We start from the raw sequence: 140,507 nt of genomic DNA, 5'->3' as shown, positions 1-140,507 counted from the left end.
CAGCACATAGAGATACTATGTGGGTTACAAGACAACAACGAGGGGTTCTGTGGTCTCTGCTCTGGTGCCTGCAGTTGTGCCTTAAGGGATCTGGAAAAAAATCACTCTGACATTTCAAGGGTATGTTAGCTTAGATGCAAATAGACAAAGACAGCTAGCTTAGAGTAAAGATTGACCTTTGTCAAAGAAGCTACAGGCCTAGACTGTGACTACCTGCCATGACTCGCTGTTAGTTAGGAATTTCTATGTTCAGAGCACCCTATGTGGTTAATTTCATTCTCCGAGACTGCAGGGCCCACCATGCGGGGCTCCCCAGAGCTTGTCAGGTTTAGTATGTGGCCCATTTTTTGTCCACAATGGGAAACAGATTTATTGAGAAAATAAAGGGAAAACCTAAAAATCATCATAATTCACTTTTCTTTTTTAAATATGTTTTTATTGATTTCAGAGAAAGGAAGGGAGAGGGAGAGAGAGATACAAACATCAGTGATGATAGAGTCATTGATCGGCTGCCTCCTGCCCGCCCCCTACTGAGGATCGAGCCTACAACCCAGGCACGTGCCCTGACCTGGAATCAAACTGTGACCTCCTGGTTCATAGGTCAACACTCAACCATTGAGCCATGCTGGCCGGGCATAATTCACTTTTCGCAACATTAGTTGGTCTTTTTCCAATCTTTTAAAAATGTACATACATATCTAATAACCATGTATCTGTTACTTATTGCTGTGTAACAAAACTATCCCCAAACTAAGCAACTGAAAACAACAAGCATTTGTGGATAAAAAGTGGCCACATGCTAGACCTGAAAAGCTCTGGGCAGGCCTGCATGGTGGCCTTGCAAACTCAGAGACCTAAAATAACCACAAAGGATGGTCTGAAATGAAAACTTTTAACTAAAGGCAGTCTATGGTGGGTAGTCACACTCTAAGGCAGCATTTTCCCTTCACAAAGGTTAATTTTCACACTACCTGTTGGCTGTCTTTTGCATCTGAGATAACATACTTGATTAACACATGCCTTTGCAAAACAAAGTAATTTCCTTTTTGGGGGCGCCCTCAATTCACCAGGGCGGAGACAAGGAATCTTCTCATTGTTATTGATATCTTGTTAACTGTTGACTGTTAACTATCCTGCACCCACCTACTTAAAAGAAGCATGTGTCTATCATTTTACTTTTTATCCAATCCCAGAGGTTTCCCCGCTTTGCTTTCTCTCACCTCCCTACTCTATCACCAGTGGATTTCATGTACCCCACTTTCGTCTCCCCCTTTGATTCTAATCTGTAAAGCAAGGTGCAAAACTGCCATTCTCCGGAGCAGTATCTCAATCCGTTGAGGTTTTGGCTTCCCGGCAATTGTCAACAGTTTGGCTCAAATAAACTCACAAAGAATTCTTCACAGGTTTAAATGTTTCTTATGTTAACACATTAATTATTCATCACAGTTAATGGCTCAACTGGGAAATTCTGCTGATCTGGGCCGCGCGTGGCTGCTCTTGGCTGCTCATGTTTGCAATCAGCTGGCAGGTCAACTAGAAGCTGGGTTTTCTAGGATAATTTCAGCTGGGACAACTCAGCTTTTCCTCCATGTGTCATTCATACCCTTCCAGCAGGTTAATCAGGGCATGTTTGAGGTATGTTCTTGTTAAACAAAAAAACACAGGCCAATATGACATTACTCATGTTAACAGCCCATGATACCAAATCTAGATTTAATAACTGATTTAATTGCAATTTCCACCTCTTCCAGAAACATAATCTTAATTAGCCAGTCTGGAATTTTCTGGTCAAGAACCAATGAAGTAGTCTGTCACCTAGGCCCTCTCCATCCCCATAGAAAGATGAGACAATCTACATGATAAAAGCTTGCCCCTTTCTCTTTTCCCAAAGAAAAGATGTCCTGGCCCCAAGCTAATCCTTTCTTTTCTTTTGTCAATGGCTTCCAAGCCATGCCCCACCCTTCTTCTTAGAAAAACCTTCCTTTTTGTACAGCCCCCTGGAGCACCGTTCTAGTTGCTAGATGGGATGCTGCTTATTCATGAAATAATTAAAGTCAATCTGACCTTCAAATTTACTCAGTTGAATTTTGTTTTTTAACATTCTAATGGTGATCACAGAGAAGAGAAACAGAAACAAGCACTTTTTCAAATCTCCGCTTGTTTCACCCTGGCCAGTGTTTCTCGGTGGTAGTGTCAGCCTGCAGGCCGAAGGACAGCGGGTGTGATTCCTGGCCAAGGGCACGTACCTGGGTTGCAGGTTCAGCCTCCAGCCCCGGTCAGGGCAAGTGCAGGAGGCAACCAACTGGTGTGTCTCTCACATGGATGTTTCTCCCTCTTCCTCCCTTTCACTCTCCCGAAGATCTCTGGAAAAATATCCTCGGGAGAGGATTAACAAAATAAAACAAAACAAAATCTCTGCTTGTTTCAAGCCTGCAAGCATAATAATAGCCAAAGCAAGTCACATGGCCAAACTCAGATTCTTCAAGAGGGTGGGGATATGGACTCTGCTTCTCTTAATGAAAGGAATTGCAAGTTCACGGGACAAAGGGTGTGGATACGGAGAAGGGTGAAGAATTGGAGCCACAATGCAGGCACGCTGCCACAGCCTGACAACAAATTATTTACGTCTTCCCTCCATGCAAAATATGCTCACCCCCACTTCAGGAGCCCCCTAAAGTCTCATCCAATCAGGACATTAAGCTCAGAGTCCAGGAACTTGTAATTTACATCAGGCCTGGATGTGGCTTTTGAATGGAATACCTATGATCTAAAAAGATGTTACCGCCCAGCCGGGTGTGGCTCAGCAGTTGAGCATCGACCTGGGATCCAGGCGATCGGGGTTCGATTCCCGGTCAGGGCACATGCCCGGGTTGCGGGCTAGACAGCTGACCAGTGACTCTCTCATCATTGATGTTTCTATCTCTCTCTCTCCCTCTCCTTCCCTCCCTCTGAAATCAATAAAGATATATAAAAAAATAAATAAAATAAAAAATTAAAAAATGTTACTTACCTCCCTTCCTCCCCCCACTCACGAACACCAAAATACAGTCCTGGACAGAGGAGGGATCAGTAAGGAGAGGGGTGCCTCTATAGAGGAAGCTTTTTTCTTTCACAAAACTGCCTCTCCTCCCCTTACATTTGGAATAAGAGAGACCCTGGTATTTCTTATTTCTCAACATTAATATGAGTTTTGGTAAAAGGTTGTGGCACAAGGAAAGGAGAAATAAGGGGATGAACAAGTGTTATGTTTTTGACTGACATCTCGTTTTGACTGTACAGCTCTCTAAGATGGGAATTATTATGCCCATTTTATAGACATAGCAAAAGGAAAGTAGAGGTAAAAGCAAAAATAAACAGTATATCTAGTGTAGGTAGCTAGATATTAATAAAGGAAGGGAGCAAAGGGAATTGGGCATTATGAACCCTAATAAACTGGGGAGCTGAATCCAGTATGTGACTTGGATTCACTAGGAAGTTACGGCTTCACCCCCACCCCCAGGGCATCTTCCACCCTCAAGACCTAATCCCCTGAAGTAGACAAGAAGGATTGTTACCAAGGGCAGAATAAACAATAAAAAGGAAATTCTTCTGCTGGGCATATGCCCAGTGCTTCTGCTATGAGGCATGTGCAGTAGGAGCCAAATGGCAACCACAGAGGCCGGTCAGTCCAGCCTGGGATAAGGGTCGGATTGGACACGAGATTCAGAATTTCTAAGAAATAGTTTGGTTAGGGAGAGGCTCCAACCCAGAAAGATGGGAAGCTGGTTGGTCGGCTTAAAGAGCACCTGGTCCTTCCCAAGCCCAAGATAGGGAAGCCCAAGCTTAACCGAGAGGCCCTCTCCCGCGGGGTGACGCTGGCTTGCCCTGCCCCTGCGCGGTCCCTCTGCAGCAGCCGGCCGCGGCGGCCTGCAGGGCCCGGGCACAGCGCCCGTGGAGCGCAGCTGGGAAGGCGTAAACTGAGCAAATGTCTGGGCACTGGCCCTATTTCTGGGCCCGATGGAGACAAGGCTGAACTTTTTTCACAGCTGGCGATGGAGATGAGACACTGGGAACCCAGGAGCAGACCTTTGATTTTGCTTCTACAATAAAACCCTACCTGCCACAACCTCCCATACATGGGTCCCTGGAATGCCTTCCTTTCCACTCTGGGAAAGGACCCCGTTTCCACAATAGTATAAGGTAATGGTTAGTTGCATCATCCACTCTATCATCAGCGTTAATTTTGTTCCTTTGCCTAGATACATAGTATTGATATTGTTAAAAAGCAAAATCCAACTGAGTAAATTTGAAGATCTAATTGGCTTTATTAAACATGGCTTTATTAAACTGCATCTGGTAAGTAGAGAGCTACTCGGAGGAGTTATAAAAAATGGAACACTTTTAAAAAATATATGCTTTTTTATTGATTTTAGAGAGAGGAAGGGAGAGGGAGGGAGAAAGAAAGAAACGTCAATCGTACACACCCTGAATGGGGACTGAACCTGCAACCCGGGCACGTGCCCTGACTGGGAATCAAGTTGTCGACCTTTCAGTGCACTGGATGGTGCTCGACCAACTGAGCCACACTGGCCAGTGCAAAAAATGGAACACTTTTATAGAAAGGAGGGTGGGTAAAAAAGTCAAAAGAAAAATGAAAGTTTATTGGAAGAAAGTAAAAGTTCCGGGTATGACAGCTTCTCATTGGCTGAGTTGAGGCATTTTTCATTAGCTAGGCTTGTGGCTGCGCAAGAAAAAAATCTTGCTTCTTGCCCTGGCCAGTTGGCTGAGCATCGTCCCATGTACTAGAAGGTCTCTGGTTTGATTCCCGTTCAGGTCACATACCCGGTTTTCTGGCTCCATTCCCAGAAGGGAGCATGCAGGAGGCAGCCAATCGATGTTTCTATCTCATGGATGTTTCTAAAAGTAGCTTATTTTTAAAAAATCTTCCTGCCTGGCTGGGTGTGGCTCAATGGTTGAGCATCAACCTAGGATCCAGGAGATCGGGGTTAGATTCCCAGTCAGGGCACATGCCTGGGTTTGATCCCCAGTAGGGGGCGTGCAGGAGGCAGCCGATCAATGACTCTCATCATTGATGTTTCTCTCTCTCTCTCTTCCTCTCTCTGAAATCAATAAAGACACATTAAAAAAAAAATCTTCCTTCCTTCTGCTGGTGGTAGTAAAGTAGAAACATCGTCCTGTTAGAGATGCAAGGTGCTATGCTTTCCTATTTGGGGTAATTGATGATACGGGGTAAGGAGTGAGAGCTCCCTTTATAACGCCTTCCCAACTCCAATTTTAGTTGAGATTTCTTTTATTAATTTTCACATTATATTAGTTTTGTTTAAATCTAAGGTTACATTTAGAAGGGTAAATATTAGACTTTTTTAAGTTGTAGAGGCATATCAGTAAGATGATTGTAGAATCATGGCAAGAAAAATATGAACATAAAGTATTTTACTTGATCATCTTTGGAAGGAAGATAGAAATGACTGAAAACAAATTGATAATGTTATTTCACTAGTGTAAAGGTTAGGGAAAATATTTTGGAAGGTTGAGATATTCTGTGTGGTGGTGTTTTTTATTGCTTTTGAGGGAGAGAGACAGTTTTGTTGTTCCACGTACTTATGCATCATTGGTTTTTTTCTTATATGTGCCCTAACCGGAGATCAAACCCACAACCTTGGCATATTGGGGCGATGCCCTAACGAACTGATTTACCCGGACAGGGCTGTGTGTTTGTTTTTAACATGTTTTTCTTGATTTTAGAGAGAAGGAGGGAGAGGGAAACTGAAACATCAATGATGAGAGTCATTGATGGGCTGCCTCCTGCACGCCCCCTACTGGGGACAGAGCCCACAAGCTGGGCATGTGCCCTGACCGGAAATCGAACCCAGACTCCTGGTTCATGGGTTGAAGCTCAACCACTGAGCCATGCTGGCCGGCCTGTGTGTTTGTTTTTGAATGTGTCTATAATATTTAAGAGAATTTGGAATATTGGAGAATCTGACAGATTAATTTTGTGATTTCAAGTCGAATTGTATAATTTATTTTGGGCTTGTGATTTGAAGTTGAAGGTTATAAGGTAACTTGATTACATTTGTAAACAGTATTGAAATCTTTAATATAACTTGATTTGCCACATTTAGAAGCTTGAACTATTAGCTTTATGAGAGTTATTTACATGCTAAAGAAGATTTTTTTCTTGTTTGACTTGTAAGTCTGCCCAAAGAGGAATCTGAAGTGCTTGAAAAGAAATCAAGTATATTAAATTTACACATGTATTTAAATATTTAAGAGAATTTAATTAACTAACTTTGTAATTGGCATGAGTAATGTTCAAGCAAATCCAATATGTCAAGCCCATGGGCTAACTGAATATTAATAAAGGAACAAGTTGTTGCTCTTATTTTTATACAAAAAGTACAAGATTTCTAAATAGAACATCAAAGTTATGTAAGTTAAACTTAAAAAATTTTAAAAATCTGTTTACAACTTAAATTAATTGAAAATTAATTTAAACATGAGCAACTGCAAATAGTCCTTTCTGCTCTCAGTGTGTTCCTAGGATATTAACCAACTTGGCAGCTGATTATGGTCATTCCACAGTATTCTTCCCCTGAGCCCCTGCAGCCCCCATTCCTGGGAACTCTTTCACTGGGCCCTGTCTTTTCTGGTTATTTAACTTTTATAAGAATGCACTTTTGTCTGAGCATTTTGAGAGCAGGACCCATGTGAAGGGCTTAGCAAGTACCTGGCACGGAGTAAACCCTCCATAAATGTTAGCTATTCCTGCCTCCCCCCATTTCTAGATCCAACAGCATCCACAAACCTCAATAAATACTCACTGAATATCCTTTCTCTTGATCCAGTATTTTCTAAAAGTTTGACTTACAGAAAAGCATTTTATGATCAAAATGTTCATCTGTGACAAAATTTCAAAAGAACTAAAAATTAAGACTATTCCAGCAGTAGAGAAATGGTTGAGCCATTTTATTTATTCCTTTATATGCCACCTTGTTTCAAAAATGACTTAAGGTGGTTTACGGAGGGCTAAACCAAACAGCTGGATGAAATATTTAAAACAAACAAGAAACATAGGGCGAAGGGAACACAAAGATGGCAAAATGGGAGGGCAAAAGTGGGCTTAGCGATATAAAAAATACACATCCTAACGCCATGTGTCTGGCCTGGTGAGATTTGCTTTCTAGCGGCCCATTCAACTCAAGTTCAAAACTCGCAGGGTGCGTGGGCCAGAAGGAACCAGCTGCCCGGGAAAGGCAAGGCCTCGCGCGCAGGCGCCTCGGGCAGCCCCGCAGCCCCGGAGGCTCGGCGGCGCCGCGCTCGTCCCCGCGCGGCGGGCGGCCCAGCCCCGGCTCAGCGCGGGAGCTCCGCCGCGGGGTGAATTCATAACTGACGGCAGCCCGGGGAATGGACTGTTACAGGGCGCGCCGGAGTGCCGGGGGCTCGGGCGCTTACGGGACAACTGTCAGAGGGAAACTGGAGAAGACAAACACAGACATACCAGACTATGTGTAGGGCACTGTCGGAGGAAAACTCGCGAAAACGTTAACAGTAGTAGTATTTCCGTATATTGGGAGCATCATTGGGTTTTTTTCTTTCTATTTTCTTTAGGTGTCAAAGGGAAATGCAATGCGGAAAAGTATTTTTAAAGATGATTCACATAAAATCGAAACCGCGATGACGCCACGCCTCGCATCGGCGCCTCCGCGCCTCCTAACCGGGGAAAGCCTGGCCGGGGGGCCGGGGGACCGGGGGACCGGAGTGAGACCCACCGAGACGCAGGTCCTCCGCGCAGCCTAGAGCGGCCCCGGAGCCGGCCGGGGCGGGGCCGAGCTTCCGCACGCCGGGGGCGGGGTTCCGCTGCCGCCCGCGACTGGCCCGAAGGCGCGCGGTGGGGAGCGGCCGAGTGGCCTCTACTCCTGTGGCCTCCCCCTCCCTGGTCGAGCCCCGCCAGCGCGGGTGCGGCTTCCCGGCGGGTCCACCCCAGGTGCGCACGTTCCGTGCCCCACCCGCCGCCTCCCCGGTGCCACCCCTGCGATCCTTGGAGCTGAGGCGGTGGGTGGTGGACCGCCTGTTCCTGGGACGGTGACCTCGGAGGACCTGGACGTAGGCTTCAGATACCAAGAGGGGCAGCGCCGGGACCACCCTCGAAGGAGCTACACGAACGTGACGCCACAGAGTTGTGGGAGCGTCATGGCGCCGAGCGAGGCCTTGCCGGCCCCCAAAGGCCTGCCTGCAGTGGCTTCCCCGCCCGGCCTTCCTCCGCGTGTTCCCGAACGTCAGACTGGAGAGCAGAATGTGTTGGGTTTTTTAAAATATGTTTTTAATGATTTTAGAGAGAGAGGAAGAACGGAGAGGGAGAGAGAGGAAAGACCCATGAGAGAGGAACGTAAACATCGGCCGCCTCCTGCACGCCCCTGACTGCGATCAAGCCTGAAACCCCCGCGTGTGCCCCGCGCGGGAATCGAACCAGCGACCTCCTGGTGCATGGGTTGATGCACGACCGCTGAGCCACCCCTGCCGGGCTGAGCTCAAGTTTCTTGTTTGCTTTTGTTTTAGTATTTCCTTACTTTTTTATATTACTTATTTTGATGTCAGACAAAAAGGCTTGGAATTTGCCCGTGTCCCTTTTTGGGATTGCCAGCCCTCTTGGTGCAAGTGCTGCTGGATCCAGCTGAGCTGCATGGGTCCTGATCCCCTGTATTGACAGGGAGAGCCTTGGGGTGCTGCTACTGTGCCCTGAGGCGATATTCTGCTCTTAGACCCATGTCTCCTTAGTCTTACTTGTTAAAAGGGGCCGTTTTCTAAGCGTTCCCAGTTACTGCCTTTCTCGGACTGGAGTTCTCTGATGGGGTTCCCCACAGCAAGATGGAGACTTGGGACTGACTGGTAGGTTTCTAGAGTAGCTGCTCATTGCCAGTCTTTCAGGTCCTCCCAGACACATCAAGAGGACTTGCCCACCAGGACCACATTGGTTTCCAGGCCTCCGAGTATAATCTGGCCCCAGAGAAAGTGTATTTCTCCAGCTTCCCTAAACTTAGTACTGGGTGTCCCGAAAAATGTATACACACTTTAATAGCTGATAGCTCAACTTTGAAAATGAAATGTGTTTTAATAAACACTGCCCTTATAATTATTCAAAATGTGTGTATACATTTTTTTTGGACACCCTATGTATGAAACTACTCTTCAGCTACTTTTGCCGTTAAAATCCTGTGTTGGGATGGCTTAATTAGGTTAAATTTGGGGAAACATTAAGGTGGAAGACTTCTGCTGGAGTTTGCTAGTCCCTGTTCCTTGGTAGTTAGAAAAGGAGAGAGTATGTAAGAATGGGATGGAATTGAACTCCACCCTTGATAAGAGTGTTGAACAAAAGAGATTCCCAGGGTCTCATATACAAAGGAAAACTGGAAATATAGACCAAGCTTTAACTCCCCATTGTTTGTATTTCTGTAGTGATTAGAAAAACCTTTATTTGTGAAACTTTTAGGTCAGTGGACAGAAAGTGGAGCACTGTGAAGTCTACAGCTTGTCATGGGGAGAAAGGGAAGAAGGAAGCAAATGGGGTATCTAGAGCCAGGGAGAAGGAGCCAAGGGCCAGAACAAAGAGCACAGTTAGCTTGCCTGGGGCAATAAGGTTAGAGGGCTCACCAGCATACAATTGCCCTGGTACCCTGATTCCTTAAGATGCTCACCCTTTATCCACAAGTAGGATTTTCAGTTTCTAAATCTTTGGTGATAAGCCATTTGGAAAGAAGGGAGGTTGTATATCTGGGCTGGATAAAGAACCATAGCCAGGTGCATGAGTGCAGGAAGGCCTTTAGGGCCCCTGTCCTGGTCTGCCTTCAACCTGTACTGGTTATAATAAGTCATTCTAAAGGCTTATTGAGTTCTAGTGATAAGAATATAGGCTCATTCTAATTCGTTTTCTCCTGGTTGATCTTACTATTACCAGTGATTATCTGGCCTTTTTCTCTCAGGTCTTGCTCTGGTTCAGAATCACTGTGAAGGGCCCTCGCTGGTTTGGCTCAGTGGTTAGAGCATTGGCCCGCAGACAGAAGGGTCCCAGGTTTGATTCCAGCCAAGGGTGCGTATTTCAGGTGCAGGCACAATCCCCGGCCCTGGTCGGGGGCGCGCCGGGGAGGCAACCAATTGATGTGTCTCTCTCACATCGATATTACTCTCACTCTCTGAAAAGCAATGGGAAAAATACCCTTGGGTGAGGATTGAAAAACAAACAAAAACAGTTAATGTGAAGAAAGGCTTACATTGAGTTTCTTTCCACCTTCCCCAGTTCCCAGTGGATTTAGGATTTCTAAGTGAGCAGATGTAACATTTATAGTTATGTGCTCTATTTAGCAACTGCATCTTTATTTTCATTTGGAAATGGAAGCAGAGTAGAGAATGGGACTTTGGATCTGGAACTCTCAAATTCTCAGAACCCTCATGTTCAAATAAGCTCTACTCTGGATCAAGTGGCTCTTGTTCTGACATTGCACTGAGAAAAGGTGTCTGGATGATGATGATGGGACTTCCAGACTCCTTTCTTGCCTCTGCCCTCTAGTGAAATCATGGAGACTTCTCATCTAGGAAAATGGGAAGAGGACTGGGAACTTATCGACAGGAAAGGCTACTTTGCCCCTTAAAGGTAAAGACTCCCCTGGCTGCTTGGAGGTCCAGGAGCTTGCCTGGGGCCATGAGTCAGCGTTCTCCTGGTTGCATGGATTGGGCCCTGGCCCTGGTGCAGGATCCATGTACTCCCCCACGATCTAGATAGCTTGGGGTCAGTCCTCTCCATGAGTTTACTAAAGGCAAGAGAATAACTTTAAGCACCAGACATTTATTTACTTATTTATTTATGTATTATTTATTTACTTTTAATCCTCACCTGAGGATATTTTTTCCATGCTTTTCAGAGAGAGGGAAACATCCATGTTAGAGAGACACATCGATTGGTTGCCTCCCACATGCGCCCGGGTAACTGAGGTGCGTGGCCTTGACTGGAATCAAACCCCAGACCCTTCAGTCCATGGGCCAACACTCTAACCACTGAGCCAAACTGGCTAGGGCATAAGCACCAGACATTTAAACAGTTGGAGCTTGCCCGGCAGGCGTGGCTCAGCGGTTGAGCATCAGCCTAGGATCAAGGAGATCACCATTCGACTCCCGGTCAGGGCACATGCCAGGTTGTGGGCTCGATCCCCAGTGGGGGGCGTGCAGGGGGCAGCCGACCAATGACTCTCATCATTGATGTTTCTATCTCTCTCCCCCTCTTCCTGCCTCTCTGAAATCGATAAAGATACATTTAAAAAAAATAGTTGGAGCTTTATTGCCGATAAGTTTAACTTAAACCTTACACTGTCCAATTCTCCTTAAAAACTAAATCCAATAAAGTCATTGGTTTTATTCACTTTTCCTCCATGCTCTTAGGAGTATAGGAGGTCCCTAATGGTCCTCTGCTGGCTTAAGAATGAAAACACAGCTTCCAGAAAACCTAGCAGATCTAATTTAAATAGTGCTGTGAGGACTACAAATTATTAAGTAACCAATTTGGATTATAGACTTTACTACATCCCTGTTTTTGGAGGACGTAGTAACAGTCTTTGCAGTCCGGGAGCCTTGAAAGACTTCTTAAAAAAAGCATTCGCGAGAGCAGTTTTGTGACACTGAGTAGTATTTGCTTTTCAGCAGCCATAGGAGAACAGAGTTTTTTCCCCACTCATCTTGCTGAGACCACCAGCAGTTGGGAAAGCCTGTGGTTTCAAAGCCAGACTTGGAATTCTGTTAGTACAGGAGGAAGGAAACGAGGCAAATCTGAGAAGCTCAAAATTCACAGCATAGAAGGGAAAGGGGCCAAATAGGGCAATTACCAAATAGAAATGGGGATACAGTAGAGTCCTGTTTCCCATCTCTATAGACTGGAGGATACTTGTTAGGTAGAAGAAGAATGGAAAGTGGATACCTCTCTTAATCCTTCAGGAGTTTAGAATAAATTCATCCAGATTTTATGTGTGAATATAGATTTTTTTAAGTCAATCTTTTTTTTTTTAATGTTTTTATTGATTTCAGAGAGGAAGGAAGGAGAGAGAAACATCAATGATAAGAGAATCATCTATCGGCAGCCTCCTCCACGCCCCCTACTGGGCATGTGCCCTGACCAGAAGTCAAACTGTGACCTCCAGGTTCATGGATCGACACTCAACCACTAAGCCACACAGGCCGTGTTGAATATAGATTTTTTTAAAGGATCAAGCTGAGCCCTAGCTGGTTTTGCTCAGTGGTTAGAGCATTGGCCCGTGGACTGAAGGGTCCTCGGCTTGATTCCAACCAATGGCATGTACCTTGGTTGTGGGCTCCATCCCGGGCCCCTGTTGGGGGGGGTTGTGGGGGACAACCAACATCAATGTTTCTCTCCCACACTCTGAAAAGCAATGGAAAAAATACCCTCAGGTGAGAATTAAAAAAAATAAATAGCCTGACCGGGCGTGGCTCAGTGGTTGAGCATCGACCTAGGATCCAGGCGATTGGGGTTCTATTCCCGGTCAGGGCACATCCCTGGATTGCAGGCTCAATCCCCAGTCGAGGGCGTGCAGGAGGCAGCCGATCAGTGACTCATCATTGATGTTTCTATCTCTCCCTCTCCTTTCCTCTCTCAAATCAATAAAGATATATATATTTAAAATAAATAAAAGGATTAAACTGAGACTTGGTTTTCTAGTACAGCAGCTTACTGCATCGCAATTGCATCTCCAGATCTTCGCTTATAGATCTACTTGATTCTCTTTGTGGCTCATGGGTTTCATGTGCAGACATGCCAGATTCATCTGACCAGTGGGGATTTAGCATTTGTGATACTCTTAGTTGATTACTTATTTAGCAGCCCAAGTTCAGATAGTTAGGGTTTATGTGGGTAGATTTTAAATTCTTTTTTCTTTACATGAAAGGTGCTGGGTACATTATTATGACCTTTAGCATCTGGTTTCTCAAGTGGATTTGGGTGCAAGTTGAGAACTGCAGGGCTGTGTGCACTCCCCCTCTGGTAAATATTTCTGCCTGTGGGGGGGGGGTCCCTCCCTGGTCGTTGGGGGTCCCTCAGGGTGTTACCAAACCCAAGTTCGTGTGCCTTATGCTTCAAAACGCCAAAACTAAAAACATCAGAGCTTGGGGTAAGGGAAGGTTTATTGATCGTGAAGGCACCAACAGAGAAGATGGGAGACCTAATGTGCCTCATATCAATCTTTCTACTGGACTCGGTTAAGGGGTTTGGGGGAACACGTATGCAGGAGTGCTGGCGGGGCAACTTTTAATTGGAGGACCTTGGAACTTGGCCATATATGGTAAAGGGCGTTAGCGCTGCATCTTCCTGCATAACGGACCCTTTGCTTTTGAAAGGGTTCCGGTGTTCAAGTTCCAGCATGCCTGGTCCTTTGGGTCCGTGTATGGGGGTGGGGGCTGGGGCGAGACTTTGGTTCTAGGTGCAGCTGGAGGTTAAACTTCTCTGCTCTGTGCATGCTTCCAGGCTGCATGACCTGCGGTTTTGGTCTCTGAAAAGCAACTCAGTATCTTGTTAAACAGTGTAGGGCCATTTTCAGTTGGTTCTGCGGTTACGAATGTACAAGGCAGGGGGACTGCCTTTTTTTCCTGTCTTAACTCACACTTCCCCAGCCTAGCCAGTCATGGCCCCGTAATACCCACCCTCTGCAGAGGAAGCACGAGGCCAGGTCCCAGCAGCTGCAGCCCCAGCACTTGGGTCTGGGAAGCCTTGCCCCCCTCTGCTGTCCTTCACAAGACCTTGCCTTGCCTCCCAAATAAGGTTTGCATTTTTTTCTGTGGTATAAATATATTTGGGCTTTGTACCCGATTCTTGGCACAGAGCTCCTAAAACTTTTGGAATTTCCCGAGTGATAGGATTTTCTTACTACTCATAATGAACCCCTTTTGAGTGTTCCTGAGTTTATGCTAATGAGGTGACTTAGAGTGGGGACCCTAGGTAGCCTCAGGTTGGGGTTGGTCACCAGAAAGACCTACTGAATAAAGGGCTGCAACTTTCTGCGCCAGCTGTTGACCTCTGGGAAGGGGAGGGGGCTCGATATTAAGCTCTATAAAAATATTTCATGGTGAACAAGAATGCTCGCACTTGCACCCACCAGCCCATGGTTTTCCCGAGAGCTACTCTAGCAAATTAATGGAACCCGAGGAGGACTCGTAGGAAACTGACTTCTAACCAGTCTGTCAGAAGCGCAGGTGACCACCTGGACTTAGGATTGGCGTCTGAAGTGAGGGAGTTCTGTGGGACTGGGCCCCTAACCAATGGGATCTGGTGCTATCTCCAGGTAGATAGTTCCAGAATTGAGTTAAATCGTGGGATGACCAGCTGGTCTCTGAGAATTGCTTGGTTTAGAACCCCCCGCCCACACCTATTTGGCGACCAGAAGTATTGAGGGTAGAGGGGGAACATGGAACCCTCCCCTTGCACCTTCCTTGCTGTGACGTGTGCTGACCATGCAGCCCTTCCCGTCTTCCCTGCAGGAAGAGCCCTCCTGCGCTTGGCCCTGGGCCGACGGCGCATGCTTGTCTTGCTCATCAGACACAAGCACAGACTCAAAGCCCCTCTTTACCCTGCTGAACCTGGTTGCCCCTCAGGGATTAGTCCTCTGGTGGCAGTAGGAATCACATGTTTCAGGATTGTGTGACCTCAGAGGATGCCTGAGGTGTGGCCATACACGGGGTCTGGCATTTCTGCCCCCTTGGGAGGCAACTCCATTGGGATGCGATGATGGAGAATTTTGGCACATGATCTGACTCAGTCCACCCATCGCTAACCAAGTCATTGCAGCCACTCATTTGCTCGTAGCCAGGGTCTCAATCCTTGCAAGCTGCAGAGTCCCTCCTGATGAAAAGTGGGCTATCCTTGCTTTCTGTTAATGCTGGATTCTGGTATTTCCCTTGCTGGAGACGGGCAGCCTTCCCGTGCTCTAAGTCTGCCCTCTCCCCCGAGCCCAGCTGATCCGCCTTTGTACTGAAGACCCTGCCCATGGGAGTTATACTTCTGTCCTGAGATGCTCGTCCCCTTAGAGACCAGCCTACCTGTCTGCTTCCCCAGCATCTCTCTGCTTGTTTCCTAGCCGTACCCGTTTCGTGTTGACACAAGGCTGAGGCTTGTTTCGGTCCATCATCGCCACTTTCCTGTTTTCAGTGCTATGAACAGAATTTCATTTTTCCAATCTAATCTGATCATCCCCCTGGGGCAAGGAGAAGCTCATGGGTACCCGATCTGCAGGCCACTGAGGACAGGAGCTCACTTGCACAGGTGAGGAAGGGGGGGCCCATTAGCCCCTCCTCGTTGCAGCTCCTTACGCGGGCCTGGCATTGTCTGCCCCCTCAGGAGGCATCTCCATTGGCGTTGAAAGTGTCGTAGAGCACAGGGCAGAACACTGATTTAGATGATTCCTGGTTTTCTGTCTCTAAGCCTCCAGGTGGAAACCTGATGGCCACCGCCGTGTAGATACCTCACCACGCGTTCTGCTCCGCCGGTTGCCACCTGCATAGGGAACCTTTGGCCCTCAGCCTCTCCCTTTACCCACTGCCTTGTTTGCTCCTCCCTTCCTTCTGGGGTTGACTTCCTCTGTTTGCCAGGTGTTTTGTCCTGGCCTTTGTTCCCTCCCTCGTGCTCTCCGTGTGTTACCTGTGTGCTCGGCCTTCTTTGTCCGCCGGCTCTTGGAGGTGTCCATTCGGCCCACTCCCTGCCTTTACTGTTACGGCTGCGACAATGGGGGCGGCACTTCTCTCTGTTGGACGCGATTATTCCGTTCCTCTCAAGTTGATTTTTGCTCAGAATGGGGATCGGGCCACATGTTTTTATTTGTCACATGGTGAGAGCAGAACCAGGACCATGGGGTCACCCCTAAAGCATGGCATTTCTGAGGGCACTAAGGTGGAGGGAAGGTGTTGGGAGAACTCCCAAAGGCTGGGCTCCAGAGACACAATTTTGAAGGGTCTCGCAAATCCCAAGAAACCACAGAGGGCTTAGAAGAAAGGATGCTCTGGGTGTGCTGTGTGCAGTAAGGGATCCACGAGCAAGTCACAACCTACTGCTTGTCAGAAAACCTACTGGAGGGAGGTTTGTGCTCACAGGTCCTGCAGCCCAGAGGACTTCTGGGGGAAGAGTCTTAAAAGGTAGGGAGTGAGAGAGAGTGGAGAAGCAGACACGTGTTCTCACCTTCACACCACAGAGGAGCCCCACACCTCGGGCATCCTCTGAGGTCACACAATCACAAACATGATTCCTACTGCCACCAGAGGAATAACCCCTGAGGGGCAACCAGGTTCAGCAGGGTAAAGAGGAGGCTGAGTCTGTGGGAAACTGTCTCGGCTGTGATAGTCCACAGCAGAGAAAAGGCCACTGAGTGTGAGCAATGTGGCAAAACCTTCAGCCCTACTTCCCAGCTCAGGACACCGGGAAGCAGTCTCCTGAGTGCTGAGTCACTCCCGCCACTTCATATGGGAAAGGCTCCATGAGTGGAAAGTGTGGGAGAGGCTTCCAGGATGGCCCTTTCTTCCTGTCAGCCAGCACACACAGGATGGGAAGGAGGGTGCCCAGAAATCTGCAAGGAGTGCTGAGAGGCCTCTTCTCAGTTTATTACTGATCAAACAGTTGTTGACATAAGAAACATTCAAACGTAGCAAGTTTTTGTGAGTTTGAGCCAAACTGACAACAATTGCCAGGAGGCAAAATCTCTTTGGACTGAGAAAATGCTCGGGAGAATGGCAGTTTTGCCGCTTATTTTCTACATTAGACTAAATGAGGGGCAGGGTTACCTGAAATCCACTGGTGCTAAATTAAGGGGGTGGGAGAAAGCAAAGTAGGGAGAAAAATCTGAGATTGGATAAAAAGTAAAACGGAGAGACACTTCTTTTACATTGGTGGGTACAGGAGAGTTAACAGTTAACATTTACAGCACGTAGAGATGGTATGCGGGGTACAGGGTAACAGTGAGGGGTTCTGTGGTCTCCTGCTCTGGGCCCGGGGTTGTGCCTTTGAGGGGCCTGGAAAAGTAGATCACTCAGACATTTCGAAGATATGTTATCTTAGATGCAAAAAGACGACAGACAGGGTCACTTAGGGTAAAGACTGACCTTTGCCTGGAAGCTACAGGCCTAGGACATGACTACTCACCATAATTTGCGCTTAGTTAGGAATTTTTATGTTCAGACATCCTATGCGGTTACTTTCGGTCTCTGAGTTTGTAGGGCCTGCCCTGCTGGCTTCCCCTGAGCTTGTCAGGTTTAGTATGTGGCCCCTTTTTCATCCACAAAGTCGACACTAGAGAAAAGCTGAATAGAACATAAAGAATGCAAGAGATTTCAGAGGCAGGTCACCCCTCATCGCACACCACCCAGCTCACAGCCCAGGAGGCCTCGCACATTGCTCGCAGGTGTGGGAGTGCGGGAGCGCCCCGGTGTGTTCCACTGCAGTGCAGGAGGAACGTTTTCTCTACCTTCAAGGTTCTTTCAGCTGGTCTAATAATCAATAGACACCAGACAGATTAGCAAGGGAAAACAACCAAATTTAATTACGTAGACATGCATGGGAACCCCGCATACATGAGAAGTTAGTTCAAAGACAGAAAGGGAACATGGGTACATATGACATTCTGTGCTAGGGGTGAGGTAAGGTGTCTTGGGGGTTTCAAAGGGTCATTGCAGGGAGAACACATGTTAGTAATTAGTAGTTTGCCCTGCCCTAGGCAGGTCAAAAGAAATTATTTCTGATAATCCCTCATGGGTAAGGCCCTTAATTCAAGTTCTTTTAGGTAGTTAAGGAAGGGTCAGAAATTTCTCCTGAGCCAGCAGGGGTGGCCTTTAGCTCGAAACAATCTGCATTCCACTGAGGCACATCTTGGTGGCTCGTTCTCAACCCCTCCCACTAACTACACTGTGGAGTTCACAGGGGAAGGAAGCCTATGAGTGTCAGAGCTCCCAGCCCTCTGGGGGCTCACCGTGGAGAAAAGCCCTTCCCCCATGGAGAGGCAGGGGGGCTTCAGGGACCAGCCATGTCAGCATCGCCCATCACAGCATTCATACCGGGAGGAAGCCTGAAGGATCTGGAGGTGTGGGAACCCTTTCAGCCAAAACTGGACCCTCAGGACCCATCAGAAGTCACACAGGAGAGAAACCTGGTGTGTCACAGATGTGGCAAGATCCTTAGTAAGCATAGGAACCTTCTTAGTCAAAGCCTCCCGTCGGGACCGGAGGGTGGGGAAAGGAAGGTTGTTAATGATCGTGGAGACCTTCATGAATGTAGCAGAATTTGTTCAATTTCAAAGCCCTTGAGTGTGATAAGTGGGAAAGCAGAAAAAGATCACACCTTACTCTGTCCCAGAACTGATGTAGAACAGGTTGTGCAAACAAACCGAGGAGGGGAAAGCCTTCACTGTAGCCCATTTGAATGTTCCAGAGCCCAGTCGACAAGCTGTTTGTGTAAAGGGCTGTTTCTGTGGACCCACCCGTCTGTCCGTCGCAGCTACTCCGCTCTGCTGGGAGCACAGATGAGCGAGGCTGTGTGCCAGGGAAACTTTCTTTAGCTCACTTTGCCAACCGTTGTTCTAGAGAGAAAGCCTCTCTAGAAGCCTTTCTAATCAAAGGGCTGAGCCACACTGACCTGCAGAGAAATCCTAGGAGAGCTTGACCAGTGGAGTGGAGCCAGCAGGGGGTCTCCCTCCTTGTCAGGGAGATCAGGAGACATGGAAGATCCAGGGACCAGCTTCTGCCACAAAGGAGCTGAAGGACTAGCACCCAGTCACTCGAAAGCCACGGGGCTCTGTGAGAAGAGCAGGGTAGTGTATCTAAAAGTGTTTTCGAAGGGAATATGGTAAATCTTTAAAATGTGGATTCCGCCCTAGCCGGTGTTGCTCAGTGGTTAGAGCATCCACCCGCACAAAGAAGGGTCACAGGTTCAATTCCTGGTCAAGGGCACATACCTGGGCTGCAGGTCTGATCCCCAGCACTGGTCAGGGCAAGTGCGGGAGCCAACCAATGGATGTCTCTCTCACATTGATGGTGAGGATTAACAAAATAAATAAAAAATAAATAGAATGGGGGTTCCTGTGTAAAGATTCATTCTGTGCCAGGTTCCTGCGGAGGTAAATTCCAGAGTGTCCCCCATGTGGGTGGTGTTTACAGCCGTGAGACTGGACAAATTTCACCAAGGAAATTCATGAGGGTTGAGCTGGGGGCCTCCAGCATTTGGAAGTCAGGGAGAAGTGAGGGGTCCAGGAGGGGAGACTGAAAGCGTCCTGTGAGGCAGGAACACAGCGTGTGGGGTCAGGAAAGCAGCACGAAGGAGGCGTCTGAAGGATGGGATGGTCACCGCCAGCTGCTGCCATTGGGTGGGGTGGAGCAGAACCGGGGATGGACCACTGGGTTTGTCAAGGGTAGTGTGTTAGTACCCTTGGGGCCACCATCACAAATCACCACCAAAGGCTTAAAACAATACCTTTATTCTCTCACAATTCTGGAGGCCAGATGTCCAAAACCAGGCTGCCTGCAGGGCTGTGCCTTAAAGAGCGGCAGGAGATAGTCCTTTGCCTCTTCCAGCTCTTGGTGGCTCCAGATGTTTTTTGGTTTGTGGCTGTGGGACTCCATTCCCTGCCGCGGTCTTCACAAGACCCTCTTCTGTTTTCGTGTCTCCTTGTGTGTCTCTTGTGCTAATTCAGGATGATCTCATCTCAAGACTCTTAATTACATCTGCAAACACCCTTTTTCCAAATCGGTTCACATTCCTAGGTTCCAGGGTTAGGGCGTGGGCGCATCCTTTACAGGGGCACCATTCAACCCGCTGCGGTTTTGTTGGTTAGGAGAGCGCGGGGGCAGGGGGAGTGCGTGGGGAACGCGTCTAAGCTGGAGGGCGGGACTGAGTCACACTTGCCGCTGAGAGCAAGGATCCTGTTACGCTCGGCTCTGACTCTCCCTCGATGCCACATTCCACACACATTCTCGGGGGGGGAGGAGGTGGGGAGCAGTTGTGTCAGCGTATCCTGTTACACAGCCCTGCCTTTCTGGAACCAGCTGTTGCAGTGGGCGCACGGCGTCCAGGGTCTAGATGCCCAGAGGCCGCACAAGCTTGCCTGGGGGTGGACAGATGGCACTGCCAAGGCCGGTGGGCGGGAGGTAGGAGAGAACAAACTCGCAGTGGCTTGAGCCGCCGTGGGTACCTCTGGCCACCCTCAGCCTGCACCGGTGGCTTGCAGAAACCAGGCTCCCTCGGGTACCGAGGCAGCATCCATAAAGCAAACGCGTGGCCTCCCTGCAGACGCGAGAAACTTGTCCTCACGTAGTGAATCACTTCCCAAGCCTGCAAGGGAAAGAGGCAGCCTCGTGCACACAGGGCCCCTGGTTGGGCTTGAAGGAAAGGGAACTAAACCAGGCGTCAGGAAGGGCCTTGGCCAAAACAGGCCAGTTTTCAATGTGTGGACAGAGACAGTGATGCCAGCGTGAAATTACTCCCTGGAAAGGGACAGCACCTGGAGGAAGATGGTTTGGGGGAGGACCCATTTCAAGTCTAGTTGAAATACCTTTTCCAAAGGTTTTCCGAGGCATCCCCTTGAGTAAGTGGGGTCCCCTATTCTTTACACTCACTTGTTCTGGGGGGACTGAGTTGGAGGAGAAGGGAGGGAGAAACAATCAGCTGCCCCCTGCATCTCCGGGAAGCGCTTTGGTCCCTGAGCTCTGCACTGGCACTGCACCTGGTGGGGGCCCCTCCGGGAGTCACAGAGGACGGGTGTGCAGCCCTTTCGGGGTTTCCCTCACTGGCCCCCTCTGTGGTCGGTGCAGCAGTGGCTTGCTACCTCAGCTCTTCTCCTCCTGTCCTACTCCCAGACTGAGGAATGTCAGCTTGATGTGTTTCCGTGGAGCAGTCTTCTGTCCCCTGCAGCCAAGCGCAGCTGAAGAAATGCAGCCGGGGTGGCGGTGGGTCGCCCCAGCGCAGCTTTGGTGCCTCCATCCCTTCCATCCTCAGTCCTGGCCTCTGTCATCTGTCCTCCCACAGGTCAGTGTGCCTCTAACCCTGTGATGGCAGCAAACATTTCTGCTAGATTTGCATGTGCTTTTGGGAGTGCATTTACACGCAGGCACCCACTGCGGGTAAGATGGGCCAGGTGCGCCGCTGTTTCTGAGGTTTATCATTGGGCGTGGGATTACTGGAGAGGCCCATTTTCTATGCCATGCGCTGCTCAGAATGAGAAATTAAAGCTCCCCCGGCCCCCAGCCGCAGTCTCCTCACCTCCCGGGACCCCACCAGCCCCAGGAGCTGCTCTCCCACCTCTGCAAGATCCCAGCACCCAGGCAGGCCGTGCCCGGGGTGCAGGGAAGGTGGCCATGCCTGGGGTGGAGGGAAGGTGGCCATGCCTGAGGTGCAGGGAAGGTGGCCTGGGGTGGAGGGAAGGTGGCCTGGGGTGGAGGGAAGGTGGCCATGCCTGAGGTGCAGGGAAGGTGGCCTGGGGTGGAGGGAAGGTGGTCGGTAGGACATGGACTTGCTCACTGGTGGAAGTGTCTCATCGAAGGCCGAGCGCAAAGGTGCGGGAAACACAGTCGTCCCTGGAGTGGATCCTGTCCTGATCCACCTTCTGCGGAGAGCAGCTTCCCAAAAGGAGCTACAGGAAGTGGCGTCAGCCAGAAGGAACCTGGAGACCAGAGACCAGAACCGAGCCCCGCAGCAGGGCAAATCCAGCCCGCCCTTGCTAATTTCAAACCCCATCAGTTCTTCAATAAAGATAAATTTATATATATATATATATATATATATTTATATATATATATATGTATATGTATATATAATACACACACACACACACACACGCAAACAACAAACGCCCACAAGTTCTGTGTTGGGAGGACACAAGCCCACAGGGTGTGATTGCCCCGCGGAACCACCCTGAGGATGGTGCGACCCTACTGATTCTCTTCAAGGATGGTTTAGAAATGGGAAAATGTTGCCCGGCCGGGCGTGGCTCAGCGATTGAGCGTCGACCTAGGATCCAGGTAATCGGGGTTCGATTCCCGGTCGGGGCTCGATTCCTGGTCAGGGCATGTGCCCGGGTTGCGGGCTCAATTAATGACTCTCTCATCATTGATGTTTCTCTCTCTCTCTCCTTTCCTCTCTCTGAAATCATTAAAGATACATATTTATTTTTTTTTTATTATTTTTTAAAAATATATCTTTATTGATTTCAGAGAGAGGAAGGAAGAGGGAGAGATAGAAACATCAATGATGAGAGAGTCATTGATTGGCTGCAGCCCACAACCCGGGCATGTGCCCCGACCAGGAATCGAACCCTGATCGCCTGGATCCTAGGTTGACGCTCAACCGCTGAGCCACGCCCGGCCGGGCAAAGATACATTTTCAAAAAGTTAAAAAATAAATAAATAAATAAATAAATAAATAAATAAATAAATAAATAAATAAATAAATAAATGGGAAAATGTTAACAAATTGGGCAATTTGGATGTATCTCCTGTCAGAACCTACTTTTATTTTTTATTTATTTTTTTTAATATATTTTTATTGATTTCAAAGAGAGGAAAGGAGAGGGAGAGAGAGAGCTAGAAACATCAGTGATGAGAGAGTCACTAATCAGCTGCCTCCTGCATGCCCCCGACTGGGGATTGAGCCCACAACCCAGGCATGTGCCCTGACCAGGAATCGAACCCCGATCGCCTGGATCCTAGGTGGATGCTCAACCGCTGAGCCACGCCCGGCCGGGCCAGAACCTACTTTTAAAAGCAAAAACTCTCCCTCACCCCCACCTCAAAACCAGAGGGGCTGGGGTGGGGGCTCAGCTCCTAGCACAGACCACCCCCAAACGGCAGGTGACACCCCATCAGCAGCAGGAGAAGCAGTTCATGAGCCTGGAAACCCCCTGAGATGTGGGAGACTAGCCATAAACCCCAGGATTGCTAGAAAGCCACAGACTCGCTTCTCCAAACTGCTGAACTAGACAGGGGAGTGTGAGTCTAGGGCTGGGAGCGAGAACCCACAACCTCGCGAGGGCCCTGGAAGCCTGAAAACAACCACGTCTTCCCAACACACTCCATCCCAGGTGCTGAACTAGACAATTTGCACTTATTTCATTTAATCCTCATAACAACTGAGGAGACGGGTATCACCATCTTGTTTTATGGAGGAACTTCTAGGTTACTCCCCCAAAGTCACAGCTGGGCCTGGTTGTGCCTGGACCAATGTAAAAACTATGCCAGCAGCTTTCAAATTTAAGATTGACTAAGACCCACATTAAGAGATGCACAGGTGTCCCCAAAAATGTATACACACTTTAACATCTGATAGCTCAATTCTGAAAATGAAATGCATTTTCATAAACACTGCCTTTATAATTATTCAGAGTGTGTGTATACACTTTGGGGGGAAACTCTGTTAGGTCTTAGCCCAGCACACATATATATGATATATAATGACAGGAAAATTTCATAAAACAATATGCACGTATCCTTACTACTTACAGTGCCCACTAATACCTCGTATTCTATTTTATTTAAAAGGCTGCTGGTCACGACCTGCTGAATGCGCTCCATTAATCCGTTAGTGGGCCAGCACCCCTCCCTTTGGAGAAACGCTGAGGTGCCACCTCTGGCAGTGAACCCCAAGGACGGCCTTCCCAGCTCCCCTGAATTGCTGGGTGCAGGGTCAATACCCTCCTGGATAGACCATGAGAACGCCCCTCACGTTCTTGAGTCTTCTGGCCCTGACGGGTTCCATCCCGGGGGGAGCACCTGCCTCCGGGGCCTCTGAGGAAGAACGCCCGCCGACCAGTCGAGAAGCAGTTATGAGGGGAGCCGCACGCACCCCGAGGGCACCCACGCCGGACGGATCTCCGCGCTGTGGGAAATGCTTCCGAGTACTGTAGACACGGTGTGCGCGAGTTTCAGCCAAGTGTTTGACTTAATAATGCCAAGGATAACTTGGGAAACGCAAGACGGCTTGTGGAGAAGTACATTTATTCCTGGGCGACTGCCTACCCCAAAGAGCGCTCAAAAGAGACAGCCCAGGAGGGAATTCTTTGTAAATCCAAAAGCACTGAGCAAGCGCAAGTGATCGTTTCTATCACACATTTAACTGCAGGTCGCCTCCGCTCGAAGGCGAACCCTCTGAGCGGGAGAACCCATTTCATCTGCACTGAGCCGGGCTGGGCACTGCCATGCTCAGGAACTCTTGGTGGACACTTACCACTGGCCAGTGTCTGCCTGAAGCAGGGCGCCAGCCCCGGGCACGGTCCAGGGCTCTGGCCTCAGTCCTCTGACATCCCGCATCTTACTGGTCACTTGGACAGGGGAATGGATGACATGCTACTTATCAAAGTTTCGGGTGGCAAAAACTGGGACAGCCAAAGCGCTGGATGACGGCATCAGTGTCCAAAAATGACTCGGCAGCCGCCTGGCAGGCTGAGCACATGAAGAGCAGTGGATCTGCTCCTGCTGCGGGCCCGGGCGCTGACTGAGCACAGGAGGGCTGCGCGCCCGCAGCGGCACGTGTGAGGGGCTGCGGTTCTTACGGGGAGCGGGTGCGTGAGGCGCCTGTGGAAACACAGCCCCCTCTGCTCTGTGCGGGTCGGGCGGTGCTGGAAGAACTGGCTTTGCCTGAACCCTTAAGGACGAGACTGGCACATGTCACACCTCCCGGAGGAGAACACGACGTTGAATCTGCTGGCACCAAAATCGAGGATTTCCGTTCGGCAGGAGCACCACCCAGGTACTGCTTGCACGGATGACAGACCGGGAGCGGTATTATATAACAGGGACACAGACTTAGCAGCTAGCGTGCTTAAGGAGCACCTGCGGATCCGGAGGAAGGCAGGAAGCCAGGGAGAGGGCGCGGGCGCGCAGGCGCCTCGCCGAAGGGAACTGGACTGCTGCCCAGTGGAGAGACGCTGGGGTCACCGCTAACTAAGAAATGCAAATGAAAACGACAGGGCTTCTCTTCCTGACGATCGCAGGAACACTCTCCAGCAGCCCTCCTGCTGAAAACCTCCAGCTGGGTAAACTGTGGTCACATCCTCTGTAAAGAACTGACAGGAAGGGACAGCATCACTGCAGCACAGGGACCAAGGGGGGGTCAGCGCCCGTCCACGGTCTCTTCAGACCCTAGGTCTCCATCACAGCCCAGGGCCTGCCCTGGGGGCGGGCAAGTCTACCAGGAGACGCCCTCCCCCCAGCAACCCGGGGTGAGGGTAAACCAGGAGTGGACCAACCTGCCAGCATCGCAGCCCGCTTGTTTGCCTGGGTGCCCAGGGATTTCCAAGCGCTGACAATGCCCCCAGGCTCCTGGGAGAAGCAAACACAAAACTTCTGTGGAGGAAATTACATTCATCCTGGCCCTCAAATTATTCTTATAAATAACTTTTTAAAATCCTTACCTGAGGACATGCTTAGAGAGGGAGGGGGAGAGAGAGAGAAAAAGAGAAACATCAATCTGTTGTCTCTTGTACATGCCCGACTGGGAATCCAACCTGCAAGCCAGGAATGTGCCCTGACCCAGACCTGAACCAGCAACCTGTCGGTGCACACTCAGCCAACTGCGCCACTCTGGCCAGAATAATTTTTCAAATGTAATGACCAGCGTATAGTCAAAGATAACTCAGGACAAGGAAATTAGGCTCCAGCCCTCTGTCTAAGAAGCCCAATTTCAGTGGCTCCCAGGCTCCAAATCTGACACTTGGGAGCAGGGGTGGCACAGAGTGTGGCTGTGAGCTGCTGTGTGCCCCAGCATCCAGGGATCGTGTGAGTGACACTGTGGGTACATGTGGGTGCCACCAGAGTGCTGGAAGGTTCTCCCTGGCAAAGCTGATCAGGTTTTGTGATAATATTCTACCTTTTCAAAAAATGTGTTTGAGAAGGGCCACTTTTTGTAATTTGCATAAAGGTGTCCCATGGCTTAGGAGCAATCCCACCTAAAGACTTTAGATATTGGAGCTATCTGATATAGATTATAAAATAAATAAGTTTATTATTTTAAAGAAGTAGGTTGAATATATCTGCAGGAAATAGGAAACTATAAAAAGTGGTATGACATATTTTTAAAAGAACCAAATTGACCTCCTAGAAATGATAAATGTAATAAGTGAAACAAAAAACTCATGTCAGTGAGATAATCACTTTATACCAATTAGAGAGACAAAATGTGGGAAATATTCAGCATTGACCGGGGCTGGGGGAGCTGGGATCCTTGGGCAATGCCTGTGGATATGTACCAGGTGCTACCCTCTGGAGAGGCACCTGTAGTGCTTTGTGCAATTGGCACGTGTGCCCACTGTCACCTAACAGCGCTGACCCTGCGTCCCGACGCTTGTACAGGCCATGCAGAGAGTAGTGTGAGGGCCTTTATCCCAGCCTTATGCCGGGTGAGCACCTTGGTGTAGCGGGCAGTGGCTTTATTAAGACACATATGGGCCCTGTCCTGTGTGGTTCAGTAGTTAGAGTGTCGGCCCGCACACCTAAGGGTCACAGGTTCAATTCCTGGCCCCGGGTCAAGGTGCGTGCAGGAGGCAACCAATCAATGTGCCTCTTTCCCATTGATGTTTTTCTCTCTCTCTCTCTCTCCCCCTCCTTTCCTCTCTTCCACTTTCTCTAAAAATCAGTGGAAAAAAATATCCTCAGGTGAGGATTAACAAAAAATAAAAATAAAAAAAGACACATATGGAAAGAATGACTTCATTTGGAATAATTCACTCTGTAGCCTGTGGCAACTGAAAGAGAAAGTTTCTCTTTCAGGAGCTCTAACTAAATAGGAAGCCAATGTGATTTTTTCATGTTGAGATGATTACGAAATTCAACTTTAACAGTATTTTATTTGTACTGCTGTCATGGTATTCAAATCACTTAGTTGGTTTTGTTAAATCAATATACATTTGTTATAGAAGAAATAATACAGTGGCTTATATGATGTGGCTGTTTTAGAAAAATAAAATACGTTTATAATGTCAGTATATTTTCATAATGGTGGTTGGTCTCCTTACAGAGTCTGGCAAAAATAAACTCACAGCCAAAATACAAAACTGACCAATTAGTTGGAGACAGCTAACCTCCCAGGGACTCCAATTATTTGTATCATCTATTTTTGCTAAATACATGAACAAAATCATTTTTTCATATTTCTGGTTAATGATTAAATCTAATTATTTAGTTAATTATTTAATGCAATTAAAATTTTTTAGATCCATATAATAAAATTTAACCAGAGCTAAATCTGAGATGTGAATTTTATGTATTAAATTTAAATCAAATGACAAACACTAACTTTTGGCAGAAAGTTGATTAAATCAAGAGACCCAGGCCAGTACTTTAAATAAACTTATACCATATATTTTTGGGTTTTTTTTTGGTAAATATGTAGATATATTTTGTCAAAAGTAAATGACAGCTTTATTTAGAATATTCAAGTACAAAACATGAAAAATTGTATACCTATGACTGTTAAGAAAAAGTTAATTGTTCTGAGAATTCTAAGGCACTAAATTCAATGATCCCTTAAGTTATTAAATATCTGCCCTGGCCGGGTAGCTCAGCTGGTTAGAGCGTCGACCCAATATACCAAGGTTGCGGTTCTGTCCCCAGTCAGGGCACGTACAAGAATCAACTAATGATGCAGAAATAAGTGGAACAACAAATCGATGTCACTCTCTCTAAAGTCAATTAAAAAAATTTTTTAAAGATACAAAATATCTAAATTTTTATATCTTTAATATTTAGATGTTCATAGCTATTTTCTTAAGAAATGTTTTTAATAATATGATTTAATCTTACTATTCCCCCTCTGGAAGATGGAATTTTAAGAATCAAGAATATTTAGCTACTACCCTCCAAACTAATGCTTCATTTGTCTCCCATTTTTGACTTGACATCAGCGAGAACTAAAATGCTTTTTCCATTCACCGGACCATTTGTCGTAATTCTTGCTGTTCTAACTTTTGCCCCAATAATACTAAAATTTATAACAGCTTGTCTCCACCAGGTTACAAGCCCTGCTGGCACTCAGGGAAAACCCCTGCTAGATGCCATTGCCACCTCCTTCTGTGCCCAGGCCTCATGGGCCCTCTGACAGAGAGCAAGGGTCTCTTGACTCTGATGGAAAACGTCACCCCCTTTCAGCAGGAAGCAGCTACAGAAGAGACCCTGCTCCCCTTTTCTCTGAAAGAATTCAGAGTGAAGATCCTCGAGGGGGGATGTGATAGGCAGTTAGACAGACATGAGCAGAGCAAGGAAGATGGGCTTGATGCAGAAAGTCACCAGGGTGGAAAGCCCCAGGTGCCTAGCAAAGGATTGTAGGGTGGGACCTCACCCCCAGGGTGGCCTTGCCTCCCCTAGCATATGCTGGTCATGTGACCCCTTGACCTTCCCTCCCTAGAGATAACATCTAGGCCTCAGCTGTATTTCAGCTCCCGTCCAGAAAAGCAACAAAACTGCCACAGCTGACCTCAGGACCAGCTGCACTGGATAATCACTCCCACCCTGGCGCCCACCAATCAATCAATCAGTGAGGACCACAACCCGAAAGGGACACAGCTGGAAAACTGAATATTCTATCAAGATCTTCCCCCGGGGCCTCCCCTGAAATCTCCTCCCTTAAAACCCTTAGGACAGAGGACCCAGTGCACTCTCCCTCTTGGGAGCAGCTCCCCCACCTCCAGAGTTAGCATTAGCATTACCTTCCTCACTCCCAAGCTCCAAGGGCCCTTCCTTTGCCTCTATAATTTGCTTCCTAAGCCCATTTCTTCTAGGAGTTACTTTTTCTACCTCTGTGATTAATGAAATAAATGTTCTCTTATTTAAAAAAGTATCAAGTATATAATTCACTCTGATAAAAATACTGTGATAACACCCAGGTTGAAAAGTCCCCATCACTAGACAAGGGTTTATATACTTGGATGTTTTTACTTTTAGACACACTGTGTTTCCTTAACCACAACAGGGCTCACTGAAGCATGCGTGGCCATCATGTTATATAAAATTTGATACAAAAGCTTCCGATCATGTTACCACTGGATAATTATATCAAAATTTAAAAAGTTTTATAAGGCTATTGAGAGGTTAGAGTTTCAGGTACATAACAAATTTTAAAACATACTCCCAAAATTTTACCTTTAGTGTGTATAAAAAACCGGTGGTTCACCTCGGACGATAAATGCAATCAGCCGTAACACGGATGAGCTGGTACTCTCAGTGCCGCGACACTGCGCTGTTGTATCATGCTCCGAACAGTGACAACACGTGGGCTGCAGGAGAAACCACCTAGGTTCACCTTAAGCCCTCCTTGCCCGGGCTGGTGTGGCTCGGCGGGTGAGCGGCGACCTGGGACCGGGGGGCCGGGGTTCGATTCCCGCCAGGGCCCGGGCCGGGCTCGGTCCCAGCAGGGGGCGCGCAGGAGCAGCGATGGATGACTCCCACCATGGTTGTTTCTCTCTCCCCCCTTCCTCTCTCTGAAATCATAAAGACATATTAAAAACACTAAAACCAACCAAACAAAAAACCGTCTAACAGCAGTGGATACATAGTCCTGTTACCCACTCTGGCTCATGTATTGACCTTACACTTCAAAGGATTCTTCCAGAAATGCCAGCAACTGGCCACCTGCGGGGCAGAGAGCGAGCGGCCAGCAAGCAAAAGAGCCAGAGACTCCTCGCACGGGAATAACTGCACCTGCGGTGACCTCCGGCGACCGCGCCCCGGTTCTGCCCGACGGAGCGCCCGTCCGCCCCGTCCTTCCTCGGGTTCGCACCGACGGCCTTCAAGGCCCGCCCTGGTGTGCCTCGGAGGTAGCTTTCCTTTTAGAGAAGGAGAGCACATCCTCTCCCCACGTCCTGCCTTCTCCTCAGGCTTCGCTCCCCCCCCCCCCCCCGCGGGCGGCTCTGCGGGCGCACGGGCGGCCCGGCCCCTCCCAGCGGCGCTCTCCTTCCCCGCGGCGCTCTCCTTCCCCGCGGCGCCGGCCCCGCTCCCCTCCTTCCTCCTCGGACATTCCCAGACGGCTGGGGTCCGGCTTCTCAGGCCTGGAGGACCCGGCGGCGCCTTCTCCGGCCCCCGGCGGCGAGGCCCGGCCCCCACCCCCATCCCCCATCCCCCGGCCCCCATCCCCCGGTCCCCACCCCGCATCCCCGCATCCCCCATCCCCCGGCCCCCACCCCGCATCCCCCATCCCCCGGCCCCCACCCCGCATCCCCCATACCCCATCCCCCGGCCCCCATCCCCCGGTCCCCACCCCGCATCCCCCATCCCCCATCCCCCGGCCCCCACCCCGTATCCCCCGGCCCCCATCCCCCGGTCCCCACCCCGCATCCCCCATCCCCCATCCCCCGGCCCCCACCCCGTATCCCCCGGCCCCCATCCCCCGGTCCCCACCCCGCATTCCCCATCCCCCATCCCCCATCCCCCGCGGTGCGCGTCTGTTCTCGCGGATCCCCGCGTTCGCACGAATGAGCGCCTCCCGGAGCTTTCCGAAGCCCCGGCGGGGTTCGCTTTCCGCCTGTGCGACACCCCAGGGTGCTGGCGAGCGTCGGCCGTCTTACTTCCAACGGTGCCTCCTGCGACGGCGACGGCGAGCGCGCACTCGCTGAAGCACCGATTTCAGCCATAGTTTCGTCGCATTGGGAACGGGCACGTTTGGACACCGGCGCTGACCAGTCCCTCACGGGCTTGACCTTACCGCCCGTCGCTAGCCTCAGAAGCCGCACCTGCTGCGGCCGCTCGCCTCGCTCCCCGGGCTGCCCCGAGGGCGCGGGTCGGAGGCGGGCGGGGCGGCGCGCGGGCGTGTCCTCCGCCCCCGGCGGAGCCGGCCCCCGGGCCCTCCGCCCCCCGCGCCCTCCGCCCCCCGGGCCCCCTGTCCCCCGCGGAGCCGCCCCCCCCCCCCGGGCCCCCTGTCCCCCGCGGAGCCGCTCCCCCCCCCCCCCGCCCTCCTTCCCCCGCGGAGCCGGCCCCGACGGAGCGTCTGCGCGGTCAGCTGTCCGTTGGTGGTTTATTTGGTCCCCAAACCCCAGCACTCACAGCGGCCAGTTTCAACCTAACATTACTTCCGTGGAGTTCACATGTCTGAGCTTTCAGTCTAACGTGGGTAAAAATGTGAGGATTCATTCAGTTAGCATCGAACAAATCAGCCAGCGCTGGCTTTCCACTTCCAGCCTCCCCGACAGAGATGAATCGAGAAGCTGCGGGACACATCTGTTGACCCGCGGACCCGGCGCGCTCTCGAAACCAGACTTAGCTACGGGAGGACTGTTTGCTCTTCTTGCCCATCCTCAGACACCTGTTAGCACACAAGAGTTTGTTGCCACGTGAGACTGAAGAGCCCAAACCGCACACCAGTGAGCTGCAGGCACGCGCCCGACCGGTGTCCCTGCTGCTGTCCCAAGTTGGACGCCAAGCATTCGCTGTGCGGGTGCCGCGCCACCCCCGGGCCGCGGGCGGGAGCCGAGGGAAGTGGGCCGGGCCACCCGAGTGGGCAGCGGCCTCGGCCGCCGGACAGGGCCTGCCCGTGGGCGCGCGCCGGGTGCACGCCTATGTTTGAGCAGTGAACGGGATCTGCCTTTATTAAAATCAGATCGGGCCCAGCCGGTGTGGTCCGCTGGTTGAGCGTGGGCCTGTGTACCGAGCGGGTGCGCTTGATTCTGGTTTGGGGCACGTACCTGGGTTGCAGGATTGGTCCCCCATTGCGGTGTGTAGGGAAGGCCACTGATGGATCTCTCTCTCTCTTTCTCTAGGCATGTCCAGGGCGAGGATTTAAAAAAGGAATCGGATCTCCTAACTCCAAATACGAGATGCAATTTATGCTGAAAATATTTAAAACAGTTGGCAATTTCTGAACACCCCTGGCTGGTCGGAAGGTCATCGTTGGAAGAGCATTCCCGTGGGCACACCCCAGCAGCCTGTCTGCCCCTGGGTAACAGGACTGACTGCTGAAATGTGTTGCCACCAGTGGGCCTTAATGTTTCCGGTTTGTTGAGTAAAATTGCTCGTGTTAAGGCTACATGCCCAGGCTTCTCATTAAGGGATGGCATTTACACTGGCTTGCTGTATTGTATTTGGAATGCTCAGCTCAGATTCATTTTTATTAGATTCTGGAAACTCTGGGGGTTTCTCATAAGTAAGCTTCTTGTAAATTGCCTTTTTTTTACACAAACAAAATCCTAAATTGGAAAAAGAAAAAGAAAATGAAAAACTAAAATGTCTCTACTTAAAATGCAATTCTTTTGTAGTTTTTTGCATTCGTTTTTCTTTATCGTTACTTATTTAACACATTTTTATGATCCATTGGGGTAACTGGCCTAAATTTAAACCTGAAACTAGGAAAAAATAGTCCAAATGATGGTGGTTCCTCTCCCTCCATAACAGTTCAGAGGGACAGTGGGTGGGTCTGAAAGAGCATGAACTTGATGATCATTCAGACCTGGGTTAACTGGGCTTCCTCAGTTAGCTGTGAATTAGCGGCCCCGTTGCAGTTTTGCTGTGTGAAACGACTGTTACCGCCCTTGCAGTTGTTTGAAGGTTGAAGATAATATGAGCAAAGTGCCTGGTCCATGGGAGAGAGTTTTTAATATTATTCTCTGTGCAATTCTTGCCAGAGTTTGATGGTTTAAGCATGTGACTCCTGCGGGGTTTGGTTTTGTTTGTTTGCCTTTACACATAGGGTGTGTAGACTGCTAGACTGTTCTTGCCCTCTAGATATTCTTTTCATTGTGATTTTCTTTTCACCTGGACTTGAGACGGACCTTCATGTGAGCTAATTTATCAGATCTTCACCATAGCCTACAAAGGTGTGTCTCAAGGGCACCGACATAGCTCACAATCCAAAACTAGAAAACCCATAGGAATTAATCCACCATGAATGAGAGTTTGTCTACAGAACAGCAGGATTAGACCCTCAAGCACTTCAGATAATGGAATCACAAGATCCAAGCTATAAGTATGTTAAATATTATTGAAGTTGTGCCCTGGCCAGTGTGCTCAGTGATTAGAGTGTCGGCCCGTGGACTGAAGGGTCCTGGGTTCGATTCCAGCCAAGGGCACGTACCTCGGTTGCAGGTCAGGGCACGTGCCGGAGGCAACCAGTCGAGGTGTCTCTCACATTGATGTTCCTCTCTCCCTCTCTCTCTCTTCCCCCCCTTCCACTCTCTCTGAAAAGCAATGGAAAGAATACCCTTGGGTGAGGAATTAAAAATAAAAATAAATAAGTAAAGTTCCATATTTTTATAAATTACACTCCTAGATAAATAAAAGTTCTGGTAAAAGATTCTACAGTGGAGACTACATCTTACATCTGGACAGAAGCTGCAGTCAGAGTCACCAGCAGATTAAGTTTACAATAGTCCACAGTCATTTTTCTAAGTAAATGAAAAGGTTAGGAATCACTAGCTCTGCTTCTTTCAAGTCTTTGGTGGGGGTACTAATGTCTGCATTTGCCCTGGGGATGCAGTATTGCTTCCTGTTTATTGTCTTGGCAAGGGTGGAAGTTCCGGAGGCTTCCACTTAGCCCTGCCTACCATAATGACCCCATAATGACCCCATAATGACCCCGCAGGTCAGAGCCAGCATGGGGATTCTGTCGATTGCCAAGTGTTTCTACCCCAATTATACTTTCAGGAGCCAGGGAACTAACCACAGGGGGAGTCCATGGGCCAGCTGGGCCCACAGTGAGTCAGAATTGAGCTGAGATTCTGTCTCTGGCCTGTCCACCATAGACCCCTACTCTGAGTGGTGGACCACAGTGGCATTTTGAATCCCAAGGAACTGGCATCGGTTCAGAGCCAGTGTCTTGTAATCCTGAAAGGTTTGGGTGTTTCCTTTTCCCCAGGGCACATGTAGTCTAGTCAGTGGCTGCAGGGGCCCTTGCGAAGCTCGGAGTCAGATACAGTGCTCACTTGTGAAGGGGGCGCACGGCCCTTCGAGGGAAGCCGACCCTCTCACAGGGCTCTGGGTGACAGGGCATCATTCTCCGCTATGGTGACTCAAGGCAGGCTTTTGGCGCCAGACCTAGAGTTTTTCCTGTTGTATAGATCAAGCAATAGTCTAGTAGGCTGATTCTCTAGTTCATTCCTAGGGACACCGCCATCAGTGAGCTGCCCGAGGGCTCTCTGATACTGAGACACCCCTGATGCCCTCTGCGGTTGGTGTGTCCACCTCGTCTCTGCCGGCTAAGTGCTTCCGCTGCCTGTGCCACAGTGAGGGAGCCCATCTTTAAGGTGGCTCCTACAGTAAAACTGGCCTGTAATGGGGAGCAACTTCCCCAGGACGCAGGAGATCCCCTCACTAATGTGTTTGTCAATGCCCTAGAAAAGGCAGTGTCTTCTCGGGCCCTCACAGAGAATACAGTTAGGGGATAGGTCACTCATGGCGCATCCACCCTAGCACCGCACTCTCCCCACGCCTTGGACTCCCTCCTCCACTGCACCCCGGGAAGCTCCGGCATCTGCACCGCATTAAACTCGACCTCGCTGACCTTGAAGACTGGGAGAAACAAGAGTGCGGCGTGAACAGGAGAAAGCAAAAGAAAACAAGGAAGTATGCGCCCATGAAGCGAATGCTTAGTCTCAGAGATCTGAGGCCTAAAGAAAGGATAGATTAAAGCCTAAAAAAGAAAAGAAAGATCCCAGGGCACTCAAAGAAAGAGAAGTCCCACGACACCCCTCCTGCTTATTTTTCCGATATACACACAGCTGGGCCACCTACCACATCCTGGTTGATACCAACTTTACCAACTTGTCCATTAAGGCCAAACTGGACTTAGGGCAGTCAGTGACGGACAGTCTCTGTGCCAAGTGTATCCCTCGTGTAACTGTGTCATGGCTGAAACTGAGAAATTGGGGCAGAAGTATCGAGTGCTCTAAGGATCGCCGAGGATCCAAGATTTGAACGGTTACCATGCACACACCAAGGGACCTATGCAGATGACTGCTTGGCACAGAGAGTAACTCGGCACAAGTGTTACATTGTGGCCACAGTTGACCTTAAATGAAGAATCAGGAAGATCCCTGGAGTTCCCATCATGTACATTTCTAACCACAGGCACACCACCGAGCGGATGCCAGATGACTATGGAGCCCCTCGGTTCTAACACTTAAAAGGCAAAGTTCCTCTGCTTCCCTTCAACCAGCTTCCTCTGCTGCCAGTTTAGTAAACATGACTTATTGCTCCCCTCGCCCACTCGCTCTGTTATGAGCTGACTATGGTTAAATACACTTACTTTTTGATGTTGTTTTGAAAATGATGTTTTGTATCATTTAAAAATTTGTTGCATCTTTTTATAAATCAGATGACTGCTCACAAAAAACAAACAAAAAAAACCCTTGAAGACCGAATTTAAGTTTCAGTCAACCAACCAAATAAGAAGTTAGAGCCACCTCTAGTTACACAAGCTAACACATTACACCTGGAATTCCAGAAAGCATGTTAATATGAAAAAGTGGCTGCGTTGGTGTTATATTTTCCCCCTCTTGATCTGCCAACCTCAGAATCCATCCCCACACATGTCCCCAGGTTACTGCCAATTTACATTAGCAAAGTCCTGCAGTTCTTTTGGTGCCTAAGCTACTTTCTCCTGGGTCATATTGTGTTCCTGTCTCCAGAGCATGCCAAGGTTTGACACGTGTGGACCTCATGGCGACAGTGGATGGCTGTGGAGGGTCCCGAGGAGAACGGGCATCCTCTTTCAAGGCATCTGCCTCAGGTAAGGATGTCAAGTTTTTCAAGTAGAGGAAAACTAGTATCCTCAGACACCAGAGGGAAAACTCCTTCCACTGGTGAGAGGCCTCAGAATGGCCTGAGGGTTCAAGATGATCAGTTTCACTTGTATGTCGCGATTCATTTGAGATGCCTCAATTTCAGGGTTCAGGATTCTAGTCTTTCCTAATCAATGCCCTAACTTTCATGTGAAAACCTTGACAAGATTGTTAATTCAACAGTCACTGTAATTCAGCAACCGACACAATTAAATTTGGTTTTCAGCACGATCCTGGAGCACCACCCGGAGAAATCCTTTCAGGGTTGTCGCGGAAGCTCTCTGGTTCCCATCCCAAGACTTGAGCTGAGAGCTAACAGGCCTGAGCTTGTCGTTGCTCCTTATAGGAACCTGTCTCATGCCACAGTCCGCATGGCCATTACCACTTCCACAACCGAGAAGGGCAGCGGCCGCTCGGCTCCCGGAGCCTGTGGCACTTCATCATGAGCAGCCACGGGTGGTCGTCTCATTGCTGTGATGCCACTGCTTGAGGTGGGCTACTGGCCCCCATTTATTTTTTATCTTCACTCGAGAATATGTTCACTGACTTTAGAGAGAAACATTGATCAATTGACTCCTGTATGCACCTGGACCGGGGATCGAACCCGCAACCTTTAGATGCTCCAACTAACCAAGCCACCCAGCCAGAGCTGCCCCCATTTTTCATTGACAGAGGTCAGCACTGTGCTCAAGCCCAACAGCACAACCAGACCAATGCCCAAATCCCACCTTTATGGGTCTATTTCCTGGGATAGTCCTAGCATCAATTCTTTTTTTTCTTTTCTTTTTTTTTACTTTGTTTTTTATTGATTTCAGAGTGAGGAAGGGAGAGGGAGAGAGAGATAGAAACATCAATGATGAGAGTCACCAATCAGCCGTTTCCTGTACAGCCCCCCTGGGGATTGAGCCCGAAACCTGGGCATGTGCCCTGACCGGGAATCGAACCTCAATCTCCTGAGTCCTAGGTCAACGACCAACCTCTGAGCCACACCAGGCCATGGTATCAATTCTTTATTAATCTGTGTCCAGTCAAGAGACAGGAACGACACAGTAATTGAAGCAGTGTAATTTAATATAAAGAATTGTTAAACAATGATAAGATAGGAACTATAGAGATGTGAAGAAGATTCTAAAAAGGTATTTTAATGCTGAGGGACAGTCCCCAAGGCTGTGGTTCAGGCCTTCTTGGAGAAGGTATGCCTGGCAGAAAGGTACGCATGGCAGAAAAGTCTGCTGGGTTGCCCAGGCGGGAGCTGGTCAGCAATCACCAGGGTGCAGGCGAGCTGAGGCTGGTGGGTGGGCATGCAGAGGGACTCAGGGCACCACCATGGCATGAGGCCGGCAGGGAGCTGTATCTGCACTGGGAGGGCAGCAGCGAAGGGATCACTGGCCCCACACTGGGGCTTCATGGTGGCTGAGGGGCTGCATCGCCTGGCATATGGCTGGAGCAGAGCACTCCTGGTTGGATCCCCTGTCTCCAAACTCACACACATATACACATGGCTGATAGGCCATGTAGCAGGAGCAAAAAAGCAAAGTACTAAAGGGCGAACCGGGAGCCGAGAGTTAATACATTGGCAGCTGGCATATGCTCTCAAGCACATTGCTGTAGTGCTTATATAGGCAGGTCCAGAAAAAAGAAAACAAGGTATTTTTTTTACAACTTATTTGTAAGGCTGCCCTACTATTCATCGATGCCCTACTATGTACCAGGCACTGTTTTAGGTCCTAGCATCACAGCAACCAACAAGACAGATCAATTGCCGCTCTCATGAAGCTCACATGTAGTGAGGGAAGACGGACAATAAACAAACAAACAAACATGTAAAAATGATGTCGCCCTGGCCGGTGTGGCTCAGTGGTTAGAGCATCGGCCCGCCCACCAAAGAGCCCCGGGTTTGATTGCTGGTCAAGGGCCTGTACTGGGTTGCAGGTTCGCTCCCACCTCCTGGTCCAGGCACGTGTGGGAGGCAACCAATTGATATGTCTCTCTCACATCAATCTCTCTCCCTCCCTCCCTTCCACTATCTCTGAAAAGCAATGGGAAAAATATCCTTTGGTGTGGATTAACAACAACAAAAAAGATGTCCACTGGCCATAAATAACATGCAAAATAAAGCCAGGGAAGGGGTGCAAAGTGAAGAGACGGCCTCTTTCAGCTGTGCTGGACTGGCTTATAGCAGACTAACCCGCCCACCAAGAATAAGGAGGGCTAGCTAAAAATAAAAACAAACAAAATTTTATTTGAAGTCATCAGAGAGCATTAAGGCAGCCAGAATTTGAGGGCCCAAGTTTCCACAGAGAATGAAAAATCATTTAGGTGAGTCCAAATTCTATTTCGCTTTTCACCTAGAAGGATTTGCCAGACTGTATGTGGCACAGGGTGAGAGGCTAAGAAGCTTATCAGAAGGTGGCCACTAAGAGCCCTGGCTGGTGTGCTCAGTGGTTAGAGCATCGGCCAGTGCACCAAAGGGTCTTGGGTTTGATTCCTGGTCAAGGACATGTTCCTGGGCTACGGGTTCGCTTTCTGCCCCTGGTTGGGGTGCGTTTGGGAGGCAGTCAATCGATATGTCTCTCTCACATCAATGTTTCTCTCTCCCCCCCCCCCCCACTCTCTCTGCAATGGAAAAAATATCCTCTTGGGTTGACGAAAACTCATAGATGGAGCTCTTGGCTATCTCATGGCGCTAGGCCCATGAGAGTAAAATGTGGAGTTCAGGCTGATTGAGGAGGAGGGCTGCCTATGAACTCCAAGCTCTTAATTAGGATCTTTTAAAGGTCTACATCCCAGGAGTAATGGAAAACCAGAAACCAGAAATTGATAAAGCCTTAGAGCAAACCAGCCACAAATTAGCTCAGTTCCTGACCGGATTAAATCAATCTGTTCTACCTCTAATTCCCTGCCCACAGAAGCTGAAGTAAACCTTTTCTAGAGAAAGATAACATCATCCAGAGTGTCTACAATTTTTCATACAAAATGTCCAGCATTGAATAAAAAGCTGCCAGCGATACCAAGAAATGGGACAAAGAAAAAAAGTGAACAGCAACAGACCATTAGGAGATGCAGATATTGGGATTTCAGATGCAGATTTTTAAATAGCTGATTAATATGTTCAAGAAAAACATGACACAATGGAGAACTTTACAGGAGAATTGGTTATAAAAATAATCAAAATTGAAATTATAGAACGTAAAAATTCAATAAATGAAATTAATAACTTAATAGATTTGACAGCAGAACTGACACAACTGAAGAGAGATCTGTGAATGGGAAAATAGGTTAGTAGAAAATATCCAGATTGAAGCAGGGAGATTAAAAGATGAAAAATACAAAAGAGCAGAAGAAAACATATAAGAAATGGTAAAAAGTGTAATATAGGTGTGGCTGCAGTTCTAGAAAAGATAGAGAACGTGGCAGAAGCAGCATTTGATAGAATAATGGCTGAGAATTTCCCCAATCATTGATAAACACCAAACTACAGATTCAAGAAACACACACACACACCCCTACATGCAAAATAATGAATTTGGAGCCTTACCCAACACAATACACAAAAACTAACTCAAAATTGATTAAAGACCTAAAATTAAGAGCTAAAACTATAAAAACCTTAGAAGCCAACTTCGAGGGAAACCTTCATGATCTTGGATTTGGCAATGGTTTCTGAAATATGACACAAGTGCAAGAAACAAACAAAAATAGACAAGTTGAACCTCATCAAAATGTAAAACTTTTGTGCATCAGAAGACACAATCAAGAGAATGAAAAGACCACCCATTGAATGGGAAAAAAACACTTGCAAATAACATATCATAGATAGGGAGAAAATATTTGCAAATATATATACATATGGGTCTAGTATACAGAATATGTAAAAAAGACTCTTACAACTCAACAACCAAAAGACAACCAACCCAATTTTAAAATGGGCAAAACGTTGGTGGGAATGTAAAATGGTGCAGCTGTTGTGGAACACAAAATGGCAGTTCCTCAAAAAAAATTAAAACGCAGAATTACTATATGACCCAGCAATTCCACTTCTGGGTATTTAGTCAGAAGGGTGGGAAACAAGGACTCAAGCAGGTAAGGGCACGTCAGCGTCCCTAGCAGCATTATTCACAGCAGTCAAAAGGTGGAAACAGCCCAAACGTTATACCATGGACAAGCCAAACATGGTATACTATTCAGACATAAAAACGTATTGTTTTTATATATTTTAGATATTATTCATACATAAAAATGTATTAAGTACTAATATACTCTACATGAACGTTGTAACTGGAGAGGGGACCCTGAGCAGGTCTGCCTAGGGCCGGCCAGCAGTGTGTGGGTCCTTGACTTAGTGCAGGAAAGATTTCACAGCATGCGTCCAGGTGATTTTGAGAGTATGTTTATGAAAGCTGGCGGCAGTGGAACAGGAAGGACTGAGGGTAGAAGGAGCAACAGGGGAGCCTAGGCGGGGCCGCTTATCTCACTGAGAAGTTAGAGAAAAGGGGACCTTGGAGACACATTCAGGGGGTTTGCCTGGGACAAGCTGCCGCTGCCCGTTGCCCCCCTGGTTGTAAGTCTCAGGTTCCTTAAAGTTTAGGAGATGTGTGCCTGTGGGGGAAGAGGAGGGGGAAGGGAAAGGTGTGGGTGTGAATGTATACTGAAAGTGATAAAGTGTTTTAAGAGGTGAAAGCATAAAAAGATATATACATAACATATCATAGATAGGGAGAAAATATTTGCAAATATATATACATATGGGTCTAGTATACAGAATATGTAAAAAAGACTCTTACAACTCAACAACCAAAAGACAACCAACCCAATTTTAAAATGGGCAAAACGTTTTTATTTACTATGAATGCCTTACTTCCTGCGTGTGAGAAAATAAAAACATTATTTAAATGAAGTTGATCATGGGAAGTTGACCAAGATCCTTCCGAGAAACATTCCACTGGAAGGAATAATGCTGGAAGGAACTAAGTTGGGAGAAGAGGAATGTCATGGACTGAACTGTGTCCCCACAGAATTCGTACATTGAAGCCCTAATGCTCAACCTGACTGCATTTGGAGACGGGGCCTTTAGAGAGGTAAGTAAGGCTAAATGACACCCTTAGGTGGGCCCTAATCCAGCAGGACTGATGTTCTCATAAGAATAGAGACACCACGAGTGTGTGTGCACAGACAAAGGCCACGTGAGGACCCGGTGTGAAGGCCGTGCTCTGCAGGCCTCAGGTTTGCCAGCATCTTGACCTTGAACTTCCAGTCTCCAAAACTGTGAGAAAATAAATATCTGTTGTTTAGGCCGTACAGCCTGTGGTATTTTGTAATGGCAGCCCTAGCAGACTAATACAAGGAGCCACTAATACTTGATAACAAACATTTAAAGGAAATTTTAGGTCATGTAGATAAAATTATTTCTGTGGCTTGCAAGAGGTCATAATCATGACAAGAGCAGAAAAATCACATTAAAAAATACAATTTCCAGCACAGTCTTGGGTCATCAGAACCTGCATAACAGGAGCAAGGCGAATGTAACACTTGCCCATTTTGAGTTTCTTGTCATGCTTTGTCGATATTTTCATAAGATGATTCACTCCTGACTCCATTGCCCAGGCAAGCGGACCATCCACCAGCTTTCTGGATCTGGCCGTAGACGAACCTGACAGTGACCGTCACACAACCTCCTGAAGCTCACTCGCCTTTACCCACCACTCAGCAGCATTGACCACAGCCTGCACATCTCCCCTCTTCCTTCCAAACCCCACTCAGGGAATGCTGCATCTTCAGTAACCATGTTCTAAAACTTGCCTTGTTTATTTATTATTGCTAAGTGTTAGTTGCCTTCATTATGTGTCTTTAACATTATTTCACCGTTTGTTTTCATTACAGTACACACTGGTTGCCGTTAAAAGGAAAACATGATTTGTATCCTGTAATGTTCTTGCACAATTAAACTCATTAATGAGCCAATTAAGTGTTGAACAATTAGGTAACTGGTTTTAAAGATGTTATATTAAGCAAAAGAACCTGGTTGATTGCTACATATATTTTTTAGAGTGTTTCAAGTACTGAGGGAAATTGGTTGGGGTTTTTAGATGTGCTGGGAATACAATATTATTTTTTCCATTTAAAATAATGACGTACAGGCACCAATTATCTAAAAATTCACTATCTAACGTGTTTAGAAATGGATTAAATCTTCTGAGGGATACAAGAACTGGGACGCGGCACCGGAAACAACAAAGGCACAGAATTATGATATTGCTTCATCCTTAATGTTGCATTCCCTTAGAAGACACGTGCTCAACCATTTGAAATGCCAGGATTGACCCCAGAGACTAGGGTGGTGACAGTGTGATCACTTGATTTACAGCTAACATCTCCCTCTTGGGACTAGAAAGTAACCTGTGCGGTGGTACTTTGGCTCTATATGAATGTTTACAACCATCAATCATCTACTGGTTTTAACACCACCTGGTAAGCCTTGCCTCAATCAATAATCTTATGGAAGCTCGTGAAATTTAATTTTTCTAATTCTTTTCTTTCCTTTTTTTTTTTTTTTTGATCCTCACCTGAGGATATTTTTTCCATTGATTTTTTTAGAGTGGAGGGGAGGGAGGAGGTAGGGCAGAGACAGAGAAAGCAACACCAATCGACTGGCTGCCTCCTGCATGCGCCCGACCAGGCCAGGGATCGAGCCTGCAACTGAGGTGCGTGTTCTTGACCAGGAATCGAACCCATGACCCTTCGGTGCGGGCTGACGCTCTCACCATTGAGCCAAACCAGCCAGGGCTCTTTTACTTCTCTTACATTGTTTAACTAGAATTCTGCGAAGGTTTTCTTCATTAACTAGGATTTTTGGTTATCCTAAGATACATTTTTATTGGGAGAGCAAAATAAATGCTTAATATTTTTTCTTTAATTGGTAATTTTCAAAATAAGTAACTGTTTTAATCGTTGCCTCAGATGGTAACAAATAAGACGCGACTTACTGTCTTTGGAGTCTCAGTATAAAATAACGAATGTCCATTGATTCAACGTGTTCAGTACAATCATCATTCTTCCCGTTGCTCAGATTGTCACAACTTGTTCAGTGGGGACACTTTGACATGGGCTCCTGGGTCCTTTTGACAGGACATTATCTTCAAAAGCTTTCTGGCTTCTTAACACAAAAAGGTGTCCCAGGTGCACCTTGGGGACCTGGAATCCGAGGTTTCTGGAAGAATCCATCCTTTGTTGTAACGAGGAACAGGAGGAGAGATCACAACATGGGCACTAGCACTGCTCACGGCTTCCAGTTCACTGCAGAGAAGTAGATGCGAACAAAACCACCTCCGGCTTTGTGTCCTTTCATGCTGTGGCCTTTGAGCGGGCTCACGGTCCTCAGTGGCCCACCAGGGCTTGCTGCTTGACGGTTGCCTGTGCTCCTTAACATGTGCCATGAGCATTATTGTTGGTAACACCCGGAATGGCAGCCACCCAGGTAAGTATCAACCTGGTAAGACTACGGATCATAAACAATCATCTATCACCAGACCGCCAGGAGGTGTGGCTCCTGCAGCTCCTGAATTGTCTGTCCCTCTGTCTTGCCGGTCATTAGTACCCGGGTTTACTATTTTAAAAGTACCAGAGCGAGGGTCTGTTAGAGGATAATTCGCACAATGCTGCTGGGCCCAAGCTTCCTGAAAGCCTATTACCCTGAATAAATTCCACTGCAGCCTATGAGCGTCCCGCTCCATCTTTCCGTCTGAAGACACCTTCTCATTCCGGTGGCCTTTACCCCTCTGCCCCACCGTTGGACATCCATTTCAATGGACAGGACCAGAAAATAGATATTGGAAGACTCATGAGTTCCTATTGATTTTTGATTTTTAATACTATTATGTTTTCACTTAATTTCTTTGGTTATATAATTGTGTGTCTTTTATACTAAAATATTGGTTACTTATTAATATAGTTACTGATGTCCGTTAGCCTATTTATAAGAAAATACTGTATTTTCAAATTTTCAGTACTGGTAATACTACAAACAATATAACTTTTGAGGGAAGTTTAAAATTTAAGCAATTTTATTTAATATTTAAGGGTTTAAAGTTTGAAATTCCAGTTGGAGACTTATTTTGTCCTTAGAGTACATCCCATTAAGCATGTCAAGTCTTTAGAATTAACTCTTTATGTGATTATGTTGCCAAGGTAATACAGTTCATCTGTTCTCAAATTAAAAGAATTAAAAATTCTTTACTTTTATTTTTGAATGGAATGCATCATTCAAGGTACACATAGAGGGGTCTTAGAGTACACTAGTCTTGTTTTGGCCTTTCCAACTTCTTTTGCCATTTTTATTGGTTTCTTGTTTATTCTAGCAGTGCTTCTTCTTGCAAATGTAAGCAAATATTTCCTCCCCACTCTCACTGTCTTTCATATAAAACAGAACACATTTTACATACTGTTCTGCACTTAGCTTCTTTCACTCAATATATGCTGGAGATCTTTCTACATCAATACATGGAGCAATTGATTATTTTAAGTCAAGCAGCAAGTTTTATTAACTTGGACCAGAACACAAATCAGAACATATTTGTAATATAAAATATCTGATTAGACATTCTTAAAGTGTATAGCTATTTCTGAATTTATCAATCTCTTAAAAAATGGACTATTTACACAAGTTATCATTTCATTTATACAGTTATTGAGAACTCATATACTTGGCATTTTCAATCCATAACTATGGATAAATTTATCTAATCATAAATGACCAACGCCATCAAAAGACATGGGCCCTGCCTGGCCAGCGTGGCTCAGTGGTTAAGCATCGACCTAGGATCCGGGAGATTGAGGTTCGATTTCCGATCAGGGCACATGCCCAGGTTGCAGGCTCGATCCCCAGTGCAGGAGGCAGCAGACCAATGACTCTCTCATCATTGATGTTTCTCTCTCTCTCTCTCTCTCTCCCTTCCTCTCTGAAATCAATAGACATATTTAAAAAAAAAAAAAGACAAGGGCCGTTTTTATTTTTTTAATTTTTTAAAAAAATTTAATTTTTATTTAAAAAAAATATATCTTTATTGATTTCAGAGAGAGGAAAGGAGGGGAAGAGAGAGAGATAGAAACATCAATGATGAGAGAGTCATTGATCGGCTGCCTATCCCGCAACCCGGGCATGTGCCCTGACCGGGAATCGAACCCTGATCTGGATCCTAGGTCGATGCTCAACTGCTGAGCCACAGTCAGCCGGGCAGGCCATTTTTAAACCTTAACCACAACACCATCACAACCAAAAATTTTAACAGAAACTCCTAATATCATCAAATGTCCATCAGTAGTTGAGTCCCCAGTTGTCTCATAAAAGCCATAAATGTTTAATTTTTTTTAAAAAAAACTATGATCCAAATAAGGTCCACACATTATAATTGGTTGACATGTCTTTTAAAACCTTTCAAACTATAGGTTTCTCTCTATCCCATTTCTCCCTTGCAATTTTTTTGATGAACAAAATGTGCTGTTTGTCCCTCAGTGTTTCTTAGTCTCAGCTGTGCAGACTGTGTCACAGTGGTGCAGTTTAGCATGTTTCCCTGCCCTCTGTGCTGTCTATGAATTGGTAGTTATGTCTCGAGACTTGATTACAGTCAAGTTCAATATTTTGGGCCAGACTAATTCATGGGTGGTGGTGGTGGTGGTGTTTTTCATAAGAAGCAAGTAATGTCTGGTTGTTCCTTCTTTGTGGTGTTAGCAGCCACTAATGCCTAATACCCAGGGCCATTAGATCATTAGTGGTTCACTTATTTATTTCCATTGTTGCAAAATAAATATAACATAAAATTTACCATTTAAACAATTTTTAAATTTTTATTTATTGATTTTAGAGAGAAGTGAGAGAGAGGGAGGGAGAGAGAGAGAGAGAGAGAGAGAAACATCGATTGGTTGTTCCACTTATTTATGCATCATTGGTTGCTTCTTGTATGTGCCCTGACCAAGGATCAAACCCACAACCTTAGTATATTGAGGGCAACACTCTAACCCACTGAGCTACCTGGTCAGGAGATATATATATTTTTTAATTCTCACCGGAGGATACTGCCCTTGGCCAGAAGTGAAGCCGACTCTCTAACCGCTGAGCCAACTCGGCTAGGGCCCGGTCCGGGTATTTTAAGGGTATAGCTCAGCGGCACTGAGGTCATTCACGTTATGCAACCATCACCACCATCCACCTGCAGAACCCTTTTCATCTTTCCAAACGGCCACTCTGTTCCCATTAAACAGTGAGTCCTGTTCTCTCCTGCCCCAGCCCCTGGCCCACCACGCTCCTGTCTCCTTGAACATGACTGCTCTACGTCCCTCGTATAAGCGGAATCATGAAGTATTTGTCCTTTGTGGCTGGCTTATTTCACTTAGCCTAATGTCAAGATTCATTCATGTTGTAGCACATATCAGAAATCTCCTTTTCAAAATTGATTTTAGAGAGAGGGAGAGATGTAGAGAGAGTTCGATTGGTTGCCTCCCACATACAGCCCGACCAGGAATCAGCCTGCAATCAGGTATGTGCCCTGACAGGGAATCAAACCTGCCACCTTTCTGTGCACAGGAAGACACTCCAACCAACTGAGCCACCCCAGCCAGGGCTAGAATATCCTTCCTTTTTAAGGCTCAATGACATTCCATTGCATGTAAATATGACACTTCGTTTATCTATTCATCTGTCAGTGGAAGCTTGCTGCAGATGTGGTAATGTTTCTTAATGAATTTAATCTAAAATTACAAGGCAAAACCGTGCTTATATGTGAAAAGTCATTAACGCTGTTTAAATTGCAGGTAGTGTCAAGCTATTATGCACACTTTCCACGCTGTCAAAAGTTAAAACAAAAAGCAAGGTCTCCATTCCCACACAAATTTGCAGCACATAGATTTTTCTGAGCTCAAACTACAGTCCCAGGGGTGTTTTCTGGACCTCACTGCAAGTGCAAAAAAATTCTGTATTTTGTTTAATTTTGCAATTGAGGAGCTTCCACCTAACCGTCAATTGGATGTGATTAATCTACAATGTATTGACATGATAAAAGGCAAGTATCAAGAGAAGAATGTAACAGAATCCTATAAATGCCTTTTGTGATGAATATGCTCAATTATAATCACATGCTCTCCGACTGATACCAGTATTCGGCAGTGCTATCTGTGTGGAGACATTTTCAGAGATGAAATACGTAAAATCTCATTACAGATCGGCATTAACAGGTCAACATTTGCAATTGGTTTTGATGACAGGGAACACTAACTTTGAACCCCAATTAAGCAGCAGACTTCTATTACACACACAGTTATATTTTGAATTCTGTCAACAAAAAATTCATGATTTGTTTTCTTTAATTTTTATATACTTATATAATAATCTTGATTTTGCTTCTTGGCATGCAAAACCTAATATTTACTATCTGGTCCCTTACAGACTAAGTTTGCCAACCCTGGACTAGAAAAACACTGGACGAGTACATCGGGCTGCCCATCGGATACTTCTAGTCATTCAAACAGAAACCTTGATCCACTCCCAAGTTCTTCTACTCCTGTCTTCCACTCATTAAATGGCCTCTAGTTCAAGTGCTCAAGCCAAAACTCTAGAGGTCTTCCTTGATTTTTTACTTTCCCACAATCTCTACATTAATCTGTTAGACTGTCCCATCAGTCCTATCTACTTGTCTCCCTGTCTGCTGCTTTTACTCACCTCTTTGTGCTACTGAAATAGCTTAATTGGTCTCCCTGCTTCCACTCTTGTCCCTTAATGATCCAATATTCACTCTGTAGCCAGAGGAATCTTTTTAAACATTACTTTAAACTCTTTATTGCCTTCCCATTGCATTTAGAATAAAATCCAAATTCCTCATCACAATCTGAAGGGCTTTAGATAACCCAACCCCAGCCAACCTCTTCAATCACATCTGCATTGGACTTTATGTTTGTACCCCCCTCCCCCAGTCCCCAATTCATATGTTGAATTCCTAACATTCCATGTGATAGTATTAAGAGGTGGTGCCTTTGGGAAGTGATTAGGTCATGCGGGCGGAGCCCTCATGAATGGGATTAGTGCCCTTATAAAAGATACCCCAGAGAGCTCCCTTTCTCTTTCTGCCACGTGAGGATACAGAAAAAAGATGGTCTATGAACCATGGAGCAGGTCCTCACAACATAGAATCTGCTGGCACTTGATCTTGGCTTTCCTAGCCTCCAGAGCTGAGATATAAATTTGTTATTTATAAGCCACACAGTCTATGTATTCTGTTATGGCAGCCCAAACATACTGACATCTCGCTCCTCTCCGGGCCCACTGGTCTCCTTGTCAAACATACCAACCCCTTTCTCTTTCTTGGCCTTTGCATCTGCTAAACACTTTACTGGAACACCTTCCTTGCTCTGCATTGCAACTCTGGGTCTTCCTTTTCCTCTGGGTACTGGATCAATGTGCATGGTATTGCCTTCCTTTTCTGTTACTCTCCACCTTATTACCTTATTGCCTTATTTCCTAGGGCAAGCAATGTCTGCCACGCCTAAAACAGCACCTACATATAATGGGTAATAGTGGATAGCTGGCAAATGCTTACCAAATAATGCCAACTCCAAGCAAGTCTCATGATGTGGGAAAGTAAGAGCTAGTAGAGCACATAGCAAAGGTCCTAACAATCAGGGAGATTTCTAGAGTGAGTGATGGTATCTAACAAGAGTAGGAATTATCCCACCGAGTGCTGTTTCTGTGTAGGTAACTATTCTAGAGAGATGAGCATGAGAAGCAGGGAAAGAGCAGAGGCCTAGAAGAGACAGCAATGAGTGGTGAGACCGTGAAAGCGCGAGAGGAAGCAAATGAAAGATTTAAGCTGGAAAGTTGGTGAAACAGTACTTATTTGCTTTAGAAAGATCGTTCTGGCCCTAGCTGGTATGGCTCAGTGGTTAGAGAGCCAGCCCTCAGACTGAAGGGTCCGGGGTTCGATTCCCTTGGTTACAGGTTCAATTCCCAGCCCCGGCCTGGGCATCCGCAGGAGGCAACCAATCGATGTGTCTCTCTCACATTGATGTTTCTCTCTCTCTCTCCCTCCCACTATCTCTGAAAAGCAATGGAAAAAATATCCTCAAGTAAGGATAAAAAAAAGATCGCTCTGGCCATAGTATGTACAGTGAAAGATAGAGGGAAGCAAGACAGAAGACAACCAGTTAGGTTCCAGTAGCAGTAGTGAGAATGAAGGAATGAATCAGCTGGAAATATCTGGGGAACAGCATTGGTAGGACAGGTATAGGAGGTGAGACAGGCGTTCAGCAACGCTCCTAGGTTGCAGTCTTGGGCATTTGGGTAGATGGTGGAACCATAACTAAACCTGGAAAGGGCAGAGAAACAGCTGGCTGAACATGGGGTAGAGTGTTTTAGACATGTTGAGCTTAAGATGTCTATGAAGTATCTACATAGCTGGTTTAAATATTTGTCTCTAAAAGTGATAATGCAAGGCCCAAGCCCTTCTGATCCCTTTTGCTCTTTTTATCAGTGCCTGGTACATAGCAGGAATTTATTGTTGAAGGAAGGAAAGAAGAAATCTAAGTGGGTCTGGGGGTCAGGAAAACTGGAGGTACAAAATTAAGGGTCATCAGTATTTAAAAGATTTAACTCAGAAGACTGAATAAAAATCACCCAGGAGTATATAAAGTTAGAAGAAAGTGAAAGAGCCTTGAAGAACTCTAGCACTTATGAAAACGGTAATAACAATAACATCTAATCCTTACTGAGTGTTGTATGCCTCCTTTCAACTAAAGTTGAAAATATTTCCCCTTTAGGGGATCCCTCCCTGAGAGAACTGGCCCCAGAAAAGGTGTGACTAACCAACGTTCTCTCATAATAGCTAACATTTATTGAATTTACTAAGTGCAAAGCACTGTCCTGAGCACTTTACATATATTCTCACAACCCTAAGAGCATGATTAATTCCAAATGGGAACTGCACAGAGTGAAGATACAGGGCAGAGGGGCTGAGTACAAGAGCAAAGGTTCTGGTTGGGGCGTGCTTCGGACAGGAGCAGCATCTCTTCCACTAAAGTTGGCAAGGACAGAGGTAGAAAAGCATGTTTGTTTACAACAAATTCTTTCATCATGGAAACTGTTTTCTGCACAATGCCTAGTAACTTTTTTTTTTAAAGATTTTTAAAATTGATTTTTAAAGAGAGAGGGAGAGGGAGAAACATCGATGTGAGCGAGCAACATCAATCGGCTGCCTCCTGTACCAGAGATCAAGCCTGCAACCTGGGCACATGCCCTGACCGGAATCGAACCAGCAACCCCCCAGTGCACAGGATGACGCCCAACTGAGCCACACCAGCCAGGGCACAATACCTAAAAACTTTTAAAATAAAACTCTAACATGGTGTTTGTTTTTGTTAATCTTCACCCAAGGGTATTTTTTCCTTGATTTTTAGAGACTGGAAGGGAGGGAGGGGGTGTGAGAAACACTGATGTGAGACACATTGATTGGCTGCCTCCCACACGTGCACGGACTAAGGCTGGAGATCGAACCTGCAACCCAGGGATGTGCCCTTGACCGGGAACTGGTACTCAGGTTGACATTTTAACCACTGATCCACACTGGCCAGGGCTAACAGGGTGTTCTCATTGGCTTTATAAAGTAATAACAAAGTGCTATGGGGATTAAGGAGAGGGAGGAAATAATTCTGCCTTAAGTTCAGAGGGCAGAGGTGGAAATTGGGCAGGTTCACATATCTTGAGTACCTATTAAGTGCCAGGTGTATCTGAGGCTTTAAGGATCCCAAGGTGGGCAACATGTGGATTATCTGAGGTGCATTTCTGTTCCTGTGGTCTGGCCAGCAACCACTTCCCACTCTTCTATCCTAGGAGTTCAATTGCCCCTGGAGGATTCCATTCCCACCCTGTTACTTTGATGGAACATATGAAGAGGGTGGATCTGAGGCTCAGAGCTCTCATCTGGGGAATTTTATCTTGAGTGACACAAGAAATAAGAATGACTGGGTCATCATTCCAAAACATAGGACCTGAAGAGTCCCAGGAGTTCCTGCTCCCTGGACTCCCAGATCTGACCCAGGTCTTATCCTTCCAAAAGCTAGTCCTTCATCCCTTCCCTCCATTTCAGGAGCCACCCACATCCTTTCATGGATTCCTGTTTTGATAAGAGCCAGCTTCCGTTGCTTGCAACCAAAGGACCCCAGCCAATGGATATAGCCACCTACAGAATGTGTGCCAAAAGAATGGCAGGTGGGTGGGATCACAGTAGATTGAAGACTGGAACCTGCTCCAACCCCTTTCCCAATGTGTTCAGTCCTTCACGGTACCCATGGCATGGCTCTTTTAGGGAGGCTGACATATACCAGCTACGGTTCACGTTCTCAGCCATAAAGTCACATTTTTTAGCCCCTTCTAGGTGCCATACCTAATAACTTTTGAGGAACATGCTTTATGGAAGTGAAGCTGTGGCTCGAACTCATGTTCATTCCCACAGCAGTTCAGCCCCCCACACCCACTGCCATACTCTGGCACATGCAGTTCTTTGTGAAACCTCTGCTGACCTGTACTAGGTCTTGGTGCAGCTTCCTTTGTGCCACTACAGTAGCTTGTACTGCCTACTATTGTGGACTTATCATACTACATTGTCATTATTTGTGTAGCTTCAGTAGTAGCTGTAAACTCCTTGAGGGCAGAGTATAAATCAGGGTCTGGCATAGCGCTTTGCACTAAATGTCTGTAGAGCAAATTCAACATTATACAAAATATATGAAGTTGGAGAATATGATAGGTAAAGATCATGTGAACCAAGCCCTTTAAAAAAAAAGGCAGCGAACCAGTTAGGAGATACATACCACTCCACCAAAAAAACCAAAACAGTTTAGACTCTGAAAGATCAGGTAGCTTACCAGAGGTTATTCAGTGGCAGGTCTGGGCCTAGAATCTAGCCCACAGAAAGTTCAGAACTGTTTTTTCTGCACCAATATGAAACTATCCCATTCTTTCCCCATCAACATAAACCAACTGCAAAACACATCTAAGTCTTGGCAACTGTTTTCACGTCTCTCCCACATAAATTACTCAGTCCAGTCCACTGTCAGCTCTCAACTCCAAGGCAAAGTTTATTTGAAGAAATTAAGTAATCTACGACAATCTTCCCATCCCAAAATCTGCCCTTCTACCTCTCAACCAAGGGGCTGTCATGTGCGAGTGGGATGGTAAGGGAGGGGGTGTGGTCCACTATACAGTTACTCTCTAGCCTTCAGTATGTGCTGTCTCGGCCCTGAATCCCCCTGACCAAAGCCACTTGTTCAGAGTAGTGGTGCTACCTTGAGAGCATTTTAGGTCAGTGGCCATCTCCTGAGTTCACTGGTCACATACGTTCCAGTCACTATGATCAATAAATGAATGATCGGTGGTGGTCAAAAGTAGACAAGAGGCACAGGCTGTTGAGGGAATACCCTCTATTAAAGAGGGTTCTAGGAATGACACATGGATTGCTCAATTTGTTAAAGTGCTCAACTACAACATAAAAAATAAAGGTGATGGGGAGTTATCTATTAGTGAGAAAGCAAGTTATGATCTGAGGGGCTTCTGGAAAGACATAACAAGGAAAGTACATAAAAAAAGAACTCTACTCACATTTCAGCAATGAGGGGAAGAAAAACTTAGAGCTCAGTCCCTGAATTACTAGAACCCTACATCAAACATATCCCTAGATGGAGACCAGCTCCTTTAACTCCTCATGGAGACAGAATGAAACATTTATCATTATATCTTTTTGTTCTAACTCTTCTCTCTTCAAATATATTTCTAATCTGAAATGTGGTTTCCTGTATGAAAAGGTCTATTGTGGGCAAGTGACCAATTTACACATGGCCTGTAAACCACTTTCCCGTAAGGTGATTAGTAAAAACCTGCAGAGATGAGAAACCTTGAGTTTCCAAATATGCCAGGTTGAGGTCCATAACATATTTATCCTCTTGGCATGATTACAAGATCCACGATAGGGGTGCCATGGTAGTGAGGGGTAAGTATCCATCAGCAGTAGTGGCTCTCTTATCCTAGAAGTTAGTGTATGGCCTCAGCAGTCACTTGTAAGTCCAGTGAGCGGTGGCCCAGCCCTGGCCCTTGCACAGGTCCCGGTGGCGAAGGAAACAGGCATGGACTCGGAACCGGCGACCGCAGTGAGGACAGGCATGCAGGGCTCCCGCGTGGGTCTTCATATGCTCTGTCAGATGGTGCTTCAGCTTGAAGCGCTTGTTGCAGATGCCACAGCCAAAGGGCCGAAGGCTGAATGTCAGCATAATGTGCCGGTCACGCTTTGGTTTCACTGCAAACCGCTTCCCACACAAGCAACCAAAACATTTTCCATCTGCGGGAGGTGTCCCCCCTAGCTTCACAGGCCCATGAACAGCCTGCCCCGCTCCCCCAGGGCCCCCTCCCCCAGACAGGATTTCATTGCCATGAAGGTCCACTGGCTTCCAGGATGGACCACCTCCTCCAGATGTTGCCCCTGCTCCGGAGGGCGGCAAGAACCCTAGCTCTTCACTCCCTTCAGTGTTCCCTCCAGGAAACACTGTGGTCTCCTCCTTTACTCCTCCAGACTGAGTTCCACCTCCTGATATGTCCTCCTTAGGCTCAAAGGGTTCCTGCTTAATGTAGAAGATTTTGGGGGGCGGTGCAGAAGGAGGGGCAGGAGGTTCAAGTGGTGCACTCTCGTCCTCTGGAAGCCTGCGGGGAGTAGCAGATGTGGGCAGCGGGTGGGGACCTGCCGATGTTCTCGCAGGCTGAGGAGTCTGAGAGAGTGCTGCTGACCCCTGGTCTTCATCATCATCTTCCTCCTCCTCCTCCTCCTCCACTTGAATCTGTAGCACCTCTCCCAGTTCACTCCTCTCCCCTCCCACGGGGTTCTGCGTAGAAGCGGAAGACTGCACGGGAGTCTGGAAAGAGGAAGAGCGAACGCACCAGCCTCCTGTTGACGATGTGGTGGAAAGAAGTGTGTGATAAGGGGTCGCTCCACGGCTTGAAATTCCACCTCCTGAGGTTTCTAATTCCCTAAGAATCTCTGAGCACTGATCTACCACTTGCCACATCTGGAGGCCACTGGCCACAAGGAGGTGGGCAGGGAGCGCATCCAGTGGCAGGCGGAGGCGCCCTGAATAAATGAGCTGGAGCAGCCCCTCGAAGGCATCCGCTTCAATGACGCTGGGCAGGGTGAGGCGCGGCGCATCCCCCAGAAGAAGTTTGTCGTGGAAGTAAGGAGAAGCAGCAGCCAACACCGCTTTGTGCGCCCTCAGTTCCCGGCCCTGCACCAGGAGGGACACATCACAGAACTTTCCCTCTAGCCTGTGCCGGTTCAGGGCTTCCAGAAGCAATGAGCTATGCTGAGGGAACTCGATCTGGATGGTCCGTGGGGCTGGGTTGCAGCTCGGGGACGGGGGGACGGGAGGCAAGGGTGTCGAGGTATCCATGGCCTCCACGGAAGGAGATCCCAGAGGATCGAGGACAGGAGATGAGGGGCAGCGGTAGACTCCACGCCGGAATAAGGCTGTGGAGGAAAGAGACAGGGGTCAAAGAAGCTCTGAATGAGATGAGCGTGTCGCCTCAACCACCACCTGCCTCACCTACTCCCCGACACGTGGAAACTTTACGGTCACATCAGTCCCGCGCACTCCCCCACCAACAAAACAGAAACAACCAACACCCACCGGGGTTTAACTTCCAGAGCCTGTGGAAGATGGAGGTCCTCCAGCCACGAGCCTGACTGGCCGCCGCTCCGCTGCCCCACGTTGCCTGCAGCGCCCAGCTCCCGGGAAGACGCCGGCGCGGGGAAGCCGCGAGCGCAGCCGGGCAGCCCGCAGCGCCTCCGCAGCCACCGCGCGGTCCGGGCCGGAAGCCACCGCCTCCCACCGACGCCGTTGCGGACGCCGGATGCGGCGGGCGGGGCTAGGAGCAGCCAATCGGAGCCAACAAGCCTCGTGTTGATAGGCTGCGCGGGCGAGAAGGCGGTGCTGGCCGCGGCGAGGGGCGGGGTGGCCTCCGGGGAGCACTGCGCAGTCGGGGGCGCGGCTAGAGAGTCGCCTCGTGCCGAGCCCTGCGTCCGCGCCCCGCTGGGTGCGAAGAGGGCGAAATTAAGTGGGCACCTGCTGTGTGGGCTGGGCGTTGTCCACAGCACCCTGTGTCCTCCCTCCGCCCTGCGAGGTACGTGTTGCCCTCCTGTGGGTCTGGGGCTGGAACCCGGTTAAGGAACCCATGCGCTTTCCTCCATTCCGCACGGAGACATTTTAACCAGAAATTAAACCTTATTCCTAGGTATTTTCTTTAAAGGCTGCTTGTAGATAGATACTTGGAATCTTTTGTCAGATAGTGCTGCTGTTCCTTGGCCTCTTTACTTGGGGTTAAGTGGGGCAGTGGTGAGGAGAGAGCTAGACTGGGTTTTTGGACAGTGCAAAACCCTGCGAAGGACAGACAGCAGGTCCAAAATGGAGTTACTTGTGCCAAGCCCATGTCTGCAAACTAAGATTTAATACTTAACCTTATTGCAGTTCCACTCTCCGCGGAATGTTACCTCGAACCAATCAGCCTGGAATTACCTGAAGTACTAGTGAGGTGATCTACCTGATAGACCCCTTCCATGTCCCTTAGGAGGGCGACCTTGCCTAAAACAATGCCTTCTTAGCTAATAATTTCCTTTCCCCACCTTTTTCCACCTTTAAACTCCTTTCCTTTTCAGCAGCTGCGTTGAGCTCCTTTCTATTTGCTTGGATGGGATGCTGTCCAATTCATGAATCAGTGAATAAAGCCAATTAGATCTTTACATTTACTCAGTAGAATGTTGTTTTTTAAACACCTCTGCTCAAAAACAAATCTCTCTGGGTGGGAGAGTGGTCTTCCAGGAGGAGACTATGTCTTCACACAGTTTCTCCTAGGCTGTCGCCTCCTCTCAAAAAGCAGATCTTACCACCCTGCTGGTCCTTCTGGAGGTCCCAGCTTAGGAAAGTCAGCATAGCAATAAAAGAACAATCTCCGTTTATTAAACATGATTTTTCTGTTTCACCACACACTCCAGAAAAAAAGGAAATGGGGCTGGGAGTGGAGAACAAGGGACAGTGGGGGGGAGGGTGGTAAAGAAGGCCGGGAATGGGGTTGGGGAGGGAGGGAGAACGAGAAAACAAAATAAAATGGGTAGGAGGAACATCTCCCTACCCTTAGGGTGGGGAGGGTAGCATGGGGGAGGGGGCCAGGAAGCTCTGTACACAGGGGTTGCCCCCAGCCCACACACACACACCCCAGATATGTACAGTACAAACCCCAGATAATTACAACAGCCAAATAAGAGAGTTTCAAGGAAAGGGGGTTCTGGGTAGGGTCTGAGGTTAGGAAAGCAAGGAAAGGGCACAGGGATAAAATTTCACATATTTACAACTTTTATATAAGTATAAATTTGGCCCCGGCTGGGTGTATGTGATTAGGGAGAGGGGACTGAAGGGGAACTGTCCATACAAAAGAAAGAAGGGTGGAGTCTGCGAAGTCTCAATACCAAACGCAAGAAGGGGCGAGGGGGCAAGGCTGGGTAGGGGACAGCAGTCAAGGAAGAGGGGTGTCAAGAGGGGATTCTCCCCTCCCATGACTACCCACCCCAAACCCCATCCATCCTACCTCCCCTATCCCGCCAGAGAGCTATGTACAGAGAAACACCGAAAAATTGTGGAGCTGGCGGGAGGGAGGGAGGTGGAGGGAGATTGGAGGGGGGGAGAAGAGAGGGTAGCCCAGCCCTGTCCTACCTCCCCCAGGGGACAGAGTCATGGAAAGGGGCCCCCAATACCCCTCTTCCACACAGGTCCCCCCACCCTGGGGGAGAGAGACATGGCTTTTCCTAGAGTAAGTTCCCCCCTCCCCCTGGGAGTAGAGACCAAGAAGAGAGGAGAGGGGCAGGGGGTACTGTGTGTCGTGGTAGGGCAGATCAGCAAGTCTGTCCTCCCCAACATACACACCCTCCTAAACCCTAACCCCTCACCCTAACCTCAGTTCCACCCCACCCAACACACTGGGGGAGGGGGGGGCATCAGCCCCCTCACCCCGCTCTGGGACCAGCCAAGAGCAGATCAGGTGTGGGAGGAAGGGGAGACAACTCCCATTCCCCCCTTGCTGCCCCCACCCTGCCCCGGTGGCCCCTCCACCCCATCTGGGTTCTGGGTGGGGAGGGAGTAAATTTAAGAGTGGTAGGAGGAGAAGGAGTTTGTGCGTGCTGAGCCCCCCCAGACGCTCCTGAGAAATCAAGGGGTAATAGGGCCCCCTCACCCGGGGTCCCCTCCCCATAACAAGGGGGACAGGGGAGGCCAAAATGGGGCAATGGAGGGGAGTTAGATTGTCAGCTCTGGTTACTGCTAAAAAATCACCCTGAAGTTGAAAGTTTGGAGGTGCCACACCCCCAGGGTGGGGGTGAGGGTCTGTCCCCCAGTGTTCAGGGGAACGATGAGGCAGAGGATGGGGATAGCACCCCGGAGTGAAGGGTTCAGTGTGGGGTAGGTGGTGTCCTGGGGCAAGGGTCCCTGGGGGTCACAGGGGGCAGCACCCCAACAGGAAGGAAAGAGGGGCAGCTAAGGATCCCCCCTCTCCCTCCTAGAAATGGTGCAGTGGGGGTGGGGGACTGGTGCCCCACCAAGGAGGCATTCAGGGAGGCAATCCGCTGTCCTTCGGAGACGTCCAGTCCTGGTGGTTGGTGCTGTTCTGGGGTGGGGTGCACAGACAGGGAGAAGGTCGGTGATGCTGGGTGGGCTAGTGGTCTGCGGTGTTTCGGAACTCGCCGTTCTCGGTGATCTGCAGCCGGGGTGGGGGGGGCGGGGCTGGGGGGGCCAGGCCGTTCCAAGGTGGGGCCAGCGTCACACGCGGGTTTGTTGGACCCAAGGGGGGAAGCTGCCTCTCCTGCAAGACACCAAAGAGGAGAGCGCGGACTTATTGAGACGCTTCGCAGGGGCCTGGGTGCCAGCCCCCTAGCAGTGGCCTCCCCCAGAGCCAGCCCACTCCATAAACCATGGCCCATCCTCTTCCCCCAGGACAACCCCCACACCCCCTCCTATTTTGTTTCTCACCTTCAGTAGAAGTTACATCTTCTGGGATCAGGGAGAAGAGAATCTTACCCCCGACTCCTAACAGGGGCCTTCAACCCAGGGAGTCACAGCAGGACAGCAGTTCAAAAGCAAGCTCCTACTGCCCCCACCCCAACCTTTGTATCTTCTCCTGCCCAGCCCACCCTCCTCCTCGCGGAGCCTTCCCCCAGCCCGCCCCCAGTCCGAGGCAGGATCTCTGTGTTGAGGGAACAAGGGGAAGCAGTACAGCAAAACCTCATTAATCCAAACCCCCATGGATTTGGAATTTTTTTCATAATTTGAATAAAAACTGGGCTTGAGTTTCCCTTTATCTGTGAAGAAAGAGTGTGCTAAACAAATTAATACTGGAAATGTGTCTGTAGGAGGAATATTTAACCTATACCAGAAGGCAGACTTTTCAGCCCTATCTGTTCATTAACGCATGCTCCCTGAGGGCCTCGAGTAGGAAAGCCTTATTCATTGAAGTTTACTTACTGTATATATTTTGAAGACATGCATTTCATTAAATAGACACTGTCATTCAGTTTTGTCACTTATTCAGAGTAGCCATCTTCTCAAATATAACATTCCAAATTAGAGAGGTTTAACTGTACTGGGGGGAAAGGAAGGGGATTCAGGGAAGTGATGTGGGAGGGCTGCCTCTCTCTCTCCTGCTAACCAGAACCACCTGGAGTTTCTGTAGAGACACAGCATGCCCCAACCTCTGCATCCACGGGAAGCAGAAGCACTTCATTCCTTTCCACCCCCAAGGTCCTTTCAACCCCTCTCCCTAGGCTCCTACGTAAAAGGTGAGGGTACCAGACCCTACTCCTATCCCTCGTCCAACTGTATCACCCCTGCCGCTCCTGGACCAGCTCCTGGCTCTGGCCCTTGGCCCTGGTTTCTGTTCCTCTGCTGGGAGAGGAGAAGGAAGCCATCTGTACTATACTTCTGGTTGCTCACTTGGCATAAAATACAGGCACAAATTAATTTTTAAATTAATGGCTGAGTTGTAGAGGGACCAATACCTAAAAGTGGTTTAGCAAAAGTTTCCAAATTATTTCCTGGGCCACAGGGTATTTAGGTCTGGCAACCTAGTTATGTCTGACCTTAAATCTAAAGGATACAGAATCCTTACATGTTGAAGGTCCCAAATAAGCTCTCCCTCCCGAGTCAAAGGCTCCCCTCTCAGGTCACCAAAACCCCAGCCATAAGCAAAGCTGCCTTTTTAGCTTGCTGAGCATCTCACATGCTTTCCACAGGTCAGCGAGGGGCAATGACGGATGGCAGGGGATCCTGAGCATGGCTGAGGGCAGAGGAAGGAAGAAACCTTAGATTCCCTTCCCTCTGCTTGTCTGCTGGCGACAGCACACAAGTATGTCCCTACACCCTCATGGACCCAAATTTAGAAAGTAGTTAAATTAGGGTGCCATTATGCATTTTACAAAAGAACTCACTGCAGGAGTCCTTTAAATGGTGAGGTCCCCTGTGCCTTTCAGCATCTGTTTACAGATCACTAACTACTTTGACAGAGAGGCTGGGCAGGCAGAATTAAAATTATAGTGTGAGGAGCCACTGCCCACTGCAGATCAATCTCACAGAAAATAAAGTGCTCAGAAATGTCAGTGGCCGACAGGTTCCCATTGCCTAGCTTTTGAGGTAGGATTGTGTCTGACAAGGCCACTGGGTGGCAGGAGAGGGGGAGTGAGTGGCATTAGCAACCCTGGGATATGAGCTCGGACAGGAAGAATAGAGGTTATTTAGCATGCTGTTCCTGCCACCTCTGCCTGGGGATCAACCTGGCTATGGAGCACATGACCTTATCTAGGAAGTCCTCTCAGCCCACTTCCAGCTGCCACAGCATAGGAGCCAGTCCACATCCGACACTGTCAGGGCTCCCTTACTGCTCCTCCTTGCTCGACTCAGCCTGCCTACCATCCTGACATCTTAACAGCATTCATTCCAGGCCCCACAATGCCTCCCTGAGTTAACTAGCTCCTCCTAATTCCCACCTAATAGGGCTGGATGGGAGCCCCAGAAGCCCTCTACCTCACAGATGTAAGGAGAAGGGAGGGAGAGAAGCGGGTGAGAGGTGGAAGGAGGGGTAGAGAACAAAGTAAGGAAGAGGAAACCCCAACCTACCTGCTGTAGTCAGAACAGCCCTTCTAGCCAGGGTCCCCCAACCCATTATCACCGCTACCCCTTAACAACCCCCCCCCAACATCCCAACCCCCAAGGACGCTGGTGAAATGCGGGGTGACAGACATACACTGGAGAGGAACAGGAAGAGGACTGAAAGTCAGGAGGAGGCTGGGGTGGGCTTCGTAGGAAAGGGAGTGTGATCTGGGGGTGCGCTGGGCCTCCAGGGTAGATGCCTGGCATTGGTAAGGTAACATCGAACTGACTGGAGGCAGCAGGAAGTATTCTCTCTGGGTAGTGCTTTGTGAGATGGGTCTATGCAGAAGGTATCAGGAGGGCAGGGTCTGTGGAGGTTCTCAGGTGTGGAGGGCAGCAGTGAGGGGGGAAAGGCTGTGGAGAGTTGGAGGGGAGTGGGCTTCACGACCAACCTGCAGTGGTGCGGAGTCACCTCCCCCTGTGTCCTCCGCCCGTGGTCAAAGCGGAACCAGGAGAATTACCTGATGAGGAGCTGCAGGGGGAGAGAGTGGGGTCATGGGATCAGGAGCCTTGGAGGGGGTGAGGAAGCCTGACCGTCAGAGCAGGAGGAGGAGCATGGGTGGGAACGTGAGCAGAATCTGGGGAGAGCAAGGGGCAAGAGTGCAGGAGGGAGGTCCTAGAAGCTGGCTGGTGAGAAGAGAGGGAGAGCAGCAGAGAGGTGTAGAGCTAGTCAGGTGTGAGGACCAGAGGGGGAGACAGGCCAAAGGAAGCTGGACTTCAACAATGAGGGAAGGGAGAGCTTCCAGGCTGGGAGGGTTCAAGATCTGAAGAGTCGGGAGGACTATGTGGAGGCTGCCCAGGAGTCAGGAAAATTGGGGAGCCTAGAGAACAGAGGATGGGGACCCCAAGTCCCCAGGGCCCCATCCAGAGCCTGGGGAAGCTAGAGCTCAGGCTGCCCTGCGCTCTGTTCCAGTGAAATGCAGCTCCTGGCCTCAGGAGAGCTCAGAGGAAGCTGAATTCCCTGACTGAACAGCAGCAGGCACAGGAGCGGCAAGGGTTCCAGGAACTGGCTATGGTCTGGGGTGGAGAGTGAGGTTCTAGTAGGTCCTGAGATGCAGACAGAACTGGGAAAGATAGGGAGGGAAGGCACAGGGGGTGGGGCTGACACTGCCAGGAGTGACAAAGGCACAGACGATGGGATGAAGATGGGGTCACTGAGGGGCTGCTGGGTGCAGCCAGCGGACAAACGGAGGACAATGGGAGAGACAGACAGCAATGGGGCTGGGGTGCTGGTGCAGTGAGTGCACTAAGGACCGTGGGATGGATGGGGATGGGACACGGAGAAGATAAATGACATTGTAATTTCCACCTGAGCGTCGAGCAGCCTCTTCTTGGGCTCTGGTAGTGGCTCAGCCATGGTGGGGTGGTCCCGGCGCAGCTCCTCCTCCACCAGCATCAGCCTGAAGGGACGGGCTTCAGTGGGGTTAGTGGCGGGCACTAACCTGCCCATGGAACTCCTGACCCCGGGCGCCCATGCAACTCCCAGCATCCTTCTCCCCTGCCCTCAAAATCCCCCCATTGTCCATTATTCATCTTCCCCTCAGAGACCCTCACATCTCCCTACTAAGGACGGCTTTCTAAGCCTTCACAGGCATCTACCATCCAGATGTGCCTGGCCTCCCACCCTCCCATTCAGGATATTGCCCTCCCAGACCTTCTGTGGCTGAAGACCTGGCTCCCACATCCCACCTCCCGTGCAGCCCTGATGACGCCCCTCACCCCAGAGGAGTCTACAATCATTATCCCAGCATCTCTCTGCCTTTGGTAGAGGTTCTCAAGGGGATTTCTCGTAATGGACAGCAATTAGAGCAGTGGTTTTCAAAAAAGTTTCAAATGAAGCCTTGTTCTTCTAATTAATGCTACTCAAATACAATTTAGAATGGGTCGAAATGGAGCGAGCTGTGACTAGAGTGAGGCCCAGGGTCCCGCCCAGTTCTCAAGATAACTAAGCCCTTACTGGGACACCTCCTTTGGAGCCCAGGGCTCCACAAAGCAGTTGAGAATGTGCACAGCCTTAAAAAGAAGGGGCATTCCTTTCAAACACCCTTCCAAGGCTGGAGGGGGGGTGGTGGCCCAGGAAGGGATGGTCAGAGGCTACTCTGGCCAGATTACCCTGACTAGGTTTGATGTGAATATCATGGGCTGGGTGGAAATTAACCAGTGGGGAGTCCCAGCCTAGGTACATAGGGATGCTGGACAGTAACAGGCACATTTTCCAAGAGTTTCAGAAATTACTCTATCAGGAGAGAAGTCAGGGTGTAGTGAAGGAATACTTATTACACTAAGCAAGATTTCTTCCCTTCTGGTGATGGGTGAGTGTAGGGAGTGTCTGGAGTCAGGGTCTGGGGGCTCTCTTCAACCTCAGGCTCTCCCTGGCGACCCCTCCCCGGGCCGCCCCTCACCTGCCAATGATGCTCTTGATCTGCGAATCCTTCTCCACCTGCTGCTGCCGTAGCCTCTTCTCACTCTGCTCCAGGCGGGCCTGATACTGCATCAGGATTTTGCTGGTCTGTTCTTCCTGGGACAGCAGTCTGCGCTCATACTCTTCCAGCTTCCGGTTGGACATGTGCAGCCGCTCCTTCAGTGAGTGGATCTCCTCCTCGTACTCCTTCACCTGCCCGCCGGGCACACAACCCCGCACTGTGAGGGGCATCCTGCCCTGACCCCCACTCAGCCTCCATCCCTGCCTGCTAGGTGGAGCTCCTGCAAGGTGAGGGACATCCCAACCGCCTCCTCCAGCCCTGTCCTTGCCTGTTGATCATACAGACACACCCACTTTTTTGAAAGCCCTTCTGTGGAGCTGAAGATCCCTTACAATGAAGCATGATCAGACTCCCACACCCTGAGAGATACATTCATGTCTTCACATGTGCACCTGGAAACCAGAGGACCCACCCAGGAACCCAGACAGACTCGGACACAACCTGAATAACTGTACCCAGAAATGAAAGTGACTCCTCAGCCCTAACCCAGGCCACAGAGCACATGGGGGAGACCAGGAAGGAGAGACATCGACTGGGGAGAGGAAAGGCTCCACTTGGAGACAGATGGTCTGGCTTCAGGTGAGTCCAGGCTGAGGAGCTATGAATGCCTCTGTTGATGATAACCCTGGGATTCCGAGGCTGGAAGGGCTCAGAAGAGTCATTTTATCTGTCCTATTGGCTCTAAAGTCTGAAGCTGTGCTATCCAATACAGGAGCTACTAACCACATGCGACTATTTAAAATTAAATAAAAATGAAAAATTAAGTTCCCCAATTGTACCAGCCACATGCGGCCAATGGCCACCATACTGAACAGTGGAGATCGTGGACCATTTCCATCACTGTAGGAAGTTCTACTAAAAGGTACTAGTCTAGAGCCTTCCTCAATGAAGATTCCTCATCTGAACCACGAAACAGAAAACTGCTGAGGGACTATCTTCTCATTCTCTGAAGAGCATACACACATAACCAGCCCCACCCCAGGGGTCAAGGAGAGGTGCTGATTCGCACCAGTAGGGTGTAATTCTCTCGGGAGCTTATGAACCAAGTCCATCTAAATCAGTCCCAACATTTTCCTGTGCTCAAATATCAATTCTCCCAAGAAACCTCTACTCCCCTAGTTGGAGCCATACAGTCTCTATATATAACCTAATCCTGCAGCCTGGCTCTTCTTCAGGGTTCTTGGAGCAATGGCTTCACCAAGGAACTTCCCGCTGTTATCTGTGTGCCCCAGAGCTCCTGCTGCCTTTTGCTCTGGGCCACCACCAGCTGAGAGCCTGGATGGTCTTTCCACACCACTTTACAACAACCCTCTGTCCCCTATGCCCACGGGGCGGTGACTGGGTAAAGTGAACATCGCTTATAGTACACACCACTTTATGACACCAACCCTCTGCCCCCGCCCAACTCATCAGCTCACACTGCTAGTAAAGGAACTTTCCTTTTCCCGCGCAGTCACAGCAGCCAGGGCTTATGTTTGCCCTAGGGAAGAACACGGAGGGAAGCCTACTATAGAACATGCTTCTGCCCAGACAGCCTATGATGTATATAACCCACAAAATAAAATTGGAAGTGAATTTTCAACAGACTGATTGTATCTGGTCTCCCCTAACAGACTGAAGGCTTCTCAAGACAGGGGCCCAGGTCTTTTTCTTTTCTTCCCACCATGACTACCTGAGCCTGGATGTTTCCCTTGGCACTGACAAGAGGCCTTCCCTGCAGGTAAAGGGAAGGACAAGGCCTTGGGGCTGGTAGGGCCGGCATACCCTGTCCAGCCGGCTTTCATCCATCGATTTAGAGTATTCCTTGAGCTTGTACTCTTCCCGCTCGATATGGGCACTCTCGATGTCAGCCGACAGGTGAGGCATATTGGAGACCCAGGCCACCGTCCGCTCAGAGGCTGGCATTGTGGGGTTCAGAGTGGATGGCGTCTGAGAATGCTGGGACAGGGCAAGGTGGGGGCAAATAGAGAGAGAAAAGGTGGGAGAAGGCAGGGTGCATTTAGAGTGAGCACCGCCAAAAAATGTTCCCAATCCCGTTCCCCTGCTCTAGCTCTGGCCGCCTGGTGAATGCCTAGCAAGTTATTTAACGTCTCTCCCCTCTAAATGTGAGCTCCACAAGGGCAGGGACTTCTGTCTGCTGTTCACTGCCAAATCTACAGTGCCTAGAAGAAGCACATGGCACATAGCAGGCACTCTACACACATTTGTTTAATGAGTAGAAGGTGAGAAATTATAACTTCAGACCACAAACTCTAATCTACCTCTACCTCCCCAACCCCTTCTTTCCTCCCTGCCTTCCTCCCAGCCTCACCTACCTGCTTGGTGATGGAGGGCTTGAGCCCCCCACCCCCTCCGCCACCGCTGCCCCCGCTGCCCCCAATGCTGCCCTCCTTGCTGAGGCTCTGTTGCCGTGGACGGGCAGGGCCGTAACTCGGCTCTGGCGACTGCAATAGATTCCCGCTGGATGGCCGGGGTTTCTGGGCAGCACTGACTGTCAACTGCTGAGACTTGCCCCTCTGCAATGGAGGTGGCTGGCCCCCGCCACCCCCGCCACTGCCCCCTCCGCCGCTCCCACCTCCAGGCCCTGAGGGGGCAGGCCTCTGGGGACCAATGGTGATCTGGGGAGGGGACAGCATGTGCTGCAGGTTGTCCTGTAGTGAGAGCTGCCGACGAGTGAAGTCAGTACCAGAGGGTCCAAACTCATCACTGTAGCTGTGACTGTGAAGGATGGAAGCGGCAGGGGGTTTGGGGACCCCTGAGGAGAGGTCCTCACTCTTGCTATAGCCATGGAATGGGGCAAAGGTGTCCCCTGGGGGCTCTCCACCTCGGTGGTGGTGATGGTGGTGATGGTGGTGATGGGAAGAGGGCGGACCGTGGCCACCACCACCCCCATGGCCCCCTGGGGGACCTGGTCCATCAGCAGCCATGTGGAAGAGAGGGTTCTGGAAGGAGAGGGGGATGCGCAGTTGCTGGGCAGGGACACCGTCCGTAGTGACACCCATCTGGCTGAGGCGCATGCCAGCCGCTGTGATGGATGAGCCACTCCCCTGGGAGAGGCGTCCAGCAGGTGCAGGCCGCAGTCCCAAGGCGGCAGTCAGGGAGGCCTGGCTTGAGTGCAGCAGGTCCCCGACAGCTGCCAGGTTGGATACACTGCTGCTGTTGAGGCGGCCACCTGGCCCATCGCCCTGCAGATCCAGCATGGAGACACTCTTGTTGACACTCAGCATCTTCTGCTCCGGCTCTGTGATGTCCGAGCTGCTTGTGCAGTATGCTGGCGAGGAGCGGGCCAGGGGTGGCCGGCTTACATAGAACAGGTCTTTCCCCCCGCCAGGGGGTGGTGGGGGTGGCTTTTCCTTGGTTGGGGAGGGGAGGCGAGCCATGTCCATAGAGCTGTTGGAAGGGAAGGGGCACACAAGCAGGAGGTAAGGCCAAGCTACTGGCAACTGAGCCTCTGTGGTCTGGCACAGGCCTTGAGGTGAAAAGTGGGACCCTCGGGGAAGGGCTGAGAGCTGGCAGTGACAGCTCTGGACAGGGCAGGCTGGGAGGATGGGAAAAGGAAAGGACAAGGTCCCTTCAGGAAGGAAGGGAGGCCTAGAGGAAGGCAGATGCGGGCAGCAAGTGGAGGGATGAGGGGCACGTCTGGGCAGATACGGAGGAGATGAGGGTGCATGGAGGAGGAGAGGAAGGTGGAGGCCACTGGAGTGGGAGAGGGGAGGAGACAGGAGAGGAGGGAGGGGGAGGGGAGAGCCCCTCACCTGTTGAGGCCTCGCGCCATGAAGGACTGAAGGTCGATGGAGCTGGAGAGAGATGGAAAGAGGGGCAGGCACCGACAGAGGAGAGAGGCAGGCAGAGGCAGGGACAAATGGAAGGAGAGGCAGGAATAATGGAATGGATGTGGTGTCATGGAGGGAGAGACAGGCACAGGAATAAGCAGGGCGGTCATCAAAACGAAGAGCAGCAGCCGAGGCGAGCGCCACCCTAGGACGGCTGCGGTGGCTCGGGGGGCCTGACAGGGTGCGTGTGTCACTTCTCTAGCTGGGTCATGGCGAGGTCTGAGGGGTTTTGGTGGGGCCTGGGGCCGTGCTTATTTCCAATGAGTACAGAGATATTTTGAATGTTTGGATACCATGTGGCTGATCCAACATGTTCTGGCTGAACCTCAGCTCAGGCACGGGCATGGGTGGGCAGGGGGACAAAGCAAGTCAGACTGGCAGTGGGACTCCCTGGGCTTAAAGCTCGAGCTGGAGCCCGAGGAGCCCCTGCACTTTCTGGGGCTCCACGTTTCTTGCTCCATCTCACTTTAAGGGGCTCTCACAGCCTAGCTACTGACTGTGCCTGTCTCCTCACCACTTTCTCTGACACCTGCTTTTTTCCTTTCAAGCCCTACAGGGTGGAGCCCAATGAACTGTACTGGAAGCAGAATGGTAGGGGACCCAGGGCGCAGGTATGGGGTCGCATAGGACTCACCTGTTGAGGTCCCGCATCATGTAGCCCTGCATCTCGGCCGATGGGCCCCGCAGCACCACGGGCTGAGGCCGGGGCCGCTCACTCTGGCGGCTTGGCTGCCTTTGGATATTGGGGTTCCTCAGAGCTGTGCTGATGTCATTGAGGAGCCGGGGCAGTGGGCCCAGCTTCAGGAGGGCTTCCTGGAAGGGTAAGGCTGTTACCTGGGGGCTAAGTGCCCAGCTCTACAAGGGCCTCAGAGGGGTGGAGGGTAGCTGAGCTGGGGGAGTGGTGGTGATGCATCTGGGAACAGGCAGGGGAGAAAATTCTGTGCAGGGGGTGGTCTCTCAGGTTACAGGAGCCTCTGGAGACAACTGGGGATGGGGCAGAGGGGCATTTGCTGACCTTGCTGAGCTGGGGCAGCACCTCCCAGAGCAGGGCATGCAGTGTGGAAAGCTCTCGGCCCAAGTCGATGTAACCCTCAAAGCTACTGCTGTTGGTCAGTGTGTCTAGGTTGGAGATCTCATACAGGAACTGCTGCATGGAGCCCCACTCCAGCTCCAGAAACTCATTCATGAATCCCAGAAAGTCCTCCTTTGAGGTAAACCTGGCCAAGGCATCCAGAAGGCAGAGGTCACACACAAAAGGCCTTACACAACCCATCTCAGGGTCTCTGGGGACTCAGGAGACCCTTGCTGCCCACCCCAGCCTGAACCTTCCCTCACTTGGAAAAGTTGGCCAGGTTCTGGATGACCTTGGCAATGAGGGTGAGAGTTCGTGAGGTCTGCTCATCTGGGTACTCCTGCATGAGCCCAAAGAGACTGGGAGACATGATGGCTGGGCAGAGGAAGCGCAGGAAGAGCGAGGCGCTGATCAACCTGTCTGCGATGTCCTCCCGACCCCGCTCTGCGCAGCGCAGGCGCCAGGATGCAAACACCTCCTTCAGCTCCCTCGGGAATACGCTGTGGGGAAGGGGTGGGGAGACAGAGAGAAAGAGAAAGAAAGAGAGAGACCAGGACTGAGCCCCAGAGACCCTCAGCTTCCAGGGAACATGCTGAGGGGGGTGGCAGGAGGTGAGGGTGTGGAAACAGGTGAGAGAGACAGGCAGGGAGGGATGGCAGGGGGAAGACGGGAGGCTGCTGGAAGAAGAGGGCTATGGCAGAGGGAACGGACAGATCAGGGGAGAGAAATGGAGGGGTAGAGAAGGCGAGGGGAGAGAGACACGCGGGAGAGATGGGTCGTGTGAGAGAGACAAGCAGAGAAGAAAAACAGACACCAGGGAGAGACAGAGATGGGAGAGAGATGGGGGGTCACTTGAGGTACAGGGAGCTCGGACCCCCCAACTCTTCTGAATTCCAGGGAAATGAGGCATGACCCCCAGTCCCTGGAATGGCTGAGAGCTCACTGCCCCCATCTCCCGTTCCACATTCCACTTTAATGTCCCACCAATACCTTGAACTTGGACTCTGGTAAACAGCCCACCATCACTCCCACACCTCCAACTGGCTACTCCTGACTTCCCTGGTTCTGTAAATGAGGCCACAGGTCTCCCAAACACCAGCCTGGGGTTTCTTGAGTCATCCTCACAGACATGCCCCCTCCTTCCCAATTAGCTAACAATTGCTGCTGCCCCTTTCCTCAGAGGGGCCTTCCCATAGCCCTTCTCAACTGTGCCTGCCACCACCCTGATCAGGATCTGATTTCCATGCCTGACTGGTCAACTACTAGCGCCCAACTACTCTGGACTCCATTCTCCCTGCTCCAGTCACCCCCACCCACACTTGACCCAAGGATTAATCTTCTCAATCATACTTCTTGGCACCAGCACCATTAATGACATCCCATGACCTACAGATGAATTCAAACTCCTTAACCTGGCAACCGAGGCCTTCCTGATTCTAATTCTAACCCGTGTCCAGACATCTGTCCCACCACCCTCCATTATGAGCCATGTGCTCCAATAAGCCTGTCCTAACTGCTGCCTCCTGCAAGCTCCTGTGCCTTCTCCTGAAATGTCCTCCTCCCCACCATATCCAAATATCAGAGCTTGACCCAATTTTCAAAGGCCAGCCCAGTGGGCACCTCCTCCACGAAGCTTTCCCTGCTTTATCTCAAAGCTATGCCTTCTCTGACCTTATGTTACATGGGGGGGGACCCTCACTTGGCACTTAACACATCCTACAACTGTTTCGCGGCTTCTATGTATCTAATTTGTTCCTACTCATCCCGGGGGAGTTCCTCTGAAGGTAGGGCCAAGCCTCATTCCTCTCTGCCTGCTTTTATAGCACCCAGCACAAAGCTCTGCCTGTAACTGGTCCTCAGTCCTCTTTGAGGATGGACAGATGGATGAACAGATGAACACATGGCTCCCCAACCCCGGCCCCCCAACCCAGCGTTCCCAGTCTCACCAGTGGGAGTTGACCACCTTGCACAGGGCCAACTCACAGCACATTCGAAGGTTGGCCTGGTGCTCTGCCAGGCTGGACGCCGTGCACTTGATGGGGTCCACCTCACAGTTCTCCTCAGACTCATACAGAGCACGGATAAATTCCCCTGGGGGAGCACAACGGGGGTGGTCACACTCCAAGGGCAGCAACAGAGGCTGCTGGGTAGGGGGAATCTCAGAACCAGGTGGTTGGATGCTAGCATTCAGAAACTCAGGACTTAGAGGCATTGAGCCTGAGGAAGGGTGAACTTGGGGTTTGGAGTAGCCAGGTTTAGGGCTGGGATGGACATCTGGTAGGTTTAGGAAGAGGAGACCTGAGGGTGGGCCATACCAATGGCATCCTTGAGGTATTTCTGACCAATCAGTCTCATGTACTCTTCTATGGCTTTAGTGGCGAGCGTGTTCTCGCGGAATATGAGGTGCTCCCGTTCCATGAACCGGTCTACCTCAGACATGGCCATGTCTGAAAGGAAGTCCTGGGGCCGGGGAAAATCCAAGGGTCAGCCTCTGTACGACCCAACCTCATGAAGACAGAAGTGCCCTATCCTCACTGCCCACACCCCCAAGCAAGTGCCCATTCCCAGGTCACCTTTCCCAAGGGTACAGCACTCACCTTGGCCTTGCCTGTACTCTGCAGGATGTGCACCAGTGCACTGGCTACCTCCTCCTTGCCCTTGACATTCAGGGCAGGCTCCAGTACTGCACACAGCATCCGATAATGGTTGGTGACATACTCTGCAAACTCCTTATACAGCTCCATGGGCAGGATGCTCATTGTCTGGTAACGTGCTTTCAGCCGCACAGCCGGGCAACCTCCTTTGCCCTTGCCCCCTGAACCGCCCCCCGAGCCCCCTCCCCCTCCCGAGCCCCCCATGCCCCCGGAGCCCCCACTGCCTGTCGGCAGAGTTACAGGGTACCACTGCTCTGTGAAGTGGCGCCCAGCCAGGGTGGCCACGGGCACAGTCACCAGGCCTACATAGCCTGCCTTGTCCTTCTTGCGCTTTTTGTCTGAGTCACGGTACAGATGCAGCCGAAGGGCACGGACAGCTGGCAGGTTGTTAAACTCGAAGTGCTCGCCCCAGAAGACAGTGTCCCCTGAGGCTGAGCGGGGCTTGGAGGTGGTGCGCGCATACAGCATGTCATCCAGGCAGAGCTCACAGTAGTACCGCTTCTTGGGCGGCAGCTCCCGGGCCTCTATGATCCACAGCTTCAACACATTGTCCACCCGGCGGCTGTTGTCCTGGCATGGTGGGGTGGGAATGGCCGATAAAGGGGAAGGGACAGAGAGACAGAGACATCAAAAGAGGAGATCCAGTGAGAAAGTGAGACAGAGTCTATGAGAGCAATCACAAAGCTGAAATTCATGTTTACGTGGAACCTGGCAATGGGACATTATTTGGAAAGAAGGTACTTGCAGATATAATCCTATTGAGAAGTGGTCATATAGGATTAGAGTAGGGCCTAGACCCCATGACTGGTGTCTATATGGAGAGGGAAGATGGCATGGGAATCAGATGGCAGCAGAGACTGGACAGATGCAGTTCCAATCAAGGAATGCAGAGACCATCGGTGACTACCGGAAGCTCTGAAGAGACAAGGAAGGGTTCTTTCTAGAGCTTCAGAGGGAGCAAGGCCCTGCCAACACCTTGATTTGGGATTTTTAGTCTCCTGAACTGTAAGAGAAAACAGTTCCATTGTTTCAACTGGCCCATTTGTGGTACTTTGTTACAGCAGACCTAAGAAATGGAATCAGTACTGGGGGAAAATTTAAAAGCTAAAATGATAAACCAAAAATATTAAGATAGAATTTGAAGGGAAGAACTGGGAAGTCCTTCAAAGACAATCAGAAGTTAACTTTTTAAAAATAAAAAAATTGCGCCCTGGCCGATTTGGCTCAGTGGTTAGAGTGTCAGCCCTTGGAATGCAGGGTTCTGGGTTCGATTCTGGCCAAGGGCACATACACCAGTTGCAGGGTCAATCCCCGGCCCCAGTCAGGGCGTGTATGCGAGGCAACCAATCAATGTCTCTCTCTCACATCCCCAATCCCCCCCCACTCCCTCCCTCCATCCACTCTCTCTGAAAAGCAATGGAAAAAATATTCTCATGTGAGAGTTAAAGAAATAAGTAAATAAATAATTACATAAATATAGGATGGGTGAAGCAACACAGTTAGTGTGAAAAGGGCCTGGTGGACACAGTTAACCTTCATATCATGGGGCGACTGAGGTGACGCTATACCATGAAAGGAGCATGGTGTTTGGACTGCATGAATTAGGGCATATCCAGCATCTTGGGTCTAGTTCTTTGAGGACACGGAGAAACAAGTGTTCCCCTAGAAGAAGACACCAGGCCTGTGAGCTCACTGAAAAATGGGAAACAGAAAACAGCTGATGGAACTGGGAAATATAAGTTTTGGGGAAAACAGACCTTAGAGACCAGGTAGTCCAACTCCACTCCCACCAGTTTACAGAGGGGAAACTAAGGTCTAGACTTAACTGACAGTGGTATGTGTCCCGCAGAAACCCTGCAAGCAGGGGCTGGGTGACCACCTGTCAGGGCACTGGTGAGGCATTTCTGCTTGCAAGAGAGATAGACTAGAGGACTTCTGGAGCCCCATCAACTCTGTAAGTCTATGATTTCTATAGTAGGGGAACAGATCATGAGATAGAAAGAAAGGGAAAAGAAATGAAGAACTCAGAGAAAAACAGTGGGGCACCTCATTTTCATCTGGGTCCCTCCACCTCAGTTCCCTCTTCCCCCAAGCCTCCCCTCCTTTAGCTCGCCTTTCCCCCTAGGCCCTTAGATTCCCCGTGGCCTGACCTTTGCCTTGCCCATGCTGACCTCTGCCCTGTCCCCTATACTCCTAATACCTTGTTGGGTTTCACTGCTCTCTGTAGATTCTCGATCCATTTGTCCCTTTCGGCCGCAGAACGACAGGCAAAACATTTTGTTCCTGATGATGTTGTTACCTAGAGAGGAGTGTGGAGTTGAGATGGGGCTGAGGAGGGGAGGTGACTCCTAAGGACTGCAGACTCCACCACCATCTCTTCCTCCCTGGCCTTTCTCCCAGCCCCCGAGGTTTCAGTTTCCCGACATCCCCACCTGTGCCACTTTCTTGAGGCCTCTCTATCCTCACCCTCCATCACCCCAGCACACTGGACGCAATACCTCAAAACAGAACTCCTGGCCCAGGATGGAGCTGTGCACCGGCTTGATAATGGAATCTTCATCCAGGTTGAGCTCCAAGGCCTCGGCCGCACTGCTAGGGCTCAACAAGGACTCATGAGAGTGTGACTCCTTGAAGCTCTGCATCAGCCGGGCCCTAGCAGGTGGGATCAGGAGAGAGGATCAGGGCCCCACTCTTCTTGCACACCATGGCCTGCACAATCAGTCTGGCTCCAGGATGGAGACTTGGGGAAAGGGCCTCCTGAACCCCCTTTCCCCACAGACACAGACAGACAGAAAGAACCAGCCTATCTCTGGGGAAGGACATGAGGCATGTGAGAGAAACCAGAATCCTTCAAGAAACCCCCTCACCCTCAATTCACAACTAAGGGGTTGTGAGCACTGGGACACCTAGTAATATCTCTACCCAGAAATGGACCATGGCAGAGAAAAAGACAACGAATGGGCCTGGGACATTCTCAGTGACTCCAAAGTCCAGAGCCTCAATGTAACGGAGAAAAATGGAGGTAAAGAGCTAGTGCCAAGATGTTCGTCTGGGCCTGGCACACAGCTAGTGCTTACAAACATTTAATAATTCAAAGAGTGAATGAATGAGGTAAGAGGGCAGCTTTAGCAGAATCAGGGTTTGTGGTAATCAGGCCAAGGAAACTAAGAGGGGGAAATCATAAGAAATAGGAGAAAGCTGGGCTGAAAAGTGAGGCTGAAAAGACTGAAACTGGGGCCTGGGGAAGAAAAGGAGCTAGAGAAGGAAGAAGAAAGGGGGAGGCGAAGGTATGTGCAGAAATACAGAGGACGGGAGACCGTGAGGAGGGATAACCAGAGAGATGGCCATGGGAATAGAAAGGGGCCGAGAGGGAAGGAAGTACAGGGGAGAGCAGAAGACAAAGGGGGCTGAGGAGACTTGGGGGTGGGGGCAAGCACACTGAGGAACAGGAGGGCGAGCAGTATGGAGACGGCTAGGGGGTGAAGAGTAGAGAGCAGTAGGAAAGCAGGAGGGGGAGCTCGGGTGTGGGAGCCTCCATGAAACTATTTATAGCAGCCCCGTCATTGGGCTCCATTGTCGTCAGCACCACGCTCCCCGGCCCCCCGCCCCCGCGGCCAGGAATACCATGCCCTCACCCCCTCCCCACGGCCCCAAATCCAGCTCTGGTGGCATGGGAGGGGGGCAGGGGACGGTGTGACTCACCTATCCCAACCTCCCTACCTGCCCAATCCTGGGGGTGGCCAGACACGGGGGAAAGGAAGGACAGGGTTCTTCCCGGGGAGTGACTGGGTAAGGGGGAAGCCCAAAGAGGGACCCCAAGAAGCAGACAATAGGAGCAGACTTCATCCTCACGCTTCAGTCCCTGGATTAACCCTATAGCCTCCCCTCCCTAGCCTGTACACCTGTGCCAGCCTCCCCCTGCTCTCATCCATTAGTATCTGCCAGCCCCAGCCCCACTCTAACCTTCAGCCCTTCCCTCACACCCTTCTACCTAGATCACACTGCCCTTCCCCTGCCAACCCCCACCCTTTCCCTGGATTCCCTAATGGCTCCACCACTCCCTCAGTCCCTCTGTAGAGCTCCTTCAATCCTGGGCTGGAGCCCAGTCTTCTGTGGGCTAGAAGAGTCCCTCCCCTGTTTCACCTTCATTTTCTTTCCTGTCTCTCTGCTCAACCTCTCCCTGTCCCTTACCCCATAACATGCCTCAGCCAATCTGAGGCCTTCAACCTGGGTACTCAGATAAAACCCATTCCTCGGATGTCACTGTAGAGCCCCCAGTAGCAATCAACTCATCCCTCCCGCTCCAGCCCTGTACCGGTCATGGTCAGCACTTCGAAAGCGAGGCAGGATCTGGCGAAAGCTGCTGGTCCGGTCAAGTTTGGGCTGTGACTTCGTGCGTTTGATGGAGCTTTTTAGCCTCCGGCTCAGGAAGCCTTGCTGAGGGAGCGAAATGGGGATGGGGTAGGTTGGGGCAGGGTCAGTTCTACCTGCTTGGCCCTCAGCTTAAGGTGGGATGGGGGTAAAGGGAAGTCTTTAGGGGTGAGGAAAGGGGGATAAGAATCCTGCTACCCGTTTGTCTTCCTTTGCTCCCACGGGTGCGAGCACATACACAAACACACACATATATACACACACCAGCTTGGAGAAGGTGGGAGGGCTGGTCTAAGAAGTAGGGGGGCAGAGCCAAAGAGGTGGGGAGTATCTCTCTCTCTCCCCTATCCCTCCCGTTCCTCTCCCTTTTCTCAAAATCCTGGGGCTCCAGCTGGGACTGGAGGGGGGGCCCCAGCTGAGCCACACTTGGCAGGCACCTTCACTCACCGAGGGCCGGAAGGGTGCAGCGGGGGCGGCCTCCATGCTGTACTGCTTTCCCCCTGGGACGCTCTTCCTCCTCGAGCGACCCAAGTGGTATTCTGGAGGAAAGGGCCAGAGGGAAGTTGGGGAGGGGGTCGCTGTCAGCCCCAGCACATTCACCCACCTCCCTCTGTCCCTCACTCCAGCCTCACCTACCCCCCGGAAAGCAGCAGGAAGAGCAGCGGCGGCTGAGAGGCTGGCGGCGGGAAGAAGGGGGCAAGGAACCCGAACCGGAGCCCCCCGAGGGGGAGGGGGTGGGAGGCCTTAGGCCCATGACTGGGGCTGGCAGTCAGCAGAGGGGCATGGCTGAGAGGGTCAGGAAAGCCCGAATAATAAAGGACACAGAGCCACAGAAGATAGGTCCTTGGTGCCCACCCCCCCAGGAAGAGGCTAGCTGGGGGGGGAAGTTGGGTTTAAGGTCATTGCCCATAGGCAAGCTTTCCTCTTCCCTCAGCTGGGCACATCTTCCACCTAACCCCCTCCTCCTGGAAACCCCATCTGTCTGGAGGGCCAGGGCTGCCTCCCATGACCCCCTCCCTGGACTGGAGGGGGAAGTCTTGGAAGAGACCTGTGAGGAGTGGCAAGGGAAGAAGCCTACGGACAGAAAATTCAAGGAAGGGCCAGGTAGGGGGGAGGGGAGAAGGGGCCGGTTCCACGTGCACTGCAGTGGCAGAGACTAGAAGGGAAGGAGGGGAAAGGAGAAGAGAAGAATGCAAGAGAGTGGGGAAAAAGGGCAGTGGGGGTTGGGGGACTCCCAAGTGAGAGTGGGATAAGAGGAGGGGAGGGGAATGCGGATGAAGCTTGGGACTGCCAAGAATCTAGAGGGGTGGCAGCTCGGAGGAGGAAAGCTGAGGCTCTGGTGGCAGGGAATTTAGGGGGTCGAGGGGCTAGAGGATAATGGAAGTGGGGGATGCCAAGCTCCGGTTCCAGCTCCAGAATGGCTGCCCAGGCCTGGGCTCCCCCCTCAGCCCCACAGTCACCACTGCAGCCAATGGGGGGGCAGGTGCTGCATCAGGGGCGGGGCTACCATCTCCACGGCAACGAGAAGCTACAGGCTGGAGGGGGTTGGACCGGAAGAACTGCCAGTTAACCCTCTAGATTCCAAAGCAAGGGAGGGCCACAGCTACATTTTACAGTTCGCTTCCAGAACTGCAAATTGTCCTAGAATCAGTCCCCAGGTTCCCTTTGCCTCTAAAACCCAAGTGTTAGGATGTCTGCACACAAAAATGTAGATCCCATTACACAGGAGCCCTTGTCAATCCCTCAGGAATACATGTGTAAAGCACAGAAACATACACTGAGTGATGGGGGTACATGTATATGAGAACCACAATGCAAAACTACATATGGATCTAGGTGTTTAGAAGATGTAGAAACAACTGTGAGCAGGGGGGTGCTGCCGATCCACAATCAGATGCTGATCCACAATCAGATCCACCCCCCCACACTGGTACATGCTCAGACATGTATGAGTACCATAACAGGGGAGGACATACTTGGACCCAAACACACGAGAGCTGCTGGTGTGGACGTGTGGCCCAAGTCCCACAGGCAATCATGTCGGCAGCACATTACATTTAGCCCTGAGACTCACACATGACCATGATACATTCTTGAGTACACCATGATCCCGACCACATCAAGGTATCACCGAGTCTCACAAGCACAAACATCCTTCATGCACATGAAAAGAACAACTACATCCACTCCGTCTCAGGACAACCCCTTCCCCTCCCCCAGCCCTTCCCTGACTCCAACACAGGCATCCCTGATTGCTACCAGGATAAAGAAAAAACAAGGAACAAATGTGGTAATTATCCTTCTGTTACACACTCAACAACACATCCAAGGGCTCAGAATATCTTTGTCCTAGTCTCTGCATTTCTCAGGTACGGCTGCCTCACTCTCATTCCAGGGAGCCTAGCTCAGCGATTATTTTCAGATGCAGGCTCCTATAATAAAGGCATAAAGTCTAACTTTAAATCCACTAAAATTTTGCTTTGGAGCTAAAGAATTAACAGAAGGAGAACTAATTTGCTAATTGGTTCACTTGATTCTTGGAAGTAATACAACCTTACACATATCACCAGGAACTAAGATCCATGAACTCACACATAAGTCACAGGTACAAAGGTGGCGACATACACACAGGCTTACAAAGAATCACTGCCACAAAGATAACAGCAGAAAAACATAGGAAAAGGGGGTAGAGTGACAAAAACCCAGGACATCCTGTTATTAGTGCTGCATGCAGTGACATGTATAGAAAGCATAGCACACACCCGTGTACACACACAGCAAACCTGATCCTCATACACTGTGATCCTGGGTCTCTGTCCCATCCCTGCACAACATATACACGCATGCACACACATAACAGCCACCTACACAGACCCGTAACACAGGCATTGTGCACACACCCACACATGTATACACCCTGTATACACACACAATTGCTCTCTCACACACACACACAGCAAGAGCTTGAACTCCCGCCTCTTCATCCTCTCTAATCTTGCCATCACCCACAGAATCTACCCCTGCCTTGCAATCCCCTAAATCCGGAACCTTCCCTTTGGCCTTTCTTCCTTGTCACATCCAGCTGGCAGCTCACATGGGGAGCCAGAGGAGGGAGGTTGGCAGAACAAAATGAGGAACAGAGTTGGACAGAGAGCAGAGAAATGGGGCACAAAACTCTTTGCCAGGGACAGGAACCTCTAATGACAGTCCCTGCAGTGACAGGACTCACTGTGAGCCAGCCTCTAAGTCCCAGTGGCCTCCCCTGATCCTCCTCTATCTTCTACTTTCTTCTCTCAGAAATCACTTTACAGAAAGGTCTGACTCTTCCTCCCCCATCTCCCAGCCCCCTTCTCCCAAGTCTCCACCCAGTTCCTCACCCTAAACTCTCTTATCCTCTCCTCCAAATCTACTTGTATCCCACATTCTAATCTCCAGCTTTCTCCCTGGCTCTCTGCTCCTCTCCAAGCCTCTCTCATTCCTCCTCTCCCTCTTTCTCCCCACTTTTCCTCTTTACCCCACTCTTTCCCTTTTTAGCTTCTCTGTCCTTACTCCCTGACCATGTAGGGGCTCACACCTGCCTAGCCCAAAATATTTCATTTACAGTAGGATTCCAAAGAACACACACACTTACCCCTCCCCCCCACTTGCACACCACCCACATCCAGACACACCCTGGACACCCATGCTGTGACTGACACAGATACCCAGATCAATGATGAAACACACATGCAGAGACACACACCTGCCACCAGGGACACAGAAAATCCTGCTCATGCAGCCACACATCCCCACAGACAGGAAACTGACCAGAGGTGAGCCCCAGTCAGGGACGTGCATGCTCAGGGTCAGAGGTGACATGTACCAGTATGGCCACAGACTGCCCCACAAGCCAGTGGCCAGCCTAGCAGCTCCCTAGACAGGTCTGGGGCAGAGGAAGGATAAGGCAGGACAGGTTTCCACTTGGCTGGATGCACATGTGTGCAAGAGTAAGTGGGCCCCCGTGTGCACATGGCACCGACACACAGGGGACACGGGTATGGGCACGAACACAAACGTGGACACACGGGCTGCCGCCTCCACAGAGGAGCTCCAAGACCACCCCACACCGGCTGCCCACGCGCGCATAAGAACCTGGCCCCCACGAGGCTGAGGCCGGTCCCCGACACCCCCACCCCCACCCCGCGGACCTCCGCTGCCCCCTCTTCAGTTACCATAACTCCCCCCACTCGGAAGATGCAGCGAGAACATGCAGAGGGAGCAGCTGCCGCCGCCGCCGCCGCCGCGGCTTCCCCACCCCCTCCCGAGCCCACGCACACGCGCGCGCCCCCTCCCTCACGCGCCCCCCACGCGCGCTCCTGATCCGCGTGGTCCCGCCCTTACCTTGCACCGCCCCCCAGGGGATGGGGGGGTCCCCGGCGGGGGAGGGGCTCCGCCCCTGCGCGGGGGAGGGGCGGGGTGCGGCGGGAGAGGGGGCGGTGCGGCCCGGCTCGCACCGCCCGGCGCGGTGGGGGCGGCGGCGGGGCCCGGGACAGCCCGGACGGCCGCGCGGTGACGGCCGCGGGAACGGCTCCTTCCGCCGCCGCTCCCGCCGCTGCCGCCGTTGCCCGGGCCCCGCCGCCGTTGCTAGGCGACCGCTGCTGCCGTGGCCGCCTCTGTCACGAGCCCCGTCGCCCGGAGACAGAGCGAGAGAGACGGGGGAGGGGGACAAGGGGACCCCCGAAACCAACTGGGCCTCCCACTATCGCCTCCGGAGCACAACCCCTACCCCAAACTGCGGAGGGAACGAGGGGCGGCAGCTCCACCCAGCAGAGGAGGAGCCCTGGAATCCAATGCCCCTCAAAGGTCCGGCGACCTCTCCTGGGCTCCAGCATCCACAGCCCCAGCACACACTGTTTCACACCCAGGACCCCCAGATCCCTGTCCCCTGAGCATCCTCCATGCCCTCTACATACTCCAAATCCCCCTGTAAACCTCAAACGTTCACCAGCTATCAACTCTTTCACTAAACGCTCCCCCAAATATATATACCCCTGGACCCCCTCCTAACCCCTACTGAACCTCCAACTCAACAACCTCCACATACCATCCCCAACTCCAAACACACATGGGTGCCTCCACACAGGGGACCCATACCAGAGACCGCAGACCCTGAAGACTCTGGGTAAAAAGAAATATAGGGAACATGTGGGCAGAGACACCAACCACCAGACATGAAAAACATGCTCCATGAGCACGTGACCATTCTGGCCTGGACACACAGGTATTCACATGTGCACACAACACACAAACCTTCCCCAGACATGGGCATGACACACACAGATGTAACAGACATCACACACATTCTCTGTACACACACACCACCACCACCACCACCACCTGGCTTTGCCTCATAGAGATGTGCTACCCACACACACCCTTGGTCAGAGGTTTCCATGACAATGGCACACATCCCAGGCCATCCAACCACCCGGGTCCCAGAGTTGACCCTCAAGGGCAGTGAGGCCTGGGCCTATCAGAAGAGGGCTGAAGGGAGCCAAGAGCTAGAGATAGGCCACCGGCTTTCACTAAGAGAAACTGGAAGCCTGGATCCCGGAGGGGAGGGGAGCTGGTGGAAGAAAGGAGTCACCAGGGGTCGGGGGGCGGGGGGAGACGGAGGCCCTGGATCCCTGGTCCTGGAGGGGAAATACAGTGGTACGGGGCAGTGACGAGGGGGTTTCCGGGGGCTGAGGGTGTCTCTCTACACCTTGGCTGCAAATCTCTGTTCTCTGCCTTCATCTCCCCTCACTGTTCCCATGGAAACCTTTTAAGCGAACTTCTCAGGAAGACAAAAATCTTTTTTTAAATGACTAAAGAGGGGGGTGGGGGGGCAGAAAGAGGGAGGGAGGGGAAGAGACAGATGGAGAGAGAGAGAGTTGGAGAGACAGACTGAACAGATAGCTCTACAGACAGAAAGAAGATGAGATGGGGGTCTGATGGAGTTCCACCCGGAGCCAAGCGGAGAGACAGAGGAATCAAGAGGGGTAGAGAAAATAAGAGAAATGGGGAGAAAGAGAAAGGGGGTGATAGAGTTGCAGAAAATAGACGCAGTTGAAGAGAAGAGGGCAAAGGGGGCAAGAAAAGAGGGGAGGGCCCACAGGCCAGGTCTGGAAGAATCAGGAGCGTGGGGGTGGGGCAGAGGTGGGGGTGGGGGTGGGGAGGGCAGGAACTAGGTTATTCTCTCCAAGATCCCAGACCAAGGTTTGGGAGGGGCAGGAACTCTCGAACAGGATGCTAAAGATCTAAAGAGACTATTTTTACAAGCACCAGGAAAAGTCATGCTTCGCTGTTGGAGAGGAAAAAGGGAGCGAAACAGAGTAAGGACTGTCACCCACAGCCCCGGTCCCGCTCCAGATCCCAGAGGAGGGCGCCTCTCCTCCTCCGCCCCTACTCGCAGGACGCGAGGCTGTCTCCGCCTTCCCAGCCCCCGACTACTCCTTCAGCCCCCCGACTTCCTCCGCCCCGCAGCCCGGTCCACCTGCAGCCCTCTCCCCGCGACTGTCCGGGGCACCAGAGCTGCTCGGCCGCCGTACCATGCTCGCCGTGGGGCCGCCCCTCCACCGGCACGGAGACTGTGCGTCTCAGCAGTTTGTTGCGGCTGGAGTCGCTCCTCCGGTCCCGGATCAGAAGGGGGTGTATCTAAGGGATGCGGGGTGTGTCAGAGCTCACGGCCCCGGCCGTCCCCCCTCTTTCCCTCCCCCCGCAAGCAGGCTGAACCTCCCCTTCCTTCGGGCCTGCCCACCTTCGGCCCTTGCCCCTCGATACTCTTTTAAGTGTCTCTGGGTGATCCGATTTCTCTTTCCCGTTTCTCCAAGTCTCTCTCCTTCATTCCCTCCTGTCCCACTCTCTTCTCCCTCCATTTCTGTTGAAACATCCTCCAGGGAATTCTCCCAAACCCCACTCTGCTCTTCCCGAAACCCCTCAGGAGTTTGCTACTCCCTGAATCCACTTTCCCCTTGACCTTCAGGTCCTCCATGCTCCCTGCTTTCCTCCCAACCTCCCACCTCCCTCAGCCCCTTCGCTCCCTCCGTGCCTGTCACGGGGGTAGCAGAAGCTGCATTTATAATCAGGATCCACAGCTTGTATCCTTCCCACGCCCGGCTTGTGGCCAGACTGGGACCCAACCTCCCCACGCCCCAGAAGGCCTGGTCACCTCCCCCAACCTTTCATCCCCTACCATTACCCCCGACTCAGCCTCTCACTTCCTTTCTTTCCTTTAGCCATTACTTCTCTGAGCCTCACCCCCATCTCCCCCTTGCCACCTCCTTCCCAACCTCCCCCTCTCCAACCCTCCAGTCTCCTCCACCCCTGCAGGCACCACCTCCATCCCACCAGTCCTCAGCTGGTTCCACAACCCAGCCAGTTCCAGCCCCCTGTGGCCTTACACGGTTCATTTTCCAAATTCTATCTGCCCTTGCATCCTTCCTACTGGATTCTGGCCACTCCTGTTGCCCTTCCGCTTTCTGGCACCAGTCCCCACAGTGCCCTCGACCTGTACCCACCTGTCATTCCTTTATTACCCCATCCATTGTCCTCCCTCTTCATCCTCACACCTCACAACAGTTCCCACTCTTATTGGTTCTGGTTTCCCCAATTTATCCTATAGACCCTAAACCCTTGGTCAAGACTGGTGACCACTAGCGAGTCACTCACATGTCCCCCAATGCTTAAAACTTTTACTCCCAAACCACCTCTCCCTTTAAAGACACCATCCTCCCCTAGATATCTCAGCTTTACTCAATGGCCTGAAAGCTCTCCACCCAGTCATCTCTCCACACTCTCACTTGCCTCTCAAAACTCTGGTTAAATCCAGCTCCAATTCTAACCACAACCTCCCCAACAGCTTTGGTGCACATCTCTCACCACCTCTCTGGTCTTGTAGGCTACCCTATCACTCCCCAAATCACCTCACTCCCTGAACCACACTTCTGGACATCCACCCTTCATATTCCCATCCCCTATTTCTTCTGATGGGCCCTCCACCACTGACCTAGCTCCCAAATCTGAACCCACACTCTCCTGGCTCTCTCATCACCCTGTATGACTACCACTGCCCACAAGAGCCCTCTGTTCATTTCATGTCTTTCACGCTGGCCAGTCCCCGTCCCATCTCACTCTTCTTACTGTTTTAGACAACTCCCCATACTCCCAGTTCCCCTCATCTCCAGGCATCTCCTCCCTTATATTCCCTCCTAATATCCCTGGCAAAAGCCCTCTGTGTCTCTCTAAACCCTGATCTCAGGTACCTTCCCAATCTTCACCGCTGTCCCCACCAACATCCACTGACCTCTGTAATTTCTCTCCCAGGACCCTTTAGCCCTCTCCTAGTTTCCCAAAGACTCTACTCTCCTCTGCCTTTTCCCCCACGAGTGGCTCAATTCCCCCTCCCTGCACTCTGCCCCATGCCTGAGTGGTGAGTGATGGGTCTTGCTCAGTGGGGGAAGAGGAGGGGTTCCTGAGGATCAGGTGATCCCTCTAAAAGCAATCCCAGTTTCTTCACACTTAAATTTCTCTTTCCCATCCTAACCTATCCCACAACATGGGCAGGTGAAAACAGGAGGTACCCTCCAAATTTTCAGAATCACATCTCCAGCACTGCACATGGCCCTCAAAGACCCACCAGCCAAGGTGAGAGAACGCTTGCCCCTTTTCAACCCCAGCCCAGATCTCAATGGCCGCCCTCCTCCCACCGCTTGCAAATGGCCTTGGCCTGCCTTTGTGCCTCCTGCCCTCTCCCCTCTCCCTCACCACATTACCCCTGCTACCCAGTGCTCTCTGCCCAGCCTTCCCACCCTGCTCACCTCGTCCTCATCCAGCATGAGAAGCTGGTTCCCCGAGATGATGCAAAACCGAGGGTTCCAACCAGGACGGTCATATGGGGAATGAACGTATTGGGTTCGGTGCATAGGGGGTCCCCGTACATCTGGGGGACAGAGACACACAGAAACAGTAAGGGAGCTCTATGCATTTGGGAGACAGAGGCCGAAAATGGTAAGAAGAGTCCACAAAGTGGGAGAAAGGGACCCCACCTGCCTTGAGATCACAGATGGGGGTGAGGCACCTGGTAACTTGAAATAGAAGAACAGAAGATGAGCCTCTGTGTGTGTGGGGGGGTGCGGTTGGGCAGGGGGGAAGAGGGGCGGGAATCACACCACAGGGCTCTGTTGACTTTCGGAAAGAAACTGGAAGGGTGGCTCAGGGAGGGGAATTATATCATGACAGAAAGGGTATAAATTTGGAGGCAGAAAAAGATGAAGGAGCTCTCCATCACTTCAAAAAAATGAAAAGGTAGAGGGCAGCTAACTGGCAGAAGAGAAACACAGAGGTTGGTGGCAGGTGTCTGGAAAATGGGAGGACATCCAAATAACTGAAGAAGACAAGAACTTGAATGGTGGCATGACCCATCTGCAGGAGAGTAAGAGGAAAGCTACACAGCTGTAGAAAAGAAGGGTGTGCGTGGGGGTGTAGGAACATGTGGGTCATAAGATTCTGGGAGCTAAACATCTGGAAAAGAAAGGGAGAGAGCCCAGCCAGCAGGGCTAAATGACTGTCGACCTATGATCCAGGAGATTGATGTTTGATTCTAGGTCAGAGCACATGTCTGGGTTCCAGGCTCAGTCCCCGGGGGGGGGGGGGCGTGCAGGAGGCAGCCAATCAATGATTCTCTCATCATTGATGTTTCTGTCTCTCCCCCTCTCTCTGAAGTCAATAAAGATATATTTTTTAAAAAGAAAGTGAGGGAGCTTACCTATTCAGAGTCAGAGACATGAGCAGGCCTCCCCTCCTGCCTTTCCTCTATCCTCTGCTCCCTCCTCTCCTAGCCCAACCCTGTTCATCCTTTGGGGAAAGTTCTAGTTCTTTAGGTGGTAGGGGGAGAATGGGTCTTGACAGCACCTTGCTGTGAAAGGGCCAGGGAGTGAGAATAGAGACTGAATTGATCTCTTCCCCCACTTCATGCTCAAAGATATATATATTTTTTAACTTGATCATGACACTTTCCTTTTTTAAAAAAAATCTTTATTGATTTCAGAGAGAGGAAGGGAGAGGTTGAGAGAGAGAAACATCAGTGATGAAAGAGTCATCATTGATCGGCTGCCTCCTGCAAGCCCTGACTGGGGATCGAGCCCACAACCCGGGCATGTGCCCTGACCGGGAATCGAACCACGATCTCCTGGATCCTAGGTCGACGCTCAACCACTCAGTCAGAAAGATCAAAGATTTAATACCCCTCTCCCCACCTAGTCTCCATGGACAGGATAGAAGCCAAGTCCAAGGGTTTGGAACCTTCCCAAGGCACAGTGAGGAGCTTGAAGAAGAAAGAGGAAAGAATGGAGGATTCAGGCCTGTGACACAGAGCGGGCCTCCAAAGACTGGAGCTGGGCATGAGGACAACACTTCTAGAAAAGAACAGTAGACCAAGGGTGGCCCATGTTCCGAGGTGCCCCCAGGGTCACCCTTGCCCAGCTCTGCTGTTCTTCTCCCCATGCTACCATCCCTGCAGACTGCCTCTTCTTTAAACCCCGATGCTCACACCACCACAGGGACACAGGGCAAGGAGTAAGAGGGAAATCAAATTGGTGACATCAAAGTGATAGAAAATAGGCTTAAGGTATCAAAGTGTGAGAGAGTTGAGGAAGAAACATTAAATTCTGTCACCTTTACAGGGTAATCATGGGTATATTGCAGGAAAAAGAACTAACTGGCCTTTGAGCTTCATTCCAACGGAATGCCCTGTGTAGGAGAGCTTTGAAAAATCTAGCCCCTTTCTGTCTATAAATATGTTCTTCAAATTTACCCAACCTGCAGATCAGTCAGAGATGAATCCCCAGAATATAGATATCTAGAAATCCCAATACTTTGAAAGACTCACTACCTCAGTGCCATCTCGGAGACTCTCTAAGCCATACCCTCCAGATCTGGAGATCACCAAGGCTATGAGACTGCAGACACTGCAAGCAGCATGCCCACTGCACTCAGACTCTGAGGACCCCCAGAGGAGAAATCTGTTGATACACATAGTCATTATGGGAGGGACTGGTTCAGGCTGCAGCCACAGGGAGGCGGGTTAGACTTCAGGGGGAACCTTCTTCCTGCGAGCAGGGAAGGACACAGGGAACTTAGCTTAGGAGCAACTCTGGAAACACACACACACACACACACACACTCTCTCTCTCTCTCTCTCTGTCTGGACTTAAGGACGATTCTGGGAGGCAGATACAAGAGACAGAGGAACACAGCTGAGAAAGGGGAAAGGCTTACTAGGATGAGAAATCCCACAGGGCTCAGATGGGGGTCTCTTGTGGGCCCTGTTCCAACCATCAAAACCTGTGTCTTTGCACCCCAAGTCTCCAACACCCCAGAAAGTAGAGATAAGAAAAGAGGAATGGGTGATAAGAAGTTGAGTATTAGGGGAAATTGGAGACAATTAGGCTTGTGGTGACAAGATGAGGAACAGGTAGGGAATAGATAATGGGCTGGGGGACAAATAACCTGGATGGATCTAGAAGGGAAGGTAGAAATGACGGCAAATCCCTAGTGCAAGAAAATATACCAGAAGGGCCCAAATGGACAAGGGGCAGAGGAAATGATGTGGACCTAATAGGAGTACTAGAACAAGGGGGGTCCAGAAGGAGGGGGTGAAGAGGTGGTAGAGATATAGGGAGCTACCAGAAAGAAGAGAGGGAGAGAGAGAATGGACACCAGAGAAGGGACTGATATAGGGGAAGGACAGAAGGGGGACTCATATAAGGAACGGACACCATATGGGGGGAAAGATATAGGTGATGGACACCAGAGGAGGGAGGGGGAAATGGAAATAAGGATTGGAGGTGGGGGAGGGGAGTAAAAGTGGTAAAGTGAATGAAGCAGATAAGACCCCAGGGGTTACATTGCGTGGGTAAAGGGCCTTAATGAGGATCCAAGTCTGGGCACTCTAACGTGCCCCCCTACTCCCATCACTCAGTCTTACCTGTATTGCCCCCCTCCCCTCTCAACAAACACACACATATTTGGCCCTCCCCCTGCCCTGGTCTCTCCTCCCCCAACCCATTCCCTCTCTTCTCTTCCCTCCATCTGGACCCTCCATTCCTCCCCCCACACACTGCCTCCCTCTCTCTCCATCTGGCCCCTTCTCTTCCTCCATCCGCCTCTCTTTTTCTACCCCATACCATTCTCTGAGCCCCCCACCATATTCTGGCCCCCATCTTCTTGGCTTCTCTTTGCAACCCTGGTTTCATTTCCCCCTCCTAGCCCCTGTCCTGACTCTGCTCTTCTATTTCCTTGGTATTTTCCTCATCTCTCAGCTCCCACCTTCAAATTATTTCTGCAGCTCTTCCTCCAACCCTATCCTATCTTCCCACCCTTGCTGGCGATCTTCTTTCCCCTTCATCATTTTCACCTCAGCCCTCTTTAAGGCCTGTTTCCTGGTCCCTCCGGTCCTTATCTACCCCTGTCCTCTGCCTCCAATCCCCCCTTCCTCATTGCTCCTATCCTATCTTCCCAGTCCTCCTGTCTCCCTCCATTTCAGCCGCTCCCCTCCCTGGCCTCGGCTCTGCCCCCTCCTCGCCCTGCCCCTCCCCCCTTTGCCCCCCCCAACTGTCCCTCCCCCTCCCCTCACCACCGTACCTCTGAAGGGGGCATAGGACATCGCGGGGATGCTCCCCCGATGGATGGAGGCGCGAGACCTGCTCATCAGGCCTGGGAGGGAGGGGGCGGGGGACGGGGGAGAAAGAGAAGAGAGAAAGAGGGGGAGAGAGAGGGGGAGAAGGAGGAGGAGGTGGAAGAGGAGGAGGAGGAGAGAGGAGGAGAGTGGAGCAGAGAAGAGCAGAGAGGAGGAGAGAGGAGGAGGAGGAGGAGAATAGGAGCCAACGGCAGCAGCGGCAGCCGGGAGAGAGAGAGGGGGGCGGGGGAGTGAGCGAGAGAGGAGAGAGCAGGAGGAGGAGGAGAGAGAGACTCTGCAGCCCCCACCCCTCCCGGTGGAAACCGGAGAGACAGAGACCCCTGACTCAAAAACAACCGGGAGAGAACAGTTCTAACGATGCAGATCACAGACCCTCAGAGCAGGAGACCCCTGACCCGGAGAAAGATACCTTGACTCCAGGGAGGTGGGGGTTGGGGGGGTTAAGCTGAGGCACAAATCCAAAATCTAGAGGAAAACAGATCTCAACCTCAGTAAAACCAAAGACAACCCCCCAAAAAACAGACCCCCTTGAGAGAGGGGTCAAAGATCAAAATCTGAGCAACCAGTTTCAAAAAGATTCTCCATAGCTACAGAAATGTTGGACTCTAGACTCATGGTAATTTCAGGGACCAAGACCAGAGGCCTAGACCCAGATTCAGAAAGAACCCAGACCTAGAATTATAGAACTCAGACTCAGAGAGAGATATCAATCAGAGACCCCAGATACAGAAAACTCCAAACCTTGGGCTTGGGGGCAGGAGGGGGGAAAAGGGGGAAGGGGGAGAGGGGGGTGGAGAGAGGAAGGAAGGAAGGAAGGAAGGAAGGAAGGAAGGAAGGAAGGAAGGAAGGAAGGAAGGAGGGAGGGAGGGAGGGAGGGAGGGAGGGAGGGAGGAAGGAAGGCACTCAACTAGTGCAGAGATTCAGAACTCAACGACCCCAAATTCATAAAGAGTTTGAAAGACCTTGGAGAGAGAGTGATCACAGACCCAGGAAAACAAATCAGTAAAACAGAAAAAAAAACAACCCACCAAAAAAACCCAGGCCTGAGAAAGATCCCAATGCAAACACGGAAAAGACCCCACAGAGATGTATCTCAGAAACAAAGTCCAAAACAGAGACAGAGATCTCGAGGAGACCCCAACCCCAGAGAGGTAGGTATGAAAGAATTCTGCCATCAGCCTGGGAAATGACCGGCCACGCCCACCCAGCTGACCCCGGACCCTAGACCTTGGAGGGGGAGGAACACTGAGTAGGGGAAGTGGCAAGAGCCTTTTACTCTGCTTCATCCTCCCACCGCTCTCCTCTCATTGGCCCCTCTCTCCATTTTTGGGTCACAGGATGTGCTTGCGCCCCAGGGAGGTTATTTAGGGCAGGTCCTGGCTCCTAGGGGGATGGGTTAAGGGAAGGAGACCCAAAGCTGACAGGTAGACCAGCCCTGGAGACTGAAATAGGGAGGGGATATGGGACAAAAGGACCATCACTACTTCCTGGTATCCTCTCTCTGTCCCAACCTGCAGCCCTCATCTGTACTTTCCTCGGATTTACCAGTCTGTCTCCAGTTTTGGGGTTTCAAGTTAAGAAGGCCGATGCGCCTGTAGCCCCATTTCTATCATCCCATTTACAGGGACTCGCACCATCCTTTAAAAATACGTCTTTTCCTCACCTACACATGCCCGTGCCTGCCTATTCACTCCCCCTTACCCTGGCACTGCTGGCTTCTCGGATTATCGGTCATTCCCAACCCAGGCAGTGTCAGTCCTAACCAAACGGGCAGGGGGCGCTCTCCCCCCCCCCCCCCCCCCCCCCCCGCTCCTCCAGGTCTCGGAACAGTGTTGGGCTGTTGTGAGGCACACTCTGGGGCTGAAGGACGGTTCCCCACTCTACAACCTGACGCATCGAGTCTGCGGGGTCTCCAGCCCCGCTTTCCTAGCGCCAGCTCTTTCGTCACGTGGCCTGCAGGGCTGGCCTGCGATTGGCTACTTCGCGTCACTCATTGAGATTACCGCCACCCGTGGGGCCCGGCCCCCTCACGTGACAGTGGAACGCCGCAGCGGCTCTCCTCAGCTTGCCATTGGCCATTTCCGGAAACGGGCGTACCGTTTCCGTGCACGGCTGCAGAGCCTTCTACCCATTGGCCAGCTCCCCTTCGCACCTCCCTCACCAGGAGGCGGGGCAACTTGGGCCATCCTAGGGCCCCGATTGGCTGGCTCCGGAGGCTCAGCTTCTCCTGTCACGTGGTGTGCGTTGTTTTCTTATCACGTGGCTGCTGCCCAGGTAAGAAGAGTCCACTCTTCCTGGATGTGGGGTCCTTTCTCGGCGTAACTTGTCGCCTTTGATATTCAACTGTCTTCCACCAGCATAGGCTGCATGAAAGGGGTGCGGGCTCCCGCAATCCTGCTCGGCGGAGGGGTGAGTGACCGGCCCCGCCCCTTCCGGTCCTCGAAACCTCGACCACCATTCCCACTCAAAACCGCAGAGGTTGGCTCCTGAGGAGGGAGTAAAACCGAGCCTATGCCTTAATCTTTCACGCTTCTCTTCCAGCTTCAGGGACCTTTTCCTTCAGGGTGCAGACGAGGGAGGGCAGGACCCGATTGTCTATCCAAACGAAGGGTTTCTGGGGTGCAGTTGCCTGGGGTATTTGTGAGGAGACACCAAATTCACCGCCTGCTCCCAGGCCGCTCTGCTCCTGTCGCTTCTTTGGATGCCGGCCCTGCTGCCTGTGGCCTCCCGCCTTCTGTTGCTACCCCGAGCCCTGCTGTCCATGGCTTCAGGAAGCCCCCCAGCCCAGCCCTCGCCGGCCTCAGATTCCCGTTATGTTCCTGGCTCAGTTTCTGCAGCCTTTGTCACCTGCCCCAATGAGAAGGTCGCCAAGGAGATCGCCAGGTGGGAACCCGAGTGTGGAGAGAGGATGATCATGAGGGAGAGTTGGGGGTGTTGGAGTGCCCTCCCGCTGTTTCCTGCCTGATCCAGCTTTGGAAACCTGTCTCTTGGCTGGCAGTGCAAAAATCCGGGTCATGGGGCACTCTGAATGAGTCTGTCACTTCACCTTTAGGGCTGTGGTGGAGAAGCGCCTGGCAGCCTGCGTCAACCTCATCCCTCAGATTACATCCATGTGAGTCATAGGAGTTGGGGGTTAACCTAAGGCTAGCAGCTTTAGCTAGCAGCCTTTTTCCTTGGGGAAAAAATCTTTGCTCCCACAACACTCTCTCCCTGACCTTTTCAGCTATGAGTGGAAAGGAAAGATTGAGGAGGACAGTGAGGTGCTGATGGTGAGAATCATTTCCCCACCCCACAAAACCTCAGTTCTCTGACCCCTTTGACCCCTCTCCTTCATGAGATCCTGAAATCAACTCACCATGTTTGTCTTCACCCCTTAGATGATTAAAACCCAAAGTTCCTTGGTTCCAGCTTTGACAGATTATGTTCGGTGAGAACTTGGAAATGGCGGGGGTGAGGGTGGGTACTGTGGGGTGGGACTTGCTGGGCAGTGTGAGGAGTTGGGCTCTTTTGGGTAGCCTTTGAGTGACACCCCTCCTTTTTTCACAGCTCTGTGCACCCTTACGAAGTGGCTGAGGTGATTTCATTGCCCGTGGAGCAGGGAAACTCCCCGTACCTGCACTGGGTACGCCAGGTTACGGAGTCAGTTTCTGACTCCAGCACAGTCCCACCATGATGAGCCCTGTTCCTGCCATGTTCCTCTCACAAACTTCAATGCCCCCTGACTTCCAGAGGATGACTGAGCCCCTAATAAATCCTACCTTTGGTTCTTTCTGCCTTTTGCCTTTTCTTGTCACATAGGTGAATTTGGTTGGGAAGATTAGAACTGTTTCTGGTGCCTGTGTTCTTATCTTTCAGAATGACTCAGCTTTTAGATTTGTATATTTTTATTTCAACCATACAGAGCCCGGTATCCTTGACCATCCTTCCCCTCCTCAGTCTCCATCCCCAGGGGTTAAATAATTTTTAAAAATATTTTAAAAGCTGTAACAAAATAACATCAAAGGAAATGGGAAGAGGGATGGGGGAATGCTCAGGAATCATGAAGGGAGTAGAGAAGAGAGAGCCTCTTCTCCACCCCCTGCCCCCCAACCTGGATTCCACCTAGGCAGTAGGGAAAAGTACCCCCTACCTCCCCAGGTACATCTCAGCTGTGAGGTCAGGGTATGAAAGTGCCCGGGTGTGTATGTGTGTGTGTGTGTGTGAATGGGGAGGTGGGCAAAGGCAGGCTGTTCAGAAGATGCCCCCACCCCCCCACTCAACCAAGTACTGCACAGAACCATCAGGCCGTACTCTCCGAGCCAAGACCCGTACAGGGTCCCCTCGGGACAGATAGCCAACCCCACCTCGGACTGCCCCCCCAGTCCCAGGAGACAAACTACGGCACAGGGGAGAAGAGATTGCTGAGCGCCTAGGAAGACCTGGGGAGGGGGCTGGGACTGAGGAAGATGAGGCAGTCATCGAGTGGGGGGCACTTTTAGGGATGTCTGTGGGGAAACCAATGTGAAGTTCCAGGGGTGACCTAGGGAGAGAAGGCAGTTGTGAGTCCAGCCAGACACAGGAAAGGACTGACAAGAAATGAGGCCACATGTGGATCAGAGGAATGAAGAAATGGTTGGAGACAGGATCTTAAGAACACAGAGGTGAAGAGGGGTGTCACAAGTAAAGTAGAATCTCACCTGTCTGGGGGTTCACCATCCCCAGAGGTCCCTGCGGTGCTGGCAGAGGGGTGGAAGGAAGCAAACATCCGGATGGGACTGCTGCGGTTGGGGAGGGAGAAAAGTCAGGACCTGAAGCAGGGGAATACAACGTTCCCCCCCTAAGAAGGGCAGAGCTTAAACACTACCCTGGGGAGCCCCCATCCCCCGGATCCTGGGGACCAGACACTGGTTATAGAAGTCTCTAGCACAAGAAGTAGGTAGCCAAGGGTAAAGAATTCTAGGTGAGAAAGTCCAGAGGATGTAGACAATTGGAGGAGAGGTTCTAGGGGAGCCTATCTGGTTGGAGCGGGGAGGAGCACTGACCTGGGCAGGCAGCGGGCATCTGTGGGCCGGAAGTTGTAGCCGCTGCTGCCCTGGTAACTCTGGTTAGGGCTGGGGGGTGGTGGAGACACTGAAGCCTAGAAGTAGGAGCAAAGCACTGAGAGATAACCCTTGATTCTTTCCCATATCAGCATTTGCCCCACGGGGTTCCCCCATCTCTGTACCTGCAGTGCCCTCTGCAGAGGGGCCCGCTCCTGGGGCTCTGGCTGATTGCACACTGCTGAGGGTGGCCCCAGCTCCTCCATCTTCCCCTTCTGCCTCCTCAGGGACTCTGGCTCCGGCCTCCGGCGCTTCCCCAGGGGACGTGGAACCCCTCCCCCAGGGCCCTGCCCTGAAGGGAAGCTGTAAGAGGCCTCCTTATCCCCCCAGCCCCCTCCCGGACACCCCGAAGACCTCCCCATCTCCATATATATTTACCCCCAGATTAATAGCCTGAGAATTTCCCCATCCCCCCTGGACCAGTGACCTGGTGGGGGCTCCATCTCCAGTAGGTGGCTCCACAGGAGGAGGAATCCGAGCATGGAGACCAAACAAACATTTCCTCTTCTTAATCTCCCTCCCTGAAATGAAACTGGGGTGAGGAGAAAAATAATACAGGTCAGTGCTATAGAAAAGGGCCCCTCTTCTGTTATTATTCAGTCTTTCCAGAGATGATCTTCCAGGTGGGTTGCAGCACCTCCCCTCCCAGGCTTCCATATCCACATCCCCATCTCTGAGCCTCTCTTCAACTTACCGGTCCTTGTGGCTGTTGAGTGCAGAGAGGAGCTTGGAGGAACGTTCTCCCTTGGGGGTGTCTGAGAGCTGGGGAAGAGATGGGAAAATGGGATCAAGGAAGCAGTGATCCCTTCCTCCCCCTTTCTTCACATCTCCCTATTCCACCATAACATCCAAAGCTTCACTGCCCCGTACCTCCCCAAGGAGCAAGCTGTCCCAATTCTCAGAGGTGAAGGGGAGGATCTCACGGTCAAAGTCAAAGTATTTTTTCTTACAGCAAACGCTGAGGTGATAGAGGACAAGATGGGCCACATCCACCCTGGAGAAACATTGAGTTGTCAAAGTTGTAGAAGCATTACTAAAGCCAGGGGAGTTGTGAGTGGGAGGTTGGGGCAGGTAGGGTGAAAAATGGGTGTTGAGAGAGGAGTTACACTGAGGTCAAGCTCACCAGCGAAGCTGTAGCCTCCTGACCTTCTCAGGGCCTCCCCGACACACACAGCATTCAAACTCATAGAACCTGGATGTGGGCAAGAGAGAGAATACACCTTATACAGGAAAACTATACCATGCTATGGAGGGCTCACAAAACAAGGATGGGGTGAACTAGTGAGCAACAGCTTCAGAGGTTGTGAGGAGAATGGATCCAAGACAGGTAGGTGTGGGGGAACTGAGAGGGTGGGGCAGATCAAGAGGGCTCCCTGGGCTCCTGGAGAGTCGGCCCAGGTCTCACCTGTCACCGTAGAGGAGGGGCTTGCTCAGACACTGAGTGCAGGCTTCATGGAACCACTGCAAGCAGCTCCGGCACTGCAGCATTTTCAGGTTCCACCTGAGGGGGCACGTAGGACAAGTGACCTCCAGGCACTTTCCCCCTTAACTGCCCAAACCTTGCTCACCACCTACTCCCACCCCCTTCACCACTCAGCTTACCCTGTTTCCTCCTCCATTGCCCAGGATTCCCCACACCACCACACTTCATCACTCTTTGCTGAACCCCACCCCGCCCCTCATTACTCACTCTCCAGGTCCACCACAGTAACAGTAGCTCTGCTGCCGGTTGCTCAGATGTCCAGCGTCCCAGTCCAGCCCCTTTAGTCCGTATGGCAGAGATAGCTTCATACCCAGCATAGCCCGGGCATAGGGGCCCTTCTTCAGTGCACCCCCCCTCTGCAGAGATAGAACAGGCAGGCAACCTCAGAGGGGTGGGGAGGGGAAAGGTTTAGGAGAGGCTGTGGGTAGGAGGCTCCCACAGGAAGGTGCCTTTACCTTGGTGGCGATGGCAAAGACGCACTGGCGGCAGACCCAGGATGTGCCCTCTCCCTCTCCAGGGGCTGGGGCCCTTGGAACATGGCAGTCCTGGTGATAAGCTGAATAAGGATATTGATGGTAGAGCACTTACTGAATTATAAACTTGTGTGTACTAGGTATTGGGAAAGGAAGAGTCTTATCTGTCTCATTTAATCCTTGACCATGGTCCTGTTTGGGGGCAGGGGTATTACCCTTATTTTACAGGTGAGGGAACTGAGGCTCTTAGAGGTTTAGAGGTTTGCCCAAGGTCATATGGTTAAGAAAGAGAGTACTTGAGCCACCCTCTGCCTGCAAAGCTCACACATCCCCATTCCATGGCGGCCTCTCTCTGTGTTGGGAAGGGAGTGAGATTACAGAGTTGAAGAGATTCGCCAGAGCAGTGTCTTAGGGACTCAGACCAGGACAGGTGGTGTAAGGACCAGTGCTGATAAGAAGGGACAGAGGCAGCCTGAAATGTCCAGGGCAAGCTAGATCATTCAGGTATCCTGCCCTCTCACCGTGGCGACACTTCTCACAGCTGACCAGCCGGTTCCCAGGGACCACAGTCTCAGAGCGACAGACGCAGCAGAGGAGTTCCTCCCCAGGGAGGGCAGCTATGAGGGAACACAGTGTTAGGCAGGGGCCTGTCCTTAAGCCCCTTTCTGTACCCCAAGCTAGGTTTCTGTCTTCCATGGGATGCATACTCCTAGGCCCCTAGGGTCTCACCAGGGCTAATGTCTTTCCATAGAACCAGAAACTGGGAATCATCCTCAAACTGGACCAGACACACCTCCCGGGCACTATCCACCTAGAGTGGGTGAGCACAGAGGATAAAATAGGAATCAGAACTAGATAAGGGGAAGGGGGAAAGGTGACAGGTCAGAGGTCAAAGGTTTTACCTTCTTGATGGTCCCCAAGTATAGCAGCCCATCTGTCCATCTGGCCAGCACATCTTGACCCTCCCAAAGTCGAGGCCTGGGGCCTGAGGTGGGAGCAGGAGAAGCTGGGTCCCAAAGAGGGGGGGCACCAGAGCGGCTCCGGGGGGGCTGTGCCATTGCATCCTGGGGGGGCCTAGCCAGAAGTGGAATATGATGAGGTTATGAAAGCTGAGAAACACTCCTTATTTTCTTTGCCTATTTTTCTGTCAAGGACTCAAGCAGCTGCACCCCCCCCCCCACTCCAAATCCCTGAGACACCTGAATAGAAAATCACTCAGCAGCCCTCCTGAGCTTCTTGCTCCAGCTCTCCCAACTATGGTGACTGGGTCTCCTCTCCCTAACCAGCTCCCCCCCCCCCCCCCAGTTCTCTAGTTTCCCAGCTTCCAGAGCTCCCCTGGGATATTATATCCTGGCCTTGAGATTTTAACAGAAATGATGGTTGCAGAAGCAAAGGTTACTACTCAGTTTCTACTATCACCTTCTTGTGCTGTTTAGAGGTATCATAATTGGGGTTACCCAGAGATGTATTTTGGGAGCTTTTTTGAAGATGTTTTCCAGAGTAGAAACAGCTGCCTTCCCGGGCCCGCGTGTCTCATTCAGAATAATCATCCGGGTGCCAGGTTATGTCAGGTCACCCTCAAATTCGGGGCTCCCTGCCCTCGGGTTAGATAACTTCCCTGAGTGCCCCGGGAGGGGGGCGTGTCCCAGCCTGGGTCTCTACTACCCATGACCGCGAGTCCAACAGGGGACTTGAATCGGCCCAGCCCAACCCGACGCCAGGGTGGCGAGGTTCTCCCGCCCGCGCTCTGCGCGCCGACCCCCGGCTCCCAGCCGCCTCCCCCCAAGCGCCTCCCGCCGCCTCCTTACCAATGACAGCTGGGGCCGCCGGGAGCCGGGCAGAGGCAGACGTGGAAGACCGAGGCAAAATCCCCGCGCTGGGAGGGCACGTCTGGGCGTCGGGGGGCGTGCAGGCAGAGGCCGGGGGGTCCCCAGGCCCAGCCCCTTCGTCCCGGCGGCTCTGGGGCGTATGACGCAGCAGCCAAAGCAGCGGCAGCGGCAGGAGGAGGCGGCCGGGGAAGGAGGGGAGGAGAGGGGAGGGACAAACCGGCTCAGGGGGAGGGTGGTGGGAGGGGAGGACTGGGGGGAAGGAGGAGCCGGGGGGCGGGGGGACGGGCACCACCTCACCCCACCTCCTTCACCTCCAACAGGCCTGGAGGGCGCCAAGCCAGCGGCGGACTGTCTGCGATTGGGGCGGGCGGACAGTCGGACCCAGCGGGAAAGGGAATCCCCGAAGCCCCTTCCTCCGAAGGGAGACCCGCCCAGGGGGCAGGAGGGAATCCCCCCCACCTGGCAGCCAGCCTCCGGACTGGTCCCCGTTCCATGCCACATCCGTTAACAGCCCCCCCAACCTCCGTGGTCACCCCAGGTCCCGCCCCGCGCCCCCCCCCCCCCCCGCGCCTTCACGACCCAGCCCTCCATTCACCCTTCCCTTTGCCCCCGCCACGCCCCCCTCTCCCGCCTTTGCCCCCGGCCCCACCCTCCTGGTGGCAAGTGGCCTCCCCCCTCCCTCGAGCTTCTGCGCACGCGTGACCCCTCCCGCGCGCGGCACCTGGGAGGACTGAGCCCCTCCCTTCTGGGGCGGTGGCCGAAGTCGGTTGGCGCGAGGGGCTCAGCGGGCCTGCGTCCTGCCCGCGCTCCCAGGGCAGGGGTGCGGACCAGGAGGGCTAGTACCGAGGCGGTGACGCCACCGAGAGCCATCCAATGGGCAGCGGGCAGGGCCAGCCCAGGCCGTTCGAATGGGAAGGCAGGGAAAGGGCGGGAGGAAGAGCCAACAGTTAGTGGGAGGGTGCGCCAGCCCCGTCTTTGGGCTCCAGTTCCCACCTTTCAAGGTGGCAAGGGGGAAACAACTAGTGACTGTGGATAGGCAGTGGGCACCATGTCCTAGATGTGGACAACGGGGGTAAGGGTATGGCAGCTGAAGGCCATCCAGACTCCAGGGTACCTCTTGTACAGGGAGAATATAGGTGGCTCTCGCCCTGCAAAACACACAAATGCTGGATAGACAGATCTTGAAAAATATGTCCTTTCTTGGGCAACTGCTAACAAAACCTTTATTAAAAAACAAAAACAAAAAAACCCCAGAAAACTTTTCTTTATTTGATAGGCCCAGGTAACACAGTACACCCCCTACCCCAATAAAGCATCCCTCAGCCCCACCCCCACCCCCAGAGGATCTGGATGTCTTCATTTCCTGTTGGCCTGGGCAGTACCAATAACACACTGGTTCACCTGCAGGCAGAGGGTACAGACAGAATAAAAAAGTTTTCAGAGCAAGCAAGAGGCTGGGTTTCCAAAGATGGCTTCCCAACCCCCAACATTAGGGCTGCCCTCAGAGAATACTGAAATAAGGGCTCTGAAGACAGGTTCACATTGGTCTCAGTTATGGTCAGTTCTCCTATGCCCTCTAGGTCTCCAAGAGGTGAAAGGCGTAAGAAGGGATGGAAGGCCCACACAGGAGCAGAGACAGAAGGCGCTTTCATTTCCAGCAATACCATGGACTAGAGACCCCAAAGCCTTCCCATCACTAATGTTTAATAAGCTAAATAGAACAATAACAACACTCATTTAGGAACCAAGGCTCCTTGGAAAATCAATGATTCCTAGTCTAGGGCAGGAAATTTTCAAGATGAACTTGGAATAAAGGCTACTGGGAGCCACTCTAAAGGACACAGCCAAATTGAAGGAGCACCCACTGGACAAAGATGGAGCAATCTGTACATCAGAAAGTATGACAACTGCAAAGGACACATATCAAATACATAAGCATCTGTAAAATGATAAATTCTGATGAAAACTCACTGGTCACCTCTGGAAGTTGCCAGGATATTAATTTATAACACCGAAAATTGATAAAGAATCATTTATCCTGCCTTACCTATATAGACTAAATTTCAGAGTAACCAAATAGATGGGAATGGGAAGTACTTTATAGAAGAATCTGGACTAAAAAATGTAGAAATGAGAAAATCACCATTTTAACACTCCCTAATCAAATAATAGACCTGGGTATGATCACTGCTTGATAAAATCACTAGGTTAAAAAGGTGATAGGGAATTTTTAATGGATAGATCAGGCTGACAGCACCCAAACCCAATGATCAATATTTGTATCATTAAAAGTGAAACAACTAGATATTAGGTGCTTCTTGATATGATGCAACAGAAAGTGTACCACCGCATGTAAGTCTTCTTGCTAAGAAATTTAAATTTGGCCTGGCCAGCCGTGGCTCAGCAGCTGAGCATCGACCTAGGATCCAGGAGATGGTTCAATTCCCTGTCAGGGCACATGCCCAGGTTGTGGGCTCAATCCCCAGTCAGGGCTGTGCAGGAGGCAGCCCCTCAATGATGACTCTCTCATCATTGATATTTCTATCTTTCTCTCTCCCTTCCTTTCTCTGAGATCAATAAAGATTTAAAAAATTTTTTTAAAATCTGATTCATATCTAATCAACAAACCAGACAACAAAAACTATGGAGGAAAGAGGAAGCAACCACCCCAAATCCAGAATATAGTTATTCTATAGGACAGATGATCCTATTTCTTCAACAAATAAATGCCATCAAAGTGGGTGGGGTTGTTATAGATGAAGAGATATTTAAGAGATAATTTCAACTAAATTATACTGGTGGCCCTTGCTTTGATCCTGATCAGAACAAGCCTAATGTATAAGACAGTTCTGAGACAATTAGGTGAAATGTAATATAAACTGGGTATTAGAGGCTATTAAAGAGATGTTGTTTGGTGTTAATGATGTTGATATAACTTTAATTGAATTGCCAGGTAGCAAGGGAAATCCTGATCAAAGCAGAAGACCAGGTAAGGGTGCTAAGGTGGCTGACTACTTCTATAGCACCAAAAAGGCTGAAGCCCCGAGGAGCAGAAGAGCACCTGATCAGAGACCTTGAATAATGCCAGGACCCATCGCAGGTCAGTGAAAGAGAGAGAGAGAATGTCTTTCATATAAGGCAGAGGAGAATAAGCACATGTATATTGCTCGTATTTACAAACGGAAACATCAGAATAAGTAAAATTATAAATGTGAAATGACGGGGGCGGGGATAATGTGGGCGCCATGGTGTACAGCTTCCTATGCAGTTTTGACCTTTTAACTACCTATTTTTAAAAACTTAATTAAAATTCCCCAAAAGCCAATAGTTAAAAATCGATCTAGGAAAGTTTGTGCTGCAGTTGGCTGGCCAATGTAAATCCTTTCTATAGAGTGTGTCCCTGGACAGAAGGGGTTGGGACACAGAAGCCCACAGTCACCCAGGGGTCCTGACAGGGCCTGGACTTGGTGGTAACTGCACCTTAGAGGCAAACCGTAGGGAGTTGAGGGACTCGGAGACGTTCTCTTCTAGGGGGGAAATGTTCACAAACATGAGCCTGTGGAGAGAGGAGAGGGGTCCAAACCCCAGCATTAGTGGCCCGGTAGAGCCTGGACCAGGTTTCCACCGTTCCCCTTTTCCCACCCTGACCCCAACATATAGTTCCCGCACGACACCTTCCACCTGTCCCTTTCACTCACATCTTAGCACTGCCACCCAGAGAGTTCTGCAGCAGATAGGTGAGTTTGCTGTTACGGTATGGCACATGGGACTCCTAGAAGGTGAGGGGGACAAGTGATTAAGATTGGACAGGGTTCGGCAGTCAGCCCCAGGTCCCACCTGCCCCAATCCCATTCCCACCTTGTTGCTCAAGGCCATGATGACAAGCCCCAGTGTGGACAGGCTGCTGTTAATGGCCTGTGTTTCCCGGAGACGGTCCCGCTCCCCAGGACCGAGGGCTAAGCCAGGGTCCAGCCGCTCACTCCCGGCCAGGTCCACAAGATTAAGGGGGGCTGCGCACTGTAGGCCTCGTCCAGCATGCTCCCCAGATATCTGCAGCTGGAACACACTATGGCTGCGTGATGACCGCTCATTCTGGGCTGTGCGGGCTACAGCCCGGTTCTGGCGGGCCAGATGGAGCAGAGCCTCCACCTGTGGAGGGGGAAGAACAAGGGGCAAAGGCAGGCAGGAAGTCAGTACAGAGCCATGTCAGGCATGGCAACGAACAAGTGTCAGTGCCTGCCCTCTGGGAGCTTTCTTTCTAGCCAGTGAAGAGACAAATAAGTAAAATACACAACATGTCTGAGAGCACTAAGGAGTAAAATAAAACTGAAAAGAAAAAAAAAAAAAAAAGAGTGGAAGGGTGAAGTGAGGGTTACAATTTTAGACAGGATGACCAGACCTTAATGCAGTGAGGGAGCTAGCCATTCCAGAAGAGGAATGTTCTGGGCAAAGGAAGCAGCAAGCACAAACCCTGACAGGATCACAGTGTGTGACCAGTGAGCTCAGGAATAAGCCCGGAGGCCCACAAGGCTCGAGTGTAGTGAGCAAGGAGAGCAATAGGAAATGAGAGGTGAGTGGCGGTGGACAAGGGGCCAGCGACAGCGCTGCTTGAGCAGGTGCCTCTCCTCCCCACTCCTGGATTATTAAGGCAGATATACCTCACAGCCCCCCAGCCCAAACTGAATGTGGCAACTGATCCTCACACCTTCCCATCCCTCATCCTTCAGTGTCCTCCCACTCCGTTCTCCATCCATCTCTTCATGTCCCCCTGTCCACTCCTCCCCATTTCCAGTCACAGTGCCATCAGTGCTTACCTCTTTTTCACAGGAGACAGGAACATAGCGGGCATTGGTGACAGTAAGCTCCTCGCTCCCTGGCCCTGCCCGGCGGATCTCGCACTCACCCCCCTGGCCCTTCCGGGTGCCAGTGGCCAGGAGGTCCCGGACGGTCTCATTGTAGATCTCTACGTAGCTTGCCACAAAGCTATAGGCCCAGCCCTGGCCACTCAGCTCCTGGGCCACAGCGAACAGGTGCCGCAGGGCCCTAGGGATCAGCCCCTCCACCTGGGGGTCTCCCCCAGGCCCTCCCTCCATTGTGAAGGTCTTGCCGCTTCCTGTCTGGCCATAGGCAAAGATGCATACTGGGTAGCCATCCAGGGCTGACTGGACAAGCATGGCAATCTCCTCAAACACTTCATCCTGTCCGCTCCCTGGTGGGAACACCCGGTCAAAGGAGAAGTCGTGGCGGGTCGGGGCGGCTGGCAGCCCACTCAGGGTCCCACGCCGCTCATCAGACCGAAAGAGGCTCAGGTGGGTTGGAGGATCAGAGGGCCCACCAGGGCCTGAGGGAAACAGAAGGAAGCCAGGGGATGGGGTGGGCTCCCCTGGAAGGACAGGGCGGACCCGACAGAACACACGGATGTTGCCTTTGAGCTCCTGTAGCTGGTTGTGTAGCCGCCGGCGCTCCATCTCTAGCCCATGGAGACGTTCTCCCCGCTCAGCCAGTAAGGCGGCCTGGGCCGCAGCCTCCTGGCGCAGAGATGCCACCTCCGCTTGGCTGCCTGAGAGAGCTGCTTCTGATGCTTGAAGCCTCCTCTGCCCAGAACAAAACAGACACAGAGGGCGAGATACAACCAAGAACCAAAACAAGTCATGATAGGGTGGGGGATGGGGGGGGTGTCCCTGCCTCCAAAGACTTCATGGTCTGCTAAAGAAAGAATAGATTTAGAATAGGGAGTGCAATGGGCATATCCAGAAGGGGCACAGGAAGATGATGTCTAGGCTGACACCCAAAAGTACAGGAGTGAACCAAGGGAAGGATGGAGTAAGAAAGAACATTCCACAGAGAGGGAGTGCATATGCAAAATCCCCTGAGCAAGAATTGAGTCATTTGAAAGACTGCAAGTAATTCAATCTGCTTGGTGCTCACCAAGGAGCTGAATGGACATGAGAAGACGGACTTTTGATCAGTAAAGACAGAAAGAGAGGGAGGTGGAAGAGTAGGGGAGACACAGATCAGGGGAGCTATGAAAACAGAGGGGTGAAGAAGGGTAGAGGACAGCCCTGGCTGGTGTGGCTCGGTGGATTGGGTGTCGTTATCCAGTGTACCAAAGGTTGCTGGTTCAATTCCTGATCAGGGCACAGGCTGGGGTAGTGGGCTCGATACCCAGTAGGGGGCATGTGGGAGGCAGCCAATGGATGTTTTGCTCTTACATCAATGTTTCTCCCTCTCCCTTCCTCTCTCTCTAAAAAAAAAAATTTTAAGTCTTTGGGGGAAAAAAGTTATTTAAAAACAAAAAGAAGAAGAGGAAGGATAGAGGACAGAGGTATGCTGCTGGACAGAGGTGGTCAGGGATTCTAAGCCCAAACCTGGAAAGTAGGATCAGTGTTTGGTGAGATGCTGGCCCTTACCTCCTGCTCCTCCAGCCGGGTGGCCAGTTCCCTCCGCTCCTCCTGCAATCCCAACTGTTCTTTCTGCAGCTCTTGCACCAAGCTCTCCTGAGTGCCCAGCCGCTCTTCCAGCTCTAGGACACGAGCACTCAGGTTCCCCAGCTCCTGTTGTCCCTGCTCGGCCTGGGCCTGTACCCTGGCCAACTCCCCTTCTAGTGTCCTGCGTTCTGCACCCAGGGCTGTGGCCTGCTGCTGGGCCTCCCTGAGCTGGTCCCGCAGCTGTTGGTTCTCCTGGTCCAAAGTCTGAGTCCTCTCACGGCAGCATTTCAGCTCTGCATTTAGGTCACATAACTGACCCTTTAAGTCCCAGGCTGGACGTTTGCTGGGTTTCTTCCCTCCCAGCTTGGGAGGAGCAGCTGCTGCTAAAATGGGCACAGAAAGGACAAAGGTCAAGGAAGTCTTAGTTCCCTATCTCTCCTCCCTCCTAGCCTTTCGGGCCTCCACACCTGATGCTACATCTCCTTCTCCTCCAGACAGGGAAGAGACCAGATGGGTTCTTCTGGGTACTCACCACCTCCTCTTCCCTATCCCAGCCTCTCACCCAACAGTTGTGTTTGTCACTTACTGCCAGGCTTCTGGGCAGGAACAGCAGGACCCGGCTTCTGATTCTTCAACACTAGAGAATCGGGCAGTTGACATCAGTAATTATAGCACAGTGACCTTCCACCTCCACCATTCTCCCTTTACACGTCTCCCAAACCCCTTCTCAGCCCAGCTCTTAAGGGCTAATTACCTGTGGCAACAGCTGTGGAACATCGGGGTCCCATCTTCTTGGGAACTTTTGGAGCTGTTGGGAAATGGGAGGAAAAAGAGCCACCACTCTCAGGGTGGCATGTACTCTGGCAGGTCCAGGGGCAGAGCAGTTGCTTTTAATGAGGATTAGAAATAAGAAAACTCTCCTCTTCCCCTACATCTGGCCAGCTCCCAAAGATATCCTTTCTGGGGAAGAAAATACTGAACATGCCAAGAAACTAGTTGGACCAAGAGAAGCAAAAAGAGCAGAGGGGCAAAACCATATGAGAAGTACACTACATCTACGTAAAAAGATGTTGGGGACATGTCATATTTACTTGAATACCCCTAGAATATCCCTGGAAGGACACACAGTTGTCCCCAGGGAGGGGAACTGGGTGGCTGGGGGGACAGAGGTAGGAGGGAGACTTCTCAGAAGTATAACAACTTTTGTGCCTTTGAAATTTTTTTTTTTAACCCTTACCTGAGGATATTTTTTCCATTGCTTTTCAGATAGAGTGGAAGGGAGGGGGGAGAGGAAGAGGGAGAAAGGGAGACGGACACACACACACACACACACACGGGACAGAGAGAGAGAGACATTAATGCGAGAGAGACACATCGATTGGTTGCCTCCTGCATGAGCCTGGACCATCATCAGGGCCAGGGATTGAGCCTGCAACCGAGGTACGTGCCCTTGGTTGGAATCGAACCTGGGACCCTTTGGTCCTCGGGCCAATGCTCTAACCACTGAGCCAAACTAGCTAGGGCTGCCTTTGAAATTTTTAAACAAGTGAAACATATTACCTGTTCAAAATAAGCTAAAATTGAAAGGAAAGAAAAAGTGAGTTGGAGAGCACTGATCTCTGTCCATCCCCAGGGCCCACCTGCAGTCTGGCCTTGTGTCTGTGGCACTGTGGTGATGACCGGTGCTCTGGGTTGAGACGTGGCAAATTTAGTCACTGTGCTCAGGCCTCGTGTCCTTTTCTAGGGATAGACAAAGACAGGGTCCATAGTTACTCTCCCTGATTGGTTTACATACATTTTCTCTCTCTTTCTCTCTCCTCCCTTTCCCTCCCTCCCTCCCTCCCTCCCTCCCTCTCTCTCTCTCTCTCTCTCTCTCTCTCTCTCTCACACACACACACACACAGACACACAGCTTTCCAAACCCAGCTCACCTTCTCAGGCTCCAAGACATCCTCCATCTGGTCAAGCCCCCTCTTAAATCTGCTTCCTGGGAGAGGCAGCCGGGAAGGGCCCTTGACCGGGGGTCTCTTCAACTCTAAGTTACCCTTCACTTCCAACAAAGGGGACCTCTGCTGGGAAAAGAGAGACACTTAAGACAATACCCTAGAACCCAAACATTCAAAGACCTCTGCTTTCTGGGCCCCCAGCCTAATTTTCAACATCACCACCAGCAACATTAACTTTGTACCTCTTGTACCACAGATTATGTGCCAGCCAAAAAGCATGGAGTGGGACACAGTGCAGAAGTGGGAGCAAACTCTAAGAGTAGTGCTTAAACAAGCAGAAAGAAATGGACACTCCTTTTAGAAGGCAAAAACACACATGGTATGGCTGTGAAACCAACAGACCTTTTTAGCTAGAGCTGAGAATAATAAATAAGGGAGAGAGTGGATGAGAGATAAGGCTGAAGACTGGGTTGGAGGAGCGGGTAAGACTTATTAGGAACTGTTTTAAATGCTTTATCTATATCAACTTAATCCTCACAGCAGCCCCAAGGTGGTACTGAGAGGTAAAATAGCTTATCTAAGGTCATCAGCCAGTAAAAGGCAGAGTCAGGGTTAGAATCTAGCCAGTCTGTTCTGGAGGCCATGTTTTAACCACTAGGTCACACTGCCTTGTAGGACTTTGATGCCAAGCTAAGGAGTGTAGGCTTTAGCTCTGCATACACAGAGAGCCAGACACAGTTACTGATTAGGCACGTGAAAACTGCGCACAAGAGCTTATTACAAAGAAGGAGTTGTAAGTAGGCTGACTTGCATGGGGAAGGCTAGGAAGCAGCATGGCCAGCGTGGAGACCCCTGAAGTAGAGGACAGTGGGAAAGAAAGAGAGCCTCTCCTTTAAGCTGCGCAATTCAGTGCCTGGGGATTATGTCCACCCCATGGCTACCAACCACTCTGGTTTGACCAGAACTAAGGGGTTTCTTAGGACACAGGAATTTCAGTGCTATAACCAGATTATTCTCATGCAAACCAGGACAATTAGTCAACCTACTCCTATCCCACCACCAGGCGAGCACCGTGAATAGGTCAACTTTTTATTTTCACTAAAAATAACTTAATTCCAAGGCCAGTCTCTCTCTTCCCTTCAGTTTACCTCATTCATTTAAGATTTACTAAGTGCCTTTTAAGTGCTAGGAAATGATCTAGGTTCTGGAGTAGCAGCTGTGGTCTGTGCCCTCAAGATGCTCATGGGACAATGGGAAGGGAAACATTTAAAGAGGTGATTAAAACTTTACTTAGTGCTCTCATAAAAGGATCCCAGAGGAGGGGGATTTATAAGTTTAAATGGGGAAGAGTGTCAGAGAACACTTCTAAAAAGTATTTTTAGGCGGAGCCTTGAGTATGAGAAAGAGTTGGCTTATGGGTTTCGGCCAAGAGCATTCCGGGCAAAAAGCGAGGAAGAATGCATTCAACAAATGACAAATTGTCTGTTCAGCTGAACACAGGCAACTGTATGGAAAGTGAGGAGATGAGAACAGAGGCAGAAGAGAAAAAGACTGCAGCAGTCGGTATCCCATGACAGAGTCCGGAGTTTACTGAAGGCAAGAGGGACCCTCGTGACGTTTAGTTAGGAGAATATGACTAGATTTTTATGAAAAAGTGAACTATGAGCAAAGTGAAGAATGAATAGAAGATGAGGGGCATCAGAGGAAGAGACTGCATATTCCTTCATTCACCCATTCAACAAGGATTTTTGCACTAAGCTTTGTTGAAAGACTGCTCTGTAACAGTAACTGTTCTAGGTACTGGAGGGTAACGAACATGAAGACTCTGCCTTCCCAGAGCCTATTTTCTAAGGCAGCCTTTCCAAACTGGGGTACCACAAGAGAACTAAGCTCTATAGAAAACAATCTACTTTCTCAGTTCTCCCAAGGATGTATATAGCTCTTAACATTCTAGGTGCCTGAGAGAGAAGTCAATTCATTAGATACAAAGGATGCCTTTGGACATTAGAGCTTAATTCTCAAGGAACTCTGTTGAGAAGGGCGTTTCTAAGAGTCTAAGGGCTAAGTAGAAATCTTCCTGAAAGAAGGCCAAAGAGGGTCTGGATTACATGAAGCCAAGCACAGAAGTCCCCCCCTTATCTACAGGAGATACCTTCCAAGATCCCCAGTTGATGCCTGAAACCTGACAGTACCAAACCCTATATAAACTACATTTTCTCCTATACACACACACCTATGGTAAAGTTTAATTTAGAGATTAATAACCATAATTAATAAAACAGAACAATTTTAACAATATACTGTAATAAAAATTATGTGAATGGCCTTGGAGTCATTACTAAGTAAAATAAGGGTAACTTGAACACAAGCACTGTGATACCCTGACAGTTGATCTGATAACCGAGATGGCTAAGTGACTAACAGACAGGTGGTGTATACAGCGTGGATACACTGGACAAAGGGATGGTAATGTTCCAGGCTGGACAGAACGGGTAGGCATAGACAGAATGGCACACAATTTAAAACTTATGAATTGTTTATTTCTGGAATTTCCCATTTAATATTTTTGGACCATGGTTGACAGTGCCTAACTGAAACCATGGAAAGCAAAACCTCGGTTAAGAGGGACCACTGTATGGACCTAACTGGGAGCTGCCTTGGGGGAGGGAGGTAGAGGGCAGGCAGTGAGGGAGATGGAGAAGTGCAGGCTGACTCCAAGATACCTGCCAGAAGCATAGGAGGAAGAGCTGATTTTGTTTTTATTTTAGTTTAAAATATTACAGATGTCCCTTTTTCTCCCCAATGACCCATTAGCCTGTCCCCTCCCCCTCCGCAGTCCCTCTCCCTACCATTGTGGTTTTGTTTTTTCATTTGAACTTTTCATGATAAAATCATTGTAGATTAACACGCAGTTGTAAGAAATAACACGGAGAGATCTGAGGGTACTCGAAGGGGTAGTTTGGGAAGGTCAGCTTTGGGACAGTGGCTTTGAGCTACCTGTGATGCACACAGATATACTCACAGATGTTCACAAAGCATCGCTAGAGAGAAAACTCTGAAACCACTTGATACCCTGGTTTCTTACATTTTAGTTTATTGGTTTGTTGTCTTTCCTTACAGTAGATTGTGAGCATCACATGAACACATCTGTTTTGTTCACAACTATATAACCAGAGTGCCTAGTACAATGTCTGCCACATGGCAGGGCTCAATACATTTTTAAAGGAATAAAATCAGATGTCTATCAGTGGGAGAATACTTAAGTTGTAATACATCCAAACCATTGGCTTCTATACAAATAAAAAGGGATTTTTTCCGTCACAAAGAATATGCACAAAGAATACTTATTTAATTTAATCAAATGTAGCATGAAAGCCAAATTTTTCTTTAAATTTTCCAAGGTCAAACACTGAATTTTTCTGTTTATAACCCGTGTCCTTCAGTCCCTCTACACTGCCACAGTAGATCTACATAGTGGGTCTACTAAAGATCTACCACCCTGGAATTTGTGTGAGTTCAGAAAATGTGTTCAAAGGTTTGTTTATTCAGGACAACTCCAAGAGCATTTCTTTTTCTCCCATCTATAAAGCTAGACACGATGACTCTCAACTTTGCACAATTAGCATAAGCACTTAAACTATAAAAACATATATTCATCCAACCCCTCCTATACCCACTCCCCTGCTCCTAAGGCAACCTCTCCAAGTGTGCGTGAGATGCCACCCGTCACCTGGTCACGAACTTGGGCGATCCTTCCTTCTCTCCTCTACGTCATCCACTCGTCACTCACTCCGATCATTCCAATCAGTATGCAACACAGGCTATGATTTCTTCCAGCCTAAGAGTTTCTTGACTCTGCTTTCCCTGCCAGCCACTACCTTTCTTCTCTGTTGCCTTCGCCAGCAAAACGCCTCAAAAGTCTAGTCGATCAGTACTCACTGTGTCCAATTTCTCTCCTAAACCATGAGAACCAGCTTTCAGCCGGGGGCGCACAGACCTTCGCCCTCCGAGCAGGCTGGAAGTGGGCGGGCCGGGAGCCCCGTCGGCATCGGGGGCGGCCGGCCGCGGTCCCGCTCCCCGGGGCAGGAGACAGCGCCCGCCCTACTCACCAGCGGCTCCATGTCCAGCTCCGTGCTACGCGTGCCAAGGGGGCGCAAAGGAAGAGGACACGGCGCCGCGGCTCCGGGACCCGCGTCCTCCCGCCCGCTCGCGACGCAGAGCACGAGCGCTCCGGGCTCCGACTGCCACAACCCCGCGCCACACCCGCCACTTTTGAATTCCAACGGCTGCCACCACACTCACCTCCCTCCGCACGCAGGGGCCAATCGTCGCCGTCGCCACAGCAGAGGGCCAATCGCAGCGCCCTGCGCCTCCCTAGGCCACACCCGTGGGGCCGGCGCCGCGGAGCCGCCGGTTGGCCACACTTCCGGCTCCTTTCCGCCTTCGCTCCTCTCCTCACTCCTCCAGCGGCCGTCACGCTGCGCTTCCGCCGCCGCCCGCTACGTCGGAAGATGCCTGGCTAAGCCACAGCGACGTAACCGCTGCGGGGGGCAGGACGCCGGAGGAAAGGAATCGCGCGTGCGCACACTAGGACTCCTGCGGGGGCGGGCGGGACGAGCGCCCCCTAGCGACTCAGTAGGGAGCGCGCTCGTTCCCCGGCTGGCTGCGGCCGGCGGGCGGCGTCTCCCGCGGGGCTGGGCCGGCCCCAGAAGTGGGAGCTGGCGCCCTCGCGCGGGTGCGGAGTGGCCGCGTCCCCCCATCCCCCGGCCACTCGGGCTTCTCTTACCAAATTTAAGAACATTGGATGCAGCTTGAAGCTCCCTGGAAGCTCGGCAGTGGGGATTCGAGGCTCAGGGGAGGAGGGTTTTTTCCTGCAGACTCCTCACCAGACCTTCTCCTTACCTGGAGCCGGCAACTGGTGCTGGAGGACGGGTTTAGGACCTTCACAGCCTCGAACCCACGGAGGATTTACTGCTTTCATTTATGAGATATTTTATGTTTTTTCAGACTAACATGCACGTGCGTTATCTCCGTTTAATAATCGCCAAGTTTACTGAGCTCTTGCGTCAGGTGCTTTGCGCATCTTATCTGCAAGCTAGATAAAGGTTTAGAAAGGCTAAGTATGTCAGCCTAAAAAAATCATTTGAAGAGTCAAGCGTTTATTCTGGAATCTGTGCCTGAAGCACAGATTCAGGCAGAAACCCAAACTATCCTAATTACAGGGTGAAAGCAAGGGGTTTTCATGAGAGAAAAGGAGTAATTATGTGAAAAGAAGAAAAAAATCCTATTGGTACTGACAAGCTGAGCTACTCTTGGTGATATAGGATGGGTTACTGATTCTCTCTTCAGACAGAAGGTCTGTAATCACCAGTCCCTTGTGATCAGGATGTCAGCTTTCCTGCTGACTTTATGTGTGTAAACCATTGTGATTTAGCCCAGTTCAGAGTTTCAAGGAACAAGATGAGCAATGCAGTTCCTCTAGAATGGTTGCTCTGGCTCCATTTAAAAATGGCTCCATCGGCCAGCATGGTTCAGTGGTTGAGCAGTGACCTATGGACCAGGAGGTCACTGTTGGATTCCTGGTCAGGGCACATTCCCAAGTTTCTGGCTCCATCCTGGGTGGGGTGTGTGGGGGACGCAGCCCATGGATGGTTCTCTCATCATTGATGTTTCTATCACTCTCTCCTTTTCCCTTCCTCTCTCTGAAATCAATAAAAACATTTAAAAAAAACAACACACATTACTATAGGCTTCTGACCAAGACGGTGGAGTACGTTACTAAGGTACTTGCATCCTCCAACAACCACATCAAGATTACCACTAAACTACAGAATGACTGTCGTTCAGAATGGCCTGAAATCTAGCTGAACAGAAGTCCTATAACTAAGGTTATAAAGAAGAAGCTATGTTCAGACTGGTAAGAAGGGTGGAGACTCGGAATGGGCTGGTCCCACACCCACGTGTGGCAGTTAACAATGGTGGAACCTCAGCTGCAGAGGTTCCCCCTTGAGGAGCAAGGGGTACCAGCCCCACACCAGGCCTCCCAGGCCAGGGTTCCAGTGCCAGGAAGGGAAGTCCCCATAACTTCTGGCTATAAAAACCAGCAAAGCTGCAACTCAGTGAGCCAGAGGGTTCCTGGAGTTCCAGGTGTTCCTCTCTTTTTAAATTTTTATTATTTATTATTATTTTTTTAAAAGTTTTTTTATTGTTTAAAATATTACAGATGTCCCTTTTTCTCCCCAATGACCCATTCCACCCCGTTCCTTCCCCCTCCCCAGTCCCTCTCCCCACCATTGTCCATGTCCTTGGGTTGTGTATATATGCACATAAATTCTTTGGTTACTCTCTCCCCCTCCACCCACCGGCCCTCCTCCATCTTTTTTTATTTTTAATTAAATTTTTTTTCAATTCCAGTTTACTTTCAGTATTATTTTGTTTTGGTTTCAGGTGTACCATTTGGGACTGCATGGCTGCATGGTTGGTATTATGCAAGAGGGTATTATGCTAAGTGAAATAAGTCAGTAAGAGAAAAGACAAATGCCATATGATTTCATTTATATGTGGAATCTAAAGAACAAAATAAATGAACAAACAAAGTGGAAACAAGACTCAGACACAGAGATCAGACTGGTGATTGCCAGAAGGAAGGAGATTTGGAGGACTGTGTGAAAGAGGTGAAGGGATTAAGAAATACAAATTGGTAGTTACAGAACAGTCATGGGTATGTAAAGTACAGCATAGGGAATATAGTTAATAATATTGTGATAACCAAGCATTCCTCTTAAAGGGCCCACACAAAGGCTTACTTGAATTCACTTGTTCTCAGCTCCAGTGCTGAGGTGGCAACTCCAAAGGTGCCAGGGACCTAAAGGAAGGAACTGAATTGTCTGGCCTCAGGACGAGAGCTAAAGGGCCAGCTTTCCCTCAGAACTGCTGGCAGAGGCCATTGTTCCATTGCTGAGCCATGCCCCCACAGAACCAGTAGGCAGGTGCCATATCTGAATCTCCATCAACCTGGCTCACACTGTTTGCTTTGCCCTGGTGAGTCCCTGAGGCCTGGCCCCACCCAACTTGCAGGCCCACCCAAGCTGTTTCCAGTGGCTATTTCCATACAAGCAGCCTGTCTTGGCTCATGCTGTGGACTAAAATATCAAATCTCAAACAAGCAACATCTGGTATTGGTTTGATCCATACCTCTTGCTCAGTGGCCCCAGGCCCAGCACTGTAGGTTGCTGGACTCCAATTCCAGCTTGGCCTCTCCCAGGTGGTCCCAGGCAAGATACAACAGCTGACATTGGCCTGCACCTCCTGGAAGGTCCCAGAGCCAATGAACCCAGTGGCCAGCTTCAGACCACATCGGAGTACCACCTAATCGCCTCCACAAGAGACACACTCAAGGGAAGACTCATAGGGCACCAGAGCCCCACTGAAGCAAGTCTGCTACCTGGGTCAGGCCCTGCATAGGAGCTCCTCTGCTGTGGTCACAGCCAGTCCTCACAGCTGATGGGCCTGGGGGTAAATCTCTCCCATTGATCTACCAACAGCAATCAAGGCTCAACTACAACAGGAAGGTGCACACAGTCCATGTGGGGTGCAACTGGAGTGCCCAGTTGAGTACAGGGAGAAGCTCCACTGGGTCCTACAGGACTCCTACTACATAAAACCACTCTACAAAGACTGGGAGATGGAGCAACCAGTCAGAATGAGGAGACAAAGAAACATGTCTCAAATGAAAGAACAGAACAAAACTCTAGAAAAAGAACTAAACAAAATGGAGACAAACAATCTACCACATGCAGAATTCAAAATACTGGTTATAGGGATGCTCAATGAGCTTAGGGGAAGAGTAGATGAACTTAGTGAGAACTTCAACAAAGAGAAAAAACAAAAATGGAGATAGGAAACAAAAAAGAACCAGTCAGAAATGAAGACTACAATACCTGAAATGAAGCCCTGGCTGGTGTGGCTGTTAGTTGGGCATCATCCTGTGCACCAAAAGATTGCCAGTTCGATTCCTGGTGAGGGCACATGCCCGGGTTGAGAACTAGGTCCCTGGTGGGGGATGTGCGGGAAGCAGCCAGTCAATGTTTCTCTCTCACATCGATATTTCTCTCTCTCCCTTCCTCTCTCTCTAAAAATCAATAAAAATGATTTTTTAAAGGTGAATAAATAAATAACTGAAATGAAGAATACATTAAAGGGAATCAACAGTAGAGTAGATGAAGCAGAGGATCAAAGAAGTGGTTTGGAGGATAAGGGAGCAGAAAACAATCAGAACAGCAAAAAGAGTTCCAAAACACCCAGTTAGATGAATATAGAGAAATAAAATTCAATAAGGGGAAATGTGGAGACATAAATACATAAGAAAAATATTTCATAGATTCTAGGAGTACCAATAAACAATCCTCATTTACAGCACCTGAATTAGTTTTAGGAAAGAAGAATGATAATAATATGCCCCTAAAAACAAAGCGTATCAACCTAGAATCAGCCCATTGCTAATCGATGTTTAAGGGGCCTAGAACCTGCAAATAAAGCTGTAAGATTCTGAAGAAGAAAAAAACAGCAAAAAGTAAAAAGAATCAAAAACATGAGGATACTTTAAGGTGCCTCTGGGACAACTTCAGGCATACCAACATTTCCATCATGGGGGTGCTGGAAGAAGAGAAAGAGCAAGGAATTGAAAAAATGACAGAAAACTTCCCTAACATGGTGAATAAAATAGACATACAAATCCAGGAAACACAGAGAGTCCCAAACAAGATGAACCCAAAGAGGCCCACAGCAAGACACATCATAATTAAAATGCCAAAGGTTAAAAACAGAGGCAGTCTTTTTTTTTAACCCTCAGCCAATGCTTTGTTTGGTTTTGTTTTTTCCTTTTTATTGATTTTAGAGTGAGAGGGAGAGAGAGAAAGAGAGAGAGAGATAGAAACATCAATGTGAGAGAGAAACATCGATTGGTATGTGCTCCAGCCAGGGATTGAGCCTTTAACCTAGGTATGTACCCTGACTGGGAATCGAACCTGCAACCTTTTGGTGTATGGGACAATGCACCAACCAACTGAACCACCCTGCCAAGGGAAAGAGATTCTTAAAAGCAGCAAGATAAAAGCAGTTAATTACCTACAAGGGAGCTCCCATAAGACTGTCAGCTGATTTCTCAACAGAAATTTTGCAGGCCAGAAGGGATTGGCAGGAAATATTCAAAGTGATGAAAAGCAAGGACCTACAACCAAGATTACTCTACCCAGCAAAGCTGTCATTTAAAATCAAACACCAGATAAAGAGCTTTCCCGACAAAAAAAGCTAAGGGAGCTAGCTCATCACCACCAAACAAGTACTACAAATGTTAAAGGGTCTTCTTTAAGAAGAAGAAAAAAGATAAAGGATATGAATTATAAAGTGGCAATAAATACATATCTATCAACAATTACTTCAAATGCAAGTGGATTAAATAGTTCAATCAAAAGACATAGCCCTAGTCAGTTTGGCTCAGTGGTTAGAGAGTCAGCGGACCAAAGGGTCTGGCTTCCATTCCGGCCAAGGCCAAGTACCTCAGTTGCAGGCTCTATCCCTAGCCCTGGTTGGGGTGTGTTTGGGAGGCAACCAATCAATGTGTCTCTCTCACATCAATGTTTCTCTCTCCCTTCCACTGTCTCTGAAAAGCAATAGAAAAAATATCCTTGGGTGAGGATTAAAAAAAAATTTTTTTTAAAAGACATAGAGTAACTGAATGGATAACAAAGCAAGACTCTAACGCTGTATACAGAGGCACACTTCAGATCAAAAGACACAAGCTGAAAGTAAAGGAAAAATATATTTCATGAAAATGAAAATTAAAAAAAAAAAAGTTGGGGTAGCAATACTTATACCAGACAAAATAGACTTTAAAACAAAGGCAATAATAAGAGACAAAAGAGGACCCAGCAATCCCACTTCTAGGTAGTTATTCAAAGAAACCCAAAACACTAAATCAAAAAGACATATTCATCCTTATGTCTAAAAAGACATATTAAACATCATTGCATATTGTATTATGTACAACAGCCAAGATATGGAAGCAACTTAAGTGTCCATCAATAGATGAATGAATAAAGAAGTGGTGCATATATGCAATGGAATATGACTCAGCCATAAAAAAAATGAAATCTTGCCATTTGCAACAACATGGATAGACCTAGAAGGTATTGTGCTGAGGGAAATAAGTCAGACAGAGAAAGACAAATACCACATGATTTCAATTATATATGGAATCTAAAAAACAAACAAGCAGACCAGATATCCACTCATAGTTACAGAGAACATTTTGAGTTGCCAGATCGGAGGAGGTTTGGGGTGGGTGAGTGGGTAAAAAAGGTGAAGGAATTTAGAAGCACAAGTTGGTAGTTACAGAATAGTCATGGGGATGTAAAGTACAGCACAGGGAATATAGTTGATAATATTGTAATAACTATGTATGATGTCAGACAGGTACAAGATTTATCTGGAAATCACTCCACAAGTTATATAAATGTCTAATCACTGGTGTTGCACACCTGAAACTAATATAATATTGTATGTCAACTGTAATTGAAAAATAAAATTGAAAAAAAAACTATCATTTTATCTGGATTCTCCACAAAGGAAAGAGTTCATGATGTGAGGTAAGTGAAGAAGACCACTACCTTGTATACATGCTACATTCAAAATTATGTTTGGGGGGGAAAGGGTGTATAAGAAAGAGAGTATGGAAAATAATAAAAATGCAAAACTTTTCACTATGTTTTCAAATGTCCATGACATGGTTATCATACCTAGGTATGAAAATATTACTTTAAAAAGGTTTTCTTGAGACCAAGGAATAAATCCCCCTCCCAAGTGAGAACAACTGAGATTTTTATTTTATTTCTTTTTTAAATTTATCTTTATTGTTGAAAGTATTACAGATGTCCCCCTTGTTCCCCCATTGATCCCCTCTACCCCTCACCTGCCCCACCCCCAGACTTTCCCCATACCAATGTCTGTGTCCGTGGGTTATGCATATATGCATGTAAGTTCTTTGATTAATCTCCCCCCATCCACTCCCCCACCCCCACCTTCCCTCTGAGATTCTTCAGTCTGTTCCATGCTTCTATGTCTCTGGATCTATTTTGTTCATCAGTTTATTTTGTTCATTATATTCCACATATGAGTGAGATCATGTGATACTTGTCTTTCTCCGACTGGCTTATTTCACTTAGCATAATACTCTCCAGGTCCCTCCATGCTGTCTCAAAGGGAAAGGGATCCTTCTTTACAGCTGCATAGTATTCCATGGTGTAAATGTCTCACAGCTTTTTTATCCACTCATCTACTGATGGGCACTTGGGCCCTTTCTAGATCTTAGCTATTGTAAATTGTGCTGCTATGAACACAGGGGTGTATAAGTTCTTTCAGATTCATGTTTTGGGATTCTTAGGCTATATTCCTACAAGTGAGATCACTGGGTAAAATGACAGTTTGATTTTTAAGTTTTTGAGGAACCTCCACACTGTTTTCCATAGTGGCTGCACAAGTCTGCATTCCCACCAGCAGTGTACCAGGGCTCCCCTTTCTCCACACCCTCGCCAGCACTTGTTGATTTGTTGATGGAGCCATTCTGACAGCTGTGAGGTGATACCTCATTGTGGTTTTAATTTGCATTTCTCTGATAATTAGTGACTTTGAGCATTTTTTCATATGTCTCTTGGCCATCTGTATGTCCACTTGGTGGAGTGTTATTTAGTTCCTTTGCCCATTTTTAATTGGATTGCTTGTCTTCCTTTTGTTAAGTTGTATGAGTTCCTTATATATTTTGGATGTTAACCCTTTATCAGATGTGTCATTGGCAAATATGTTCTCCCATACAGTGGGTTCCCTTTTCATTTTGTTGATGGTTTCCTTTGCTGTGCTGAAGCTTTTTATTTTGATGCAGTCCCATTTGTTTATTTTTCCCTTTGTTTCTCTTGCCCTAGGAGATGTATCAGCAAACATATTGCTTCGAGAGATGTCTGAGATTTTGCTGCCTACGTTTTCTTCTAGTATTTTTATGGTTTCACATCTTACATTTAAGTCTATCCATTTTGAGAACTGAGATATTTTTTAAAACATTAAGGTCAGATGGGGGCCCTAGACGGTTTGGCTAAGTGGTTAGAGTCAGCCCACGGACTGAAGGGGTTCAGTTCCAGCCAAGGGCACATACCTCGGTTGCAGGCTCAATCCCTGCCCCTGTCAGGGCTCGTGTGGGAGGCAACCTATTGATGTGTCTCTCTCACATCGATGTTTCTCTCTCTCTCTCCCTCCCTTCCACTCTCTCTGAAAAGCAGTGGAAAAAATATCCTCAGGTGAGGATTAAAAAAAAAAAAAAAGGCCATATGGGGGACACTGGAAAATTCCTGTTTGCATTTTTCTGCCCAAAGACTAATAGAGATTTTTGGTCCATTTGGTAATTATTTCCCCAGTGAGTTTTCAGTTCTCAGAAAGATAAGAGAACTCCTGCCTTTAACTCCAAATAGATGGCTGTAGTCTCTTTTGCCATCTATGCTTCCTCCGCCTGGCCTCCCAGGTTATCCAAATACAGCTAAAGGCACAGGTCCGAAATAGGAAGGGAAGCATGATTGGGACTGAGAGTGCCCATTGGGCCTCAGGGCACTTTTGGGGTCCAGGCATCGCCTACGATTCAGCTCAAACTGCTGCAGCAATGCTATTTCCAACCATGTGCCTGCATCACAAAGTTCTGCTCCTACCGTGAAGGTCAGAATAAAGGTGTGGAGAGTTTCTCATAAAGGAAAACTCCACATTCCAGACTTGGAAATAACTGGACAGTTAAGTGGGCTAGAGATTGCTTCAGAAGAAAGAAATGTCTTTTTCTGTATTTTACTGTATTCTCTATATTTCTTTGATGGGACATGGAAGGTGTTAAGTGATAAGGGGTTTGTGCATACACTGCCCTTCTCCCAGATCCCTGCCTTGAGACACAGAGACTTTCCTCTCCAGTCTCCAGCCCCAGTTAGTTGCCAGAGAGGCATCACTCACCACCACCACACCCACCAGCTGCGTGGATAGGCCTCCCAGGAGAGAGCCACTCCTCACATAAGGCCCATTGCTTCTCCTAAAAGCAGTGTCACAGATCCAGGGGAGACACACCCTTTAAAGTAGGTCTAGGAAAACATCTTCCTTTCTTTGATCACTGCTCCTCAGAAAAACTTAGATAGAAAAAAAATGTTACTACACCTAATCTCTAGCTTTCTTTTTATGGAAGATGCAAATTAAATGTAAAAAAACCAAACATATTGTGGGCCAATGTGCATGGATCCAGGTGCGACTGAATGTGCCCCATGGTGCTTGGTTCTGGGAAGACAGCCATGGACAGGACAGATGTGGAACCTGCTGTTCTTGGAGTTCTCACCTAGTGAGGAGTACAGTTAGATGAGCAGACAGAGCAGCAAAAGAGATCATGGATGTGACACTTAGCACAGCACGTATAATAGTATAGATTACTGAGTCACAGCAGGCCATGGAAGGCCAGAGCCAGGCTCTTCACAAGAAGGGAATAAAAAGGGCTGGAGCACAGAACAGTTTGGGAAGATGAGGCTGGAGAGTGTGGCAGGCGGTTAAAGGCATCCTTCACCCTGTATGTCCCTGGCTGCTGGTGCTGCTTCCCAGGCTCCTTTGGTACCCAGGAAAGTCATCCACCTACTCCAAATCTCTGTACCTCATGCCAGGTTGTCTTGTGTAGGTGGCTCTGCCCACCTCCTCCTCGGACTTTCAAGACCTCAGTTCCACAACCCAACAGACACTTCCCATCTTCGCCTCCATTGATGAGGCCACCTTGTGCTCTCCCAAGCTAGTCTTCAGTCATGCTGGTCAAGGGATAGATTTTCCTTGTGTAAATGGACTGCTCTTCTCCCTCCAGCCTGCTGGGGGCAGTGTGTGAAAGGCAGGGTTGCCACATGATGGAAACATCACATTCTAAGAAGGCAATGGTTGCGTCCTAAAGAGCTCAACAGAAGACAGTGAGTCCTCAGTTAACGTTGTCGAAAGGTTCTTGGAACTGCTGGAAAATGACATATAATGAAGCCAGTTTTACTTCCAGCTACTTGACATAAACAAGGGTTAAGTTCCTACAGCATCTCATCAATGTAATGAAATGTCATTGAAAGAAATAACATTATTCGAGGACCTGCTGTATATAGTTGAAATACGTGTTTCTTATGTGTACATTATCAAATTCCAAATAATAAATTTAACATGACTAGGAAACAAATTATCCTTGACAATTTCCTGCATACTCTGAGTAAGACTTGCATTTGTGGTCATCATCAATGAAACTCTGTAACACCATGGAGAGAGTTATTGGAAGCAGTTTCACAGATGACACAATCCTGGGTAATGATGTACCAGTATTAAGTAAATGGCATTAGGTAGCTGTGAGTCGGGGGACTATGCTGTTTCAATCCAAACAGCTTCCAAAGAGCCATGACACTGCAAATGATGACAGCATTTCTATATCTATTTATTCGCAGTGGGTGGCATGAAATTATCCAGGTGCTTATCTTTTCACCTATTACCTAAATTTTCGTCTATACATCACTATACTTCACTTGGGCCTATGTATTTTGTAATATACTGTTTTTTGTTTGTTGTTTTATTGTTCTCTCTGAGGATATTTTTTCCATTGGCTTTTAGAGAGTAGAAGGGCGGGAGGGAGAGAGAGACACAGAGAGAAACTTCAATGTGAGAGAGAGACAGTGATTAGTTTTCTCCCGCATGAACACTGACCAGGGCCAGGGATCAAATCTGCAATCCTTCAGTGCATGGGCAGACTTTCTAACCACTGAGCTACACTGGCCAAGGAGGCTCCACTGTATTTTTAAATCATTTTGTTCATAGATTTGCTTAAGCCCTGCACACCCTAGCTGCCACCCTGCCTCTAAGGGTCCAAACAGAGCTCTTGCCTTTCTCCCCAGCATGCAGCTCCTTGCTATGTATGTGCCTGTCTCCCACTAATTTTCTCCCTCCAACTACCCTCTCTCTACCACTGCTGCCAGAAGTATATCTAATCCGCCTCCAAGTCCTGCAGATTCTACCAGCTAAGCATCCTTCCACATCTCTGACCCCTCTGCCTCCCCACTACTATCACCTGAGGCCAGGCTTCTCTGGCCCCTCAGCTGGACTACTGCAGCAGCATCCTAACTGCCCCCTCATCCTCTCCTAAGTGCTGCTGACTTTTCTCCATTTTGCAGCCAGCCTGATCTTTCAAAAGTGCCAACACCATCACTCCCTGGATTAAGAAGCGTTGCCCCTCATTGCTGAAGCCCAAAGTCTGATCTTCTTACCATGATGGGGAAGAGAAAGCTAGAGCATTGTTCTGTGTTGTGGTTTCAGGGGAAAACTTTTAGAATGTACTTTATTTAAAAAATATGTTATGGAGCCCTGTCTGGCATGGCTCAATGGTTAGAGCACCAGCCTGCGGACCAAAGGGTCATGGGTTCCATTCCAGTCAGGGGCACATACCTGGGTTATGGGTTTGTTCCCCAGTCCAGATTGGGGCATGTGCAGGAGGCAGCCAATCAATGTGTCTCTCTCACTTGGATGTTTCTCTGTCTCCCCTCTCTTTCCCTCCCTCCCTCCCTTCCACTTTCTCTAAAAAAAAAATCAATGGAAAAAATATCCTCCAGTGAGGATTAACAAAAATATTATTAATAAAATAAAAATAAATAACAAATAAAAAACATAAAATGGGCCCTGGCCAGTGTGGTTCAGTGGTAAGAGTGTCAGCCTGCTCACTGAAGGGTCTAGGGTTTGATTCCTGGTCAAAGGCCAGTACCTGGGTTGCAGGTCAATCCCTGGCTGGTGTGGCTCAGTTGGCTGATCGTTGTCTCGTGCACCAGGAGGTTGTCAGATTGATTCTTGGTTGGGGCACATGCCTGGGTTTCGGGCATGATCCCCAGTAGGGGATGTGCAGGGGGTAGCTGATCAATGATTCTCTCTCATTGATGTTTCTATCTCTCTCTCCCTTTCCTTTCCTCTCTCTGAAATCAATAAAAAAAAATTAAAAATAATAAAATAAAATAAAATAAAATAAAATAAAATAAAATAAAATAAAATAAAATAAAATAAAACAGTGAGCCTCTCCACCTCCATTCTTTTACTGGGCTGATTTAACTCATTATGAACTTCACATCCTTAGAAAGCTCTTTGCTGTTTCACACTAGATTAGATGTCCCTGTTTCATACCTCTCATAGCATGTTTTATTTCCTCTCTCCTAACTCACTTCACATTTCACTGTAATGTCTCACCAGATCTTAGTATTCTCAGCTGGACCACAAGCTGCAGAGGCAAGGACTTAATTTTAGTTCACCACTACTCTAGTGCTTAGCACATTGATGGCACAAAGTTGGCCATCAATAAATATTTTTTTAAAATTTATCTTTATTGTTGAGAGTATTACAGATGTCACTCCCCCAATTGACACCCTCCACTTTGCTCCCACCCCCTCCCCAGACCTTCACCCCATTATTAACTGTGTCCATGGGTTATGCATATAACTTCTTTGGTTAATGTCTTCCCACCCTCCACCCCCCTTCCCTCTTTCCTCTGAAATATGATGGTCTGTTGTATGTGTCAATGTCTCTGGATCTATTTAGTTTTTCAGCTTCTTTTGTCCATTAGCTTCTTCTTAAAGAAGACCCTTCAACTTTTCCTGTAGTGCTGGTCTGGTGGTGATGAACTCCTTTAGCTTTTTCTTATCTGTGAAGCTCTTTATTTGACCTTCAATTCTAAATGATAGCTTTGATGGGTAGAGTAATCTTGGTTGTAGTTCCATGTTTTTCATCACTTTGAATATTTTTGGCCACTCCCTTCTGGCCTGCAAAGTTTCTGTTGAGAAATCAGCTGACAGTCATATGGGTGCTCCCTTGTAGGTAACTAACTGCTTTTCTCTTGCTGCTTTTAAGATTCTCTCTTTGTCTTTAATCTTTGGCATTTTAATTATGATGTATCTTGCTGTGGGCCTCTTTGAGTTCCTCTTGTTTGGGACCTTCTGTGCTTCCTGGATTTGTAAGTCTATTTCTTTCCCCAGGTAGGGGAAGTTTTCTGTAATTATTTTGTCAAATAGGTTTTTCAATTTCTTGGTCTCTTCCTTCCCCTTCTGGCACCCCAATAATACGAATGTTGGGCCTCTTGAAGTTGTCCCAGAGGCTCCTTATACTATTTTCATATTTCTGGATTCTTTATTCTTTTTGCTCTTCTGGTTGGGTGTTTTTTGTTTCTTCATGTTCCAAATTGCTGATTTGATTCTCAGTGTCGTCTGCTGTACTGTTGATTCCATGTAAATTATTCTTCATTTCAGTTGGTGTAGCCTTCATTTCAAATTGGTACTTTATTATGTTATCAATTTTCTCAGTTATTTCCCTAATAGGCTGCTTAAACATCCTTATAAACAAAATTCTGAACTCTGTGTCTGTTAGCTTGCTTGGATCTATTTAATTTAGTTCCTTTTCTGGAGATTTCTTCTGTTCTTTCCTTTGCGACATGTTTCTTTGCTTCCACATTTTGGTTGCTTCCAGGTGTTTGCTTCTATGTATTAGGTAGAGTTGCTATGTCTCCTGGAATATGTAGAGTGGCTTTATGTAGTAGGTGTCCTGTAGGATCCAGTGGCTCAGCCTCCCCAGTCACCTGAGCTGGGCCTTCTAGGTGCTCTCCTGTGTGGACTGTGTGCACTGTCCTGTTGTAGTTGAGCCTTGGTTGCTGTTGGCGTCCCTGGGAGGAACTGACCCCCAGGCCAATCAGCTGTGAGGACCAGCTGAAACTAGAGCCAAAGAGCTGCTGTGCTGGAAACACCCCTATGGATCAGGATTTACTTCAGTGGAGCTTTGGTGTTCACCAAGTGTGCGCCTTGAGTGTGTCACTTGTGGCTGTGGTAGGGTTGTAATCCAGCATGGTAGAGTCTGACCACCAGGTGCACTGTCTCTGAGGCCTCCCAGGAGGTGCAAAGTCAGCCTCTGCCAGTGCCTTGCCCAGGGCCACCCAGCATGAGCTACAGGGCAAACCGTAGTTAGCTGCTACTTGTGCTGGGCTTGGAGGTGTCCAGGAGAGGCCAAGCTATGAGCCAATGCAGCTGCCGCTAGTGCCAGGCCTGGGGCCACTTATCAATCTGTATGGGGCCCGCTGCTGCTTGTTTGAGAGATTTTAGGAAAGTCCTAAGCATGAGGCTCGAGAAGCCACTTGCACAGAAAAGCCCCTGGAAATGGCCTGGATGAGCTGCAGGTGGGGAGGGATGGGCCTCCGGGAATCACGGGGCGGGGCCAAAGGTGTAAGTCAGGTGCTGGCGATTCAAATATGGCGCCTGCTTGCCAGCTGTGTGTGGGAAGGACTTGCCAAAGGAGCAATGGCCTCTGCCAGGCCTTCTGCCTGGGAGGAAGCCGCCCCTCCAGCTCTTGCCCGGATTTCAGGCAGGTTAGTTCCTCCCCAAGTGTCCCAGTTTCCTTTCAGGCTGCTGCCCGGTGCTGGGCTCAGAGGGAGCGCGTCTGAGTGAGTCCGTGCCGGGCCCTTTAAGAGGAGCTGCCTGGGGTTTCCACAGCCTCCTTGACCCTCAGGGACAGTCCCCACTGGCTTCACAGCCCGGAGTTGTGGGGACATTTCTTCCTGGCCCTGGAGCCCTGGGCTGGGGGCCTGTTGTGGGGCTGGGACCCCTCACTCCTCCAGGAAACCCCCACCGCTGAGATTCCCTCCCGGGTTTAAACAGTGGCACCAGGTGTGGGCCCAAGGCAAGTCTCCAGTTCAGTCCCGATCCCCCCGTGTCTCCCCCCCTCCTACCGGTCTGGGTGCTTCTTCAGTTCCCTGGTTGTAGGGCTTCTGTGCAGCCAGATTTCAGGAGGCTCTGAGTGATGGTGGTTCTGTATTTTAGTTGTGATTTTGATGTGGTTGCGGGAGGCGGTGGGTGCAGCTGTTGCCTGCGCTGCCATCTTGTTTCTCCTCCAATAAATATTTCTTGACTGTTTGATCAAGTGAGTGTAAGAAACAGCCTCAAAATGAGACATGAATCAAGCTATCCCTGGATATGGGTAAATGTGAACTCCCTGTGAATGCCTTCTGCTTCAGAACAAGAATATAAGAATCAGAAAGATAACGGCCCAGCCGTGGAAGCAGAGGCCTGTGGAAGGAGACGGTTACAGCATCCTGATCCCTCTGTGCAGAAGCCCAGTATAAAAGGACCGTGATCCTCAGAGGTGTGTCAGCACCAGAGACCCAGTCATCTGTCATCACTGGAGGTATGCCAGAACTCTAGGGGTTCTAACAGAGGTCGCCCTGGGCATGTAGAGGTTCTGGGATGGTCATCATGCCACCTGAGAGCCAACTGTTATGCAGGGTCATGGGAAAGACCCTGGAGATTCTCTCACAGACAGAGACTAGGGCTTGGACAGCGCTAGATTTCTCTTCATACTTCAGGCAGAGTCCCCAAAATATGTTTTTGTTTTTTCACTGTGTGACCAAACTGTATCCAAATCTGAGAAATTAGATAACACTTTCAAAATTCCAAAATCTCTCAAGGTGGAGATGGCTCAGTGGCTTCTGGGGGGGTCCCTAGAGAAACGCCCTCACCAGTTCTCACCCCTCTGATTCATGCTCAGTTACCATGTTTATTCTGCATCTGCATCTCAGTACCAGGAAGTGCCTTTGACAGAGGTACTGTAAAGTCACCCATTGCGGAGGCATGATATCCCGGGTATCCTAGCATATCTGTATCTTATGACTTTGACTAGCATCAGTTCACCCCTGGAACTTCAATAACTGAATACAGTGGCAAAGAGACCTTCAGCCCTGCAGTGAGGATCCTTAGGCCCTAATCCCAGACAGTGGTTGATCCATCCATTCACTGTAACCTGCCTGAACACCTCCTGTGTGGGACACCATGGTTGGGTCTGTCCCAGGCACCTATCAAAAGCACATTTCCATGTGATCCAGAAATTTGTTACCTTTGTAGGTAACAAATTGCTTTCCTCTCGCTTACTTTAAGATTCTCTGCCTTTAATTTTTGACATTTTAATTATGATGTGTCTGGGTGTGGGCGCCTCTTTGGGTTCTCCTTGCTTGGGACTCTCTGTGACTCCTGAAGTTGTGTGACTTTTTCCTTCACCAAGTTAGGGAAGTTTTCTGCCATTATTTCTCCAAACAGGTCCTCTACCCCTTGGTCACTTTCTTCACCTTCTGGTATGGTGTAAATATTGTTATGTTTCATGGTGTCCCACGGCTTCCTTAAGCTGCCCTCCTGTTTTTTAATTGTTATTTCTTTTTGGTTCTCTGATAGTGATTTTTCCTACCCTGTCTTCTATGCGCTGATCCAATCCTCAGATTCCCCTAATCTGCTGTTTATTCCTTCCAATATGTTCTTTATTACTGCTATGTCATTCTTAATTTCCTTTATAGTTTCCATATCATTTCTCATGCTGCTGAGCATCCTTACAATCATTATTCTGAACTCTATATCTGATAAATTCCTTATCTCCATTTCATTTAGCTCTTCTTCTGGATAATCCTCTTGTTCTTTGATTTGGGGCTTGTGTTTTTGTCTCTTCATTTTGGATGCCTGTTTGGAATGATGCCTGTTTGGGTTTGTTTCTATGTATTAGGTAGATCTGCTAGGGCTGCCAGTATTTTTGGATGGTCTCTGGTGCAGGCCGATGTCAGATGCTGCTTGTGACCAGCCCTGAGTACCCTGTTTGGAGCTTTCAGCAATCCACAGTTTGTGTCTCCCTCTTCTGGGGGCTGGGTGCTTTTGGAAAGGACCAAGATGAGCACCAAGGTCTGCTTTTCCAAGCCATGTGTCCAGAAGCAGATCAGGCAAAGACTCAAAGCATCCAGAGATCCATCTTTGCCTGAAGGCTGATTGTTATTCTCAGTCTTTTAATGAGCCTCAGGCTGTAGGCCACTGCAAGAGGTAAACTCCACAGGGTGGGGTGAGAGGTTTTCCAACAGGGTGGGTCAATTCCTTCCTCCCCATTTAAAATCTTCCTGGATGGTAATGTCTGCCTAAGAAAGATGTCCTCTGCAGTATGGGGAATGACTCAGCACAGGAATCTGAGCTCCATCCCCAGTGCCCCCAACCCTGGATTTTCCTCACACAGCTTTAGCCCATTCTGCACTCTTCTGGAGCCCAAGGTGAGTGGCTGCAAACAAAACTTTGTGCATTGGCCCTTTAAGAGGGTACCTGCATTTCCAGCCCTCTCTCCCTGACAGACAGAAACTTTCCTGCTTTTCACAGTCAGATGTTGTGTGAGCACCTTTCTCAGTTCTGGTGCTCTGGGCTGGGAAGCTCAGATTGGGGTTTAGACTACAGAGTTCTCAGTGGGAAATTCCCACAGCTGAGATATCTCTCTGGACCTTCAGCTGCTGCCTGTGGGAGCCTAGCCAGCCCTCTCTGCACTTCCTACCAGTCTCCATGTGGTCTCCCCTTTACATCCATGGTTATGAGGGTGCTCTCCAGCTCATCTTCAGTTGATTCTTCAGGATGGTATTTCTGTATTTTAGTTGTAATTCCAGTTTGGTCCTGGGAGAATGCCAGTGTAGCTTCCACTTAATCCACTGCCATCTTGGAATCTCCAGGCTTTCTCTTTTCTTTCTTCTTTTTAAAATATATCTTTATTGACTTCAGAGAGAGTAAGGGAGAAGAAGAGAGAGAGTTGAAACATCAATGATGAGAGGGTTGTCATTGATCAGCTGCCTCCTGCACACTCCCGACTGGGGATCAAGCCTGCAACCTGGGCATATGCCCTGACTGGGAAATGAACTGCTATCTCCTGGATCCTGGGTCGATGCTTAACCGCTGAGCGATGTCCGGCTAGGCAGGCTTTTTCTTTTTAATGGAATTCCCTGACTTAAGCTTTGCTGGGAGGGGTGTTCACTTCAAAGATGGCTATCTTCAATAAATGCAGGACTAGATAAAGAGCCAGGTCACTTACCCCTCCCAAGCTCTTTTGTTTTAGAGATTGCTAAAATCAAAACAGAAACTTAACTTCAAATACCCTGAGCAGACAAAACCAGTTTAGTCATACAAATAAAGCTTTATATAGTTTATTTTGTAAGACTAACTTGATCTGGGTCATTTCTTGATTATGCCTCTGGAAATCATAAGTAAAACTTACCTTGTTTCCCAAGGTTGATAGAAGTAACCACTGACCAATTTCCTGTCACTGAAGAAAATTCTAACATTATAGGCAGTCACTGTGCAGGAGAAACAGTCACTGCCTTCTCACTGTTAAGCTGCTTTGTAAGAATATTCCCTTGAGCCTCATTCCATGTTTTGGTTGGAGTGCTCCCTGTTTGCAAACTGTCTTTTTGATATGTGCAAAAGAATCTACTCCTTAAGTGATTCATTAGTCTTACTTCTGTTATTTCTGAACTTCTGATAAGATTTCGGTTGAATGTGATAACCAACCATTTGATCCACTTGTTTTTTCTCTTCCTGCACTTTAAGTTCCCACTCCTAGGTTTTAAATTCACCAGTGAGGAGTGAGCCCCAGAAACCCTAGGCCCCCACCCTTGACCCCAATAAAAGCAGAACCCCAGGCCAGACCCAAGCACGCACTCTCTCTCTCCCCATGATCTCCCTGTGTGGCCCTATGAGTACTGTAAATTTCAGGTCCTGTAAGTAATAAACATTTATTTCCTGATGGTTATTGCTGAAGGGCATCTTGCAATCATAATAAGAACCACAAGGGCTGGTTCAACCACAACATTGGTTATTGATAGACTGAGAACAGCACATAACATGATATCTCTCCCTGCAGAAAACCCAGGGAAGCTCCAGAATTAGCCCTGCATCTGAGGTTCTGACTTTTCTCTCAGTTGGATGGCTACAGGGCCAGACCAAGCCATATTGGGACAGGCATACCTTGGAGATATTGCAGATTCAGTTCCAGACCACCACAGTAAAGCAAATATCTCAATAATGCATCATATGTACTTTGGTTTCCCAGGGCATATACAAGTTAGTTTAAACTATACTGTAGTCTATTAAGTATGCAATATTATGTCTAAAAAAGGCACATACTTAATTTAAAAATACTTAATTGCTAAAAAAAAATTCTCACCATCATCTGAGCCTTCAATAAGTCATAATCTTTTTGCTGGTAGAGGGTCTTGCCTTGATGGTGATGGCTGTTGACTGATCAGGATGGTGCCATGACTGGAAATTTCTTAAAGTAAGTGAAATTTGCCACATTGATTGACTCTTCCTTTCGTGAATGACTTTTCAGTAGCACTGAGACGGCCAGTAAGCCAGGACAAGCAGAATAGGGAATCTGAGACAATTAAACAAGCAGTTTGCAGCCATCTAGTAAATCCTATTTTCCCTAGCAGAGGACACTTAAGAGTAAATGGTTTTGCACTCCTCCTCCCCTACCAGAGGGTAAATAGCTTAAATCACCCTACTCGGGGAGACAGATAACAGAAATTCAATTAGGGCTATTGGTGCCAACCACACCCAAGGACAGCTGAAATTAAGGGAATAAATCTCATTTTTGCACATCAGCATAAAGCTGATGAATATTCTATTGAGTGCCTCCCCTAAGACTGCCCCTAAATGCACAGCCTTTAAAACCCTCAAACCTAAGGTCCCAGTGCTGACTTTCCCTCCTGTGAATACACCTGCACCTTTCCCCCCTCCTCCTTCTTCTCCCATAGGCTCACATCTCCTAAACTCTAAGGGACCCCACGAGGCTTGCAACCAGGGAAGCAATAGATAGCAGCACCTCATCCAGGGCAAACCCCTTGAACCTGCCTCCAAGTCCCCCTTTTCTCTGTCTTCTTAGTGAGCCAAAGCAGCCCCACTTTGGTTCATTTCCCCACCTAGTCCTCCTGTTATCCTAGGCCCTTCTTTTTTCACTGTCCCCAGCTTTAATAAACATCCTCTAAAATTCCCTGGACTCATGCTGTAAAATTTTTTCTGCACAAAATCAAGAACCCACACACTACCAGCCGGCCCAAGGCAGACCTGCTCAGGGCCAGGTCCCCCTTTCCAGTAACAGCATGAGATGCTGTTTGATAGCATTTTACCAGGCTGAAATGTATTTGTTAAGTAATACTTGAAAGTTGAAATTATTTCTTGACCAGTGGCTGCAGAATGGATGTGCCACTCAGTGTTTGTCTGCATGCAACAATGCCCAATAAAACAGGAACAGTAGTTTGCAGCAGAGTAAAGGTTTATTTAAGAAAATAGCACCAAGCCTGGAGATACAGGTGAGCAAGTGCTCTAAGACCTGCCTTCCTGATGGCTCCTAGGGGATAGATTATATTTGGGAAAAATTATTAATCATTGTGACTAATGGAGTTGGGATCTTGGGTTCTACTGATTAGATGGAGCCAGTATACAAAGTAGTTGGTCATTGTATCAGGTCCTGATGTCAGCCATGGCATCCTTCTGTCTGGTTTCATGAGTATGTAGTCGGTAGGATTATTCCACTTTTATGAGCCTGGGGCTGAAACACAACTGATGTTAAGACGTTATCTTCAGTTTGACTGAAACTCTGTTCCCTTGATCAACAGACCTGAGGCTTTTTCTTAATATGGTTTGATGCTGGCCAGAACCTGATGTCCTAAGGGCTTAATGATTGTGGGTATGGATGTGCAGTATGTCACGATGCTATCATGACTGGACCAAGCTAGTTTGAATTAAAGAAAAAAAGTCATATTATAGAAATAAATTTCCTATGCAGTGACAGTTGTTGTGTTAGCAGGCATAAAAATACATTAATCTCATTGTACATCTCTATCAGAACTCTTGGGTGACCAGGTGCATTGTCAATGAGCAATAATATTTTGAAAGGAATATTTTTTTCTGAGCAGGTCTCGACAGTGTGCTTAAAATAGTCAGTAAACATGTTGTCAACAGATGTACTGTCATCCAGGCTTTGTTGTGCCATTTGTAGAGAAGATTTCTTAAGGGCCCTAAGATTTTCAGAATGGTAAATGAGAATTGGCTTCAACTTAAACTCACCAGCTGCATTAGCTTCTAACAAGCGAGTCAGCCTGTCCTTTGAAGCACTGAGACCAGGAATTGACTTCTCTCTGGCTATGAAAGTCCTGAATGGCATCTTCTTCCAATATGAGGCTGTTCATCTACATTAAAAATCTGTTTAGTGTAGTTGCCTTCATTAATTATCTGAGCTAGATCTGGATAATGAGCTGCAGCTTCTACATCAGCACTTGCTGCTTCACCTTGTACTTTTATGTTATTGAGATGATTTCTTTCCTTAAACCTCATGAATCAACATCTGCTAGCTTCAGACTTTCCTTCTGCAGCTTCCTCACCTCTTTCAGCCTTCATAGAATTGAAGGGAGTTAGAGCCTTGCTCTGGATTAGGCTTTGGCTTAAGGGAATGTTGTGGCTGGTTTGATCTTTTATCCAGACCACTAAAACTTTCTCCATATCGGTATTAAGGCTGTTTCATTTTCTTATCATTCATGTGTTTACTGGAGTAGCACTTTTAATTTCCTTCAAGAATTCTTCCTTTGCATTCACAAATTGGCTAACTGTTTAGCACAAGAGGCCTGGCTTTTGGTCTGTTTTGGCTTTCAACATGCCTTCCTCACTCAGCTTAATCATTTCTAGCTGTTGATTTAAAGTGAGAGATGTGCAGCTCTTTCTTTCATTTGAACACTTGGAGGCCATTGTAGGGTTATTAATACCAATATTGTTCTATCTCAGGAAATAGGAAGCCCAAGCAGAAGGAGAGAGATGGGATAATGGCTGAAAGGTGGAGCACTCAGAACACACATATTTATTGGTTAAGTTTCACCACTTTTTATGGACGTGGTTCATAGTGCCCCAAAACAATTACAGTAGTAACATCAAAGATCACTGATCACAGATCACCATAACAAGTATAATAATAATGAAAAGGTTTGAACTATTTTGAGAATTACGAAAATGTAACACAGAGACATGAAGTGCACAAATGCTGTTGGAAAAATGACACCAATAGACTTGCTTGATGCAAGATTGTCACAAAACTTCAATTTGAAGGGGGGGGGGAAGTATCTGTGAAGTTCAATAAATCAAAGCACAATAAAATGAGGTGTGCCTGTATTGTTTTACTGCCATACCCAGGTCTTTTACTTTTTCACCATGGGGGCCTTTAAATGCATTATCCTTTGAACCAACTAATATATACATAGGAGACTTCAGCCTCACATGAGATTTGGAAGGCAGGATATTATAGTAGGTAAAAGCATGTGCTCTGGAGACAACGCTTGGGTTAAAATCCAACTTCCAGCACTTATTTCTCTGGACATCATGGAAAAATAGGGCTAATAAAAATCCTGTAGCAGTTAGAATGCATTCAGCTGCTAACACCAGAAAAGTCAGCTAAAAATAAAGACATTTAGTTGTTTCATATTAAAAAAAGGTCTGGAGGTAGGCAGCTGGTAAAACCTCTCAACTATCTTATCCAAGAGTCAGGTTCACCTCATCCTGCTCTTAGTGTTCTGGCTTTTGGGGCCCTCTGTGACACTCCACTGATACTACTGGCTCATGAAAAACCTTGCTCCTGGACTCCCCAGACCAATCTGGAAGTATTACTGTTTCCGTGTTGGGCAGGGGCAGTGGTCCTGTGGTGGTTTGAGCTGTTTATTCCCAATTCTTTGCTCCCTCATTATTTAAGTATACATCCATGCCCATTGTTGTGTGAGTTGCTTGGGCCAGTAGAATGTCACAGGACATGGTGCAAGAAGATGCTTTAAATGTACTTTTGACCTGGCTTATGATGAGAAAAAAGCAAATTCCAGATAGCCACTGCCCCTTCAGCTGGAATCCCAGAATAAAGACCCTGGACCAGAACTGAACACAACCAGAAACCTGGAGCCCTACAAATTCCTGTCGAGCCCAACTTGGATCAGCCAAACCACAGCCACTTCCCAGCACCATGAGCATGAAAATAAATGGTGGTTGTTGTAAGCCATTAAGATCTATTTGTGACACAGCAAAAACTGACTATGGCAGTTTTTCTTTGTTTGGTTTTGGCCTCACCAATGTCTAAACTTTTTAGCACGATCAATTACCATACCACTAAGAGGTATGAGGAAATGTAGTTAACTGTAAGCAATGTGGCCTTTCTTATAACCCTCAACCTCTGGGTAGCAGGCAAAGCTCAGCTCTTTTAGTACAATGCCATAGAATAAACAGGCTGTTCACATACATTTTAGTCTCTCTAGGTAAAAATGCTCAGTCTCAGATTTCACAGAGGTCTTCCCTCCTCTCAGGCTTCTTGCCAAATAGCTGTTGGGGGTGTATGGAGAGAAGAGGCTTAGGCCATGTCTTGGGGGACAGGTGTAGGAGGAAAATTGGGGTCCTCATGCTCTCAGTATGTCCTTTGCTCCTTTTGTTTATGGGTCCATATGTACTTGGTCACAATCACCCTAGTGGCCTTTGGCTAAAGTCAGCACTTGGAGTATCTCATAGGTCTCTCTTGGCTGGTTCTGGCCTTATTGGTACTCCTGGCTGACTCAACCTCCCTGTGGCTCCAGAAAGCCCAGTGGACCCCCTAAGTCTCCACTGTGTTCCCAATCCAGCCCCTGACCTAAGATGTCCAAGCCACACGCCTCTGCTGTATGTTCACTGTCTCCTGGCAGCACAATGACCCATGGCAGGCCCATGGCTCTCAGTCAATCATTGGAGAAGATCTGTAAGTGCAGACTAGACCCTGTCTCTCTGCTGGCTCACCCAGATCTGCCCACTTATCTATTTTGGGCACAAGTTTGTATCGTCTTCAATAATTTCTTCTATTTTCTGGATGTTTCTAAAGCCTTTCCCTCAATTCCAAATTAAGCCTGTTTGATTCTTATTTCACACTCACCTCCAGGCTTCCTTCAATCCTCAAGACAAGAAAGAGCAGGCTTTGCTATTATTCCTTTCAGATCATATGCTCGGTTTTCCTGGCTCTAGTCACTTCAGAACATGGAGTTCCTTTTATAAGCAATCTTTGAGGTGGGTGTTACTATTGTCATTATGGACAAATGAGGAAATCAAAAAACAGAGATTAAGTAACCTCCTCTTTGGTAGAAACTTGAATATAAGTCTGGATCTTGATTTTGTTAAATGGGAGCTAGATAAACATAGAAAATTATTTATTTCTCACAGAGTCCAATTTTTGAGTCTACTGTCTTGTTGAAAAGTCCTATTTTTAATTTCAATAGATTTATATTAGCTCCTACCTTCTCCTTATATTCCTCTGAAACAATCCTAATCTCCTCACAAGACGACCAAATGAGGTCATTTAGTTGCTGAAGGCAAAGAGAAGCATGTTACTAGTTTCCCCATATGCTACCCACTCCAGCTTCCTGCTTCCACCTGACTTCAAAGTCTAGGGAATTTGTATCTAGTCCTTTGAGTGTATGGTGTTCTACTATCACTCCTTTCTTGAGATAATGAAGACAGGACCCTTGTTTTTCTGTGATGAAAATAGACAGGGGTTGCAGGATATATAGGATAATAGGTAACTATTTTTAAAATCTTATATTTCAGGAGCTAAGTCAATGGCAATATAGATAGAAAAGAGAACAGTAATGGTGACCCAACCAAACTGCCACTGAGCTGCCCAGTGCTGACTTCTCTTTTGACTTTGGGTCATCTCCCTGGCTCTAAGAACCTCCAAATGCAGGAAAGTGAAGCCAAGATATTTTTGATTCTCAGCCATATGCTTGAAAATATGTTATATACTTTCCTATATTACCACATTTTATTCTCAAAGCAATCCTTGAAGGTAGGTATTATCATTCTTACTTTTAAATGATGAGGAAGCATAGACTGAAAGAGGTTGAATAATTTCTCCACAGCCTCACAGCTAAAACCTGAAGGAGGTGGGATTCGAACCCTATCCCCTGTGACTGTCAACCTCACCATCCTTTCCCCACATTAAGGTGCCTCTGGAGAGTGTGCCAGCACTATGTGGGGAATACTCTATAAAGACAAGTATTTTCTTCCTTCAGGAGTTTATTTTTATTTTATTTATTAATTCATTTTTAAAAATATATCTTCATTGATTTCAGAGAGAGGAAAGGAGAGGGAGAGAGAGAGAGATAGAAACATCAATGATGAGAGAGTCATTGATCGAGCCCACAACCCGGACATGTGCCCTGACCGGGAATCGAACCCCGATCGCCTGGATCCTAGGTCGACACTCAACCGCTGAGCCACACCCGGCCGGGCAGGAGTTTATTTTTAAAACAAGCTTAAAATAAGTTTACCTAACCTAGCTTTAAACTAAAGGGATCAGATTTAAGCCCTTCCCAAGAAATATTACTAGTGGAGTGGGAGGCCTCAGCTCCATTGCCATGTGTTAGCAGGAGCTCACTCTGCGATGGGTCAAGAACCCAGTCTGGAAGCGCTGTTTGGGGCATATCCCACTCTTGTCTTTTTTTTTTAAGATTTTTGTATTGACTTTTAGAGAGAGAAGAAGGGAGAGGGAGAGAGAGAGAGAGAAACATTGATGTGAGAAAAACATCCATCAGCTGCCTCCTGCATGCCTCCTACTGGGGATCGAGCCTGAAACCTGGGCATGTGCCCTGACTAGGAATTGAACCAGAAACCTTTTGGTGCACAGGACAATGCCCAACCAACTGAGCCACACTGGCCAGAGCTCCCATTCTTGTCTTTAAACTTAGGCGTTTGAAGGCTATAACAATGGGTAAAGAAAACAATGCTTGTGGTTCATATTTTTAAACGAATTTTTAAATTCTAACGTGCATATTTTCTTTCAGACCAGCATATGCTTTTACTGCCCTGCACATTTAGCTCTTTTCGAGCATAGTGAAAATGTCATCAGGCTTTCCTGCTCTGTAGAGGAAGTGCCTCACACACCAAGAACCCAAAGTTCCTCTTTTGGTTTAGTTTGTGTTACCTGTTGATGCAAACAGATGGCCCCAGAACTTGGTGTCTTAGAACAGTAACCACCATATTGTTTCTCACAATTCAATGGGCCAGGGACTCTGGCAGGTGATGTCCATAGGGCTTCATCACTCATATGTCTAGAGTTTCAGCTTGGAGGGCTCAAGTGGAACTGTTCAACTGGGTTCACATGCCTGAGGCCTCAGTTCTTTGCCATGAAATCTCAGAATCTCCCTTTCTGTGTGGCCTTTCCATACAGGCACTCCAACTGGGTAATCAGACTTCTCACTTGGACACTCAAAGTTCCCAAGAGAGGAAAAATGTGCACCACCAGGGTTTCTTAGGGCTTAAGCTCAGAATTGGCATGTAGTCAGGTCCACTGTACTCTACTGGTTAAATCAGGTGACAAGGCCAGCACAGATTCAGGAGAGGGGACAACACAAGGTTGTGAATATTGGGAAGCATCCATTAAGAGTCACCAACATAACAGACTACTGTGTGTCTCAACCTGCATCAGCCAGGCCTGCAGGAATTTCCCTCCCCTCGTTGTTCTAGACAAGCCCACAGGAGGCCTTACATGTGTTCATAAACATTAGCAGTCCCCACCAAGTATCTGCCATGTTCCTCCTCTCCTGTTCTGGTTCAATGCCCATAGTTCTCAAAGCTGCTCAAAGAAGTTTTGCTGTTACCTCAGCTGCTATTCTACAGAGGATGCCATCAGCCAATCCTCAGAGTATCACATTAGTGCTAGGGTCTGTGATAAACTAGGACAATATGCCACACCTTGGCAGCTGGGCCCCATGGTGGGGACTTGTGTCTAAAGTCTTTGACATCTCTCAACAAACAGTTCCTTCTGCTGATGACCGCTGGCCTACTAACCACTGGCACTCAAATCTGTCTACAGCTTGGGGTGATGGTGAGCAGACATCATGTTATCCCCTCTCTTTCCCACAGATGTAAATCAGAAGGTCAGTGCTCTAAAGCTTCTAAAGCAATACAGCAGAAGGTGGAAAGGGCAGATGTCCTCACCAGCCAGACAAAATGCCCTATTACTCAAATAACTGTGTGACAATCTCTTTCTGACAAATTACTGAAGTGGCATTCTCCCAATCTATTGGAGTTGGAGATTAAATATCACAATTGTCTGTGATAAAGTAGCAGGTCACAAAAGGATCCAGAGGGAATTCTGATGAGGGTTTTTTTTTAGCGACACAAAATCACAAAGCAAAGAGAACAGTGGAGACAATAGCAACAAAATCTTGGAAATTAGAAAGCTGAAAAGCAAGTGGTAACTAAGTAGATCAGAGAAAGCTGAGAAAAGCAAAGAAGCAATGAGATTTACAACACAGAAGCTGCAAAAGAAAGTAGTGACCCTAGTCACCTATGGAGGTGGGTGTGGGGCTAAAAAGAGAATTTTTGATCATAAATTTACTTAAGCAGTTAAACTGCAAGTACCTCATGTCTGAGAGAAGATGTGTGATTTCCCTTCCTGAATCAGAAGAAGTCTGAGAATTTGTACCCCAGAAGGCACCAATTAGAGAGTCTCTGGATTGGGAGTCAACAGATCAAAGGTGTCTTCCTGAAACAGGAGGGTAAAGTGAAAGTGTAGGATTTCCCACTGACAGTTGAAATTCCCAGCCCTTCCTCTTAGCTGGCAGAACCCTAGCAACCAAACAAGTGGTTGTCCAGAAAATGTGACAAGGACAAAAGAAAAGACCTGAAAGTACAGATGGAAGTTCCCAAGTAACAGCCCGCTAAGTCTCTGTAGTAGACATCACTGCCCTTGCCCATATCCCCTGGTCAGTCCCACTTCAGTGTATTTCTGCTGACTTCCGATTGCCAGTATCTGAGTCTCTTGCCTCAGGTCTCTCTCCAAAGACACAGAAAGCTACTCTGCCCAGACACCAGGCAGGCTAGAAGTGCTAGAGAATGAACACCATCTTCCCCAGGAGCAGATTTACACCAATGACTGTGGGTATTTGATACCCTGTCCTTGAGTGCAATAACTTTGAAGTGTGTGTTTTTACCATTTTCCCAAAGTTTCTCCGTAGGAATGAGCCTTAGTCATCCTCAGTTATAGTTAGCATTAAGGCTGCCTTCTCTACCTGTCTCACTTCCCTGCTCCCTTACCTGTGTTTTCACTGAGTACTTCCATTCGAATACATGTCTCAGGGTCTCTTTTGGGGGAACCCAAACTAAGACAATCATGTTAGAGTTACAAAGCCCCCTCCAGTGAATAGAGCTTCTCCTCAGCCCTTTATTGCCCCACTCTCAAACAGAAGCAGACAGCCAGGATTACCACAAGTTTAAGAAAAAAATTTAACTTGAAATATAGAGATAAACAAAACAAAGATAAAAGAAAGACTGGGAGGAAACAGAGACTAAAAGGGGAGAAGAAAACTTACCCCAAAATCTATTATTAACATCTTCAAGAGAGTTAAGAAATTACATTAATGAAATATTAACAGAATACTATAAAAATAACATTCAGAGAACAAAGCAGGGCCTTTGAAAATTAAAAAATACATATCATAGCAGAAATTAAAAACATGCTAGAAGATTTAAAGATAAAATTGATGAAATCTTCCAGAAAATAGAGTAAAAAGAAAAAGATATAAAAAATTAGAGAAAAGGAGGATTAGATCCCTGGCCAGTGTGGCTCAGTTGGTTGGAATGTCATCTTGTGCACCAAACAGTGGTGGGTTTGATTCCTGGTTAGGGCACATACCCAGGTTGCTGATTTGATCCCTGGTTGGGGCCCATGCGGGAGGCAGTCAGTCAATGTTTCTCTCTCACATTAATGTTTCTCTCTCTCTCCCTTCCTCTCTCTAAAATAAATATAAATAAATAAATAAATAAATAAATAAATAAATAAATAAATAGGATTAGAAAGTTTAGAGACTCAGTCCAAGGGGTCCAATATCTGATTTTGGGAGTTAATATAAAGAGAGATTAAATAAAACAGTTGAAAGGATATTATCAAAGAAATAATTTAAGAAAATTTCCCAGAACTAATATGTGTTTCTAGAGTGAAAAGGCCCTGAATGTTGATTAAAAATGTGCCATTTCCAGTGATATCATTTTGATGTTTCACCAGGGAAGACAAAGAGAAGATCCTAAAAACTTTCAGAGAGGATAAAACTGGTTTTATGCAAAGGATCAAGAGCCAGAATGTCTTCCACTGAGAGCAGGAACACTGTGGAGCAATTCCTTCAAATTTCTGAGGGGAAATTGTTTTCAATCTCGGATTCTATACCAAACAAAACTATTAATTCAGTATAAGAACAGAATAAATACATATTCAGACATGTAAGATCTCAAAGCATTTTCTTCCCATGTACTTTTTTTCAGAAAACTTTTACAGGGTGTCCTCCACCACAATAAAGAGATAAAAAGAAGATGACTTGTTATGTATGAAACAGGGGTCCAGCACAAGAGAGGGGGAAGAGAATTCCCAGGAAGACAGTGAAGGAAAACCCCAAAGGCCACAGCTGCTCAGCAGGCCTGGAGGGCAACCAGTCCCCACTGCAGCTGGTCAGAGGCTTCAAGAGGGACTTTCATTCAGATGTGATAGACTACTTAATGTGTTTGAACAAACTAAGAAGAGATACACATGGGGATATCTGGGGGTTGAATTAATGGTAAAACATAGAAACGATACACAAATAGGCAATCATTAGCTCAAAGAAAAATGAGAGCTTATGTAATATCTGTGCAATCATAATAGGTAAACAATGAATGTCCATGTAATCAAAATGCATTTTGTTGGACTGATTAGGGGGATGAGAAGTGGGCAAATGAGGTGGCAGAGAGAAGGGTGTGTTGTTTTCCATAACCTGCTCCATAGAATTATTTGAATCTTTAAATTATGTGTAAATTATGTGTATTTTATCAATAACTTTAATAAAAACAATAAAATTGGCCTGGCTGGGCATGGCTCAGTGGTTGAACATCAACCTAGGATCCAGGAGATCATGGTTTGATTCCCAGTCAGGGCACATGCCGGGGTTTCGGGCTCGATCCCCAACAGGGGGCTTGCAAAAGGCAGCCGATCAAAGACTCTCTCATCATTGATGTTTCTCTCTCTCTCTCCCTCCCTCCCTCTCCCTTTCTCTCTCTGAAATCAGTAAAGATATATTTAAAAAAATAAATAAATAAAATTGTTAGATTAATAGCAAAATAAACAGCTAAGTAAAATAAAGGCTTTGGGACCTCTAAACAGGAATGGAGGTGAAAGTGAGGATCAGTGGCCTGTTGTTTCTCATAACAACAACAACAAAAAAAACCCTCAAAAAATTATGTGACTCTTTGTTTTTCAGTTTCTTCACTGAAAATTTTTTGTTGATGCATACCCAAAGTGTCCATACCATAAATATACAACTTGATTTTTTTCACAAAGTGAACGTCCACCCGGATTAAGAAACAGAATATTGCCCTTACTGGCCAGCCCCATGACACCTTTCCAACCACTATCCACAAGTGTAATCCCTTCCTGACTCTAACATTATAGATTAAGGTTGACTATTTTGCATTTTATGTAAATGGAGTCACACTATGTCATCTTTTGTGTCTGACTTCTCTATTCAACATTATATCACAAGACTCACCCAGTTGTCGTGTGCAGTTGTAGTTTATCCACTCTCATTTCTGTAATATCTCTTTGTGAGAATATGCCCCAGTTTATCCATTCTACTGTTAATTGCATCTGTGCAGTTTCCAGTTTGGAGTTACTATGAATAGTGCTACTAAGAACATTTTGGTAAATATTTTTGGTAGACATTATATACCTATTTCTGTTGGGTATACATACCTAAGACTGGAATTGCTTGGTTATAGGATGTATGTATGCTCAAATTTATGTACTGCCAGAAAATTGCCCAAAGTGGTGGTACCAATTTACATTCCCGCCATCAGTGTCTGAGAGAGAGCTCCAGTTAGTTGATCCACACCCTTGTCAACTCTTGCTATTGTTGATCGTTTTCATTTTAGTCATTCTGGAGAGATGTGGTATTATTGCATTGTGGTTTTAATTAAAATTTCTCTGATGACTAATGAAGTTGAGAACTTTTTTCATAGGTTTATTAGACACTTGAATATCATCTTTCATGAAGTGTCTCTCCAAATTGTTTGCTTATTTTTCTTTCTTTCCTTTTTTTCTTTAAAGTCTTAATTGATTTCAGAGAGGAAGGGAGAGGGAGAGAGAGTCATTGGTCAGCTGCCTCCTGCACGCCCCCTATTGGGGATCGAGCCCACGACCCAGGTACGTGCCCTGACTGGGAATCGAACTGCGATCTCCTGGATCATAGGGCAATGCACAACCACTGGGCAACACCAGCTGGGCACTCATTTTTCCATTTTGTTTCCTTACTTTTATTGATTTGTAGAAATTATTCACCTACTTTCATATTGGTCCCTTGTTGTCTATACATATTGTGAATATTTTCTCTCTATGGATTACCTATTTTACTTTTGAACTATGTTACACAAATAAAGGCAAGAACCAAAATATACACCCTCTACAAGAAACACATCAAATATAAAGCCATATTTAAGTTAAAAATAAAGGATGTAAGAAGACAAACTATGCAAATACTAATAAAAAGAAAGCAGAGGAACTATATTAATACCAGACAAACTAGTCTTGACCAGGAATATTACCAGGGATAAAGAGGGACATAATGGTAAAGAAATCAATTCATGAAGAAGACATAACAGTCCTGAATATTCATGCATCGAACACAGTTTCAAAATACATATAACAGCCCTGGTCAGTTTGGCTTAGTGGTTAGAGCATCAGCCCTCAGACTGAAGGGTCTCAGGTTCAATTCCAGTGAAGGGCCCGTACCTCGGTTGCAGGCTTGATTCTGGGGTACGTGCGGGAGGCGCGTGTGGGAGGCAACCAATTGATGTGTTTCACATCGAAGTTTCTCTCTCTGTCTCTCCTCCTCCCTTCCACTCTCTTAAAATATATATATATATATATATATATGTAACAAAACTTAGAGAACTAAAAGGCAAAATAGGCAAATCCACAATTATCATTTAGAGATTTCCACACTCCTGTCTCAGTAACTGATAAAACAAGTGTGCAGAAAATCAGCAAAGATATGAAGGCCTGAACACTGTCAACAAATTTGACCTAATTGACATTTATAGAACATTCGCCCAACAACAGAAGACCAACATTCCTTTTTAAAAAATTTATTGAGCCCGGCGGGGTGTGACTTAGCG

At 48.9% G+C, this 140,507-nt stretch overlaps 5 protein-coding genes and 1 pseudogene across 32 annotated transcripts; 2 read left to right on the top strand and 4 right to left on the bottom strand.

The window, feature by feature from the left end:
* Positions 1-34,513: 34,513 nt before the first annotated feature.
* Positions 34,514-35,104, top strand: LOC308558572 (rRNA-processing protein FCF1 homolog pseudogene; annotated as a pseudogene). Its single transcript has one exon. The product of its transcript is annotated as an rRNA-processing protein FCF1 homolog pseudogene (transcript).
* A 17,192-nt stretch (positions 35,105-52,296) lies between these two features.
* ZBTB9 (zinc finger and BTB domain containing 9) lies at positions 52,297-54,651 on the bottom strand. The gene is made up of 2 exons (XM_081139566.1): positions 54,471-54,651; positions 52,297-54,310 (listed from the first exon to the last, which is right to left on the bottom strand). The coding sequence occupies exon 2, from the start codon at positions 54,231-54,233 to the stop codon at positions 52,851-52,853; it is 1,383 nt and encodes a 460-aa protein (XP_080995692.1). The 5' UTR covers positions 54,234-54,310; positions 54,471-54,651; the 3' UTR covers positions 52,297-52,850.
* A 1,124-nt stretch (positions 54,652-55,775) lies between these two features.
* Positions 55,776-87,208, bottom strand: SYNGAP1 (synaptic Ras GTPase activating protein 1). 20 transcript variants are annotated; one of them, XR_013999077.1, is made up of 20 exons: positions 87,100-87,208; positions 83,277-83,398; positions 81,009-81,114; positions 74,887-74,978; positions 74,384-74,505; positions 72,567-72,720; positions 72,269-72,367; positions 70,012-70,638; positions 69,730-69,874; positions 69,361-69,505; positions 67,678-68,088; positions 67,358-67,559; positions 66,977-67,155; positions 66,265-66,306; positions 64,825-65,899; positions 64,274-64,447; positions 62,429-62,640; positions 61,336-61,439; positions 60,419-60,498; positions 57,602-57,687 (listed from the first exon to the last, which is right to left on the bottom strand). XR_013999077.1 is itself a non-coding variant. In XM_081141095.1 (19 exons), exons 1-19 carry the CDS (start codon positions 87,164-87,166, stop codon positions 57,541-57,543), a joined length of 4,212 nt encoding a protein of 1,403 aa, XP_080997221.1. In that variant the 5' UTR covers positions 87,167-87,208; the 3' UTR covers positions 55,776-57,540. The 20 variants fall into 20 exon arrangements, 15 of the variants coding, with proteins under 15 accessions (XP_080997221.1, XP_080997231.1, XP_080997222.1 ...); XR_013999078.1 differs by having other exon boundaries at positions 61,336-61,426; XR_013999079.1 differs by lacking the exon at positions 57,602-57,687 and adding an exon at positions 58,380-58,464 and having other exon boundaries at positions 61,336-61,426.
* A 2,138-nt stretch (positions 87,209-89,346) lies between these two features.
* CUTA (cutA divalent cation tolerance homolog) lies at positions 89,347-90,921 on the top strand. 4 transcript variants are annotated; one of them, XM_081140827.1, is made up of 7 exons: positions 89,385-89,428; positions 89,512-89,563; positions 89,696-90,037; positions 90,207-90,266; positions 90,378-90,423; positions 90,532-90,581; positions 90,701-90,921. In XM_081140827.1, the coding sequence occupies exons 3-7, from the start codon at positions 89,856-89,858 to the stop codon at positions 90,825-90,827; spliced, it is 465 nt and encodes a 154-aa protein (XP_080996953.1). In that variant the 5' UTR covers positions 89,385-89,428; positions 89,512-89,563; positions 89,696-89,855; the 3' UTR covers positions 90,828-90,921. The 4 variants fall into 4 exon arrangements, with proteins under 4 accessions (XP_080996952.1, XP_080996954.1, XP_080996953.1 ...); XM_081140825.1 differs by having other exon boundaries at positions 89,386-89,428; positions 89,829-90,037; XM_081140826.1 differs by lacking the exon at positions 89,512-89,563 and having other exon boundaries at positions 89,347-89,428.
* Positions 90,922-91,024: 103 nt separating this feature from the next.
* PHF1 (PHD finger protein 1) lies at positions 91,025-96,827 on the bottom strand. Of its 3 annotated transcripts, XM_081140915.1 has the most exons (16): positions 96,739-96,827; positions 95,997-96,147; positions 95,091-95,262; positions 94,918-94,999; positions 94,710-94,805; positions 94,171-94,271; positions 93,923-94,071; positions 93,638-93,733; positions 93,356-93,424; positions 93,103-93,226; positions 92,927-92,994; positions 92,660-92,764; positions 92,358-92,535; positions 92,176-92,270; positions 91,831-91,911; positions 91,025-91,673 (listed from the first exon to the last, which is right to left on the bottom strand). In XM_081140915.1, exons 3-16 carry the CDS (start codon positions 95,244-95,246, stop codon positions 91,385-91,387), a joined length of 1,689 nt encoding a protein of 562 aa, XP_080997041.1. In that variant the 5' UTR covers positions 95,247-95,262; positions 95,997-96,147; positions 96,739-96,827; the 3' UTR covers positions 91,025-91,384. The 3 variants fall into 3 exon arrangements, with proteins under 3 accessions (XP_080997041.1, XP_080997042.1, XP_080997043.1); XM_081140916.1 differs by lacking the exons at positions 94,918-94,999; positions 96,739-96,827 and having other exon boundaries at positions 94,171-94,260; positions 95,997-96,077; XM_081140917.1 differs by lacking the exons at positions 94,918-94,999; positions 95,997-96,147; positions 96,739-96,827 and having other exon boundaries at positions 95,091-95,218.
* A 392-nt stretch (positions 96,828-97,219) lies between these two features.
* Positions 97,220-108,707, bottom strand: KIFC1 (kinesin family member C1). Of its 3 annotated transcripts, none has more exons than XM_081141010.1 (11): positions 108,501-108,707; positions 104,377-104,514; positions 104,086-104,185; positions 103,200-103,253; positions 103,032-103,082; positions 102,428-102,828; positions 100,832-101,611; positions 99,876-100,166; positions 99,716-99,789; positions 99,498-99,573; positions 97,220-97,418 (listed from the first exon to the last, which is right to left on the bottom strand). In XM_081141010.1, exons 1-11 carry the CDS (start codon positions 108,510-108,512, stop codon positions 97,374-97,376), a joined length of 2,022 nt encoding a protein of 673 aa, XP_080997136.1. In that variant the 5' UTR covers positions 108,513-108,707; the 3' UTR covers positions 97,220-97,373. The 3 variants fall into 3 exon arrangements, with proteins under 3 accessions (XP_080997136.1, XP_080997138.1, XP_080997137.1); XM_081141012.1 differs by having other exon boundaries at positions 104,377-104,517; positions 108,501-108,653; XM_081141011.1 differs by having other exon boundaries at positions 102,428-102,825; positions 104,377-104,517; positions 108,501-108,609.
* Positions 108,708-140,507: the final 31,800 nt, after the last annotated feature.

This window comes from Miniopterus schreibersii (genome assembly GCF_964146895.1).
Source record: "Miniopterus schreibersii genome assembly, chromosome: 6".
NCBI lineage: Eukaryota > Metazoa > Chordata > Mammalia > Chiroptera > Miniopteridae > Miniopterus > Miniopterus schreibersii.
This window is presented reverse-complemented; position numbering and strand designations above follow the sequence as displayed.

Bases quoted from the DNA above. Each gene is read 5' to 3' on its own strand.
- ZBTB9 (XM_081139566.1), bottom strand. From the start codon at position 54,233: ATGGATACCTCGACACCCTTGCCTCCCGTCCCCCCGTCCCCGAGCTGC.
- SYNGAP1 (XM_081141095.1), bottom strand. From the start codon at position 87,166: ATGAGCAGGTCTCGCGCCTCCATCCATCGGGGGAGCATCCCCGCGATG. The intron at 74,979-81,008 runs GTACGGCGGCCG...CCTTTCCTCCAG, and splicing joins GCGGCCCCACGGCGAGCATG to AATACCACTTGGGTCGCTCG. The intron at 62,641-64,273 runs GTATGCCGGCCC...CCCGGCGGGCAG, and splicing joins ATGAAAGCCGGCTGGACAGG to GTGAAGGAGTACGAGGAGGA.
- CUTA (XM_081140825.1), top strand. From the start codon at position 89,522: ATGAAAGGGGTGCGGGCTCCCGCAATCCTGCTCGGCGGAGGG. The intron at 90,424-90,531 runs GTGAGAATCATT...TTCACCCCTTAG, and splicing joins AGGACAGTGAGGTGCTGATG to ATGATTAAAACCCAAAGTTC. The intron at 90,582-90,700 runs GTGAGAACTTGG...CTTTTTTCACAG, and splicing joins GCTTTGACAGATTATGTTCG to CTCTGTGCACCCTTACGAAG.
- PHF1 (XM_081140915.1), bottom strand. From the start codon at position 95,246: ATGGCACAGCCCCCCCGGAGCCGCTCTGGTGCCCCCCCTCTTTGGGAC. The intron at 94,272-94,709 runs GTGAGAGGGCAG...ATCCTTATTCAG, and splicing joins CTGTGAGAAGTGTCGCCACG to CTTATCACCAGGACTGCCAT. The intron at 92,536-92,659 runs GTCACTGGTCCA...GGCCTCTTACAG, and splicing joins GGAGATGGAGCCCCCACCAG to CTTCCCTTCAGGGCAGGGCC.
- KIFC1 (XM_081141012.1), bottom strand. The intron at 103,254-104,085 runs GTGGGCCCTGGG...ATTTCCCAACAG, and splicing joins GACACAAGGCCAGACTGCAG to CTCCAAAAGTTCCCAAGAAG. The intron at 99,574-99,715 runs GTGAGTGAAAGG...CTCTCTCCACAG, and splicing joins CTGGGTGGCAGTGCTAAGAT to GCTCATGTTTGTGAACATTT.